The sequence below is a fragment of the Manacus vitellinus genome, unplaced genomic scaffold, assembly GCF_001715985.3.
Source record: "Manacus vitellinus isolate BGI_N305 unplaced genomic scaffold, ASM171598v3 scaffold_0_pilon, whole genome shotgun sequence".
Lineage (NCBI taxonomy): Eukaryota > Metazoa > Chordata > Aves > Passeriformes > Pipridae > Manacus > Manacus vitellinus.
In genome coordinates, this window is record NW_021938789.1 from 25,042,716 (window position 1) to 25,186,894 (window position 144,179).

The window sequence follows — 144,179 nt, forward strand, 5'->3', positions numbered from 1 at the left end:
TGCCAAAGGCAGCATTCAATACAGACTAATCTGCATCTCAGAAAGGCATTCAATTTTTTTTTTTTGTCCATAACTGCACATAATTAGTGTGTCTGCAATAAGCATGTAATTTTTATTATCTGTGAAGAGTTTGGCAGGGAGAATGCATCATTACCTGTACATCTAATAATATACAGTGCTACAATTCATTTTCTGAGATGCCAGGCGGACTGAAGAAAAACATTGACTTTAACTCTCTTTTTGTTTTTTATAAACATAGCAGAAGCTGAGCAGTCTGAAGCAGACAAAAAATAAGGATGGAAAATATGTTGGAAAGACATTTACATAAACAGCAAATAGTAGTGAACAGCAAAATCCTGTCCCAAAATCCAGTGAATAACAACATATTTCAAAGACTCTGGGAATGTCAAGCAACAAAAAAAAGTACATTCTAGTCACTATCCAGTCATCTTGAATATGGATCTGCAAGTGTTTTTTATGTAAATGCTTTAAAATAGCATAAAAAGTGGCAGGAGACTTGGACATGAATAAATATACCATTGCTTTTTTACTGTTGGCTTTTGGGCCAGTAATGCCAACTCTCTTAAACATACAACTTTAATATGAAATGGGGTTAATTATCTTACTAAATTATGGACATAACTGTGAACAGAATCATTCAGAAGCAGCAAGCTACAGACATAAACCAGCGCTGAGTACTGTTCGGATTTGTGTATTTGTTTGGAAAAAAGAGCTTTGGATAAGGAGGAATAGTATGCTGGAAAAGGGTGTGTGAAGAGGATAAGGATGAAAAGGACAAAAACTCCTTGAGGAGATGTTTTCTGAGAGTAACTGTGAGGAGTACTAGCCTTGTAATTAGAGAGTCCCTTTCTGTGTGGGCATGATTCTTCAAAACACTTTGAGTGAACAGCAAGCAAGACCTACCTGGCCTTTCAGAGGCAATTCTTGGGACCAGACTCGTTTTTCTTGCAGTGAAGCCTCAGGTCTGATTCTTAAAGCCCATCTAGACCATGAGGAGCCCCCACAAAAACAGACTGCTTGTCAGCTGTGAGAAAGCATCTGGAAGAGCTAAAAGGTAGATGTGCTGGGAAGCATGCTGTGAATATGGCTATTCTTGCATTACCTTCAATATAACATAGATCCACATTGATTTTGAGCTATAGATGGAATTTAAGGAGAAAAATGTAATTTAAATTGTTACATTATTTCCATCTGAAAGGACAGCAGGCATTTCTGGTACTGTTCTTAGTTGATTTTGAAAATTTCTTTCTAACATTTGCCCTGAATATGAAAAAGAGGAAAGAAAATGCTCTGAAAATAAAACATACCAACAGGACACTTCCACAAAAAGGAACCTCTGTAATTAAATATTTGAGATTAAAACCTAAAAACTCTTCAGCTTTTAAATATCCTGTATTAAACTTCGGAGCTCTAAGTCCCATCCGCAAGTGAGGAAGTTCTGTGGGTCCAACTCGAGCTTTGTGAGACCAGTGGTGGAAGCTGATCTTCCTTGCTAAGGGAAATATGGATTTCTCCCATACAGCATGACTGTTCTGCAGAATCTAAGGTAATTTTTTTTTTTTTTGAGAAATGTATGTTTTATTCATTTGGGTCACTAAGACTCTTTTTAGACTATAAATCAAATTCTGCAGTTATTTTACTATGAATGAAAACAAAAAGTGGGATTTTCCCTTTTCTGTCTTAATGGATGCTGAAATAATATTTCAGACCCTATTGGTGTACCAGAAGAAAAATCCACTAAGTTCATGTAGTCTAGTTACATGAATTGGCCATTTTCTTCCATTTTCTCCCTACAGTGGGAATAGCTTGTGAGTTTTCAGATGTGTAAATGGTCTGATCTTCTCTCAGCGCTTCAGACAGAGAATACAGCTATTCCTCTGTATGTGATACATGTGATAATGACTATTAATATATGTTGAATGTGTATAGTGAAACTTTTGTTTTGGATTGTTTTTGTAAAATCTGGTCACATATCAAAAAAAGAGCATATACAATAATATAGCAAGATAAATATCCTCTTTAGCAGTTTATGCCGCAAGCTTTAAAATAAAAGCATGATGAAAAATTTGAGATAGAAGAACCATTTTTCAGGGAAATATTTTTTGTGTTCAGAAGAAAATATTACCTGTCAAAAATCCTCCGTTTATTTCTGCTGCATGTGTACATTTCTCTTTCTCTTTTAGAGCATTCATTCTCTGCTTATATTCAATTTTATTTTGGCAATTATTTGAGACTAATAATACAAAGTAACTTTTTTCCTTCAGGTTTTGGTAATATCACTTATGATACCTGAGCCACCTGATTTTTACAGACTTAACGTTTTGCACTGGGAGTTAAAAAACTTGCAGTACTCATTATGAATTGCTATGTAAAATCATTGCCTTAATTCCAATTTCTCTTTTCTCTTTCACATATTGCTTTTCCTTTTCATTGACTACAAATGTTTCTCAAGTTTTGTCAGGAAATGAAATTGTGCTTAGGAAGTAAAGATATAAAGAACATTAGAGCTATATTTATTAAAACAAACAAACAAAAATCCCAGAGAGCTCTGCCATTTCACTCTCTTTTTTTTTTTTTAACTTGCTCAGATAATGAAGTAACACAGAGGACTAGAAAATTAAACATTTTTAACTAAAGAAAACCACTACATATTGTAGTTTTACTAAGGGAAGTTCCATAACATTACAATGTTAAAAGCTTATTTAGAACTGTTCCCCCCCAAATTAATGGTTATTAATGGCTAATTATATATCATTAGACACTAGATACATTTCAAGGACCCTGGAAGACACATTTTAAACTGAGCTCTTGGTTTTATTACTTGAAAGAGGAGCTGCTACTTTGAGGGTTTAGACCAAACACAATGCTTGAAATGAATTGTCTTTTTGCAGAAACAGTAACTACTGATAAAAACTCCCAATCAAAACTGAAATTCATGGAAGTATTTAGTGGCATAAATACCAATAAATTACAAAATTACAGCCCATTCCTCTGAGACTCTATGCACCAACAGCTAGTCTTAAGTGATTCAATCATGAATAATTACATATTACCAGTCCTGATCTTTAACACTTCAATCAAACTTTAATTTTGCTGTTTATACATAATTTGTCTCTGTTTACGGTTTGATGTGATAACTGTGCCAATCTGCATTTCATTGAAATTGACATGGAGATGGTGGAGGCTTTCCCACATAATTATTTTTTAAAATACATTGATATAGAAATTAACTGTAGACTTGAATGTGGAGAAGTGTTTAGAGCTTGACTTCAGGGCCGTCCAGGTAGTCTGTTTGAAGGACTTCTGTAGCCAGTGCAAAGGCCTCCAGTGCTCTCATGCTGATGCTAAAACCCCTATTTTCTTTAATGACAAAGCCTGTTTAAGATAATCCTCTCTCTTTTTTTACTCCACCTCCTTGTTTTTGCTTTGCAGCTTCTTCGGCTGACTGCCTTTTAGTTCACTGGATTTTTTTGAGTTGCTGTAAAGAAGAAAGGGGAAACCAAACATCTCTGCATTTCAAATATGGCCAGTTGTGTTGGGGGCAACTTGAAGTAGTGTGAAGTGCTGGTCTACACGACATAGATGTCCCCAACAGTAGGGCAACTGGGCACTATACAGCTATGTCAGCCTTATGCTGCATATGAGCTTGTCATATACACTGAAAGGCAGGGTTTGTTAGCTTGGATGATATTCACTCAGTGTTATTGCGACTGCCCTTTCCAGGAAAAGATTCCAGTGTGCTTCCCTGCCCTCTGAGGCGTGCCAGGCTCTTTGGAGGTCACTCTGGTATTAGTGGATCATCTTTACTGTGTGGAACAGGTACGCCCTTTGGCCACCAAATCCATAACTGTGAATTAAACACATGGAGTCCTCACAGGAAGAGCTGGATACCACACAGTGATGCCAACAGAAGGGAGGATTTGCAAAAACCAGTAACCCAAACTGTGTCATTCAGCTGATCCTCTGACTAATTAAGCAAAGTTGGGCATCTTCTTGCAGGTGGAAACCCTGAGACAGAGCTGCCCTCTTGGAGTTTACCTTCTAAAACGTCTGCTTTTTTCAGTAGTCCATGGCCTAGAGACCAAAAATTTCTGTTTTTTCCTTGTGGGCAGTATCCCTATGAGTTCACCATTCATTTCTCTAGCTTCTGGCTGTGGTTTGTGCAGGTGATTATTTTGCTTCCTTAACAGTATCAAAACTTCACACTTCTTTTGGGGGGGCTGATAGATACCATGTCCTAAATGTGTTTGGAGCGTACTGACAAGTTCAGAATTTTTTTTTTATGAGGTAGCTCTTTCTAATCCAATTAAACTTTGTAAAGGGGCCTCTGGTCTGTTTGTTTCACACAATCACATACACAAAATATTCTGAGTTGGAAGGGACCCACAAGGATCATCAAATCCAGCTCTTAAGTGAATGGGTTTGTTCTCCATTTCGTGATGTAGATGTGCTGTCGGGATTGTCTGTTTGTGTAAATCCAGTCCAAGATGTCTCTTTAAAATATCGAGTCCATATGAAGAGCCAAACCTTTTGTTTTAGACCCCTTTTAGCATCAGTAGCATCAGCTGTGAATGTATCAACTGCAAGGTGAATCCTGAAGTAATGTGTTGCAAGTTTCAGGCAGAATTCATGTTTAATTGCGGGAAAAAACCCCCAAGAATTGTTTTCAGTTTTCTGACTGAAAAGGTAGCCTCCCATTAGGGGTCAAAGCCAAGCTCCTTTATTACGTACTTGACTCATTGGTCTTGATTTTCAAGTATCTTCTAAACATCGGCTCTAATGGAAGTGTTTGGGTAGTGAGAATTTCCAGATACACTCTGCAATATGGATTTCTGATGATAGGTCAGATATCCATGAAGAAAAAAATAGCCTATTTTTTGCCTTTTTTGACTGTGAAATTACAAATTTGTATTTGAACAGCATAAGTGCAGGCATAAAATATGATTATTGATTTAAACATTTCTGTTAATATTTGAGGCAGGATCACAAAATGCCTTCTACTTGGGAGTAACTCATAGTTTCCGAGGTTGTTCTAAAACCAGTTTGTTTTGACCTCATGGGCTGATTAAGCCCAGTGACTCTCATTTTTGAGTTAGCAATAGATAGGAAATTATTTCCTTGTATAAAAAAAAGATACTGGATCCGGCAAGGGATGCATTTTAAGCTGTTAAAATAACTTCAGAAAAGCAGTATTTTGTGCTTGTGCAGGTCTCTATCTCTCAACTACTACTTTTGTGTGAAGACAGCTTTGTTAGTTTGCTTTTCTTTCAGTATGCTTGGCCAAAGCTCTGTGCTGCAGAAATGCAGAAGCATATTGTGGTGCTCAATTTCCCAAGAAACTTCTGGAGCTTTCTACTGACCTTTCAAATCATAGAACTGCAGCAGGGATGCCATAATCCATCATTTTATGTTTGTTAATACTAGATTATACATACATAGTTTTAGAAATAGTATGCACTTGGCTGCTGAAGTAGCTTGTTATTTTTAGAAATACCAGAGATGAGCACTAAATGCCACATTATACCAGCTCTTAATTTTTTTTATGGTGCATAACTTATTGGGGAAAGAAATAGTTCATAATCTTTGGACCTTAAATTACATTTTTTCCTTTAAGAAAGAGATATTGATGCATTTTGCGCGTATGTGAAAAGGGATAGAACACATTGTAAACAGGCTACATTAAACTTCATCACAGTTATTCTGTATCAGTTGTCTTGGGTGTAAAGTGATAGAAAAATGAACTTTGAACAGATTTTAGTTCACTTAAGAAATTCCTCCTGGGGCAAGCAAGTGCCTCGAAACTTATGTTTGCAGAGCAAGTGGGAATCTGTTAGAAATTACCTCTAGATAAGGTGTATGAGCTGTGTAATGAAATGCTTTCGATACCAGAGAACATTTGTTTTTAATAGAAAAGTAGTTGGACATGAGGATTGTCTCCCTAAAGTAGTTCTTGGACAGGTGATTTTCTGCCAGCAAAAATGTTTTCTAAATTTTTATTGAATTAGTTTCCAATTCCTGCAAAGTAGTTATTTCAAAGTATGAAAATCAATTCTGACATTTCCATTTTTAACACTTACCTTAGCATCTATCTTGTAAAAAGAAAAGTAGCAACTTGTGCATGCACATCTCTAAAAACTCTAAAAGCCTCCAATCTTGTCCCTGCATGTGGTGAGTAGTGGACGCTTCGGGAAAAATATGAGGAGCAAGACAAATGTGGATTTGCTTTTCCTCTGGCCTAGAAACTTTTGGCAAGCAAGGAGAGATGGCAGCCACACTGTTTTTTTGAATAATTGCCCACAGACACACTATTTATGAAATTGTCCTGCCTTTTTTTATAACATATGTCAATATTCATTTTCCACAAAGTTCTATGGCAATGAGTTTCACTATGAAGTGTGGGTGCTGCATGATAAAAACACATTTCCATTTATTTGCTTGTCCTTAAGTGCTCTGTATCTTGTCTTCTGCTGGTGAAAGGTTGTTTTCTGTTCACTTTCTCTGCACTATTCATGGACTTATAGTCTTCCTTCATATTCACTCTTCATTCATTTTCTGTCTAATAAATATAGGAACACTAATTCAAATGGGAAAATAAAATGGGAGGACTCGGAGCATGCACTCGGGTGTTGTGTATTTGGAAAAAAAAATCGAGTTTTGTGGAGAGCAGTATAACAAAAAAAACCCACAACTGATCGTAAAATCTGTTTACTGAAGTACAAGTCTCTTCTAACATGAAATTTAGCTGCAATTAGTCAGCTCCTCAGATCATCACTTCAGTCCAGGTTTTCCAGATTATGGACAAGCAAGGGGAAATGGAGAGGTGAAAAGACTTGTGAAAACTGAAGAGACACAGAACTGAATTCACCTGTTTTTTGAATTATTTAGGAATTCTCTTTTTTTTAAATAGATATTTAATGGGCATTTATAGAGCTATTGTTGTGTTCTTACAGAGTAGAGTCCATTCAAATAGAAATCTTCATATATTTTGTTCATCAAGGTTATAAGTCAGTTTGTTTTTCTCTTCTATACTTTGGTTTTAAGACATACCTGCCCAAGTAGCTGTGAAGCGTGCCAGTCCTGAAGGCCTTAAAGATGTAGGACACTTCCTCACTAACCTTTCAACATGAATGGCATTCCTTAGTTTTGGCCTTTCCTTTTCCATCTGGCCTACTTTTGACTTCTGCACCATTATTAGCCTCACATAAAATAATTGGTTTCAGCTGTACTGATCCCTCCTCATATATTAAAAAGCTTCCTGGCTATTTTAAATCTTCATCACCAAGGCTAATTCCCATACAAATATGGAGCTTCTGTTTGGATTAAAGCACTGTGCAATAATTAAACCCACTTACATTTATTTGTTCTTTTGACTTCTATGTTCCAATCTAGGAGATAGCTTTGGGAGGCTGTGACTATTCTGATAGCCTGTCATTATGTTATTTTGATCCCACATGTACTTCAATCTGATTATTATTTATAGCCAAACCAGTAAATGAACAGCTTTGTATTCATGCTTTTAGCCTTTACAGTCTGATAGCTCACTCAGTATTCATGATTTCATTCTCCAGAACATTTATTCAGGTGTTTATTGAAGGGAAATTCATGGTGACTTAGTCAGGAAAATAAATGTAATGATAATGGTATAATTTCTACTGAGATAAGAATTCTGAATATGTAGGTTTAATACATTAAGGTCCTGGATCCCAAGACTCTATAACTAAGGAGGTTTAAGACTAAGCTCTCCAGAGTCCAACACCTTGCAGAAGTGAGCGTTTTTTGGCTGTGTTAGGCAATTTATTCTCTAATTTTTCATGTGCTTCACAGTCTTCTTGTAGGGATTACCCTACATTGCACTTTCATTTATCTTTTTTTTTTTCTAGATAAGAGTCTGTGCATCATGCAGAATATGCCTCCAGTGAATACATCTACTGATATAACCATGTCAGCTAAGACTCTGAAATTATGTATTCTCTGAGGCACTCTGGAACTGTTAGTATAAATGTTGTTACCAGAATAAAAAGGAGTTAGTTTCACAGGTATTTGGGACTTGAGTTGTGATACAAAGCAGAGCTTTCATGGCAAAGTTACAGTCTTGCTGGATGTGTATTGTTATAATTCCTCGTCTATAAAATGAAGTGCAGTCATCGCTCTGATGGTTCTGCCCAAATCAAATAGACTGTCTGCATAGTCTCTCAGTAATTACTCTTTCAGTCAAAACAAAAGGTCCAGAGAATCACACAGGCCTGACCCTATGAAATACACCATTCTTTTGAAGTGTGAAGGCTTAGCAAAAAGTTTACTCCATTCCCTAGGAGGAATGCTAAGTAGAACACATAAAGCTGTTGATCCCGGAGTAAGAGACTACAGTGACTTCCAGCATAGGCTATGTCCAGCACATTTTTAGTACTATGAGATATGGGCACATATTATCTGAGCTTCACTTGCCCTTCTTCATTGCTGAATCCCTGAAGTCTATGTGGATAAAAATGTGAATGATGCTATTGGAGACATCTGATGAATGAATAGAATGGGGCCATGGCACCATCTTAAGTACTGATCTAAGACCCTGCTTAGCTGTTAACACAATTCCTGGCATGTGTTTTGGCCATGCCATTTAGCATTCTCCTAGATAATGTGTGAATAGAGTATAGGACAGTTCAGATTTTTGAGTAGAACATTTGGATACAGCTACTCTGTCTTGTAAGAGAAGCATGTGTGTGTGAGTCAGACCACAATGCTTAGTCTCAGAGACAGTGTTCTTAGCTGATTTTAGTTATTTGTAAAGATGTAGCCCCTACTTCCAAATCAAAGTCAGACAGAGATCTGTTTATTTTGCAGTGACTCTTTCTTTTATTCTTTATTGCTCTAATCTGTAGATGAAGGTCTTGTATTTTAACATTAGTGATAGGAGAAGACAGAGGAAACAAGGTTTACAAAAAAGAGGCAAGTGTCATACACTTTTCCTCTCTCCTGTCTTTGTGAAAAGTTCCAGGAAGAAGACATGAAATAGCATAAGGTTCATAAAGAATTATAGGGTCATAGAACACTCCAGATTGGAAGAAACTTCAGGTTTCATCTGAACAGGACCACATGTGAGATCAGACCAGGTTGCTTAGCGCTTTATACATTCAGGTGTTGAAAATCTCCAAGGATCTGTTGGAGTGAGTCCAAAGGAGGGCCACCAAATTGATTAGGGAGATGAAGAGCCTCTCCTGTGAGGAAAGGCTAAGAGAACTGGGTTTGTTCAGCCTGGAAAAGTTTAGGAGTGACCTAATTGTGGCCTTGCCCTGTTGGGAACCTACAAGAAAGATGGAGAGGGACTTTTTAAAAGAGTGTGTAGTGACAGGACAAGGAGGAATGGCTGAGAGTAGGTTTAGATTAGATATTAGGAAGAAATTCTTTACTGTGAGAGTTGTGAGGCACTGGAACAGGTTGCCCAGATAAATTGTGGATGCCCCATCCCCGGAGGTGTTCAAGGCCAGGTTGGATGGAGCTCTGAGCAACCTGGTCTAGTGGGGGGTGTTCCTGCTCATGGCAGAGGGGTGGAACTAGATGACCCTTAAGGTTCCTTCCAACCCAAACCACTCTATGATTCTATGTAGACTGCATAGCCTGTCTGGGCAACCTGTTCCACTGCTTGACTGTCCTCGTGGTGAAAATTATTCTTCTTACATTCAGTTTAAACTTCTATTGTTTCATTCTGTAATCACTGTCTCTCATCTTCCACCATGCACGACTGTGAGCAACCTGGTTCCATCTTCTTGACAACCTCCTTTAACAACCAGATAATATAGAAGTGCCAAAAATAATGTTTTGCCACTGTTTCTGCCTGTCAAAACTTCCTACCAAAAATTCTCTGTCACCTTTCTGCCAGAAGCTCTCACCAGAGCTTTCTGTTGGAGTTTTCCTGCCAAAATACCCGTTTATGGTAATCATATCTCTTCGAACATCTGCATAGGGCTACGTGCCAAGAAACTGCGCACAACTTCCTTTGAACACTGTAAAAGTTGAGGAAAAATTTTGGAAAATCAGGGAGAGGAAAGGGAGAGACAACTGGTTACAGTGGCTGAACATCTCTACCCTTCTTCCCCTCACCTTTTCTCTGCTATCACATGCTGCCTGCCACCAGAGACTGAAACTCTGCAGACCTGGAGAGAACTGAGATCCACCATGCCACATGCATGAGTTATATCTTATCCTTCTACCCTTACCATAACTCTGAGGGCCGAAAGGTGCTGCTGAATCTGGACCCTGCACGGCCTGGGACATGGCTCAATGTGAGTGGCAAGGCACATATCCTGACTGCATTACAGAGAACTAAACTGCTAAGACCCCCTAGAGCTAAAGAAGATATCATTGAAAAGTGGCAGAGACAGAGAAAAAATAAAAGGCAGAAACTGCTTCTCCCCACCCCCCACCCCCCACCAGTTCAGTGGAAAGGTAGTTTTGGTCATATCTTTCCTATGCTTCATGAAGTAATCTTAGCTTTTTCCAACCTTTTCTTATTTTTTTCCTCTTTCTCTTTGTCTCTCTTATCAATTAATAAAATAAAAATAATGGTTTTTGGTGTCAACAGATAACTTGTGTGAGTTTTAATTTTGCTCAGGGGAATATTCGAATCTGAAGTTCTTTCTGCAACATTTAAGCAGACTGTAACACCTCCCTGTGAGTAGTGGTGTGCTTCAAGTAGATGTCCACAAAAGCCATCTCTTCTTCAAGGCTGGAAAAGATCCAGTTTTGCATGTCCTTCTCCCAGGGTGAGCGCTCCAGCCCCTGACTAGCTGAGTGGCCCTGTGCTAAACCTCCCCTGGTTTATCAATGTCTTTCTTGCACAGGAGAATCCAAGACAAGACAGAGTACATAATGCTATCTAATGAGTGCCAAGTAGACTGAAATAAATATTACCCTTGATTACTGACTGTGTTCTGCTAATACAGCCCAGGATGCTGTTGCCCTATTTGGCTGCTAGGGAACACCACGGACTCATGTTAAACTCATTGTGGGCCAGAACCCCGAGGGCCATTTCTGAAGCACTGCTCTCCATTCAGGACCCTTGAAGAGAACTGTTTCTTCCTTGGTGGAGGTTTTTGCATCTGTCCTTGTGGAAGAGACCTTGAAGCTCATTCTTCCAGTCTGTGTGTGTCTCACTGAATGGCAGCCCTGATTTTCACAGAATCACAGAATGGGTAAGGTTGGAAGGGACCACAGTGGGTCATCTGGGCCAACCTCCCTGCTCAAGGATCATCCTAGAGCTCATTGCACAGAGTTGCGCCCAAGTGCATTAGCTGTCCCTCAATTCAGTGTCATCTGTAAACTTGATGTCATTATACTCCATCATCTCCTTCAGCTCATTGATAAAGCCACTAAACATGACACATCCCAGAACAGATCCCTGTGGTCCTCTACTTGTCACTGTCCTACAGTTAGAGTATGACCCATTAGTCACTGCCCTATGAGTCCCATCATTCCAAATGTACTCCAAAATCCATGTGCAGAAAGAACTAACTTTTTGTGTTATTGCAGGGTTTCTGGGTGACCTTTTCTGGTTCAGTTCCAAAAGTTTAGGTGAATAGGTAAACGTTAATCCATCCTGTGTTCCCCAAGGCAGACAGGAAATGACCAGAATCACACAATTACATAGACCTATCATGAAGCTGTTCCGCTGAAATGAGACTTGATTCTGAGTAGTTACTGGTCGTCTTGAGTAGTCTGTAGTAAAAGTCATCTCTTCATAGTGTCTTTAATTTGTGCTACTTATCTTAAGGTGGAATGTAGAAAACTACATTACACTCTGCTTTGAAAATAGTGTATGTTTGTAGGTGAACGATGTTTCAGATAAATGGTTCCACTCTGTAGTCACTGGCATACATTATGCTGTTCTCTTCAACTTTTGTTTGCCTTTAGGACTTCTGCTTGAGAATTCATATACTTCATAAGTCTTTATTCCAATCTTTATTCCAATACATTTTGTGAAGAAAACAAGAACACTTTCAATTTCAGCAAGTATGTTTTTAATTTATTGCAGTAATGGATCCATTCTCCGTTCTAATGATTATTGAAGAGTCTACTAACAAACATCCATCTGTTCTTTCTTGAGATGACTGAGTTCATAACAGCAATTCTATTTGAAATCAAGGCTTGTGTACCATATTTACCATTTTAATATTTAGTTCCACTTGTTGATGTAAGTTATGTAACTGAGGCAGGCAATCTATATATTCTTTGCATAATTATTTATGAACCCACTATGATGATCACATATTGCATGAACAAAGCCTGAATTTTGATTAAACTGTAGCAATTTGAGACATGATGCTCAACTGACTCCCATTTTTCAGCTATCCATAATACCAAAACCATAAAAGTCTTTTTGAAAATACATACATTGACTACTAATTTTCTACTTTCCAAATATTGTCAAGAGTTTTTAATTTTGATCTATGATTGATAATCCATTCAGTTTCTTGTTGGGAGTTGAAGGAAGCTCATTAGCTGTTCCGAAAGCAGTGCTCAGTATTATAGGGGATGACAACGTAGTGTTGGTGTAACTTTCTAATCCTTTAGCTATCTCTTGACTATCTTTATGTATGTACATAAATGCTACTTTCAGGAAGGAGAACAGAAGGGACTTATCTGTGTTCAAGTAAGATGGATTAATTCTGGGACATTAACATTGAGTAAGGAACACCTACATTAAGCATGATGAGAAAAAGACTACTAGGACAAAATGGAGAGCACACCTTAAGTAAGGAGACATCAGCCTAAAATGAAGGGAGATTAGAAATTATTTGTCTATCCATATGCACGCATAGAATATATAGGCTTTCAACAGTAGAAAACTTGAAGAAAAATTTAAGATAAATGACAGTGTTGACACTTGAACAACTACATTATTCCTGGGTAGTAATGCACATTATTTCTGGAAGTTTCAGGTGTTCCAATCAGAGTGGTAGATCAAACTCACGTTCAATAAGACAGAACTTCAAAACACAGCTTCCCATATTCATATGACATGGTTGTGTGTAAAGTTATAGCGTTGGACTGTTTGCTCTTTTGCATCCTTATGCTTGAAAGTTATAAAGTCAGGAATGTGAAAGGTAGAAAAGGAACGTTTATGATACCACTGAAAACATAATTCAGCTCCCTGAAGAGGGGAAAAGGAAGAAGGTTCTTTTACTTTCAAAAATAGTGTAATTGTGTATACAGATGAGATGTCCAAGTTAGGTTTTCTCAGGCAATAGTAAATCATCTGGCAGATAAGTTTTAAATTGCTATTAAAAAGGAAATACCTTTCTTTAAAGAACAATAGCTACTTGTTCCATGTTCTTGAACTTCTTCTCCAACCATGAGATAATGAAAGAAGAAAACCAATCAGCATATAAGAGGGGAGATGGGGACCAGCCTCTAAGTCTGAGAGTAGTTTGGGGAGGTTGGCATAGCTCAAATTTCTCTACTTCCACTTGCATCTTGCCTTCAGATGAAGTGGTTCTTGGAGGCAAAACTGGGCAAGTAATGAGGGCACCAAGCACCTTGTTAAAACAGTCGTGTTGTAGACTGTCAAGATTTTTTTCTGGTTTTGCATGTGAGGGAAAGGAAAATGATCACAGATATAGGTATCAGGAATATAATTGGAGAAAAGCATAGGCATTTTCTAAAACCTAGGAAGTTTCTTTCTCTCAGACAGTGAATGCAAATGGACTTTGAAAAAGTGTGCAAGTAGAAGGATAGCAGGCAACATATGTTTTGGAAAGTACTAACAGTTCCATTTCTAGAAAAAAATAATTAAAAGCTATTAATTGTATGCCACTGAATAACAAATTTTAGATAACTTTGCATTTGAGAATGATAATGGAATATGTCTTATATTTGATGGCAAAGATTTTCAAAGCTTCAAAAGGAACCTACATAATTTTCACTTCCTGGCAAGAAAGTTTGCTACTCAAATCCCCTGAAGGGAGTTCATTTTGATCTGACCTAAACTGGTTCATTTTGGACACTTTGTTAGTACATCTCCTTTTGCAAACTGCTTAATTTTATGCTTTAATGTTGTCAATGTATTGTTGTCCTATTTACTTCCTCCTTTTCTGGCTCTTTCTCTCCTTTTGATTTTATACCCCATACTACTCAGGGTAAGCTAGTTTTCTGGGCTGCGTTTACTCGGGGAGACTATCCACTGTGGGCCTTTTTTAAAATATGCATTACATTCTTGTTGACATGTGAGCTGATAAGTGTTGCTTAAGATCAAAGGTGTTTAATTTAGAAAAAAGTCTTGTAAGAGACACAATGCCCTTGGCTGTAGGTTAATGGTACTATCTAATCCTTGTCAGTGAAGGCAGTCCTAAGGGTTTGTAAGAGATGCAGCTGGCCAAGAATGAAGGCCACAACAAAAACGTGTGTGGAAATGCTTGAATGAGAAATAGTGATTTTGTCATGGGAAAAGAAACAAGATGTTTCGGATCAAATTGAATAAGTCTTCCTTAGCATCCTGAGAGAGCTTCTAAGATGTTTTATTTAGAAAAATACAACAGGTCTGTTTTTTGGTTTTCAAGTGTAGAGAAAATTAATAACAGGAAATGCACTTCATTATTTAAGAATCTGGGTATAGGGTACATACGGTATATGAACTAAAATAATGGAGATGTATTTAGCTGTTTTATTGCCTTAATTGTTTAGATTATCTAGGGTTCAGAGTGGGTACTATGAATCCTGCGGCCTAACATTTCTCATTGTTCCCCATGCAGAGTAATTGGACACGTAGTCCATTGCTGCAAACTATGGCTGTGGGTCACCTAAAAACGTGGGCCAACTCTGTCCCTGGAGTAATTCTGCTGAAACTAATACAATTAGCTGTCTGGTGAGCTTTTTCATTGTGTGTAGTCCATACAATTACTTCACTGGGTGATAAGGACTTAATTAACTGTCTTTGACTTTTCAGCTCAGTTTCTCTTTCACTTCCAATAGCTTTTCTGCTGATTGGTAGCATGTAAACATTGACCATGTATTGTTAAACTCTTTCTTGCATGGCATTCCTTTAAATAGCTAAAGCAGAAAAACATATATCATTGCAACTAACACGACCTCTTTGTCCTTTTGTTCCCTTTCTCACACAACCATTTTGGTACATTCTGTTCTCCAACAGAAAAGCGTGAGGCATGGGCATCTTCTTTAGCCTCGAGAGGAGAACAAGTAATACCCATTAACATTGAAGGGATTTCAACATATGGCTTGAGGTTTCCCCAGAGATACTATATGAATTTAATTGAGGTCATCATTAATTATGATCCTTTCCTTCACCTGAAACCTTGAGTTAAAACAACAGGGCCTTTGAATGTCTGGTTTCTGCAAATGTGTATATTTCAATTGTCTTTGAATTAATTAATTTTCATTTTCTCCCTGATGAAAAAGGTATGCTTTTGAGGGAATGGGACCTTTTAATCAGTAAAAATAAATACATATCATACTTCTGAGCTTGTATGAGGCCTGTGTGGCACCCTGGGTGGTTAGCAGTTAGACCGGTAACTGCAGTGATTTGAAACTTTATTGTTCCCAGTTGTCTGCTCTGGCCTTCTGCCAGATACCACTATCCTGGCAGAAGAGGGAGAATGGGAGAATTACCTGTATTTCAACCATTCCAGGCTAAAGTTCAGCACTCCACGTTGCTCACGGGCACTGTTGGGCTGGGATGTGTCCTGGCGATGCTAAGGTGCAGTCACATCTTCTTTTGCCTCTGTCAGAGAGAGTTCAGAGTAGTGCAGCTGGGAAAAAGAACAGTAAAGAGCTCTGACAGAGTCCTTTGATGTACCTTTCTGATAGTAAAGAAAAAGGAGTGTTCTTGATTTGAGTCAGCCAATCTGAGCTAGCTAACTTGAGCGAGAACAGCAGAATAGATAAGAAAGATAAAAGTAGAAATGTTAATGGGAAAAAAAAAGTAGGTTGCCAGCTGAAATTAAAGACAAGCTGACCTTGTTTTCATTGCTCTTTTAGCAATTGCTAGTTTACTTGGGTTAATCAGAGATTGAGAACTACTTGGATTAAGACTGAGAAAGTTTTGTTTTAGTGTACACAATAATTTGAAGAATTGAATTTGCTTAGGTAATGGTGCTAAATATTTTTTGTCTTTTGTATAAGAAAATCTGACTAAATTATGTAAGTGTCTCTTCAGGTAGAAAATGTATAATAGGAAAAAGGTCTTTAAAACAGTAGATAACGAAAAGATTATAGTAGAAAGTTGAAGCAAAACAATTCAAATTAAAGGAATAATCTTAAAGGAAGGGTATAACTAACTACTGGAACAAAGTGATGCAAGAGCTGGTAGATTTTCAGTTCTCATGTCTTCAGTCAAAGTTGGATGTTATACTTGGGGTTTACCTCAACAGAAGCTACATGTTTTATTCAAATGAGAGTTAAAGACAAGATTTTTCATTAAAATAAGTTAATTGGGTAAAATTTAAAAGCCTAATACATAGAGAAATTCACAGTAGATCATCTAATGGGTTATTCTGACATCAGCATCTATATGTGTATGAAACTACTCAGAAAATGGAGGAAAGCAATGATATAGAATTTACATATATAGTACTTACACTTTTATGAATAAACACCTCTGTTTGTGTTATGATAAGCCTCTCTGACATATGCAGCTGGTCTCCCTCTAATCTCATTTACACCCACTAAATGAACCTGATTTACCCTCTAGTGAAACCAGCGGAAAACCTGTTATTCCCTGCTGATTTTAACAAGCATCTCCCACGCTATTGATGTTGTTGATATAATATTGCACATCAGATAGGCAGGGGGCATTTGGTATTAGGAGTTTTCAAGTAACACTTCCAGGAAGGTAATTTCAGTAAAAAGTTGAGAGTTTGTATGCCATGAAGAGAGACCAATCAATACTTACACTTGATGGCTGGTACTTTCCTCTCACTGTTCAATATTTCTGAATTTTCAAAAGTCTCTGGCTTGTCTGGGATTACACTTATCAGTAATGCCACCACCCCAGACAGTGTTTCATTTTCAGCTTTCCGGGTTGTTGGAGTGGAGGTTTTCTATTTCATTTTTACAAAAGGCATATTTCATCTGATTTCATCCACTGTACTGTATAGAGTGCTGTTACTGAACAGCAAGGCAAACAGTTGGCTCCTAGATGTGCTCTCTCATCTCCTACAGTGACATTCTTGCCATGAAGAAAACATCCCTCACTTCCCAGATTCTTCTAGTTTCAGTTCCAGAGTGTCACTGGTCGATACATCTCAGCTCTGCCTTGGATCCCAGCTGGTGAAAAGGCCGGATACTGAAGCCCTCACTTGACAGTAATCCTTGATGTACACTGTACGGCTGTAGGTACTGTACAGAACAGGCTCAAACATGTAGTATGCTATTTTTTATTTACAAATAATAACAAGGCTTGGACATTGATTATTTCTAATGGAATATTTTGCTTCTTTCTCCTTGCTTCATTTTTAATTGGGTTAAGTGTGGCAATAAATCTGACACTTGTAATGACTTCTAACTGGTTTGTATCATGTTTTCTGGGCTAAAGTTCATGTAAACTTTAAGAAAGTTTGAGGAAAAATCTATTCTGACTCTACAAAAATTTCTCAAAATGCATGTCCTATTTTCTGAGATTCTCTTTTGAAAATCTGGTGTTCTAGTTTTTATAGTATGTTGCTTTGTCAACTTATTCTAAAGTTTATGAATTAGGGAATGAAAGACCACAATTATATCCAATTTCTCAGACAGCTATCAAGAGAAGCAGAAGTAAAATACCTATAAGCTAAAAAAAGCATGAGCCATGCATCCGGCCAAGATAGGACAGCAGTACAGATAAACCTTGCTGTGATCACAGACGTTGGGTTCCCTGGCAGGTGAACTCTGGTCAATGAATCTGTGGAATAAAGCATGCCGTGGGGTTTGTACCTGTTTCTGTTTCTGTTCAAGCTACAAATAAAATCTTGTCTGACTGGAGTCTACCTTTCTAACTTGGTCCAAAACTTTTTTCCTTCACTTAGCTTTGTGTTTGAAAGAAAAAAGGAGAAGGGTATTCCTAATGGCACATTTTTAAAAGAAGTTAATTAAATTAGGAAGGAATTGTACTCTCATTGAACAAAGACATTCTATTTCTGAATCAACAACTAAGTGGAGAGACATCAGGTAAATATTTCAACCTTCTTTTCTTCAATATACCTGTAATGTAAAGCATGATAATTCTTTAGAACGACAGTTATTTTTAAGGACCTTTTTCGAAAGCACTTTTATATGATTATGTTTTCTTGTCCTTAGTGGGCATATTGCAGATAAAAATAGTTGAGCGTGAGTTACCTAATCTAAAAGAGATGGATCTAAATGGGGCCAGTGGATGATGGTAGCTTTCGGTTTTTGTCATTAGTGAATATTCAGAAAGCTCGTACAGCAAATGAAAACTGTAGTTTTGCTACTAGTTGCCCAATAGGAAGTGTATGAAAATACTGCGTCCTTTTGTATGGCCACAGCACAGGTTTCAAGAGCAAATCCTTTTTTTCCTCCTTGGATAGAGTCAAGCAGGAACTGACTTGTGTATTCACATGTTCATATTACCATATATCACGGTACACATCACCATGTAATTTAGTAATTAACACCTTTTTTTTAGACAAAAATAGCGATGTTTCCTGACCAAAGCTGTTTCTTTTGAGCAACTTCAAGGACAGTCTTGTACTGGTTTAGCAGGATTTCCCTATGTCTATTTTGTAAAACTAATAAAGCCTTTTCACAAATGATAGTAGTCTGCAACTCTGATAAGTGAACCCTCCAAAAGAATAAATTGCATCTTTTTAAAGAAGTAAATGCAGGGATGTTATGTCATTTGAGTGCCTGCTTTCCAATATTTTGCTGTTTCTGCACTCAGTTTTAAAACTAAGGATTATTTTTTTCTCAAAGAAACAACAGCCTTTGAAGTGACTGGTTTTGTAACAGAACAACACAAAGTGTCTTTTAGATAGTGCTAATTTTTCTGATTTACTGGTGTTGTTGAGATCTGCTGCTAATAATTAGTTACTGACTTAACTGATTTGTAGCTGATGTGCTCAGTCTTCACGAATTTCACTCAAAATGAGAACTATAATACCGGAAAAAATAAGTTTCAGGTTATTTTAACAATTGGTTATGGTGAGCAAAATGGTTTAAACTGTCTGTTCTTGGTTCCTCATGCACTGCAGTCTCAGAGTAGTACCTAATGAATAGACGTGAAAACACACTGTACTTGTTATATGAGTGAGTCTGGACAGGCTGCCAAAAAATTTTGGCAGAAAAAGCTCTTAGTCTTTCATATAGGTCAAAAGTCAATTCTATTGAACAGTGTAACACATTGCAAAAAGCTGCTGTCCTTTAAAATTTCTCTTGAATGGTCTTGTTGCCTTAGACATTTTAATGGTCTGAATAAGTGAGTAATGGCATAATAATTAATTACCTCTTATGTAAGGTATTTCAGCCAGAGATTTCAAAGTCATGGTTATGTCAGAACCCAAGTACATTAAACCCCAGTGTGGATTCTTTCTTTGAAACATAAAGTAACCTGAAATTACCAAGGCTTAAACTAAGAAGGATTGAACTGTAGAGAATCAAGGCCACTTTATTTCTCTATGAGAGCTCTGGGAGAAGGATGTAATGCATTTTAGCTTGTGCTCTTTTACTGCATACCTGCAGTGAACATATTTTAGCACTTCTGAATGCCTTGTGGGACAAAGAAGCAGAATAGTATCTCAAAGTAGGGAGCTTCTTTTTTATCTGCAGATAATTCTGTTACAAATTGTTGAACATAAGGAGTTCACATTCACTTTTAGTAGATTTTCTTTTTTACACTCTGATAAAGAGGTTCTATGATTTAAAAGCCACCAATTTCAATTTTCTAACAGCAGTAGGCTCACATGGCTTGATCATGACAGATTAATTTAAACAGTTATTAATATTTTTGTAGAATCATTAGCAATGTAATATTAATAAGCAAATATCAAAATATCATATTAGTGAGGGAGTGAAACAGAGTGGGATACACAGTATATGAAATCAGAAGTTTCTGGTAAAGTCAAAAAGGTGGGGGTTTTTGTCACTTCAGTAGTGTTTCATTTTGTTCAGATTAATAAACTAAAAGGAGCTAAGATTCCTAATTAAAATAAATAAATAAAGTACTGGAGAAAGACCATCTAACCACTAATGGTAAGTGTAAACATCAAAACAACGCTTTAAGCACCGTAATTAGAGGATGCATAAATCCATCAAAACTAGGCAAAAATTCATATATCATCTGCATATCTTATTTCTACTTCCATTTTTCCTCCTGAGAGAAAAAATTAGTCAAGATGAGTCAAGAAACTGAACAGTGGCACATTCTTCAGTCTTCTCAGAAGACTGAGTTTACCATCAAGAAATTGCTATAACAGACTAAAAGGTTTATCATCTCCAGAACAGAAGAATCTCTGAATGCTTGTGGTGGGTTGACCCTGGCTTGATGTGAGGTGTCCACCAAAGCTGCTCTGTCATTTCCCTCCTCAGCACGACAGAGGAAAGAAAATACAGTAAAAGGCATGTGGGTTGGACAAGGAGAGATCACTCACCAATTACTGTCACAGGCAAAACATATCTGACTCAAGGAAATTAGTTTAATTTATTACCAATTAAATCAGAGTAGGATAATGAGAAATAATCCCAAATCTTGAAAATGTCTTCCTCCCACCCCTCTCTTCTTCCTGGGCTTATTTTTTCTCATGAGTTCTCTGCCTGTTCACCCATCCAGCAGCGCAGGGGGTCAGGGAATTGGGATGCTGGTCAGTTCATCACACATTGTCTTTGCTGCTCCTTCCTCCTCAGCAGGAAGATTCTTCACGTTCTTACCCTGCTCAAGTATGGAGTCCCTCCCATGGGAAACAGTCCGCCACGAATTTCTCCCATAGGCTGCAGTTCTTAATTAATTGCTCCAGTGTGGATTCCTTCCATGGGTTCACAAATCCTGTCACTAAACCTGTTCCAGAATGGGCTCTTCTTTCCACGAGTCCACAAGTCCTGCTGGGAGCCTGCTTTCCATGGGGTCATAGCCTCCTTTGGGCATCTACCTGTTCTGGCACTGGGTTCCTCCATGGATGGCAGGTGGATCTCTGCTCCACCATGGACCTTCATGGGCTGCTGGGGCACAGCCTGCCACACCATAGGCTGCAGGGGAATCTCTGCTCCAGTGCCTGGAACAACTCTTTTTCCTCTGTGAGGCAGTGGATTATTATGTTAGTTATTGGCTTGGGCCAACTCAAGTGTGTGTGTGAGGGGGGAAGGGACAGGTTGAATCTCACAAAGGTGGATTGGTGCTCTGCTCCATACCCCAGCCCATTGGACCCTACTTGGGTAGCCCCAGAGCAGCTGTCAGTCACTAGACACTGGGAGCACTGTCCCCCACCACACCCCCTGGAGCCCTAACCCAGCCTCAGAATGGCCGGCTGGGAGCCAGCCTGCCTCAGAACCCCAACCTACCCCCAGAGTGGCCAGTGGGCCAGAAGTCCTGCTGGGGGGGAGGGAGGAGGGAGGCCACAGGGGGCCAGAGTAGATAAAACCAAAGGCATGGTCTCCACCTTGTTGCAGCCCTGCCATTTCCTGGAATCCCTGTGCTTGATCTATGCTGGATCTGGGGTGGAAGCTGTAATTCTCTCTATTTCTCCCTCTTTCTTTACTTCCTCTCCTAATCTCCTTTCTTGCTATTTGAGTAACTTAAAGCCAGATGGATTGGATTTTGCTAAGTTGAATGGGTTAGCAGGTGCTAAGTCAATGCTTTGTGAAGTGTTTTATTTTGGTTGAAAGTTTTGCCAAGTTCCCTTATTTTCTAAAGTTTGCTGGTAAAAGTGTGTTGTTTGACCTCCTGAGAAATGTGTGTACAGTCTTCTCTCATGCTCTCTTTCAAGGTATATAAAGAACTGAAGGCCCTTTTGATAAATTTGGTGGGTGAATATTTGGAGCTTCGTATACTTTTAATGTAAAACCCCTTCAACGAGCTTGTAGGGTGATCTTGGGGTCTCACATCTTCCTTCTGCATTGACCTTCGTATCTGCAGAGTTTCGCTCACATATTTTAACTCCTCTCTCTGGCCTCTGTTGTGCAAGTTTTTTTCCTACCCCCTTGTCAACTATGTTATCCCAGAGGTGCTACCTTTGTTGCTGATGGGCTTGGCCTTGGCCAGCAGTGGGTCTTGGAGACATCTGGCAGTGACTCCATCAGACATAGGGGAAGCTTCTGACGGCTTCTCTCAGAAATCAGCCCTGTAGCATCCTCTCTACCAAAACCTTACCATGCAAATCCAACAGAATGCCAAACATGCCTTCTCTAAGGGAAGAATATTTTTGAAGAAAAGACATGTTGTTTATGTGAATATGTGGTTATCCAAGCTTTCCCACCTACTGCTGAAAGACACAGCTTATTTCAGCTTTCTCTGTGACAATTGTCCCCAGTTACTGCCAGTTTTCTTGTCAGCATTTATGATACTGTGATGATTTTAAAAGACTCACACTATATGTAGTATTATGTTTCTCTCTGTTTTACTTAGAGAGACACAATTGTTATATTTGCAGGGAGGCTTTTAAACTTACATGTGAAATGTCTGGCTTCCTAAAGCAGATTATTTATCTTTCTTTCTTGCTAAACCAGCAGAATAACATTAAATCTTGAAGTTTTCATGAAAGCAAAGCCTAGACATAACTTAAGCATTTCCAAGTACGCAGATGACTAAAACATGATAGTCCCATTTAAGGTTGCTGGGCTATATCTTATTTTAAAGAATAAGAAGTCTATCTCTTCTGATTTTTTTTCCACACTAAAATGACTTAATTTCACATGCTAAATATCTAGAGATCCCATTAACCTTAACTATAGATATTGTTTGGAACACCATTTTTGCCAAAGTCTCCTCAAGAAATGGAAATCCTGCATTTGAAGACAGTTAAGCATGCTTTTTCCTAGCTTCCAATGTGCACAGAGTGCAGAGCTATGAGAATTTGTGGCAAGTGAATTTGGAAGTGCTTCTAAAAGAATTACCAAAAAAGGTTTCAGATAGGATAGCCTTTCACTGCCCTATGTGAAGTCTGCAGTACTGAAAAGATGCTGAAAGGATGGGAAAGAAAATCGTATTAATTTGTGTAGTCCCAAATGAAAACCTTTCACCTGAAGACTTTATAGACAACAGTATGAACAATTTAAAACTACTTATTTTTCCAGTGTTTGCATGACTGAATATTTGCTGTTTAAGAGCAAAAATCAGTATTATTTGTGAGATGTGTTCACATTCGCTTTAATTTCCTAGTTAAGAAAACGCCAGCAGCCTCCTGTGAATACTGTATGTGTATGAATACTTGACTTCATCTCTCTCTTTCCTCTTTCTAAGTGCTAGTAAGGTCATGGTTGTTCCAGGACTCATCTTTCCTGACTTATACACCAAGAGATAGGAGTGGACAGAGGAGATAGGGAGGCAGTTGTGGTAACATCCTTTTTTACTCTAATTATATTCAGAATTATGCTATAAAACTTATTGCAAGAACAAAATTCATACTCAAAATAGCCTTTCTTCTGTAGCTACTGCTAAATTATATTTGTGTGAAGTAGAGCACAAAGACAATGCTTTATCAAAAGGACATATAATTAAACATCAGTGTTATTTTGTCTCTGTCAATCTGTGAGTCATGAACAAAACTTTTCCACCACGCAGTACAAAGCTGTTTTCAGCCTTTTTGAGAAACCCAAGATTGATGGTTTTGTTCCTGTCTTAGAACATGAAAACACCAGGATAGATTATTGTTTAGGTTACAAAGAAGAAAAAAAACACAAGCTACTCTTAGATTTAGACTTGTTTTTTCTTTAATTCTTCCTTTTACAAATGTGATGCAGCAATTAAATAATAAGTATCTGCTTCGGGAAGTTCTGCTTAATTACTGAAGAAGCACAACAGGATCATCATCAGCCATTTTCCCACAATATTCTGATAATCTCAGAAGGCTTTGGCAAATAATCTTTGATATATTATATTGAGTAAAAATTTTGGTGTTTACAAAACAATTAGGTATCTAAAATCTTTTCTATGGTTGATATTGACTGCTAGTACCATGTTTTATTACTCTTGTGGAAGAACATCAAGTTCCTTTTGATCCTTATGTTCAAAGCTCTCTAAGCTTTACCTTTATGCTCCAAGATCTTCAGGCTTGAAGACCACATATAACAGGTAAGATTATCAATAAAATAAAGCCTAAAATAATTTTGACAAATTCAGGATAGAGGGCCTTCTTACAAGTTGTTTCTTGTTCAGTCTACTTCCAGTGGATCAACAAGTACACTCCTCATTGCCTTTACAGTGAAAAAGAATACTTTTTTTCTCACCTTGGCTTTCCAAAAGCAGCATTGTCAAAGCACAGTAACGAAGAGTAAATAAAAAGCTGTTTAGAGAATGACATGAGAAATGCGCAGGCTTCTTTTTGCGTTCACTTTAATTGAAGTGTTGCAACCTTGAATACTGCAATGGTGAACATGCTATGAAACACAGATATTAGGTTTCCAGCAAATCGGGCATCATTCTAAGCACTGAATTTTTAGCCTTCCTTCTGGACTGAGCAACAAAAGCATCTGTTAGTGTGAACAATAATAATTTTTGTTTTACCAAGACTAAAGATAGGGGCCTGCTTAGGCTAAATCAGTACCCGAACCAAGTTGTCATGTGCTTGCAACACATCAGTCAAAAGCTTTTTGTGGTTTGTGAAAGAAGTGTTTTTTGTTATTCTTATGAACCAAGTCATTGTTATTCCTCTTCTGTAATTCTTCATTTGTATGGATTTCAGAAATCCCAAAATGATATATGTAAGGCTGGTCTTGCGATTTTGGTTAGCTCTGGTAGGAAGCAGTAAAAAACTGATGTAGAGAAAGGATTCCATTACTTTGAGTCCAAATTAAAGAACTCTGGTGAAATATTAACACATCTACTCATGCAGGGTACTTACTAGACACTTCAGTCCGTCCTGGTCATTGCAGGCTATCACCTTTAAAAGGACATAGACATGTGTCTGATCATGAAATTATTTGACTAAGAATAAAATAGGAAAATAAAAACGGAAGAGCTATTGATTAAGTGAGCAGGGTTTGAGAAAAGTTTTACACTACTTAGACACCTCTTCACAGAGGAATTTGAAGGAAAATTAGTCACTGGGTCTTCTCTGGAGGAGGAAAAATAAAAATCCATGAAGGAGATCATCTGAGTGGAGGCATGTGAGGAGTTCTGCAGGCAAGGACAACAAAGAAATTTTTAAAACTCTCAGACACAGGGCAGTATAGTTTACCCAGTAAAACCTTTTGAAAACTTGAGGAGAAAATATTAAGTGAAGTTATTAAGTTTGTAGACTTGTAGGAGAGGAGTACTAATTTGAGAGTTGAAAGAGATGATTTCTAATTCCCATCAACCTGTGATCAAAATAGGAACAGTTCTCTTGTAAGATGTGTTTGTGGCTGTCAAACAAACCCAACTGGAGGTGATGATAACGTGTAGTAACATCTATTTGGAGTATTGTTGTCCTCTTACACTGTTTATTCAGACCAAACTGTTTCTGCAGCTGTTTGTACTTAATAGTTAACCTTAGTTGCTGTCCTTTTGTGTAGAATGGATCTAAGGTAGCTGGCATACTAAATTCATCAAAGAATGGCACAATGCTTTATTTTCTTGAATTCCTCTGAAACGTCTTTATTTTCTTGAAAAACTTTCTTGAAAAAACTTTCTTGAACAATAAAACAATAAGTAGTATCTTGCTTAATCAGAAAAAACTCACATAAAAACCAGTAGAGTGTAGGGGAGCTATTGCTATCTGGTACTCAAAGAAGTAATAGGTAAGTTTAGAAATGGTCACACCCAAAATGAGCAAATTCTGATTGCTGTAAAACAATTTTTGTTGGAAAGGTAGTGTTTGAAGTTGAAAATTATGAACAGCTCAAACTAGACTACTGTACCAGCTGAAATGAAGGCTAAGATACTTCAAAGGTGTCTTGCATTTAAACTTCACCAAAAATAAAAATACCCAGAAGAAAGCAGTTAGGCTGTATGACCTGTACATCAGGCATACCTTGTGAACTTAAGGGTTTTTTCTACAAGACCTGCACATAATTTTCTTTTCCTTTGACTTAACTTGTCCATCTCTGTCAAAGATGTCTACCCATTTGACATAACCTTGCCTCTGATGTATCGGAGGAGCCAACAATGCAACAGATGATGAGAGTTTCAGCACATTCCATTACTGCATATCACATTAAAACTCAAGAAGCTCTTGAGAAACTGCTGAAACACATTCTTGTCCATGCTGGATTAGAGAGCATATGCAGTTTCCTGGCATTGCTCACTCATTCAAAAGAGCAACATCATTTTCCACTGGCAACAGACTAGGTACCTTTTGCTAATATATTATTATTAGTTTGTTCATGCAAATCAAATGCTTCAAAATAACTGTTATTTTTAGAAAAACTCCTGAGCATTTTATGAAATAGAACCAAATAGACAAATAAAAAAATGATAGTGATTTATGTGAATTTATTTGGACAAAAGAAGTAGTAACATGAATTAATATCTTTTTTTTTAAAAGTATTTGAAAAAAATTCAACTAGTCTCCCATTTATCATATCCCATTATTTCTCAGTTTTGTGAAGTTTGTACTCTATGTCTTTAGTAAAGAGAATTGATGTTACAAATTTTGATGTTACATTGATGTTACAAAATTTCTAGAGCACTTCTATGTCAGATCAAAAAGGGGAAGAATAAGAAATAATTCTTGTGAAATTTCCAGCTCAATTTTCAAGCCTCACTGTTTTCATATATTTAGATGAACACTTGGAATTTCAAGTGCCTAGATGGACTATAGTTCTGAACCTTTCCGCATCTCATTTTCACCAGTATTTGCCCCATAAACCATGTTTAAAACATGTTTCAATCTTGTAAAAAATATGGAAAACTATTAATTTTTTTCTAGCCTTAAAAAGATAGCTTCAACCCCAATAAATAGGTATGAGATTGAAAAGATCTAATATTTCAGGTGGGAGTTATATAAGGAAGAAGAAATATCTTGCAGAGGTGCATTGCATAAAGAATAAATACATGCTTAAGCAAACAAATAAAGCTAACTTTAATGTTTATGAAGAGCATCCAAATAATAATGGAAAAAATGATATTTTTATAGATGCAAGTTTGCCATTTTATTCACACAACATAACAATTCCATGTCATCAGCTCTTCATATCTATGAATACCACATTTACACTTTATAGATAAAACACTTATGCACCATTCACTAGGGAATTAGTCCTTATTTACAGAAAAGCTCTTTATAAAACAACAAGAATTATGCATAGAATTTCTTTACTACCCAGTCTAATTTTAGCAAGGCCTATTGCTAGTTCCTGGCATTCCTGCACATTCTGGCAGGGTCTATTATAGTATCCTAAGTTTTGAAATTTTCTACCAGACACATATTTCCCATTTAAGTAGAGATGGTGCAAAAATCATATTCTGTCATTCTTTGCTTCATGACCTTATGCATCTTTCTTACCTTCTGGTTTTTTTTGGCTTAACCCAGGCAGGATTTATTTGCTTACTTCTTATTACCACCAGGGTGCCCTAAATGTCTCAAAATATTTTGGAGATCAGGTCCTCATTGCCTTCACACTAGCACTATGGATTTTGATGAAGGAGCTCTGGAGTCTCAGAGAAGATGACTTCAGTGAATGGAAGGAGGTCCTTACATCACTGCAGTACAAATAATAATCGTAGCTCAAAAAATGAAATGGAAGTTGTCTGCAGCTGAAATAGCAGTTGTGCCTCTCTCTTATTTACAAGGAATACTTTCATCCCGTGTACTTCACGAAATAAGATTTTAGTAATCCACATGTTCTATATGGAACATTACCATGTAATCCACATTTGTGATCTGCTCTATATTTCATATGTCATAGATAGCTTTACCGTTCCCTATAAATCAGTGAAACTGCAAATAGGGTGGAAGAAAAATGGCTAGCTTGTCTAATTACAGAACACTAGGAAGATCAGAATAGAGTAACTCTTTAAATGAAAGGACATAATGTTTAAACCCTGATTGTAACAAGGTAGCATTTGCCCTTTCCTCATGGCAATCATTGTAAGAGGGATGAGAAATTGCAAAAGCATTATCCATCATCATTAAAATGTGCAAATTTCTATATACTTCCTGTGAGTGCAGTATTCATGTATACTTACAATTCATTACAACAGCCATTTTCCAACGTTTGAATACCAAGTCGAGTAAAGATGTAACATTTTAATATGCCAAGAAGATGAACATTAAAGAACAACTTTAAGGACATACATTTTCTTATTTTCCTATTTAAAATCTGATTTTCCCAAGAACTATATGAGAATGCTCTGTTGTTTTGTAGAAGATTTGCTGTTACAGAACTGTATGTGAAACTATAATACTGTAATATATAATGCTTAGATTGTGATAAAACAAAGAGAAGCAGTTTGAAATAGGCTATTGTAACGTGGCGATCTTTATATGATAAAGAATCACGTACACTCTTCTGAGGTGGTAATCAAAGAGGCTTTATTTGAATTCTGTGCTTCCTTATATACCCGGATACCGTGTGACCTTCTTAACCAATGGGGCTGCCTGTCCCTGCGCATGTCCCCTGATTTCTCTGCCCCTGGGACACACCTCCTACAGACTATTAACCATGCTTAGGAATTGCTTGTAGATAGAAGTGGCGACTTGAAAAATGGGAGACTGTTCCTGGCAAAACCTCCAGGGTAACCCCCAGGTTAGAGCTTCTGACGCTACCTTCCCTCTGGTGCAGGAGAGTTTGTTTTTTCATTGCAGAAAATCAAATGATCACTTGAATTCCATGGGAAGTCTCAACAAAGATTCCACTTTTTTGTAGTCTCAGGATAGCACTTCCTCAGAATGCTTTTTGGTCTATTCACAAACCTCTGCTCTGTATTTATGAAAAGAAAAAAAAAAAGTCAGGTGTGGCTGCTCTGGCTGGCTTCTTCTGTGTATGCAACTGTCTAAGAGCAAGGGTTCAGGTGGAAATGGTACTGTTTAAGTGGGAGGGTGCTTAAGAAATCCTACAATGTGCATGTTAAAAAATATTTCTGGAGGCCTATGGTCTAAGCACATGACAAATATTAATAAAGATGGGAGAAATAAAGAGTGGCAGAGGGAACATATAAGATGAATCTGTAGTGTCATTTTCCTATCTTACAGGTTAATGGCAATCTTAGCTTCTTATTTCTGGTAAAGGTCTAGTTTATTAGCTCATAACTGCAACAGAACAAACAGCTTAAACTCTCCCTCTGTGGTTCCAGTTTGTCCCATCTGTTCAATTGGCTATTGCTTTTTCTAAATGGATTCTCTGCAGTATTATAGTTCATAGTTATTTGAAGCAAATGAAAGACATTATGAAAATGGCAAAACAATGAACATCTCTCTTGGCTAAAACAGAGTTTTAGTCTTTCCTACATGATATGAAGAAAACTTGCTTTACTTTATTCTTCTTTGATGCATTAAGCTTTGGTGTGGTAGTAGGAATTAAAATTTGAAAATAAAGAATAGAAAAAAAAGGATCTGTTCTGCAGTCTGAGTTACGGATGATTTGGTGAAAAATTTAAAATTTATAAAGTGTTCTTATGACATTGTTTGGATATTTATTTCTGAAAATGCCTCCCTCAGAGTACTCTTTCTTCATGTTGTCAGATGATGTTAAAATATTGGGGGCTTATAAGTAGTTCCACAGAAATAGTGGGTTTTTTTCTGTGTGAAATAAAATTTCATCGTGATAATTCTATAATTTTGTAATTGTGTAAAACGTATCTCATTAAGATACATTTTATTGAAGAGTGAAGTGTAGAGAGTCGTGTTTCTATGTGATTTTTTCATTGTAGTACAATTTAGCTTATGGTTGTGACACTGTGTGTGGGATTGTCAACAGGAAGTACCTAGTATTTGATCTGTGCTACATGTCCAGAGTTAATCCATTGGTCAGACACTTCCTTTCATATAGGCTAAACAAAGTTGAATTATTTCATATTTGCCATAAGCTAGAATAAGGCAGCTGAGTTGTGACGGTTCCTTAAGTTTGTTTGGTCCTGTGAGACTTCAGGACATGCTAACGTGATCACTAAGATGTATGGTAGTGATTTGTTATGTCAATGATGTCAGACCCTGTGTGAGTTCCCAGGTCTCCAAGACAAAATGATGTGGAAGAAAGAGCAGAAAACAGTGCAAAGAAAACTTCTGTGAGATAAGAAGGCAGAACAATAAATCTTGAGATTTATAGTTGGGATAATGTCACCTGCACAGTCTACAAAGTCTACCTGTTTGCATTTAATGCCTTGCAAGTACTGAGCAATTGTGATGATTATAACTACTTAGCAGTTTTTCACCACAAGCTATAACTAGCTGTCCAGACAAAGGTGAAAAAAAGTTCATACAAATATATTTTGATATGATATGATGACATATAATTTCATTAAAAACCTCTTTTTTTTTTTTTTTTGTTAGGAATCTTTTATGGAAAAAAAAACAACAGTGCAAAAAACCACGTACCTACCATGGTACTCAGCGAAGTGAAGTAGAATAAGTATCGAGTTGTAATTGACTGGTAGGTGAAAATATTAACTGAAATGGCAGAAAATCAGCAGTCTGCCATAGCAGTATACTCTAGCAAATGAGTTACACACTTTAATTTGCTCTATGGCAATGTATTATTAATTGGTAATTTATAATAAATGCATGCTATCAAATTTATATCAGCTATATAAATGTAATTATGTTTTCATAGTATGCACTGTTATGAGTTTAAGTTTTGTGGTTTTCTCTCTGTACTTGTCTCTATCGGATAAGCTCTTTGATGTACAGTACCTGGTTTGATATGTACTCCTCTGATAATAAATTAGTGATTACTTATTTATGGTTTGATCACTAAGCATAGAGAATGTCTAAGCTAAAAGTCTTCATGCAGATTCAAATAAGAATCTATACAGAGAATTCCAGGAAATAAATTAACTGAGTTCAGGTTCTCTCTTGCTTTCACTCCTGTTGTAATGATCAAGGGTTTTCTTGAGAGCGTTGAAGAAATATGTCTTAAGAAAAAAAATGAATGGGAAAGGGGTTGACCCTACTGTTGTCTTCCTCTTTTTTTTTTTTTAAGATTTGGACAGATGAAAGCTTGGTAGAATTTCTTGGGCTTGATAGAACAGCTAAGAAATTTAAATTTAGAAGTTTAAATTTCACATGGTAGAAGACATCTTCAGTGTTTGCGTTTGTGGTGGTTTAACACCAACTGGAAATTAAACTCCAAATAAATCACTCTCCTTCCTCCAACCCTTCCAGTAAGAGAGGAACAAAAGCAGAAACTATAGGCTGAGATCACAATTTACTGAAAGCAAAAAGCAATGGAATAAGAAACGCACAGTAATAACAGCAATATTAATAACAAAAGTGTACAAAAAGAGAAGGTGTTTTATCCACCTCAACTTAGTTCCATGTGGCTGCTGGGACAAAGACCAAATGGCAGCTGTTGCTGCAGGCTGCATCACATGGCTGCCAAGACTTTAAAGACAAGATTGTGGGGGGCTCCCACAGACTAGTGTTTTCCACCGTCTCAAGCCTTGGACAACGAAAACCAATGACAGACAAGCCCCCTGAAAGCTAGGTTGTCTGAGTTGCACCATGCTGATGCTCTGCTCTGCTCCGCTGGGCTCAGTTCTGCACAGGTGCCTCTGTTGCTGCTTCTACCCCTCCACTGCAGGTTGATCCCATGCGGTGCTGCTGCTTTTCTCTCTCTGCTGTGCTCTGCTTGATGGGCGCAGCTGGGCTTGGCTGGACTCCCTTCATCTTGGCTGGACTGGGAGTTGCCCCTGCTGCTCCATCCCCGTGGCACCCTCCCTGTCAGTGCTGTCATTCAGCACTATGTCGATTCCACATTTCAACGCTTTTCTTTCAGCCCTGTGTCCTGTAGCCATGTCTCAGAGAAACGAGAGGGGACGGATGGCAGCAGCAAAGGAGGGAGTCCACAGGGCTGATGCTGACAGCTTTCCCACTGGAGAGAGCGAGGCAAAAAAGGGTGCACTTCTGTGGTGTGCTTACCTTTTCTTCCTGAATCCATGTCCCCACTGATGACGTGGGTGTTATAGAATAACAAACTGGCTTGGCTCATGTGGAGCTAAGCTCTGCCCCTTCAGAGTAAACAGGACATTATCCACCCCTTATTCTATACCATCTACATCATGCCTCGATCTTTCACCTTACAAATACATACGTATACTTATTTATATAAATATAACTATACACAAGCATAGATGTTATTTCGGTAGTCAATGGTTTTTCCCCCCCAAGATGTCTGTTGAGTTCATTTAGTCCATGTGATTTTCTTATGAAAAAAAGTAAGTTCTGTCTGTGCAGTTTGGGCACCACAATATAGGAAGGGTATAAAGCTATTAGAGACCATCCAAAGGAGCACAATGGAGATGGTGAAGGTTCTAGAGGGGAGGTCGTATGAGGAGTGGCTGAGGTCACTTGTTCTGTTCAGCCTGGAGAAGAGGAGACTGAGGGGAGACCTCATCACAGTCTACAGCTTCCTCATGAGGGCAAGTGGAGAGGCAGGCACCAGTTTTTACTCTCTGGTGATCAGTGATAGGACCGAAGGCCTGAAGCTGTGTCAGGGGACATTTAGGTTGGATATTAGGAAAAGCTTCTTAACCCAAAGGGTGGATGGGCACAGGAACAGGCTCCCTAGGGAAATGGTCACAGCACCAATCCTGACAGAGTACAAGAATACAATTCAAGAATTGGCTGGACAATACTCTCAGGCACATGATGGGATTCTTGGGGGTGTTCTGTGCAGGGCCAGGAGGTGGACTCGATGATCCTGTAGGTCCCTTCCAACTCAGTATATGATACTAAAACATTCATTTATGTCTTTGTGTGTACACATGCATGCATTTGTACAGACACTATTAATCACCATTCTGTACCTACTCTTACTGCAGATTATGCTTTAATCTGGCCTACAATCATCTGTTTGAAATAGGTGTATCACATCTTTAAATGAAATTCATTTTGCCTATATTCTTTTTATGTAAAGAAATTGTATAGAATTGTTAATTCTCTTGCCCTTCGTTTCTTCAAACCTGAAAATGAAATGAGAATGGCAAACCATTCCTATGAATTACAGATCTAGTGCATGTAACATAGGAGTGTCCCAGATATTAATTATTTCTTAACTTCTAAAATTATGTATTGCAAGCATTGCTGCTTCTATTTAGATTTACAGTTTTCAATACACTGATATACCCATGACAGCTCTGAGATCTATATGACCTTTAAATTTTCAGTAGAGATATTAAATCAGATTTTCAAAAATGATGCCAAACAATGTTCTCCTTCCCTTTCCTTGCCCATTTTCTTGAACTTATCAGCTGTGCTTTGTATCTTTAAGGAGTCATGGAAACCAAGACCAGAGGAAAAAGAGTGGTCTTTAAGAAGCTGTAGACAACAAAAAGATAGAATATGAGGACCTTGGGAATATTAGAGAGATTTTGCCAGTCAAGAAGTTCGACGGAGATGCTTATAGCCCTATCCCAAGCTAAGATGTTCAGTTCTGATGCACTTAGCAATTTTTTTCCACTGCTGCCATTTTTGTATCCTTGCATACTCAGACTGTGGTACTGTGGGAGCTTGGGATGCCTTTGGAGTAGAAATATCTGATATTTCCAACCAAATCCCTGATATGCAGGGAACTAACTTTCTGCTGGTCTTCTGTCAAACAAACTGAAGACATCAAGATAATTGAGTGCAAGGAAACATTAAAAAAAAAAAAAAAGAAAAAAAAAGGGAAGGAAAGGTAAGAGCATGGGAGAACCCCATGCCTATCACCCAAACAAGGGAACCAAGAACATTGAAAGGGGAATAAAGTTAAGAAAATATTGTCTAAGAACTACAAACCATGTTTGTGCAGTTCTTAGATGTCTAATATAATGAATTTCTTTTTTTGGTTTTTTTTTTTTGTTGTTCTGTTTGTTTTATGTGTGTGGTATTTCCCATTTTTATGGAAACTATATCATAAATCCACAAAGAAGGTTAGGGAAGTTGCTCATTCCCTTGTACACAGACACAGAATTTATAAGGAAGCACACAGGACCAGATTTTTTGCTAAGGAGCTGATTGCTGACTGACAGGAGCATGTAAGAGAAGTAGGATTGTGCTGCGTTTACTTCATGCTCCTCGCCTGCATGTGTGCTGTTGGCCGTTGATAAGCAGAAGACTGGGTTAGTTGGGTCCTTCATGTGAGACAGTGTGGCTCTTCCTATGTTATTGAGCAATATATTCCCTGTGCTTTCACAAAAACTGGCATTTTTTCCCAGAATAATAAAATGTGATTTTTAAAGATTGTGAAGAGTAATCTGTAAAAGAAAGTATTATAAAAATGCAAAAATATAATCTGAATTTATATGATCCTTATTCTAGTTCAAAATGTACCATTTTGGTCTGTGTGGAGAAGGATTAAGCAACTGTGATGTACCTATTGATGATACAAAAAAGAAAAATTATTGAGAGAGATTTCACATGGCATAGCAGCAGTGTCTGTTTTCATTGGGCTCAGTGAAGGTTTTGCTGGGATCCACTGATGTGCTGAAGTGGAAAACAAAAGGACACGGCTCTGTCTGCAAACCATGGAAGACACTTCATGAGCTACGGCAAAAAGCTGCATGGATTGATGAGGTTCTGGTTTGATGAGCATTTCTTTAAATTATAATTTTAAAACTTAATGATCAGGACTTCATTGGGCCTGGTATACAAAGTGCAAGGCCAAAATACTGCAAACCTACACATCTGCTGTACAGGCTTAAGTCTCTAAAAATATCAAGGTGTATTTTTTGTAGTCCTTTCTCTGTTGCAGAAGTGGAAGGACAATCATTGATATGAGGAGAAAACTTCTTCCTGCTTTCTCTGTGGCACAGGCAAGATAAAATACTGTGACTCTGAGCTTCTAACCTGCCTTTGGTCAAGGAAAGTCCTGCTGACTTAATTTTGCCTGAATAAAGGCTAGAGCATTATCTTTGGTTATTATACAACCTCATTCTCTCATTTAAAAACATTTGAGCCTGAAATGGGCATTCAAAATAAAGGACTCAGAAGAACAGAATAAATTACAGGAGAAAAAGAGTTTGGCTGAAAAGAAGCCTATGCCTTTCCCACTAAAAGGGAAGGCAGCTATCAGCATGTTCTTTATTAAGACTTGAGCATTTTCTGCTGAGGGAAGATAAGATATGGGGGAAGAAGGAGTAGAAGTTTAAATTAGAATTGATATCAGATGCAACAATTAAGTATTGACAATTTTTCAGACTTTGGAATGGTTCCCATTTGCAGCTGCAAGGCACTGCAGCAGATTTCATATTTACAAGCACTTGGTGAGTACTCTGACAGGTTTATTATTTGTTGGCTTTCTCCAGCGTTGCACAGTAAAAATTGTTTTCAAGGACTGTTCAAAAGTGTAGCTGGCTGCCACTGTATCAAACCCAATCAATCCACCAATGTATTTCACATTCTTGATTGATAACTGGCTCAGCAGTTTGGCATTTCAGGGAAGAAGCCGAAGGAAAGCAGGTCTCGACAGTCATTAATCCTTTTTCCCTGAGCCTCCCTTGGGCAAATGCTTGTGCCATTATCCACATTTCTTACTGCTGATTTCCACAATTCCATGGCTGCTTGAACCACCACAAATTCACTGCTGTCCCTTTCACTTACTGTAGACCTTTCATCACACTGGACTCAGCAGCCCTCCTGGGCTGATAGTGATCAGGGGAACATCTCTCTCTTTTCTTTTTTAAACCTGGACCATTAATTTGGTTTCTTACCTCAGTGTCCTTTCCTCCCTCTAAATTTATGTTGTTCCTTATTGAACAAGAACATGAGGGTATGAATGTACTTCCTTTAAAATACATTTGTGTGGGTTGGGATGAGAGATATCTTACGGTAAATAGAGATTCTGCTCTTCCACTGCTGATTGAACTGGTTATTCATGATGTTTTGCCCATTATGGTCTGTGTTACTATGAAGCTGAATAAACTTATGTTAGCTACTGGGGAGATAGGCTATTTATTTATTTATTTGTTTGTTCATTTATTTATTTAAATGCTGCAAAATTGTGTGCAAGCCCACAGTGTGCTGACTGAAATGTCAGAAGTAATTAAGCCAAACTGTTTCCAACGGGGAGAAAAAAAAAAGTCGTCTGTCATTATGAGGAGTAGATATCTATAATTAATTAGGAGCAAGAACTTTTAGAGAGAAAGGAAAGAGAGACAAAGATGAAAAAACCCCCACATTCCCACATTTTTCACATTTTTCCTGTGTTGACTTCGCTGCACCAAGGGTACTCAATACTCCAGATGGGTTTAAAAAATACAGATTTGAGTTCCCCACTGAGGATTCAGGATAAAGTCTATCTGTCATTTGCCAGCAATCTGGTGTAATGTGTCGCTGTGCTGCTGGGAGAACTATCTTGTGTATATTTACTATTATATTAAAGCACAAACGTCTCCTCCACCTGTCCTCTAAAGAGTAATTTGTCCTAGACAAATCTGTTCCATATAATATATGTTTAACTACTCTTATCTTTGAAGGCAGAATCCATATTAGGAAAGAGTGAAATATCCAAATGAAGGGAATTAATTGTGCAAGGAAAGGGAATTCACATGATGAAGGTAGTGTAAAGAATTTAAAGGAGAGGAAACAGAGACAAGGAGACAAAGAACCTCACTGGGAAATTTTGTAATACAATCAAATATTATGAAAGAATTGAGCATGCATAGGAATTCTCCAGTGTCTCTATAAATTGCAAATAAAAACCTGCCCCTGAAAATCTGTCCCCTGAAACCTTTTACCCATGTCAAAAGCTCCACTGAGCCCACTACAATGACCATTCCTTAGTCAAATTTGTGTTAACAGTTTACAGGAGCCAGCTACCTCAGGAGATTTTTGTCTGACAAAAATACTGTGTTTTATGAGGGGAAATTAATAAAGTGCAAATAGATGAACTGTTAATGCATATGGACAAGAAAAGTTTTCAGGTGGATTCTGGGCACTGCATCAGCTTGGGCAAAAAATTAAAAAAAGATTATCAGTATTATAGGGGAGTATTGTTTCTAGTGAATAACCTTGATTCTTTGGTAAGATAGAGCTTGATTGCCTGTGTTAGCAAAACACCAGACTACCTGGGGAAGTGGGCAGGATGTGAACTTACTCTGGAACTGGAATGCCACCCCAAAAATAGGTTTGTGTTGAGGCAGTGCTTGTGTGAGAAGGGTCTGTGCTTTCTTGAGCAGCCTCTGTAGGCAGTATTGCTGCAGAGATTCGGGGCAGCTTCAAAGAAGCACAGTAAGCTTAGCAATTTGCAAACCCTCCTCTCCATTTCTTTGTAAGTAATGGCAAGTTTGAAGCTTGACTTCCTATGGGTTTATATCCCAAGATGAACTGTTGTGTGTATCCTTTTTTATCCAAAAGGGATGAACTAGTTTTGTAGCCTGTCTCCAGTAGAGACACATCAGAGTTCCCATTTCTCTAATATGCTATTGCATTTTACCAAATTTACAGGGATTTAAATACATTTGAGATCCTCATGTCAACTTAATTTGAATTGGTGAAAGGGCACAGAAACTGTTGGGGAACAAAGGGTGAGTAAGCTTACAAAACTGGAATAAATTAATGTTTTCATAACAATATGCAAAAGGATCTTCTAGGGAAGTTTTCTGTCCTATTGACTGATTTCCCTCTGGTCTTTATCTGGTGTGAGCCAGTATTGCAGAATGTGACCTTATTTCCTTTTCCCCTTAGGAAGAAATAACACAAAAAAGGAACTTGATTTTTCGTATCATCCTGCCAAAAAACCTTTCAGAATTCTGGCCAAGCTACTCTAATACTCAGATTCCCTTGTTAAGAGATTCCTTATCCTCCAGAATAACCCTTCTATATGAATTCTGCCTTTCTATTAAATAGGCTGTGGAGGGGGATGATACTGAAGATCTTGACTGTTGCTTGGACTGCTTTGGAAAAAAAAGGAAAGCACCATAGCCGTTTGAATACATTGCAAGATTCTAAAAATGCTGTTTTTAAATTAATCTATGTCCTTCAATAATGAGTTATATGAAAATACAGGCTTCTACATAAACATTATTTCCCAACTATCATTGTTTCAGAATTGGGCTATTTTTTGGGGCTGCACACTAGCAAAGATAATGAGGAAATTAAACATTTAACTTGGTTGCAAGTACCCAATGGAAGATCCCATAGCTACTGTACATTTATTGCTAAAGCTTGAGCCTTTAGTGAAATGTTCTATCTGGTTGTGTCAGAATATTCACAGTTTATAAGTGCTAATAATACTGACAGGTTCATCAAACTCATCTTCTTAGAGCTAGGACAATTTATTACAACTTTTTAACTCAAAGGAGTTTGTATAATTGATGGATTTGGATTATATTACAGATAGAAAATAACCTTGAGAGAACTGGTGCTCACTGCTGGAGCTGAATTTGATAGAGCTGAAGTGCCATTCACCCGGGGCTTCAACAAAACTGATAGCTCCAAGCTCTATGTGACCAATTTAAATTGTTTGACTAAAATTACATTTTCTGTCTTAAATATAGGACATGCTGATTAGGTCTGAGGGAGAGGGAGTAGAGAATATGTAACTTAAATAAAACCTCCTAAACCACTAGAGATTCTTCCCTGAGGAATTTTTTCTTTTTTACTTTTATTTTGAATATTAAGTGATAATGTTTCTAACATTCAAGTAGGATCATCAGAAACCAAACTCAACATTTCCACAGTAGAGAGCTCTTTATTCTCCATGATGACTGGAGTCTATGCTGTCATCCATTTACATAAGCCTTTAAGAGACGTTTGTGTTAAAATAAAGACTGAAAACTATCTTGCATGTGAAACAGTTTTTGTTTTAGGGTAAAATAATGCTTTCCAAAGGACAGCTAAGGAACTGAGAGATTGAGTGACTTGACTGAGGTCATGCAGTCAGTCAGTGGCAAGGCTGTGCCTAGGCCGTAGACGGCTGGGAATCTGGCATATGGAGTTGGTGCTGTTTACAAAACCCATTTCCTTCTTTGCAGCTCTGATTGGTTCTTCAGTGCTGACTATGCCTTATTATACTGCAGTATGTGGTAGAAACTAAATCCAGGAAGAAAATAAAAAAGAAAAAAGGAAATTTGAAAGCAAAGTGTAAAAGCATGGAAAGATAAAGTTGTATTTTTTGATTTACTATTTCAGTGGAGTAAAGTAATTATGGTGATGCTCCTGGCATAAAAGTAGGTTTCAAAACAATCTATTTTTTTTATTTTTATTTTAAATTAATGTGTAATTAAAGTTCAGTAAGGGACTGGAGGTGAAGAGTGGGACAAGAGTTAGACTGAGGAGGTGGGAAGGTGATTTTGAATGTCCTCTGGTTCTGAGGGAAGTTTAAGCAGACAAATGATTCCAGCAGAATAGAGATTGCAAAGTAAATGAAAATTGAGGCAGATACAATCTTGTATGGAAGGGAGTTCTCTGCTCAACAATGTTAAAGATTGGTGGGAGAGAGATGCTATTGAATGACTCTTTGTTTCACTAAATTATCCTCAAGCAAATATTTTCACATCTACTTGTTACTCTCCATTTAGAAAAAACACCCCCACTAATGAGACTGCTAGACCATGGTACAGAAGCTATTCACAATGAGTAGCCTTTTCCTTAGTTGTGAACTCAGGTTCTAGGTTTCATGAAATCTTTTATTGAAATGTTTTTTCCTTTTCCCCAAACTTATAATCTAAGACATATTGAACACATTTTATAAATGGCTTGAAAAATGAAAAATGAACTGAATGTTCCAAGTTCCTCTAGTCATTCCATAAAATATAGATAAAAGTTTGAGAAGTGGAGCTCTTCGCAACACTGTAAAAGGGATCCAGATGGCCAATAACAACACTCTGAAAAAAGTGCATCTTGCTCCATTGCAGGGAATGACTGAAGAATTCTTGGCTATTCTTTTTTTTTTTTTTTTGATATTATTTCCCAGTCAGTTTTTTAGGAGACTTCGTTACGTATAAAATTTAAAAATAGTACTAATAATATTAATAATAATACTATTTTCACTATGGCATTAACTCAGACTTATATACACAAACATGGGCAGATGTTATGGAAAAAATCTCAGCATTACCTTTGAAATGGTCTTGAGTGTGGTTATTTGGAGATAGCATTAGATAACTCTCATCCAGTTGGTTGGAAGAATGGGCTCCTCCTCTGAAACATCCTCTCTGTGGAGCCAGTGTGAATATGAACCTGAAGGTATGAAAGGTTATAAGTTCTGTTGAGTGATGTTATCTATTGGGATTTACTCTCTACATGTTGGAAATGGAGAGGTAACAAGTATAATATATCAACTTTTTATTTTATGAATTGCATATTCGTGTCACCCAGCTGGTATATACATATGAAAACTTTTTATTTTGGAATATATACAGTTTGGTGTTCTGTTCTATAAAATTTTGCCTAGAATAATTGCTAGATGAGAGACTTGTATTCAAATAAGTCATCAGTCTTGCTCTGATATTTGTTAATGTTACTTTAGCTTTATTGCAAGACTGCAACACTTATTTGTCTATCTGAATATTCTAAGTACAGGTCTATTTAGCATAAGACATGTTATCATAAAGCTGTATTTTCTGGTGGAGTATAGCACTCATCTACATGAACATAGCTGTAAATACATGTATATTTATATATAGAGATATGTTAATATTCAATGTGAATGATCATTTGTTTTCAAAACTCCCTGATTGTCTATAATTGTTATATTATTATACCTTTGTGGCTATGCCTCTAGTATCTGGTGATCTTCGTCACATATGTCATATTTTTTGCTCTGCTACCTCTTCTCTATGTTATGCATAAGTAAATATTTCATACCACATCTTTCACATCTATTATAGGGAGTCTGCTACATTAGCGGCAAGAAACCGCAGATGAGGATGCTTTTCTTGCATTTTCTCTTTGAGATAGAAGCAGTCCATAAGGGTGCTTTGCATCCTGTGTTACTACCTTAGAACAGTCACCTGTACTGCTGCTCCTGCCACTGCTTGCTGCTCTCACTTTGATAGAATTAAAAAGCACTTTCCTTCTTCTATGTTCATTACTCCCCTGGACGCAATCTGGTCTATTGTGTGGCTTTTCTTCCAAAGTCACAGAATCACAGAATATGCTGAGTTGGAAGGGACCCACAAGGATCATCGAGTCCAACTCTCAGCCCTGCACAGGACCATCCCAAGAATCACACTATGTGCCTGAGAGTATCATCCGAATACTTCTTGAACTCTTTGTCAGGATTGGTGCTGTCAGGATTGGATCTTGTCAGGATTGGTACTGTGACCTCTTCCCTGTTGGGAGCCTGTTCCAGTGCCCAACTATGCTCTGGGTGAAGAACCTTTTTCTAATATCCAACCTAAGCTGCCCCTGACACAACTGCAGACCATTCCCTTGGGTCCTGTCACCACAGAGAAGAGATCAGTGCCTGACCCTCTTCTTCCCCTCTTGAGGAAGTTGTAGACTTGTAGACAGGTCTCCCCTCAGTCTCCTCCAGACTCAACAGACCAAGCGACCTCAGCTGCTTCTCATATGGCTTCCCCTCAAGGCCCTTCACCATCTTCACTGATGTGCTTTGGACACTCTTTAACAGCTTAATATCTTTCTTATATTGCGGTGCCCAAAACTGCACACAATATTCAGGGTAAGGTCACACCAGTGCAGAGCAGAGCATAAAAATCACTTCCCTCAACCATCTTGTGACAGTTTTCCTGATGCTTCCCAGGACACGGTTGGCCCTCCTGGCTGCCAAGACACTGTTGACTCATATTCAACTTGGTGTTGAACAGGATCCCCCATCTCCCTTTCCGTGGCACTGCTTTCCAGCATCTCATTCCCCTATCTGTATGTACATGCAGGGTCACCCATCCCAGGTGCAGAATCTGGCATTTCCCTTGTTGCAATTCACATGGTTGGTAATTGCCCAGTCCTGTAATTTGTCGAGGTCTCCCTGCACGGTCTCCCTGCCTTCCAAGGAGTCAACAGCTCCTCCCAGTTTTGTGCCATCTGCAAACCTGCTTAATATCCCTTCCAGTCTTGTGTTCAAGTCCTTTATGAAGATGTTGAAGAGCACAGAGCCAGCCTAAAATGGAGCCCTGTGAAACCCCACTAGGGACAGGTCACCAGTTTGATGTTACCCCATTCACTGTTACCCTCTGTGCTCCACCCATGAGCCAATTGCTCACTCGCTACATGACGTGTTTATCCAGCTGTGTGCTGGACATTTTGTCCAGAAAGATACTGTAAGAGGTAGTATTGAAAGATTTACTGAAATCCCAAAAGATTATATCAACCGTCTTTCCTCGATCAACTGGGTGGTTACTCTGTCATAAAAGGCAATCAGATTTGACAAGCAGGACTTTCCTTTCATGAAGCTGTACTGGCTGTGACCAATGACTGCTTTGCCTTTGACATGTTTTTCAACACCTCCCAGAATAATCTTCTCTGTAACTTTACCAGGCACTGAAATGAGACTGAGAGGCCTGTAGTTCCCAGGTCCTTATTTCTACAAATCGAGACAACGTTCACCATCTTCCAGACAGCTGGAACCTCTCCGGATTCCCAAGACCACTCAAAAATTATCAAGAGAGTTTTTGTGATGACATCAGCCAGCTCTTTGAGGATTCTTGGATGAATCCCATCAGGCCCTATAGATTTGTGGGGATCCAACTGTAACAGCAGATCCTGCACAGTTTCAAGGTCGACTGGGAGTTGATCATTCTCACAGTCATGGTCCTCCAGCTCAGGCCGTTAAGACCCTGTCCTAGTTAGGACAACTGAGATCAGTTCATCATGGTGGGTGTAACCCAAAACTGTATTCTATAGCCTTCCATGTCATTTCCCAGAAACTAGACTATTGTTGTCAATAGATTATTCGCACCCTCTGCCCATAGAGCCTGACTCCTCAGGCTATAAACTAGGTGTTAAGAGGCCTGTGAGATAGGAGGATGTTTCTGTCCTCACACCCTTTGTGGAACTCCCCGCCCTGAGGGGAGCACTGAACATTCCTGCCTGAACTGGAGGATATATAATCTTGGAGTTTTGGAACATTTTTCAACCCACTCGTGGGATCCAGAGGACGGCTGCATCTCATCGCTCTCAACCAGACTTAGACCATCACTGGACTGTGATCACCACTTTGGCCAGACTGCAGCAGCTCTCCCACCAGCAGGTTCTTCCCCTCTCCCTTTACTTTGGACTCAAACAGGGCCCAAGGAACACCACTTTGTTCAGGCCCCAGGGCACTGGGTTATACATTTGGGTTTTTGTGGGTTGAGACCAATTGTTTGTTTGTATTATTGTACTTACTGTATTATTTTAATAAATTGTTATTCTGACTTATAATCTCTCCTTTGAGTTGAGTTCATTCCCCCTGCTGGTTAACTTTTAAACCAGCACAGACCCCCTTGGTCCATCATCCATGTTGAAGACAGAGGCAAAGAAAGTGTTAAACACCTCTGCCTTGTCTCTGTCCCTGTTTGTGAGGTGACCATCCTCATCCTGATATTATTTATAAGGCCTATATATTTCTATACTCCCTATTGCCATTAATGTACTTGAAAAAACTCTTTTTATAGTCCTCCACGTTTCTGGACACAGGTAATGTAAAGAGAACCATTTTTCATTCAAAAGAGAATTTTGTGAATCTGTAATTCAGTACAGATTCTGTGAGATGGAGGCTATCTGACTGATATACATATTCCAAAAGTTGGAGATTTTGTTTCTGTTTTCACCACCCTTTTTTTTTCACTATTACCTTTCACAGCTATGTTAGGCTTGTTTACGGATTTTTTTAATCTGCACTAATTATGTAATGGGAAATAGCCTTCAGATTTTTGTGACAAAACCTGTAATTGAACTTAAGGTTATGGAAATTGCTATGGTTTATAGTGTTAAATTTTGTTACCATTATCTTTATTTAGAAAAAAATCTAGGAATCTTCCAAAGTCAAAAGACATAGATACTACGTATTGTAAAATTCTGGTAAGGCTGTAATTGCCATACAAATAAACAACGGACTGCAGCATACTTTTAGCTTTTAACTGCACCAAACAAGTTTCTCAAGTGATGGAATGATGCCTGTCAGTGCTCTCCTGTGGCTTCAATTCAATATGCTATTTTCTAACAGTTCTGAGCTAGTTCAATGGCTTTTGACCTTTTCATGCCAATTGGGTTTTTTTTTATTGAATTAACTGTTCCTGAATCATGCTGCTTTTAATGGTATTGTTGCCCAATATTCTCGAGTGATGCAGCTGTGAAGTAAGAATTATTTCTTTCTTAGCTCCCTCTTATTTCTGTATGTAGATGTACAAATACAAAGAGATGGATAGTATGATTTCAGTCTACTTTATGACAAGGTAATATGTTTATTAAAGATAAGGTGTTCCATACAGATTAGATGAACCAGATGAACTAGATTGGCAGATTTTTTTTTTACATTTTTTGACAGTACATAATATATAAAGATCCTGTGCTGCTTCATGGCTCACAGGGCAGGGTAAATAGCACTTCTTGTATAACACACAAATACACACCCTTTCATACACTCTGCACTGTCTCTATCATGCCTTGCTGTTGTGGAAGGCATTTAGATATCCAGAAAATATCTTCCTTAACCTAGGACAAAAGTCATAAAGCACTATAACTGAAGAAAAAATTCTTACTGACTTAAGTGAGCCTTGGACTGAGCCTGTAAATGCAAACCTTAATCATATCTCTATACACTTGGAAAATACTACAAATGGATGCTGTATCCAGAGCTACAAAAAATAACATAGCTATTCTTTTATACATTTTTATGGTTGGTTTTGTTGATATTTCTTTGTCCTCTGTTATTTCCATTTGTAGATGAACTTTGAGAACAATGTAAATTATTTGATTAGCATCTTGTGACTTACCATCCATTTTGTGGGTAGCATTTTTATTTCCTGGCCTCAAAATGCTATTATTTCTGGTTCCATCTATTGCAACCATAGCCATGTGATCCTAGGAGAGGTCAAACCCACATTTCAGCATTTTTCCTCCTTCAGCTCTTTTATTCAAGTTTATGGTACTGATATGTTCATTGTCTTCAGATAATGTACAGTCCTGTTGACAGAACAATGCACAGTGAATATGTTGTTTAATGTATCATTGAGCTTTTTAGTTCTCTGGCTACAGAATTAAATGCCAGGCTTTTAAAAAGTAACTTTTATTCCAAAATCAGTAATTTAGGTAGTTACTAGTGCTCTGAAATATTGAGTGCTATAATGTGGAGGAATTTTGTTTAGCTATTAGAAAGATAACAATACAACCCTAATTATTACAGTATAATTCTGTCCGTTGCCAAGCCCATATACCTGAGTTTCTGATACAGTATGTTGATTTTTCTATCTGGATACTTCTGTGACTTTAGTAATAGTTTTGGTAGTAAAAGACAAAAAACCCACTTGAATGACTTATGTATATAAGGTTAAAATTGCTGTTGTGACACAATGTAGATGATGTTGCAGGTATTATAACAGTTTTATTGTACCTATGGAAGCAAAGACAGTGAACTTTCTAAGTTGTTGAATGTTTACATTGATGTTTACATGTATGTAGTATAGTTGATGCTGTACCCTCATCTGATTAGTGAAAAAAAAAGTGGGCGCAAGTTGCCATTGCAGCTAGAATTGTTGCAGACCAATGAGTTGGAACCAAACTATCAATTTCTCCCTGTCTTTTCTGAATTATTCACCGTTTTCTAATAAATGGAGTATAATGAGGGAATTTCAGTTCATTATGAAAATTTTAAATGTCAAATTATTCTTAAGTATGGTAAAACAAAGAAACGATGTTTGTCAGTGTTAAACAGTTATTTTTACTCTCTTTTGAGATACCATATAATTTATTTGTAAATCACCAGTATGTATCTATAGTGAAGATCTGTGCTCTGATCTATGATATAACTTTAATTTTTACACGCACACCATGTTTTTATTCTAGTTGTGCATTTGTCTCTCAGTTCCCTCTCCTTCATGAACAATGTAAGACATTTGTATCAGAAGATACCAGGATATGGCAAAATGGAGAACACAGGAAAGGTGTTGATCATCTTAGACTCAAAGGGGTATGTTTCCTCTATGTTCTGCAATTGGCCCAGTTCATCCATAGTGTACATTGTGAAAAACAAATGTTTGTGCTGGTTTCTAGTTTGAGAAAGCCATTGACTGAATGGACTTGAAAAGGGACAAGGAATGCTCAAGTAACAATATGAAAAACATTTTTGCTTGTTTTAAGCACTGAAGAAGCAGCAGTCTAAATAATAGTGCTACATCTCAAAACGTCTGCTAAAATGTCAGAAGAAAAAAACGGGCTGAATGACGAATATGATGTTGAGCATTAGATAGAGATGTGCAGAAGAGACAAAGCAAGTATGACAATGATCTCTCTAAAAAACTGATTTACAGTAGGACTCCTCTATTCCTGAATTACAGGAAGACACCATTGTTGAGCAGTGTGCATCATCTCCTGTACTTTAAATCCAATAAATTCTCCCCACTACAACCTTTTGAGAGAGAGTTTGAGTAATGAGCATTAAATGAGAGTTGACCTCTGGTTACTTAATGCAGAGAGAGACGAAAAAGATAATTTATAACAACTTTGGAGAATGAAGAGGAATATTCAGCAGCTTTCAAGAGAAACATCCATGGAAGCAGCTTCAAATTTGGGAGTGCAGGCAGCCTTGGTGTTCTTACAGAACACTGTAGCTCCTGCTAATGAACTTGGCAGTCTGTCTCCAGGGTAATATTGGACAGTTCAGCCTGACAGCTAGAGTAGTGCAGTAGAAAATAATACAGGAGCCTGAGTCATATGTAAAAAAAAAAGTAAGACATTCAAGGCATTGATGTCTAGTTATTGCAGTCCATAAACAATGACTCTCTGCAACTAACATATTTCAGATAGCTTCTTACTTTGGTCTTCCTGACAGTCTGATTTTTAACATCTGAATTCATGTTACAATTTATATCTGGCAGACCACGTGTTATTGGTGAGCTATGAAATGGGGATCACTGGGTTAGGACAGTTTAAAGAGAAGACATCAGGGGTTTCAGGTCGACATCAGGTAGTAGTTCTAGCACAGCAGTAGTAGGGCAGTCAAGAAATCTGGGATAGAGCTTGATCAATCCTTGAAAATGGTTATGGTCAGAATGTTAATGTGTAAAGCTTGGTGTTGATATGTAAAGAATATTTTGCATATTGTTTTCTAGTCTTATTAACTGACTTAGAGGGTCTTGTTTGACAATGAAGGTGACTGACATGAATATTAGTATGGCCTCATCTGAGGACATGAATGCATTCTCACGTGATGTGATTTAAAGTGGTCATGCTGCTGAACAAAAGGAAATATAATGACTAAGAGCTTTAAGCTATTCCACATTTGTTTCCAGTGCAGTAACAGGTATACGAACTACTGCTATTGGAGACCCAGTAAAAAGTTCAAAGAAAGGAAATTCTGAGGATATATGTCCAAGGGGTCAGTTTTCTGGTTTCTTAAAAGGGAAGAAAGAACTGATCATTTGCAGTATGCGGATTCTAATGGTTTTCTTAGGATTATACTCCTAAAATAATACTGTAATAGACTAAAGAGAGGCAATTATATGCTTTTGGATTCATTTCAGGTTCCTGACAAATGTTGACCCAAAGGCAAAACTATCACTTGCATAATCTTTTGTAAATACTTATAAAACCTTGGTCTTGCTAGCACTACTTCCAACTATGGGTTAACACAAGCCAGCCATTCAAAAGAGTTGCTTGATGGGATTGAACATAATCTGGCATGGCTCCCATATTTTGACTTTCAGAAAGCATTTTTAGTGAATTCTCTGGTGGATTCGTTGGTAATGTCCTATTTGTAGAAAAGAAAGTAGGAAAAAAGTCATGCATTAAGATCCATTTATATTCATACTGTAAGCACATGCACAAACTTTGAATAGTACAATGTGCTTTATGAGTGGTGTCTAAGTGTCTGAAGGAGTAATGAAATGATCTGTTATTCTAGTTTTAAAAAAGAATAATATTCTGTTCATGCGCCTGACACAGTGTAGGCGTAAATAAAGTAGGTTTTCAACATTGTTCTCTCAAATTAAGGAGGTGGCAGAGATAAATTAATCTCTGTGTTCTGTCAGGAAGCTCATGCTTACTCTTTTCATGCCTGCTGAGTGTGAGGACTATGACACAGGCTGACAAGGGTACACATCTTTGCAGCTATAAAAATGGTATCATTCGACTATATTCTATGAGAAAGTAGAGAAAATATCTTCCAGAGTTAAGCAGTCAGACCAACCATTTTAAAACTGAACAAAGTTCAAGTTTTGGGTTTCACATATGACAGTCATTCTACTAATAGCCTGGTGGGACTTTCACAGGCTGGCTCCAGTTCTACACCAATATTAATCTGATGGGAAGCCAAGCCATGATATCAAAACATACAACAAAGGACAAATAATACCAGTTTCAGGCCAGCATTGTAACTGTAGCTATTCTGGCTCATGTACATGTGCTCCCCTGAGCATCCACTGCTCATTTGTCTGGACTGAGACATTTCCAGTCAAGAACAGGACCTCTTTCACTTTTGTGCATGGGGACTGGGAATGAGAGCAGTCGCTCTCTCAGGGAGCAATTACAGATGCCAGATTATTGTACTAGGTGGATTGCAACCCACTGAAGTAAAAAAGTCTATTTTGTAAGGGGGACCAATGCAGTCTTTTGAATGAGCTGCCCCAAAAGACACCTTTCAGAGTTGTGGCAAAAGTAAACCTTTATAACTTTGACATCTCTATGTAAACTGTAAGAACACTAAACAGAATATTACAAATGCAGGATGCTGTAGGTCACTTTATAAAGCCAAGACTGACAGGCCTTAGCAGAATGGAGAATAAGAAAGAAAATTAGTACAGCAAAACAGTATTTGTGCATTATCTTTTATTTGGAAGGGTAGGACTCCAGGGCTGGATTGAATATGTGTCAATAGTTTAGAAAGTCCTGTTAGAGAATTGGAAACACAAGATATGAAAAAGCCTCTGGGTGCTGACAAGGCCAATAACAACCTCATCAACAAATGGTAAATTATTTGGGTTATTGAGATGAACTGATGCAAATGTTTGGCTCATGAAATGATGGATGAATCATCATCAGTAGGGAAAACATTAGAGGGAAATTCACAGCATTCACTGTATCTTCTTAAATTTTCTTTCACTGCACACTACAATGATGCCTAAATCTTGCCAGATGATGTCTAACAAAATAAAAGTCTGACTGATAAATAAGGTTTCAAAGCTACTAAAGAGATATACTTAGCCTCTGCATGGAGGTAATCTGTAGCAACTAAAGTGTAAGAAATATTTTGTCCTGGTAACAACGACCGAATTTTAAATACTTTATCAAAGATGTGTGGGGAGAGCTTAGCTACCCTTTTCATTTTCAGAGAAAGTGAAATATAGATGAAATAATTATATCCTATGTCCTCTTAGGCAAATGTTTTTTGTTAACTGTCCCAGAATGCTAGTTGATAACAATATTTGTATTAGCTCTCTATTGTCTCTAAATTTAGCGTTAACTATTCCAATTATACTTCTGTCTAAAAAAGTAATTCAGAAGTATTTTTCAGCAACTGATGAATCAGAATGTAGTTTAGGATGCTTTGGGATTTTTCTAGTGAAATTAAGTATGCACATTAAATAGATACTAATAAAAATTATCAAGAAGTTTCTACTTAAAATAAACCTGCTCATACTACTGGTATACATCTCTGTAGGCATGATCTATCAGCAACTTTGAATCCTTACAAGTTATCTTCGGTTGATCTAGTGGAGAATGGAAATTTGAGGTATCTAGACTACAGCTTCTGTAAGGTAATGAGTCAATCCAGGTAAAGAAAGTGCCAGTTAATTTTTAATAAATTTTTAATTAATTTCTCTTAAGAGGAAAAAACAAATATTTGGTTTGTATTTGCTTAATAATTCATGTGAAAGATAAAACATATGAACTTGAATATCTCTTTTACAAGGGAAACCTTCAAGGAGCTCTAGCTGTATGTTATTAAAAATGAGCTTCTCTGTGGAGCTGCAGAGATTTTTAATGACATTCAGTTAAAAAGCATCAAGATAAGGATCTTTTCTGATTCTTGCATAACTGAAGTCAGCAGCATGAAAAAAGAAAGTTAATTACAACACTGTTATTTTTACTTTGTGAAAACAACAGGTCCACTTAATTAAAATACAGTTTTTAATGACAAATATTATGAGGATACCATATACAAATCAACTTGTTTTCTCTGCGATATTGTTAGACTACTTGTCAAATATGCTGCATATTATTAATAATTACATTACTAAAACAATACAGTACAAACCAGTCAATAATAAAGTACTAACAGAATTGTCATGTCAGACACCTCTTTGTGGTCAAGATTCTGAAGGGAGATTGTCACAGGTGTTACACAAATAGTAGATAACTGGAAATCTTTAGTGACACTTGCATTTAGTGTTTTAAAGGTTGTCAGATTTACCAGTACAATGGCTACCAATTTCACAGCAAATCAATCTTTTTCAATGCAATGAATTAGTGCCTGTCAGCAGCTGAATTCCTGTTTTGCATCCTCTAACTTTTCCTATCTCTGTTTTTCAGCTCATCTTCATTTCTGCCTTTATGTTATCACTTGTCCTTGAAGGAATTTCTCATTTACCTTTTTTCCTTTTTCTTTGTTTTTTCAGTTCTTTTATTCTTGTCTTTAAAAGCCTGCTTGTCTGTATCCTGTCATTTATAGCAGATCAGTCACAACAAATGATTGGCACCAGAGCTCAGTTTGGCACAGACAGAGATTTTTAAGCTAGCGTCATGACTCTCAGCTGTAATGCTGTTTAAAATAAATTTGGTAACAGACAGCAGATGGGTTTGTTGTCAGGGAGCTAGATCTAGCTGATAGGTTTTTTGAGTTTTTTGGTACAACGAGCTCATTGGAGGACATGACAGTTTTCTAAGGCATGCTTGTAACTTGTACTCCTGTGGGGCTGTGGGGTAATTGCACCTTAGGCTTGATGAATTACTAAGTAAGGGTAAAAGAAAGGGAGACTATCTGAACATCAGAGGAAGTTGCAGTTGATGCAGGTCAGGGTTAGTTAATTATTTCCAGGATGTGTAACAGACTTCAGCATTAGAGGCACAGGAAAACCAGTGTCATAAATATCTTGCTGCTGTGCTGAATAGAAAATTTTTAAGCATTTTTAATCTCTTGTGGGATGTTTTTTCCCCACAATGGCCAATATTCTTCATAGCTTAAAGTCTCAGGGCTAACAACACTCCACAAGCAATGAATAGTAGATGTCATCGTACTCTGTGCTCGAACAACGTGATATTGTTATCAGTCTTACCAACTTCTAATAGAAGGGAATACTATCACAGAGTTGTGTACATGACTGAATCCAGGCCAAACATGGCTTCCAACAAAGAAGTTGTCCAGATCAAATTTGAATATTTCGACATATTTAGATGCTATCATTTGTTTTAAGCAAACTACCTAGGGAATTTGGCTCCAAACTGGTCTGACATTTCTTTGGTCAGAGGATACTTCCTAGGAGCAATGCCAAGGCTCTGCTGGCTGTTTCACATTTGATCTTTTTCTCTTAATTCGTTGAGCAAAGATGCTCAACTGTATCATTGCTGTAAGTCAGCCTTAATATTAAATTAAATAAAAAGCCTCTGGTAGTGTTCCCTGCCTTCTAATTTCCACTATTAACAAGTTTCCACTTTTTTGTGTTATGGGACAGATCCCATTCTCGTCACAAGGCTTTACAGTGGGTATCACCAGGATGCTGTGAGTGCTGCTAGCTCTGTGGGAGCTGGTGCCCTTCCTGCTGTCCTCAGTGCAAGAGCAGGGCATCTGGGGAGTAGAGGGGGATATGCATGGCAGCCTCAGCCACTGTGGCAAGACAAGGCCATGGTGAAGAGGCCAGACACAGGCCAGGCCACACCTTCCACTGACACAGTGGGGAGTTTAGGTGCTTAAAGTGGAAAAAAAATCCATCCCCTGATTTATATATACATGTTCAGAAATATATTTTGCATTTGCTGGTTTGCATATAGCATGACCTCAAGTTTGCAGTCGTATAATACAGATTTTTTTATAAGTGATTATTTCTACATGTTGTATAAATATTACTTAATTGTATTTTCATGTTGGTAGTCACATGGATTATAAAGTGCTGCCAATAGAAGAAATTTTGTTATTCCTCTATGTATTTCCATTTTCTTTTAAAAGAAGGGAGTGAATATTTTCACAAGTCTTTAGTAAGAAAATAGTATTTCTTACACTAATAAAAGAGAAGTTAGTGCTTGGGGATCTTTATCTGGCATAATGCATAGCCATGGTGCATATGTACTGTACCTCTTATGGGGTACTCAGTTCACTCCCTGAAGCAGATCCATTGCAGCACCTCTCAGGAATTGTAGCTGTCAGGCCTGGTTTCATTTTTTTCATCACTCAGAGATACCAGCAGGTTGCTCAGCCCCAGGAAAATCTGTGCATCATGGGAAAGTGAACTAAAGTGAGTCGAGAAAGAATCATAGGGAGAATCACTGTTTCCTTAGGAGAACACTGGGTATATTCCAAAGTGAAATATTTAGATTTAAGATCGATTGATATATGTGGCTGATATGACAGATTTTGTTTCAATTTTTCATAATTTTCTTTACTTCATTTAAAATATAAATGTCACCTTAGTTTTAATTGAAAAATATTTGCTTTTATGTTTTTTATTCCTAACAAAATTATTACTTTTAAACAACTAAATTTCCCATATGCTAATATGATTATAAAAAAATAATAATTTTCAAAAAACCTACTAAATAGTTTTAATAAAATATTGTGAAAAAGCAGAAATACTGCAAAAAACAAACCTGACATAAAGGCTATTCTTTGGTGCTGTTTTAACAAAAACCCTAAGTGTGGAAACCTCTGCATTTATTTTGAAAAGAACAATGCTTATCAATTTTTCACAGCCACAGTCACAGACATTTTTGAAGAAAGAGAGCCAGTGTAGGTGAAAGCAAACAAACTTACCCCTCTAGAAGTATGATGTGGTGGCCTGTAGGAGTTCTTAGTTTAACATTTAACTGAGGTACTACTGCAGCGGATTAGACACCATGTATACAGAGATCAAAACTATTTGTGGTGGCTATATGTAGACATAGGTTAGATGGAGTTCTTCACCTCAGCATTTTGTGGAAAATATTATGTACTGGAAAAATTCTGTAAACCAGTATTAATCCTGTTCTTTAATACGGGCAAGACTTGAGCTTTTTAGGTTCTGATTTGTTTTCTTGGAGTTTCCCTTTAAGAACAATATCACCTTTTGAAGTGGGCTGACATCCATCACAACAACAACTGTTGTCAATGTCATACCAATTTTTATTTCAGATGGCTGAAATCCTGGTCCCCTAATAAAATAGTTATCACATAAATGAGCAGATGCTGACACGGGGAGCATCTGACACTTTATAAATGAATGCCATCCAAGCAAAACATCAGCAGGATTGGATATGTTTAGGTAGTTAAACATCTGCAGAGGTGACTTGTTTGCAAATCATTAAGAATAAAAGCTTAATAGTTGTCAGAGAACCTTGGCATACACATGACAGCTCTGGGTCTAGACCTCCTTTGGATTGTGTGTTAGCATCAGAGATGTATTCCTGAACACTTTTGGCAAGATGAACTTCCTGAAGTTTAGGCTAACACAGTGGATCTAGGCAGAACTCCAGTATCAAAACACATGTGGAAATCTCAGCCTAAACACCTCTAATTGCCTGGAGGTAGTTTGAATAGGTTCAGGTCTCCATGATTATACCACCTTGTTCTTGTTAAAATGAAGGGAAACTGGAAGTACCCACTGCAATAAGCCTTCCTGACAAATAGGAAATATTTGTTATAAAACAAATTTTATGTTATAGAAGTAAACATTTGGAATGTTTGTATGTAGGTTATGCTTCCTAATTACATTATTCTGTCTCTCCCCAGCCCAACACAATTATTTCTAAGCTGTTATAGACATCTGGAGACCCCTCACACCTCTTCCTGAGTGAGCTGTGACAGACCTCACATAATATATTCTTGTCCAGGGTAGGGAAAATAATTGTTATGGGCAGAAACCAGATCTGAGGTTTTCAGAATAGGACCGTGGCACCGAGGTTAACCAGAAGGCACTTCAGATTTCTGTTTCTAATAACTACTGAGTAAAAGTTGAAAGTTGAAGACAAACCAAACTTGAACTGGAATAATTTACCCGGGAAATTCTCAGTGGGAAGATGGTACACTGACTAACGTGTGAGCAAATCTTATATGAAAGTTTTAAAACTGCCTGAGGTTGACTATAAAGAGTGAGGCATTGCTTTTTTCCAAAGGCTTCCAATTTGCTGAGGGTTGCTTCATGGGGTTGAAGAGGTGCTTCTTTTAGTTTACACATCACAAATTAGAGTTGCCGTTTGAGAAATAGAAGGTGTATTGATAGTAAACAGGTGGCTTCTGTTCCAAGGAGATTTGTTTAGTACCATTTTATGATTGAGCTGATGCTGTGACACGTTAAGTGGAGCTTGTCACTCTCCCATCTGGTCCACACAACTGCTGGAGGCGGAACCCGTTTAGGAAGTTGTACATTTCTTGCAGCTGTTCCTCGATGTTTCATAAATAACTAACAGAAAGCACTGATTCATTTGGCTTTATTAAACCTATCTTAGGGGAATCATGTCATTGTTCATGGAGAAAACTGTACACATTGCATGGCATTTAAGGGACTTGTTATCGAATTACAGTGCTTTACAGCCTTACTTAGTGCTAATGGGAAAATAGCGAAGTACAGATCAGGACTTCTTTTGGCCTGATTATAATTTACATGACTTATATATGACTGCATTTGATAAAGAGTCCTTCATGCTAAGTAAAATGCTTTTTTCCTGTGGAACCCAATGGTGTCTTGTTTTCATCCCTCTGTGGATGCAGTTTATCCTTGGGTCTTATCTGGAAGAAGCAGTTGTTCCAGAATGCTGTGTTCATACATCATTTAAACTGGTTTTGTTATTGATGAATTGCTTTTTTAATTCAGAGATGAAAGTGAACATTATAAACAAGGCATTCCCGTATTAGCTTTTCAGTGCTTTGCCCAATGGGCAATTTAATGCGACATCAAACGTGATAATAGCTGAATGACAAAAAGAACCTTTCCCATGCTTGTTGGCTTCTAATAGCTTGATTTCATTTTTAATAGGCTGTTAATCTTCAGCTAGTGTTTTGCTCTGTATCAAGCATTTCACTGCAGTAAGCTTGGTTGTTTGTCTACTCTAGGTTTGTGTTGTGCTCTGTTAACACTCCCTTTGGAAGGCATTTGCTGCACATAAGATTCCTGAGATTGACTTTGTGGTAAGAAATTTTGACTCCCCTTGACAAAACTTTCCTATCTGTCATGAGATGGCAGGCTAATAAAACTATTCATGTGCTAAGCTATAATGATATCTAATATGTTGATAATAAAAGACTACCACATACTGAATTCAAAGTAAGCAGTGCACTGCATAGAAAAAGAAAGACACTGTTAGGTATAAAGGAGGTCTTAAAATGTGTTGCTTTCTAGAATGGAGAAAAAATTAAATACACTGAGCTGTCTGACCTGAAGGAGACAGACTTATTTCAGGTACTGTTACTGTCCAAGTACCCTGTTACATCCACAGTGAATAAAGAAAGGCTGTAAAAACTGCTGAGAGCTTTGTGAAGTTTATGCAGATTTTTTTTTTCTTTGCAGATGAAGGAGCATTGTCACTGACAGGTTTGTGTTATGTTCAAAGATTTTATTTTTTACTGATCTGGAGTCTGATTTATTTTGGATACTCACTTGATATCTTTAGGGAGTAAAATCAGTGTCCTCTCAGAACTAGCCAGAGATATCTACGAGTTTGAATAAGCTTACATTCTGTGATGTTAGTACTTTCTTGACCGACAAATGACTGACAAAGAGATAGGGAAAGTTCTCCAGTGTCTACCATGCTGCTCAGTGAGACACATCCAAGTGTCTGGAAATCTTGTCTGGTGGAAATTGGCTGAGTGCCAGTAGGTAATGTTCTGTTACTTCTTCATCATCAGGTGCTGCTCTTAATACTTCCAAGGATTATGTCAAAGTTTTGAAATGTTCCTACATACTACAGAGAGAGACTTTCTGACTTACTGGATCTAGTCCCACTCAACTGCATAACTGACAATCATAAACTGATGAATTCCCTTATGAAAAGTACATAGTTGGGCAAAAGAAAATCAGCTACTGTCAGAAAACTGCTCAAGAGCATATCCTGACCCCACCTTCCCTGATGGTTGATTTTAAGTCCACAGTTAATAACTTACACCTGTTTGTGTCCTTGGATGAAATAGTTCTTCCTCCTGCCTGGTGCTTATCTAGTTGAAGTTAAGGAGATAATTCATTTGCCTCCTCTCAGGCTTTCATTGTGAAATGTGTGAAGTGGTCCTCAGCCTGGTGGTCAGCTGAAATGGGAAGGTTAGATTTGTTTTACAGTTCAGATTTATGATCAGTGTCATATGAATTCATTATATTGCTTTGGACCCAAGCTGAAAGCATGAACTAAATGTATAGGTGTTTCTCCAGTATATATCAGTATGGCTGATGTCTTCCATACCCATACAGTTCCTAGCAGTATATCTTTAATATTGTTGCAACGATATCTGCTGCTGGATGACTGTAGGATTCCTTTAGCTCTGCTGTGATGGACTGTATCTCATTATTCCTCTTAAAGTTATTTTAAAACAAATCAATTCAACTTGATGCATGCTAGCTCTATTTCTTTCCAATTGAAACACTCCATTCAGTGTTTTCTGTACCTGTACTTCCTAAATAATATACTTCCATTCCAGTCCTCTTGTGTTTTCGCTCTCTTCATAGTTAGCTTTCTGTTGGTCATCAGTAACATTTCCATTTTGTTATTATCCTTGCGTTATATAGAAAGACTTTTGAAAACCATGACATATTCATGAACCAGATTAGTTACAATACTTGTTTCAGCTCACTTGCCTAATATTAATGTATTTTTTATCCCCCATTTTTTACCTCTAACATTTCTTTATTCAGCGTTGAACATCTGTTTACCCTGGGTTCTTCTTCTACTATATTTAAAACAGGATTTAAGATTATCTGAGTTATTTCCACCTTTTCTCTTATTTTCTTAACATAAGAAACTCTTATTATATTCCTATCTTTCAGCATGTCTTAACTTGGAAGAAAATTTTCAATATCTTCCTCAGGGTCTCATTAATTAGTGTTCTCTCTAAAAATATTTATACAGATGAGATTTCCTTGTCTTTCTGTTGTCTGGTGGGAGTATTGATAAGAGAAACCTACTTTTCTGGATATGAAGATCATTTTTACACTTCCATTTTGCAAAAAGGCTACATAAAAGAAGCTACTAATTTTCCTGATGAAGTCTTAAGGGACCTTCAACCTTGTCTTCTTACACAGTTAATCTAATGAAAATAATAAATCTTACATAAAAAATGGAGCACATCCAACACCTCAATTTCTGTACAAGCAATCAGTTTGAATAGGTTATCATCAGTGTCAGAAATAGCATGTTTTTTCCTACTTCTTAGTTCAAAAACTGGTATAATTTGATAGCTCTCAAAGTTTTGTGATGAATGAACTAAGTGAAATGATGAAAATGTAGGTATTTATTCTTCCTTTGGCACTGTATTAATTCCAGAATCCACATGTCAAACTGCAAGATTTTATTTTACTTGAGGCCATTTTAGACTTCACTTTAAATCATGTATGGCATTTCAATGGGTCATAAAGAGTAATAGTTTTCCTTGTCAAAGCATCTTTCAAACAAATCTGGAAAAGATAGGAGGCTTTGAAATGGAAAAATGCAGAGCTGATTTATAGATGCTTGAAAAAACACTTATCATAGGCCAAACGAAATCTGCAGTGCAGAGAATTATATGTTCTCCAGAATATACTAATCACTGATAATTTCTGCTTTATCATTTCAGGATATTTTATTGCAAAAGTGCAACTCAATCAATTTCTGTTTCTGTTTCAGGCCTTGGCTAAGTATGGTTTTTACATGTGCCCTGCCCAAACGTGTCAAGAATGACTATGATTAGTTTTGCCTATAGTTCCCAAAATGTTGCCTGTGCAAGGTACCAGAGCTTAACAAACAGCTTTCCATAACATCTTCTAAAAAGAAATTGAACTTGAGCATGTTTCCTTACAATTCTTCTTTCGTTAGATAGTCTGTGGATAATTTACAAAATTATTGTGTTATTTATTTGCACTTCACATGGGGTTGTCTGTTTTGATTTCATTGATTTCTGCTAGAATTTGTCTTCATCCTGTTGTTTAACTGTTGTCCTAGTGAATGTTCTCCTTCTCCTTTCTCACTCATTTTCTGGTTCTGTTTCTGATTATTTTGATGGGCAATAAATGAAAAGTCAGATTTTAATTCAATTACTGAGTTTGTATACAAAAGAGATAGATAATCACATTACATCTGTAAATACAGATTTATTCTAATTCCCATTTGATTGATTGGTAATTTTATGTCACTTATGGTTTGCTTAAGCAATTTTAGGTTTGTCCTCAGTTTCAGTATTTTACAATATGCCAGAATACACAATATGATGAAAAATTTACTATGTGCAAACAAAAATGGAAAAAAGAAACATGTTCTTTCATGTGCTCTCCAATAAAACGCATCCTACTTAAATATTATCTAAAATGCTACGTAAAAAGCTCTTTTTTTCTGGTTGAAAACAATGCCATTATGTATGATTTCACTTCCTTCAAAACATTATATACAAAAGCATTCATTTCTTTGAGGTAAGCAATTTCTTTTTGCAGTGCAAGCCTTACAGCAGATTTCAAGAACTATGATTCTTTCAATTAAAAGACTTTTTCTTTGCATTGGTTACTTGAAAAAAATTTGGATTCACTAGTAGAAGAGTGGCATCCCAAGTAATACTTGGCTCAAAATCGTTCAATACTGTCAAAAAGGTTAAAACTTCTATGGCTTGCTTCTCAGAGTAGAAGACTCTCAAAGAGATGTTTTAAAATATTTTTCTGCAAACATAACAAGCTGAAACTTTTAATTAATAAGACAATTACTACATTATCGCTTTATCCCCATGCCAAGATTCCAGAAATGATTGCACAAGACTTTTCAAGAAAATTGCTAAAATTTGTTATATGTTCAACAAACCTTGGCTGTGCAAATTTTATTTAATTTTGGTATGGAAAAAAATCATAACTAATAGTTTTTTCAAAAAAGCAAGCTAATTATCTATGAAATCACAGAGAATTATTGCAGCCAAATTTTCATTTGGACACACATTATTCCTGATTATTCATTTTCATTCTTTGTTACCTCTCTGATGGATGAAAATATTGCTAAAAAGAAGTCCAGGTGTCCAAAATAAATATAACTCAGATGAGGAAGTGATGTTGGTTTGTTGTTCCATTTACTCCCATATTTTGATTGCTGCCTTGGACTATTCCTGTCTTTGTCAATAACTCTCTGGGGCTGTTTGTACGTCTACTTTTACAGGACCACTTGCTAGGTAAATATAACTGACAATAAAAATATAATTGAGTAACATTTGATCCCAGCTATATAAATGGCCTAAAGTTGTAAAAGTATAATTTTAGCACAGTTGTCACATTTCTTACTGCTGAGGCTCATGTGTAAGTTGTAAATACCATTGTGTCGAAATGGATGGGATCACCTGAGCTTTCAGGTACTGTGCAGAAAAAGACACCCGGGATTCCAGGGTGTGTCCATGCTCTTACAGACTTGTCTAACATTTCACCAAGATCCGTACATCCAAAACCTTTTGAACTGCTGTAAATTTGTCACAAAAACTGACATACTGACATACAAGAAGGAAATATTTTGTACTCAAGAGTTCAGAAAAGAAATATAGATAGTAGTTGCACACTAGCTTTCTCTTAGACTTGGTGCCTAGCTGTCACTGCTGGCTTAAGTGTCAAGGTAGAAAGCACAATTTCATTTTTGTGATGAAGCCTGTAATATCAGGGAAAAATATCAAATCAGGTTACTTGCTGTGTAATTCTAAAGGGAAAGCTTTCTTAGGTTGTAACACAGCTTCAGTTAAAGCAGTATTTCTTATCAGTGGCTCAGCTATTGGCAAAATGCTCAATCTTGCATTAAAGACATTTCAGAAACAGAATAAAGTTAGTTCAGCTGTTTTCCCTCAAGCTATGTGGATGAATACTGTGAGCTAGACTCTGATCTTTCTTGTACTGATGTAGCTCTGTGTAACCTGTCAGTTTTTCAAGAGAGCTATCTTGACTTGACTGCAATCTCATGCTGATGCCCTGAGATAAATCCTTGGCTGCTCAATTTTGGGAGATCCCTTCTTCAAGTGTATTGCACAAGTATATGCTGATGATTTTCTCTTGGTCCTAATTTAGTTCCTTGATATCTTTCTAAAAATCTTATATCCTTTCTGATTACACTTCTTTGCAGACAACACAAACTGAGTGGGAGTGTTGATCTGCTGGAGGGTAGGAAGGCTCTGCAGAGGGATCTGGACAGGCTGGATTCATGGACTGAGATCAATGGTGTGAGGTTCAATAAGGTGAAGTGTCAAGTCCTGCACTTGGTTCACAACAACCCCAGGCAGTGCTACAGGCTTGGGGAACAGTGGTTGGAAAGCTGGCCAGTGGAAAAGGACTTGGGGGTGCTGGTCAACAGCCAGCTGAACATGAGCCAGCAGTGCACACAGGTGGCCAAGAAGACCAATGGCATCCTGGCTTGTATCAAAAGTAGTGTGGCCATTAGGACCAATGTTGCCCTGTACTTGGCCCTGGTGAGGCTGTGCCTCACGTACTGTGTCCAGTTCTGGGCCCCTCACTTCAAGAAAGACATTGAGGTGCTCTAGTGTGTCTAGAGAAGGGCAATAGAACTGGTGAAGGGTCTAGAGAGTAAGTCATATGAGGAGCAGCTGAGGGATCTAGAGCTGTTTAGTCTGGGGAAAAGGAGGCTCAGGGGAGATGTCATTGCTCTCTACAACTGCCTGAAAGGAGGTTGTAGCAAGGTGGGGGTCAGTCCATCTTGCTACAACCTTCCCAGGCAACCACCAAAGGGACAAGAGGAAATAGCCTAAAGTTGTGCCAGAGGAGGTTCAGGTTGGACACCAAGAATTTCCTCACTGAAAGGTCGATTCCACAAGCGTTGGAATGGTCTGCCCAGGGAAGTGGTGCAGTCACCATCCCTGGAATTGTTCAAGAAAAAACTGTGGGTGGCATTTAGTGCTATGGATTACTTGACAAGGTGGTGTTTGGTCAAAGGTTGAACTTTATATCTTGGAGGTCTTTTCCAACCTAAATGATTCTATGATACTTTCTGTATGAAACTACCTGTTTGTTTAACATGTTTCAGGCTAACAGTGCTGGATTTTGGTTATTAATCAATATGGTCTACATCTCAGAAAAGCCTTGCATGTGCCCAAGGGTTGAGTAGTTGTGCTGTGATGCTTTTAGAAGAGAAAGAAATGTTTTTTATTCTTCTACTGTTTACCATTCCTTTTTTTTAAGATGAAGTTGATTCTGGAACTTACACAGCCTTTTTGGCTCTTGAATCCAAGAAATATGAACGTTAATCTGTCTGCATAGTATCTTCTTGTGGTGGGTTGACTCTTCCTGGCTGCCAGGTAGCCACCAAAGCTGCTCTATCACTCCTACCCTCAACTGGACAGAGGACAGAAAATATAACAAAAGGCTTATAAGGGTGGGGAAAGATCACCTAGGGATTACTGTCATGGGTTAAACAGACTCGACATGGGAAAATTAACTGAATTTATTACCAATCAAAATCAGAGCAGGACAATGAGAAGTAAAAAAAATCTTAAAAACACCTTCCCCTCACTCCTCCCTCCTTCCTGGGCTCTACCTCCTCCCCTTCAGTGGTGCAGGGAGATAGGGAATGAGGGTTATGGTCAGTTCATCACAGGGTGTTTCTGCCACTGCTTCCTTCTCAGCGAGCAGAGTCTTTCCCCTGCTCCAGCATAGGGTCCCTCCCATGGGAGACAGTCCTCCATGAACTTCTCCAATATGAGTCCTTCCCATGGGCTGCAGTTCTTCATGAACTTCTCCAGTGTGGGGCCTTTTCCACAGGGTGCAGTCCTTTGAGAACAGACTGCTCCAACGTGTGTCTTCCATGATGTCACAAGTCCTACCAGGAGTCTTCTCCAGCATGGTCTTCCCCTGAAATTACTACTATCTCTGATTGACTTGGACTTGGCCAGTGTCCCGTCCGTTTTGCAACCAGCTGGCATTGGCTTGGTCAGACATGAGGGAGCTTCTGGCATCTTCTTGAAGAAGCCACCCCTGTAGCTCCCCCTCTCCTACCAAAACCTGGCCATGCAAGCCCAATACACTTGTCTTTTCATGTGAGGAGTTGTTTTGGAGGTGTGATCTTTGGTACCTAAATCCTGGCATTTTTAATTTTCACAATAGATTTATAGTTGTAGAAGTGGTGATATTGTGATCTGCAAGTAGATGTTGATATGAAATCTTGTCTTTTTGCCACTGTCCATCAGTTTAGATCATTAAACCCTGGAGTTTTCAATTTGTAATTTAAAAATTTTCAATTTTTAAAGGCTCCTAGATTACAGAGTCAGAAACAAACTGTTGTCATTGTACTTGAATATATCATTAGACTACTAATGGTTATTGAAATCATTTGAACAATTAAAGTCCACAGACAGTGTTGTCAGTCATTATGGATTACTGGAGGAATAATAGGGTACATCAATCTTTGGCCTACAGTGTCTGCTAATGTCTCTTTTCGGGACCTTTATAGCTGTCATATTTCCAAGGAATGTTTTATGACACTTTTTTAAGATCTCATATATATGATTTAAGCAGTGCTAATTGTGGTGTTCTTGGTTTCCTTACAGTCACAACCAATACTGTTTCTTCCCAGGTACTATATCCCATATGGCTTCTATCTTCTCGATTATGCACCTTAATGTCTTCTGCCATGTTCTTCAAATGTCATTAATCACATCAAGCAGTCAGATTACCTTCATGCAAATGAATTAATTTCTAATAACCTGCAGTCTGGCCACAGATGATTCAAACCATGAAGTGAAGTTTTTACAATTCTAACTATTGGCTGTTCCTTCTGGCACCTGTCTCTTGCAAGAGCTACTGTGTAAGCCAGCATCTGGGGAATATTGGCTTTGTTAATACTTTGACCCTTATTTGAGGGTATAACTACTCATTGTTGTATGAGAATATGTTCTTAGTCTCGGCTCTTGAAGGGACAAAACTTGATCAGCCTTTCTGCACAGTTTGACCTGACGCTGTATTTATTGTGCATATTTAAGTACAGAAAGTAGTAAACTTGATGCTTCATATTCATGATCTGACAACATTTGGTGGAGTCCAACTATTCAATAATCAGGGTCCAAAGCTATTAGTCTGCCTTATGCTTTGGATTTCATCTTCATCTTCTAATTGATTATCCTGTGTTTGTAATTCATTTTCACTTAATTACTTTGTCCATAGTTTAAGCATGTTCTCAGATTCTTGTCATTAGCAACACCATATGTTCAGTTCCTGCTATACAACTTTAGGCTGTGTTTGATCATTTTTGGTTTTTCATTGTACAATACCACAGCTGTAATCTGTAGGCATTTTTTAGTCTTTCAATGGATTACAGACACCTCATTAACCTTGTACCTACCTGCTGACCGGTCATGCTACTGAGTCAGTTCAGCTGGACAGCTGCAGCATTTAATTTAATCCTGTGAGCTTCTTATGCCCTAAGGAGTGTAATATTGTAAAAAAGAGGACTAGGTTTTACAGAGCAAGGTCCACTTTATAAGTACCAAAAAAAAAAAAAAAAGCTTGTATATGACAAAAGAATGTTATAAGACAGAAAGAAACAGTGCTTATAAAATCAAACAGAAATTCTGAAGAGGGAAAGAGATTCTCCAGATCTTCCCAGAAGTGCTTTGGGAATACATTTGTCAGTGATTAAAGACTTCGGATTAATAACAGAATGCAATTCATGTGTCACTTCATGAATGCAAACAGCTTTACATTCTACGATGTCTCAAACTTCACTTCTCCTTCATGCATCTGTCTCAGCTTTGTGATTTTCTGTTTATTCTACAGCGCTTGATGAGCTGTCCCTCAGACCAGCAGCAGGTGAGTATTTGCTTGAACAAGGTTTAAGACCATTAATGACCATGCAGCAGATGGAGAAAGCACTAAACCTTTCCACCCATCTTTGGTTACATTAGTTAGATACTTTATGCACTTTAGAGGTTGCTAGAATGTGTGCAGTGGACTGCAGTGCAGTGTGGAGAGAAATGCAAGAGCAACTGTGTATGAGGGTATTCCAATGTGCTGAAGGAGTATGTTCAGTGTTTTCTGACAGAGAGCTGTCCTGGTTTAAACTGGGATAGAATTAGTTTTCTTCTTAGTAGCTGGTGCAGTACTGTGTTTTGAATTTAGAATGAGAATAATGTTGATAAGCACTGATATTTTAGATGTTGCTAAGTAGTGCTTGCCCTCAGTCAAGGACTTTTCAGTGTCCTATGCTCTGCCAGTAAGGAAGTGCACAAGAAGACAGGAGAGAGAATAACTGGAACAGCTGATCCAAACTGGCTGAAGGGATGTTCCATGCCTCTATGTCATGCTCAGTCAGCATGAGGGGGATTGACGGGGAACCAGTAATCGTTGCCTGGGGACAGGCTGGTCAGTGGTCAGCAGGTGGTGATCAATTGTGTTTTGTGTCCCTTGTTCCTCTCAGGTTATACTCCAATCCCAGTCTCTCTCTCTCTCCCCCTCCCCTCATAGTTTAACCCCAGTCAGCAACCAAGCTCCATGCAGCCGCTCACTCAATCCCCCATCTGCAGGATAGGGGAGAGAACTGAAAGCTTTAAAGTGAGAAAACTTGTTGATTGAGAGACAGTCAGTTTCATAGGACAAACAAAAGTCACACAAGCAAGCAAAGCAAAACAAGGAATGAATTCACCACTTCCCATGGGCAGGCAGGTATTCAGCCATCTCCAGGAAAGCAGAGCTCTGTCATGTGTAATGGTGACTTGGAAAGACTAACCCCATCATTCCAAATGTCCCCCCATTCCTCTTATTTTCCCTTGCTTTATATGCTGAGCGCGATGCCCTGATGTATGGAATATACCTTCGGTGAGTTGAGGTCAGCTCTCCCAGCTGTGTCCCTTCCCAGCTTCTTATGCATCCCCAGCCTCCTTGATGGTGGGGCAGGGTGAGGAGCTGAATAGTCCTTGACACTCCGTAAGCACTGCTCAGTAATAACAAAAAACATCTCTATATTATCAATTCTGTTTTCCGTACAAATCCAAAATATAGCCCCACAACAGCTACTGTGAAGAAAATTAACTCTACCCCAGCCCAAATCAGCACGGTCCTTCCCATTGCAATTTTTTTTTAATTATCATCATTAGTATTATTAGTACGTGAATTTGTTTCAATTGTTCAAGTGTTGTTAACTCAACTCATGAGTTTTACTTTTTTTCTGATTCTCCTCCCCATCCCACCAACAGGGGTGGGTGAGACAGCAAGCAGCTGTGCGGTACCTAGGTGCTGGCTGGAGTGAACCATGACAAGTCCTTAATTAAGAACCTTAACTCAGAGTGAGAAGGGTCACCAGGTCCCATTTTGTCGTAAATGTGTTACAGTTATACTGCACCTTTGAGCTGCCCGTAAGTTGTAAGAGTGAATTCTTACCTAAATATCTCATTTATTTCTCCTATAAACTCTCGTTAGATCCTTGAAGAATAAAGTTTGTCCTTAGGAATTTGCTGTTGAAAAATGTTTTTCTTAGAAGATCCTATGCAATAATGAGACAATAGTTGTACCTCTTCATCAGCTTTAACTATACTGCATTTCATGCTCTGAATTCCTACAACAACAGGAACAACACTGGAGTTTTGGGACTCTTTTGCATGCTTTTGTGATATGTAGGGAGCCATGACACATTTTCAGGTTATTTTCATGGGACTTGAGACTGGCTGGTATGAATTGGACACAAAACAAATATCTGTATCAAGGTTTCATGACCACTGAGTGAAAACTTGCTGTTATGGGCCAGCTTATTTACTGAGTAAGAGGTTCTGATGTACAAACACTAAAATATTCATCTGAAAGTTTTTCTTGATCTGCTCCCAAGGAGTATTAAAAAGAAAATAGATCCATGCAACAGAGCAATCTGCTTTGTTCTTTTCTAATTATGGAACCTAATCAGTCAAAGCAGTGATTGTCTCAACCTAAACAAAGTTATTTTATCCCCATGTACAGTTTATGCAAATATGGTGTTTCTTAAATTTGCTAGCAGCATATTCATTTGGAGAACATCAGTTTTATGCCAGGAACTAAACTGAAGGGAATTACATGATAAAATATGTGACAGAAGGCTTCTCACAGCTGAATTTCATACGATTATGTGGTTCTGTGGTTGCATAATCATGTTTCTAGTGTATGAGAAACATATATATTTCCCATACACATAAAAGTCTTAGCTGGGGAATTGATTGCAATTTAAATTACATTTCCTACTGTGCTTCAGAAGGCCACAGGTTTAAGTACATTATTCTGCCATGGGCTTTATTTAAGCTAGTGCAATACCTTTTTCAATTTTCATTATGCTCTTTGCCATAAAAAAAAGATTTGTCAAGAGAACAGGTTCATGCCATGTCAGTTTGTGTCCCTACTACAAACTGTCATAGGAACAAATAACCAGATTTTAACTACCCAATATGTTATGTGTTATGTATTGTGTGCCAAATTGGTATGCTATTTTAGCTTCTATCACGGCTTTTCATTGGATAGACATTTTACTGTCACATACCTATCAATTATAGCTTGAATGAGGATCAATGGAGCAGTTATCAAATCAGAAGGAAGCACACTGGAAAGGTTGTGCCATAGAACACAAAATTTTAATTTGGAGAATAGGACTATTATCTTTTAACAGAGAAGAGATGACGTGATCAAACCATTTCTCAAAATTAAGCATTTGAAAATGGTACTGAATGACAATTCATAAAAGGGATGACTAGGTGATAGCAGACTCCCTCCAAAACTCTTAGCTACTCCTATCTAAATACCTGTGAATGACTGGGATATGCAAATTGCTATGCCATTAATATTCAGCATTAATATGGTATAATCAAGAAGGTAGTCAGAGGGAGAGTGGCTAAGTAGTATTCGGAGGTAACAAGTAAGATGAGACAAATCAGATACCTGAATAACCAAATGTATAGGCAAAGGTGGACATTGGACACTGTATTTGAGATCTGGAGCAGAAGAAGGAGGGCAACTGGAGGCCATTTGCTGGCTGGGGACAAAAATGGGATTTCAAATCTGTTTTTCTGGACTATGTGTACATGTTATGTTAGTATTTAATATCTGTCCAGATAAGTATTTAACCTTAGACTGGAGTCTTCTGTTCACTTAACAAATGCCTGAAGTGTTGGTGGTTGCAAAATGGTTCAGCTTTAACTGAAATTATGAAACATATTTTCCTTCAGGCTATGTCATGACATAGATATGATACTCTGGATTATGTATTATGTAGCTTCATGGGTCTAGGTATGAAGAGACCCTTCAGTAGAAGAGTCCTGTGATGTTGTATGGCAGATTTAGACTGAAACTCTCGTGAACTGATTGCTCCAACTTTCACTAAACTGCTTAAGGGACTTTAAACTCTGAAAAGGAAATTCGTTTCCAGGGCAGTGGTCTAATAGCTTGAGCAATCAGAGAAGGTCATATTTAAGGAGTCTGCATTGGCTTTAAAGTTTTAAATTTAAATAAAGTTTTAAATAAAAAAATGAAAAAAAAGGGAAATAACACCTTTGCTAGGCCAGGTGCTGGTGAGGAGGTGAATGAGGTGTCCTCCATCTTACTGACTCATGTCAGTCACTTGTCTTCATCTTAAGCATTTTTTTCTCTGTTACTATGCCATTGAGCTAAATACCTTTAGGGAAGATTGAAATAGCAAGTTGTTCTGACAAATAATTCTTATCCTTATATAGCATAAATGAAATGAATTACTAGTATGCGTGTAATTTAAGATCTTCACTGACATGAATACACTGGTAAAGGTAGTTTGGCTTTGTTTTTCCACATTTCTAGTAGTTATGGTGACAAAACTTTTAGGTATAGAGCCAGTGTAAATCAGCAAAGAGCTAATCCTCAAATAATTTATTTGCTGAAGTGGTAGTTTAACCTGCTTTTTAGCTGCATGGTATGTAAGTGTAGGAAAAAGTGAATGAATATAGGGTATAATAAATATATATATATATATATATATAAAAATAGATGTATACATACCCCCTTAACTTCTTCCTGTCTATGGGATTATTATATGGAATTTTTCAGGAACCTGCCTACAGAATTGAAGTAGGAATGAACAGCTATGCTGGAGTTTCAATAGCCTAGTTTTTAAAAGATATATGTAAACATTTGTCTGACTTCTTCGTGTACCTACTTACTTTTCCCCAAAGGATTAAACTCCTGCAAAGTTTTTTTTCTACCTATTTCCCAGTTGAAACTGGGAAGATGTACTACCAGTCTCCATGATTCTGTATTACCTGAGATCTGTAGACCGGATTTGACAACTGAGATTTGACAGATGAGCTCTTTAGACTCGTATAGATTAATGATGTATAGTATAGGTTATAATTACTGCCACCTTACACATTTCTTCTGAAATTGATCCTTCCTGTCTAGCACAGTTCTTACTCCAAAAGCTTCACCCAAAAAAACCATCTGTGATAAGGTACCACTAAATGGATAACTAGGAGCTCACTTGCAGCCCTAGCCACAAAACCATCTGCTTCTCGGGAAGCAGGCAACATCCTTTAGGATTTTTTAGGTGTATATGTTCAACTATTGCCAAGTCAGATAGAGAAAAAATCATGAAGCAGAGTTATGGCAGTTTTTTGGTTTTAGACTTAGTATGAAAGCCTGATGTTTGAGTTCAAATGAAAGGATATGGCCACATTAATACCTAATGAGTAGTAATTGCAGGAGAGTAGTTATTATAATCCAAATGGAAATATTTCACACAGACATTAGTAATTAACACATTTGAAACAAAATAGAAGATGTGCAACTATTTGACCTGCAAATGTATTTTTGGATTATCTTTGTTATCCAATGTCATTAAGAGATTATGAAAATGTGTAAGTAAGCCAGAGAATCTTGATATAGTAAGCATAGGCAGACATGTAATGGAAAATTGAACTGTTACATAATTCTCTGAAAAATGTAAATGTATGTAGTTAAAAAATTGTATTAATTTCACAATTTTTAAGCTGTACTGTAGAAGTCATGCAAAATATTGCTGAAAAATTCACAGGGAAGATTTGATAATTAGGTAAAATATGAAATATATATTCCTAACTGAATCGGTGTATATCTTGTAAAGTCAGAAGGCCCTACCAGAAGTAACACGATATAGATATTAATTGCATTTAAAATTTTTAGATATTTCCTTTTAATGAAAGGTTTGTTAGAGTTGCTAATATCTACGTCCGCATGAGGCAAGCCTTTATATTACCTGAAAGTGGAACAGTCTGAAATGCAGTCAAAAATATTACCAGGGATGTGGAACCAGTAACAGCAGCATATCCTGGAAAGGAAGCAGTGGGAATTTTAAACCCAAGTTCGATGTTTGTCTTGTAATTTACATCTGCAAGATGTATGTGAAACATTCCTTTCAATTTCTACCTATCACCCTTCAATTTATACATAATGGAGGAGAAAAACACCTACTTTAACTGCTTTTATACGTGCATAGAATCTTTTAAACCTGATCATCAAAACAAAGTATACCCAGATAATCTTCCTGTTGATGGTTGAATGTATGTCTTAGGTCAGAACCTTACCCTCTGAGCTAATTAAATCCCTTCATTAAAGACATAGAATTCCATAGGGGTGAATTTTGTTCTGTGCTTTTTGCTCTGTGCACACTGTTCAGGTCTATTTTAGAGGAAGTGTGAATTCTGTGATCTAACGTGAATATGAATACAATCTTAAAACTTCTCATAAGATGACATATGAGACAAAAAGCAGATGCAGATGGTTAGATAATGTTCAAAAGTAATTCAGCTGGCAGCGCCTTCACTGCACCTGGACTGGACTGAAGTCACCCATGGTCTTGTCAGCTGGCCTCATGCTGGACTCAGATACTGTGCCTTCTCCTCCACTCCTTCAAACTTCAGACTTCTAATGAACATGATGTAGACCTTTAATGACTTCTCTCACATGTCCTAATGAATCATTTAAGCTGAATGTATAAACATTCCTGCAGTTGCAGGATTTACCCTCTTTCCACCCAGTTAATATGCAGTTCATCATAATAACTGCTTGTTAATATCCCTGATATTAAAAAAAAACAAAACACATATTGATCTAAACACAGTTATAGATCCAGATCTGCTCACTATATAAGAATATTTATCATGGGAAACTGGCATTCTTTTTGATTTTTGAATAGTAGATCAAGGTCAACTTTTTAAGATAATCTCATAGGAGGCTACCTTCTGTCTCCTTTGATAACAATCTACTTTCAGATCCTGGGAGAGAACCACTGTGAACTGAAGTCTTCAGTGTGTCAAAGCTGAGGATGACATAACTCAACATACTGTAGACCTTACCCACTAGTTTCGTACCTGAGGAAGGAAGAGGAGAGAAATACCTCAGAATTTTTAAGGAAGTTGCTTGCCAATTCTTGGGCTATTTTGATTTATTCCTTAGTATTCTCATTTAATTGGCTTAATCTTGTTTTGAATATGTGCTTTTATGTTTATTTTTTTACTCACTGTGTAGCCTTTCAATTAATTTTAATAGAAGTCAAGTATGCAGTCAAGAGAAAATTGTAATACCAATCTGGAAGCACCTAAAGACAAGAAAGCTGTTAGCAGCATTTTCAGCACCAAATACATCACATTGATAAATTGGCTATAAGATGAGATCCCATTTCAAGTGAGTTACACTGTCAAACAATTAAATCACCACACAGCATATTAAAGCTGATTCACAATATGGTAAAATTGCTATCAGTTCGCCTAGCAGCTTTAGTAGTACAAAAGGAGCAAGTAAAGGAATATGTCAATCTGTCTCATTTCCTGTTGATGATCAAGTCCAGAGTGTTCAAACAGAAGACCTGATATACCTTTGCAGTAGTAAAGTTGAATGATGGGAGGTTTTTTACTTTTAAAAAAAGAGCAAATATGACTATTTCAAGATTAAAGAGAAAAATCTCTCAAGATGTACTCAATCCAAAGGAAATGACACTGACTTACAGTGACACTTATACTTTGAAAGAATAATGGCCATGTAATGTGATTTTCAGTGTGCAAAGTTCAAAGAAAGATGAAGGTGAAACATCCAAGAAAACTTGGAAATGAAAATGAAATAATTTTTGCTTTTGAAGCAATTCTTGCTGGTAGAAATTTTTTATTAGTCATAATGAGTTTCAATTAAGTACTTGTACTCTGGAATGTCTACAAAATTTACACATATTTTGTACAGATTTTGTAGAAAGATTTTGAAAATCATATTGCACACAGCATGTGCAGAGATTTATCTGTATCTTATCCCTTCTGTATCTACTTGAGGAAGGACAAATATGTCTGGATCCATCAGGAAGGGCGATGGAGATTATGGCTTTCTGATTTTGTTTCTTGATCCCTAAAACCCTGTTGCAATTTAGAGTACCTAGAAATACCAGGCAGTATGGAACCTAAGAAACTGATGCTGCAACATATCACACCTTTTCCCCTCCTCTTGGTGCGCTTTTAATTCCAGCAACTCATTCTTCTGTGGAGAGAGAATGATTTTCGAAATAGAAGCTGGGCAAAATATTTTGCTGAGAGCTCTGTTCTGCTGCACGTGGAGAGAGAAGGGATTGGCTAATTTAAAGAAAGTAACATTGTCTCATGCATCATATTTATATAGTATGACTTTTTAATGGTAAAAAAATCATAAGATAGTACAGCTATACTAAAAACCTCTTCGCTTCCAAAATTAGGGTATTCTTCATCATTTGCTAACTGTGATGATCTTAAAACATTGATATATAATTATATCCATGTTTGAGTGCTGAAAATGTAGACCCTAATGGTACATTGTCCCAGTAAATTCTCAGGAGATGCCAATTCTCTGTGCTAACACAGGGGAGTATACCCTTTTCAAAAAGGGTTACATATATTGCATTATGCATGAAATGCTTTGTGAAACACAACTAAACCTGGGTTAAGCTGTTGGCTCAAGATATAGCAAAAAATACATAAAAATGTCAAAGTCCTGGGAAATTTGATTTATGTTTTGCACCTCAGGCAAATAAATACCAACTAGACATATAGTTTTCGAATTTCTGTCTTTTTCTGCAGGGAATATTATTTTAGTTTCCAAGGAACTACTAGCTGAGAATATATGGCACCAATAAAGACTTAGCTATTTCTTATTAGCTCATAAAAGCAATCATGCTATTTTGATCATTGTCCTGCAGTGGGAATCTTGAAAACTAGTTAATTTTATTTAAGCAATTACACTGACATTTCTATGAAATCTACACGTATTTTTGCAAGCAGAAGGTAGAAATCAGAAATAGTGATCACAACTTCTTATGTTTACAGAAGCCTTGAAATGGGTGAAAGTTTACATTTACAGAAAAGTGTTATAAAAAAGGAGGTTGATTTTTAATGCTCTACTCAGTAAAATTCTTGCTCCAATAAATAGATTAAGTGTATTTGCTGCATTTTCTCTGTCTGAAAACCTCTGCACCTTGAGACAGGGCTATGAGAGACTCCCCCGGGGCTTCCCTGTGCCCCAGGGACTCCATGCTGAGGGGCCATGGCCAGTGGCCTTCCTCTGCTCACCCCTGCTGGTGTGTACAGCCCTGCACCCAGGCTCACCTGTCACCTCTTTTCTGGGGAGAGAAACTGGGAGATGAATGTGAGGCGGGTAGTAGAAATGTATGAACCCGTGAATGCTCTAGGCAGGTCAATTTAAAATTACTTTTTCTATAATACATCAACTGGGGCACAAATATGGTTAGATGGAAAAAAAATGTTTTACTTACACTATGTATATAAATCCTGAGACTCACTGTCCTAGCACAATGGCTTCAAATATAATCCAGAAAACGTCATTAAACAAAAAGGCAGATATATAGTTCTTGACACTGCACGTTTCTGAGTAGTTTTCTGGAGGCTGACGGAATGATATTAACAGAAATATGATTTCTACTTGCTTTATCATTTTCCTAAGCAGCTGCAGTTGGCCACTTGTCACACAAATGCTATGGTCTGGCCAGTATGTTACTCTTTATGTTCCTCCTGTGAGATGATGCTGAAAAACTAAATATTTAAATGTTTTCCCATAATTTTCTACCAAAAAAATCAACTATAGTCAAATGGCTTGTGACATTAGTAAAAAGTGAGGACAGGGAAAATGTCATTCCCTTGAATGGAGAAGGGAAAAAGTACTTAGATAATTTGCATAATAGCTCTATTAGGACAGACCCCAAATGACAAATAAATAAACTGACACATAAATAGAAGATAACTGGATTTCAGAGAACAGGATTCAGGTTAGATATTGGAACAGAGCTCTCAACATTTAGAAGAATAAACCAATGGATTAGAATCCTTGGTGACAATAAGAGCATTGTGCCTGGAGGACTTTGGGAAAAGCTTAGATAAACATGACCCTGAGATAGCTCAGTTGGTCAGAGCTTGGTGCTGATAACACCAAGGTCATGGGTTTGATCTCCATATGGGTCATTCATTTAAGAGTTGGACTTGAGGATCCTTGTGGGTCCCTTCCAGCTCAGAATATTCTGTGATTCTGTGCTCTACCTGTGCTGACACTGGTACAGTTGTTTGTACCTTAGGGAAAGAAGCTCTGTTGATCAATATCCTGTAGTCTTCAAAATATGAGAAACTGGTAGGTGAAATGCTTGTAATAAAACAGCAAAACCCATACAAATCCATCCAATTGAACATGAGTAAATTTTGAAAAAAATCACAATACCTATAGCAGGTAAAATTTTACTAACTTTCCCCCCTGTAAATGAAAAAATACAAGATGTTCCATAGATTTATTTTCTTCTCCAAAATTTTTTAACTAAAAGTGTAATTAGGTAAGCTGAATAATCTCTGAAGTCCTTTACCAGTATGTGGTTGTGTAACCTATGCCTCCAGTGTCTGTATAGTTAGTGGAGACATATGGTCAAAGCCAGCAGGGGATACAGCCTATCCCTAACCCTTCTGTACGTGGCTGTCATTCTACTTTAACTATAAAATGAGAGAGAAGTAATGATATTCTGAACTTTGGCATGCAGGTACATCTAAGGTTTGCACACAGAAGACCTGTGAGGAATGCTATGAGTTGATCTACAGTTTTTTGATGGATAGTCAGAGAGGGGATCTGTGATTTGAGTACATTAGATAGCTTGAGCAGAATAATTATTTTCCAAAGGGAAGAAAATCTATGGGCATACTATTTATGTTGTATTATGAACATTTTATTATTATTTTAAAGTACACATATGTTGTGTGAACATCTGATGAAATGGAAGGAAAAACTCGGTCAAGGCAGTGAAGTAAGTGCACCCACTGAAAAGCTATATTCTCAGTAGAACAGCAATTGCAGAGAGTTTGCCTGCCAAGCAAAAGGAAAAACTTAACTGGCAGAATTGAGAGTAGGTAGATTTTGCTGCAAAATAAAAATTAAAAATGTGAATTCTCAGTTGAGTTAAAATTATTTAATTAATTCCCATTTTAATGCTAAGAAAAACAAATAAGCATGATGCATGGCTAAGGTAAATATTGCCTGGAAGATGACATATAAAAGCGTAATACTCTATTATAATAACAAAACAAGCTCTAAAATAACAGACTACTGTTCACCAGTGCTTATAGCAGTGTCTATACAGTCTGCATGGGAGAAAACTGCAGATCTTGTAAATAAGGTCTTATTAATTGGGGAAAAAAAAAATTTTCTATTTCACAATTCTAAAACGTATTACAGAACCGAAAATGCCTTTGTAATCTACTCTGTGTGTGTGTGTGTCTGTGCATGTGTGTAGTGAAAGAAAACAGTTTCTTAGCATCTGTATCAAACCACAAACTTATGGTCAGTTTTTCTGATAAAGAGATAAAATGACCCTCAAAAAAAAAGATATGTTTCTAGAGAAAATAATAAGTATTAAACAATTTCTTGTTCCTTTCTATAAGACGAATCTTTCTGTGACATAATCTTGTGAGGACACATCTGTGCATTTGTCCTCTTCTTGCAGTGTCATTAATCTTTCTTTTTATTCCAAGGGCAAAAATCAATACTTTTGGGATGTTACTGGAAGACAAAAACATTAGAAAGTTATCTTCGAAGTTTCACTGTTTATCTTCATTTAACACAAGTTGATATTAACTATTGGAAAATCACAGCATTTCTTTGGACTTGGACTGGTGCAGTGGCCCGCTTGAATGCCTAATGGAACAGGACACTGGGCTAAATGCAAACCACATGCTCTTTCTGTAAGAGATAGGGAAAGGTTTTTTCTTCTATTGTTCTATACACTTATTTAAATATTCCTACTCTGCTTCTCAACTGATGTAAGTCGAAGTTCTGTTGAAATCTACTGAATTAGTGAAGCTCTGCCAACTCATGCCCATGATTACATTCCTAAAATATTTACCAGTGTGCTAGGAAAGCCATACATCAAATGTAATATAGATACTTACTTTCAGAGCAGTTGTACTGATTTCTGAGGGTCTACTTGACAAGTGAGATATTAGTCCAATGAATAAGTCCTAATTCAACTCTTAAACCACTAAGAAAAACAAAAGTGCATGTCTACTACAAAAAAGCGTATAAATTCTTGGCAAGTGGGAATCCTTTACTGGTTGATTGCTGCATACTTCTAGTGGATTTGCATGTACAAATGAAAATATCAGGTTGGTGATTAAACAGACTTTGTTATGGTGGAACTAAATAAAACAAACCATACTTCTGCAATGGCATTCCTCAGAGGGTGATTCTGATCCTATTGCAAGTATTAGCTGTTCCTTTGATATACCAATTTCTTCTGCAAACATGCCCAAGTTGTTGCATGATGAATACTCTGCATAGTATAGTTTTAATCACTTGCCTGCCCACTGAATATGAACTATAAAATTGATATATATATATCAATATATAAAATGATCATAAAAACACTTATTGATGACATTTATTTCTCTATTTATAGTTAAAATATATTTCTATTTATTAATCAACCTTACAAAAAATCCACACTATTTATAAAATGTGATAAAAAGGAAAAAATCCACTTGAGTGTTTTAGAATAGAAAGTAGATTCTAGCAATCAACCAGTTTCAGATAGGTCTTTCCTAACAATCCAATCTAATATATACACATTATCAGCCTCATTTTTTTTAGATATTCTCCGTTTCCTTGCTTTTACGACCATTCTATCGCTGAGGTTTTTTTTGGGATCCAGGTAGAAGTTGCTTAGGCTTTTTGATGATCTAGGGATGAGTGCAGTACAGCTTTGCTGCTTTTGAGTTCTCTGCCAGAAAACACTCTTTTTTTTTTTTCCTGGATGCTTCATTAGACTGTGACTTTTGCAGATTTACAGTGGTGTATCTGTGACTTTCATCAGCAGAGCACACACACACAAAGTCTGTAACATTTATGAGACTGCAGTGATAAGTAAGTAGAGGGAGGAGAAGTACAGCTGGATGGCTCCCACATTAGATATCTGAATGACAACAAATACATGGTGACAGCAGTAGGAATAGACAGTGGAGTGTGGGTGAAAAAAGTCTGGAGGTAAAGAATTAAGTTTAAATGCACCAGTCTGTCAGATCATGTGTATTCTGCAATATTTTTTTCTCTTCTTTTGTTAACCATGTGACATAGATATAGAAACAGAAAGTTACATTCATCTAATATTGAAATTTATTAAGATAAAGGTATAAGTACTATCTCTACATGCCCCTCCATTTACCCCCCCTTCCCTTTATTTTAAAGCTTGATTCATTGTATAACTGTTACTTGGCACCTTTTCCAACTAAACCTGGCTTCTGAAGGCAGATGAAAACCAGCAACACACACATGCTGGCAAGTTTAGAGGGTTTGCCAAAAAGTTTGTTGAAAATAACTAAACTTTGAAGTCAAAGGCACTAGCACTGGTGGGATTTTGCAGCTCAGGCTCATAGCTAGCCTTCGCTCTTCGTACCTTTGAAAGCTGCTAATGAGACAGAAAAGGTTTCTGTGAAAAGTAAACAGTGCAAATATACTGTCTAGTTGACCTATGGTCAAAGACTGTTTTGAAAATCAATGTGTGGTTTTCTTTCTTCCTTTCAATTTCTTACTTTTCTAATACCAGCAAAAGAAAGGTTTACAAATGTGTAAATGTTTTAGTGTGGTATATTCTTGAATTGATCAAAAAACCCTGTTCTGATACACACGAAAGATACTTAATAATGAAATAATAATAATAAAAACATTTACCCTGTGGTCTGTTTCAAATCTTAAATGAGAACATACTGCTCTGAATAAATAAGAAGCAAGGGATTAAGTTGGAGTTCTTGGGACTAAGGGATCCTGGAAAATGATAACCTTGATTACTTCGGTTTTCACATTGATTAGAAAGTGTAACTTTGCTTGCTTGAAGCATTTTTAATCTCCAGAATTTGTGAGAGAGCCAAATGGTTAGAGCCTCTTTTGAGCATCACCCTCACTCCCAAGGAGACCCTGGGAATGTGTGTTGTGTACCCCGGCACAGTGCCCCTCTCCTGCAGCTGGGGTGACAGCAGTATCCTGCCTCTCTTCACTAGTTTGGGAATCTGACCATGGAGAAAAAAATCTGAGCCAAGACTGACAATGCATTTAACATAAAATCATTATTTTTATTATTTAAGTCAGCTGAAGTCACATTTTTGGGTACCATGGCATTCACCAAAAATGCTGTATCTGGCTGTATCGTGCAGCTGTCACAACTATCGGTAACATTTCCCTGTAGAGGGAAAGGATCGTTCACGTGCTTGTTGCTGTGATGCCCACTTATAATGACCACAGAAACCAGCCAAGGACAAACCAAGTGTTTAGGTACCACCAGCATGTTCCTCTGGAGGCTTCAGTGGGACAGAGAAAGACAACAATATTCCACAATATCGTGGACAAAGATTTGTCTCCACTGACTTGTGTTGGGTTTATTCCAGCCCCTGCACTGGTGACCAGCATATGGAAAGAGGGGAAACAAACTCAATGGCAGCCACATCTGCTATCCAGGCTGGTCAAATAGGGGTGGAGTAATTTTCATTCTCTCCTTCCCCCCAGTGTTGCACCTGCAAAAGAGCTAATCATAATCTTAAGGCATGTTATTGAGCCAGGAGGGGAACAAATTAGAATGTTGACTTTAGGATCCTAAATAACGCAGCTCTAATCGGGTGTGAATGTCCTAACTGGCATGTGAGATGCAGAATACTGCCAATTTTTAATTTCCAGTAGAATCAGCTACAGCTATGATTCCTACAGTTAAAATTTGTGTGTTACTCAATATGTGTTTTTAATAAACCCAGTAGTCATCCAATCAACAAAAATTCATAAGCTTAATTCTGTTGTTTGAGGTCTGTGAAGAACTGAATTTGGCATTCTACTTGCTGTAATAAAGGGAACAATGGAGAATTTGGAAACATTTGTCTGTTTGCCATATCACAGTTTGGTGGCTTCTGCCTTTGTAGACAGATGATGTGGCAAAAGCCCAAATTCTGGTATACCAATGTTGCCAAAAATCAAAGAAAAATTCTCTGGACAATTTTAGTATAGTAAGATAGAGAACAGGTCTTTAACTATAGCACTTTAAGGTGCATTAAATACATTTAGCACACACATACAGGATAGCGTTTACAATTTTATAATACTAGCTAATTATCATATCTAGTGGGATACACCCATCCTCAAAATTGTCTGTACCCAGGACCTCCCTCAGGCATGCCCTTAGGCCCAACTCCCCGAATTGGGTGGGTATTCTCCCACAACCACTCTTTCCTCCCATTCTTTGTCTTCCTCAGGTCTTCTGTCCTGCTTCAAACAAATTCAAGGATTCTGTGCCTTCTGAATAGCTTTGACTAAAACTATATATCTTGGATATATCTTGTGGTACACTCTCTACAGACTAGATGTCTTTTAGCTTGCTAAAAAATCTGTCCATTGAAATCCTTGACAAGAAACATAAAACAATCTTTTGGAATTTGGTACAAAATTATTTAGTTAAAAGCTCTATCCTAAAATAACTGAAGTGCTAAAAGCTGTATTAAAATCTATACACTTATGAACCTTAAGGCATCACCAGACTAATCTGCCTGATTGTGCTTTGTCAGGCAGACCTAGAAGTGCTCAGTGTACCTCTGACTAATGTGCTCAGCACAGCACAAAGTTACTGACAAATATCTCTTTGACTTGTTTTCAGACTTCTAGTAGTATATTTTGATATGAAGCAGTTCTTAAAAGGTCTTTAAACAAAATTGTGGGTAAACATAGTGCCACATACAAATTAGTTTTGGAAATCCCAATAACTGTCTGTATCCTTATTTGTGTATCTGATTCTGCATATATCACCCAAAATTAAGGAAGAACAATCATACATAAATACTGGGAAATAAATTTTTCTTAGCAGAAGTCCCTTGAAATAAGTCCTGTTCTTAGTAGACTGCACGGATTTGCATCCCTCTTAGGAAAGTCTACCATGTATGGTTGTTGTCAACTAACTCAAAAGTGGTCATTCATCCTGTTTCTCTGAGGCACACACACCAGTACTGTTGAGGCTGGAATGCCCAAGGCATGTATAATATCTTTTGATTAGCTGAGGAGAAATGAGTTCTGGGACTGGTGCACAGGCAGGGAAGGACAATGTCACTTCAGAGTGACATTTTGATACGTTGGTGTATGTGAACTCAGCCTCTGTGCAGAACTGTCTTGCTTCTTGCCATGTGTAACAGCCTTGGACTGCTTACCCATGGACCATTACATCTCCTTTGCTGCTTGCTTGATGTAGTTTTTTCACAGGGAATGCACCTGAACTGCCTTGCTGTGGCTCCATTACTTTGAGGTTCAATTTGCTATCAAGACTATATGCTCCAGGAACCCAAAGAATGTGTTGAAATTTCCATTCATCTTTCTGCTTCTGTTTTTCCTGCCCTTTTCACTTGTATTAGTATAATTTTTCCTTCTAACTGAAAAGGGAATTTTTAGATTGTTTTTTCCTCTTTGGAGGTTAATTAGATTTAGAGAGAGAAATGTTACAATGAGAACATGAGCTATCTAGTAATGTGTTTTCTTTGCTGAGTTAGTTACAGAATTTTTTATGAACTGTATAAACTGATTTGTCACAATGGAACAAAGTAGGATGATTAATGAGTGACATTCTTCCTGACTGAAGATAAGGATCCAAAGAAGACCAAAGAATCTGCAGCTGTGTCAGGTGTTGGAAGACTATTCCCTAAAATACCACTTAGGTAGCACTTAAAGCCAGAATGAAGTCACGAATTTTTTAACTCTCAGCTTGCTCTGAAACTTGGAATTTTCCATCTTATTCCTAAACTTTCTTCAGTAGATCTTCAAATTAGTGAAGAACTTGCCTGTGTCATAGGATATTATGCTGTTTTCCAGGCCCATTCAGTGCTTCTTGTAGCACAAATCATTACCGTTGAGATAAACATTGATCCTCTCTCATTCTTTGCATCCTTTATGGATTTTCATACTTCATAACTGTATTTAAATTCCTGAGTTTTAAAGACACTGCACATTGTAAACTTAGCTACAATCAGGCAGGAGAGGAAGTACAAATGTAAAGTAAGAAGACAGTGAAGAAAATGAGATTGAAAAAAAATTAAGTAATATAAACTGCATATATATACATATATATATATTCACGCATATTATGTATAGATATGTATTAGAAGGCAAAAGCCCAGACTACAGCAGGAGAATGGAACAGCAGCACAAGTGATGTAGACATAGGAATAAAATGTCAGTGCCCCATAAAAAAGAAATATCTCCTGGAAACTAGAAAGGAAATCATGAAGCTTCAGAGTAAAGGAAATTGTACCAGATTTCCTGAAACATGGTATTTTGTCTCTACTGCAGGAAGACGTGAAGTACTTTTTGACCTTAAAGTCTGCTTCTGAAGCGGCTATAAAACAATGTCATTGTAAAGGGCCCTCTTCATTCACTGCTAATGACTTTCTTATCAAAACTGGGCAGTTTACAAGCCAGAGTATGATTTTTTTTTGGTTGTTTGCACTCTAATAGCTCTTGGGATCTAGGAATTGAGCTGCTTTTTGTGCCTTTTACATTACCACTGGTAATAAAAAACCTGCAATTCAACACAGCAGAATTCATTCTACTCTGGGAGCTCTTTGCAGTGCTAACTGAGGCAAAAATCTTGGTTTTATCAGCAAGTTGATAGGACTCTAAGGCTTAGAGGGTACTGGTGTGCAAGAATGTGGTACTTAAGAACTTGCTTGTTTTAAAATATTTACATTACCTTTATTTTCTTTCTGTTTATCATTTCTCAATGGCTTATTTAAGATAACTGCCTTCCTTGGAAAGGAAAATCTTGATATCATCCTAACCAATAATCCTGCAGCCTCTGGATGCAGGAGGCTTTATAGTAGAAGACTTCACTGTGTGTTGTCTATTTTGTACCAGCTGTTTCCTTACACTTAACCACTGTTAACCACTGTAACCACTTCCTCGATTCAGAGTACGTACTTGTGTTTCAGTTTCTGCAAAAGAACTTGGGAGGCAGTTGTCATTTAAAAGAAAGATTAGACATCAAATGGATTTATTCAAATATACATGTAGGGACTGCCTTTGGTAGTAAAATCACTTAGCTTCATACGGAATCTACTTTCAACATAAGACTTCTGATGTTCCCTTGTTTGAGTACATATTCTAAGGACTTTAAAATTATGTAGGAGAATTTATGGTTGGCAATACACATCACAGCTTGGCTCCAGGGAGTAAGGAGACACCTAGCCTGGCCTATATATTTCAGTATCCACCTATATCTTGGGAGCATTTGTTCTGACAGAATGGAAGGACAAACAATTCCCACTGCAAGAGTGTAGCAGAGTTACCACATGAAATATTGACTGCAGCGTTGTTGGGCAGTAAGATATTTTTTTGTTTTGTTTAGTGATCTTCACAGGCTTTAGATGAGATCCCCCATCAGCCCATAATTCCATGCATCATCTTTATGGTTCACATGCTCTGTCAATGTGACCACCTCCTGGAGACACTGTAGTCTTTCAGCAACGGTAAGCTTTGCTCTCTCCTTGCATTCCCACTATGTGATACCTGTAATAAAATGCCATCAGGATGTCTGCAGAGAGACCTGCCTTAAAAAATGGATAAAACATATTTTGCAAACAAGGCTAATGATTTCAACAGTTGAGGACTAAATCCTCCTAGCTTTCATGTATCCAGTTATCTGATAAACAAAAGTAGACAAAATGCTTTTTAAATTACCCAAGGTATCCAAAGGAATACATTATCTAATAACATCCTCATATGCCACATGCTTATATTGGAAGAGTTTTCTCTGATTGCTTCGATAATCTTTTCATTTGCTGATATAGAAATTGATATTAAGACATAAATGTTTGTGTTGTTTGTATAGTTATTTCCTTCCCTATAAATTTCAGCTAGATAAAAATTCTTATATGTTATAATTGAAATTTAATTCTCTTTTGCATATCATGAACTTTCTGTGAAGCCTGAATGTAATGGAAGACAATTATTGTTGTTGTTCACTGACTTTGCTTACAACACAAAATGTTTTTTGCTTTACAATACATCAGGAAGATACAGGCTATATAGTTTTCATTAAATGTTTTATATATAGTCATTGTAAAGTGTGTCCAGTAGTAGCTCGTAAAATTTGTTGTCTACTGCTCAGTACCTATTTTGAATGTCAAAATAACCAGTAAATACTTCATTTTCTTACCTGAGGGAAGCTAATATTTGGCATGTGTATGATGAAAAATAATCTGAACTTCAGATAAAATTTCTATTCCGTCTTCCAGTATTAATGTTTTTCTCTGTCACTGAAAGAAAATTCACTCCTTTTTTTTCTTTAAAAAGGATTTAAGTGTGAGATAGACCATTATTTCTAGTTAAACTGAGTACCTCAGAAATATAATTCAGTTTTGAAAGATAGTAAGAATTTTTTCTAAAGTGGCAGGATTTCTCCTATCATAGGTTTATATTATCTATATAAAGTTTGTAAGCTGGTAAAGTTTGTGTTTACTTTTACATATTGGGAGGTGATAGCCTGAAATGATGTCTTGGTGTGATGGGTTCCCTGCATTAGGGTCAAACATCAGAGGCAGTTTTAAGTGTCTGAATCATGAATACCTTATTCCTCTGAATACTTGAGTTGGAAAACATAATGTGATGCATATAAATAATGCCTGTCACTTTGAGGAATGTGAAAGTGTTTTATAAACTGTAGTACAGGTTTGGAGTTTTCTTTACTCACTATTAAATGCAGTTTTCTCAGGGTAAGGATGTGGAGGGAAAAAAAATTGTTTAACAATGCACAGCATTGGTACACAGTATTTTAGGAAATAATTAAGGTGCACACAATTATACATGAGTGCTGTGATATCTCAAATTAATATGAACAAGACCATTTTTCAACCAACGTTTTTGGTTGAAAAAAAAAGCTGGTTGTGCTTTTTATTGCTTGATTTTTTTTTTGCAAACGCTGCAAATGAAGGGAGGATTAACCAAACAGCTAATTTCTGAAATGAGATATAAGGGACCTACTCAATATTTTGAGCCTATTCGAACACTATAACTCTTTGAAATACCCTGAGACTTATTGCCACAGTTTCAAATCTCAGTAAGGTTCAAGGAAGGTGGCTGCATCCCCTGTGCCATACACATATGCGTTTTGATGATGCTGCAGAGGCTTCAGTCTCCTCATCTGTGCTGCTCATCTTCCTGCCATCAGTGCACAAAAACTTACGTGCTTTTGTGCCACTGGTTGTTATGATTTGTTGGAGCTGAGTTAAGCTAAGCCATTCACCCAGACTGTGACCTTGAGTATATAAGGCTTTCTAACCCCTCTTAGACACTGCTGTTTACTTGTCCTGTTTATGATAACCAGGTAGAAAATTGCTCCATTGTACTGCTGAAGAGTGGATTGGTTTCAAATTACTCTGAAAGGCAGCCAACAGAACAGCTAACACCATGGGACCAAATTTTCAGCTGGCCTTCAGTCTGGTTTTCAAGTCTGTGTTCCCAGGTTTGCACTCTCAATCAATTGTAGAAAAAAGTAATTTCAGGCCCAATTAGCTGTGAACTTCCATCTACCAGGTTTAGAGAAAACCGAATAAATTTATGACTGAAAGGACAGTGGAAAAATGAGACAGCACTTGAACTTCCTCTAGTGCAAACGGTTTTACTGTTCTTTCCTTTTACTCAGATCATGTGGTCTTCTTTCTAAGTTACAATAGCATTACATAATGCCAGTCGTAGCACTCATTACTGCCTCTTTAAGGATGGGAAACATCAATATAGTATGTAGTAATAAAGCAAACTCTGTCAGAGATTGAGTGTCAAGGAAACTTCCCTGTCTGACCTTGCAAGAACCACTCTGGAAGTCACTCACACCATCTGAGCTGGGACCAGAGCTCCTTCGCAGCTACACACCCCCAACACACAGTCAGACCAGGTTTCCTCACCAGCTCGACCCCAGCTTTTCCATAGTAGTCTCAGTCGTCTCGATCCTTGAAATAATTTAATCATGGTCCAACAAGAAGATAGGCCCTTGAGCTGGGTGCCTCCAAGGAGGGACTCCGAACAAAGGAATCCCTGGGCTTTTATGCCTGCATAGCTTAAGCATGGGAAAGTATTGGGGTCCTTGGCTCCTACTCCGTCTCTGAGTGTCCGGTCTCCTGGCTGGGCTACAGGTCCCTGTGCCCTTTCTTATTCAAAAGGTCAATTCCAACACACAGCCTCTTGCCTGGGATTCCCCCCACCCAGAGCTCAATCTGCAGCTTGCACTGCAGCTGCACACTGAGCTGCTTGCACCGAATGTATTCCTCATGAGCATGTTTCTCCTGTTATCTGAGTCTGTGGTAATATCCTGGATTGAAAACTAGGTGTCAATGTCTTCAGGTAGTCTGCCATTTACTTGAGCCAAGATTTCAACTCCATACAGTGTAGGTGGGGGAAAATGTTGGGTGTGTCACAAAAAATTCAATATCAATTGTCATGACAACTGTTAGAATCCTGTTTTGTTCTGCAAGATGCTTCAGGAGTAGGACCAGAGAACAACGACATGCCAGCGAGATAGACAATTCGGTCCAGAGTGTGAAAAGTTTAGTTTCCAGGATTTTGTGATGTTCTGAGAAAAGCAAAATTAATTTTCTTGCCCTTTTCTGTGCATTTCAGGATCTTGTAGCCTCTTCCACTAGAAGAAGAGGAAAAGACTGAGCACAGAAGGAATTGAGAACAGCATGATTTTCAATACAGTCTGTGACCTAAAATAATTTTCCTCCTGGGGATCAATACAGTCCTAATTAAGGTCATTGTAAGGACTGATATTTTTCACAAATTTCCTTTTACAAGACAAATTTCTTAAATGAACTTTTTCATGGGTCTGTTTTGTCATGATTACCAGAACTGAATTTCTCACTTTTAACTACGGAAGCTCATAATTTCTGATGGACTAAGTTTACCGATAAAACTAGCATACTATACAAGTCATCAAGCTGAACCTCTCGTACGGCAAAAAGTTGGTGGGAAGTGCTGTTTGTATCTTTGTTCTTTTCTTACCTTGACAGACTATTGCTTATAGTGAATAAATACCTTGTGTGAGGAAACAGTATTTGCTCAACATCAGGAAAAGGAAGTTGCAGTCTGATATTTTGCTGCTCCCCAGAAAATCATGTGAAAGTCATCCAGAAAACCTTTCACTGCATTGCACCAGAGCTAAATTCTCTTTGGAACAGGTTGGCTTCAAGACTGTGTAGTCTTGGTATTTACTGTGAAAAGGACATGTCTGACATCTTGAAAGTAGTAATCACGTGCTTGGCATTGTATTTCTGCCCCTCATCTGTGGAAAGGCATGAATATACTTTCCATAAAGTAGATATTTGACCTCAGTACTGTTGGCTGCCTTGTTAAACTGCAACATTTCAAAATGAGTTGACCCTAGTGGAGGATGCTGCTGTACCCTGTCTTTCTCACAAAACTGAAGACAGAGGCTGCCCTCAGGGAAGCTGTCTGCTATTTCCTTAAAATGTACCTGAATCTGTAATTATACATAAGACATTTTAATTCATGAGAAATGTTCTTTGATTTGTGGTGTTTTTTTTTTCCTTAACTGTCAGTTTCTTAGATTTTATAACAAATCAACAAGCAAGCAACAGCATCCCCTTTGTCAGAGAAACTTTTTTTCCATTGCAGGAAATATATCACCAACATACTGTGGAACAGGAAAAAAGGATATAGAGAGCAAAGTTTACCACTGACACCTGAGTCTTTATGCTGGTCATTCATAAGGGTGTGATCTACACTTAATGCATCCTTAAAATATATAATGAGAGGTGTTTCTGTCTCCTAATGTTCTACAAGGAAGGTCTTTCAGTCTCTCACAGTCGTGATCCCAAAACATACCAATCAAATGATCTTCTGTGATGGAGGTGTAAGGCTTTTGCACAAGACAATGATTGCCCTCACATTCCCAGAGCAAAGTCTTAATTACAGCATCAGGGAACACTAGCAAGTAGCTATAAACATTTCTGTATCCTGAGTTTGGCAGGAACTTCTTTGTGAGAGGCTGCCAGTGGCCTTACATTGGTCACTTCAGTCCTGAACTGCTATCTGACAGATGTGCTGGAAAGAACAGCATTAGGCTGTTAGTGCTCCTGGTCTCTGTGGTAGGCTTTCAGCCACCAGATGTCTGATGGAACTCACAATCTCTTTAAATCAGAAGAGCCTAATAAATAAAGATGAAGTTCTGATTAGTTTACTGTATAGGGGGAAGAAGAAAGCAAGCATTTTTGTAGTGGTATTTAAGGTATGAAAGAGCAGTTCAAAGCAGGCTAACATAAACATTAAGTAGATAAAAAGTTTAAGCTCCTTGGAATTCTCAAGAAAAGGCAAAGAAATGCCCTTCCTTTTGAATACAGCAATTTTAGGTTGCTTTTGGATAGTCCTGCACTGCAGCTGTAATGGATTCCAGATTCCCAGTTCCAAGATGCAATTACAGCACAGCGTAAGAGCCACAGAGCACGCAGGACTGATCCATGTCCCCATATCTGGGACACATTACGGGAATACGGTTAACTTTTGTTCCCTAGACAAGTTAGAAACAATTCTGTAACTGCATCTGGGGACAGGCAGGTTGGACTGGAGTCCCCTGACCCAATTATAGTTGTAACTCTGACAAAGCTGAGCTCTCAAAGCGGGTCAAAAAGCTAAAGGGACAGACTCATGTTACATGCTGAGCATGAAAGTCTCTTTGAAGCAGATCCACAGTGCTCTAACCTAAAGTTCAATAGGCACTGTGCCAGTCCCTCTGCTATATCCCACGTGAACTTTACATTGCTTTGCCTATTATTGGCATTCAGAATGCCTGATGATTTTTCATCATTCTGACAGTCTTGTGGTAGAATGTAAGTCACATAATCCCTTTCTTTAGTGGAGGGGCTGCTTTTTCCATCTTTAAAAAACTGTCTGAAAAATACTTTACCAGTGGAGACTAAAGTTTCTTTTGTAACAATTAAGTTCTGTTTTTCCTGTTTACTTATATGTCTATTGCTCATTGCATTAAAATGAGGAATTAACTTGCTTGACTCAAAGCCAAATCTTTTTAAGCTATGCCTTGTTGAATGAGAGTATCTAAGACTAAAATGTGGAATAGATCTGCAAGTAAAAGACAGTTACCACTATCATAAGAAAACAGTTGGCATATGCTTCAGGGACATTTCTCTAAGTAGGTACCTGTGCACTTAATATTTTTCAGTTGTAGGGAGCAGGTGTTGCATTTTCAACTTACTGGGCTCCAATGATTCCTTAAAAGCCTTATATTTCCTTTTTCTTCATCATGTTAAAAGTCTAACTAGCCCTAGAATGATATCCAAAGATATCCTAAGAAAATGCTTAATTCCAGATACTTTCTTTGATCCCACACATTGCTAGTGTAACATGAGGCTAAAAGGGCCAAAACAAAGAGACCAGCATGGTAAGAGCACCTTAAGACATGTTTGGAATGGAAACTTGTGACATATGCTTATAGCTGATCTAACTTATGGACTGTAATCAAACCAATATAGGTAGCTCATGTATCAATTACAATGAAAATATGGGCTTTACAGGCCTGCTAAAACTTCTTTATAGATGGCCACTCATTTGGGGTTTGGGCTAAAGCCCTGTAATTGATACCTGAGCTAAGCAGGTTAAAGACAGATAGTATCTACATAATAGATTGCATTGTTGTGTATAGATAACTAAACCATCATAAAATAAGTTAACATGAGTACTGAAAATAGCCCTGATTATGTAGAGCACAGAGTGGCCTAATTTAAAGGACTAGGGAAAAGAATACATGTCATTTGAGAAAAAAAAAAAAGGGCTAAAATCCCAAAAACTTAGCACATGGCTTAACTCTTGCAGAAATCAGGGTGTGCTAATGTAAAGGACTAGGAAAAAATACATGTTGGTTGAGAAAGTAGAAAACAGTGGGGAAACAAAGGGTTTAAGCAGCACATGACTGAAATATTAGAAAAAGGAATGAGGAAAAAGGAAAAAAAGAGCAAAAGAAGAAAACATTGAAAAGAAGAATTGTATCTATGAGAAACAAAAATTGGAAACTAAAAAACTCTGAAGTTGTCAGAAAGGTGCTATAGGACTACCATTAAAATGAAGGAAAGGGAATAGATAGCAGAAAGTGAGAAATATGGAAAGTCCACACAGAAAAAAGAAAGTAAACAAGGAGAATTCCAGAACTTTGTGAGTAGCATTTTCTTGTGAATGTACTTTTCTGCAGGACCTCAATTTTGTAATGTATTTTCTGATTCTGTTGCTGGAGGAGCCAAAACTTAAGGGCAGGAAAACAGAAAAGCATTCCATTGAAATCAAATCTAAATCCAGAAATGAGCCTGGTTTTACAGCCCAAATCTAAATCCCTTTAAAGTTTTCTTGTCACTTAATTGCACTACAAAACCTTGGCAACTTCCTCACATCACAATTCTAAGCTGTCAAAGTAACTAAAAGTAGATGTAAAACCCCTCTAAAGTCTGTCAACTTTCAGAAATCGTTTTCTTGCTGCAATTATGTACCAAGCAGTAAGTTCATTGTGTCAGGTTATGAGGCCCAACCTACACATTAAGGCACATCAAAATTATTCGGGTCTTGCTTTATTAGGTGGCCTTTCTGGGATAATAAAATCCACTTCTATCATATTCAGAACTAGAGTCTTTGATCTCAAGTTTCACATAATGCATGTTTGTTTGAACTGACATACAAAGAAAAAGATAATTAAAACGACTAAAAATGCTCCAGTTCACTCTTAAGTGGTAGAAATGCTCCTAATTACATGCATATGCAGCAGAAAATGTTTCAGCTGGGGTATTTCCTAGGGATGTCAGGTGCGTATAGCAACATGTAGTACTATGGTAGTCTCACATCATCTTCCTGACAAGCTACTGTAACCAATGAGTTTCATGAAGAAATAATAAGGTCTCAGATATCTCCTATGACAGTTCATGGAATATTGTGGCCTATGCTATCTTGTGGATGTTGTGCATCAGTCTGTAACAATTACACAATAGCTCAAAGCTATTTTACCATCGCATTGAAATTCTGTAGCTTAGATGCAATGCTTAGATACTTTACTGTTGACTAAATGAGGGAGGAAGTACGAGAACAGGGGATTAAATCAAGTAAAGTTTTCTGTAGTCTTGTTAAAAGTGGAATTGAGATTCAGGTTGGTAATTGCCACATATCAAAATATTTCAAATCAAAGTATTTCATCTGCCATCACTGTAATTAGGGAACAACAGAGTGGACTGATTCAGCTTTCACATACTGGCATTGTACCAATAGAAGTCAACTGATTTTATTGACATTATCTGTGCTTTGGAGTGCTGCTTATGGGACTCTCACTATTTACTACTGTTAGGTATGTACAGGCATATTTACAAATGTTAGGTATTTTTACAAACACCTAACATTTAGTACACTTGCACCACAAAACATTCTGCAGTCTTAAAATCAGTTTGCTAAGAAGGGACATGCTGAGCATGTCTGCTCAAAAAGAGCACAGGCCTGATCTTTATAGTAAGAGGAGAGCATGGTTCAGCTGGATTTTGTTTTTCAAGCTGAGTTATTTTTAAAGGGTAGTTGGTTTAACCTGGAGAAATGCAGTGCTGAAAATAAGAATATATATATACATATATATACATATATATATATATTATAAATCTTACTGTTTTCATAGAAATAGTGGTTTTCTTCCCTATGTGCTTTTTGAAAGAAATATTTACAGGTACTTATATGGGTTATGTGTTGCTATGGAAATGTCAGGGAGGGATAGGCAAAGAAGAAGGACAATTCTGTTTATAAAGAAAACAAAAAACAGGTGAAAGGAAGAAAATATTATTCTCCCCATTTTACAGCTGAGAAATTCAACACAACTCTTTTGGAAATATATCAATTCTTTTAGGTTTACCTGTCATTTAGGCATCCTTCTGCCTGCAGGGTATTCACAAAACACCTACAAATCACTACCCTTCCCTCACCCTCCACCTTTCACCTGCTTCTGCATTCAGATCCACCCTTCATCATAGCTGTCAAAACTGTCTTTTGTAAAGGTCAACCCACCACTGTCACTTCTAAAGAAATATTGCAAGGCCCAGGGATCAACAGGACTGCTCAGAACAGAAATAAAAAAACTGGCATTACCAGCAATGAGATGTTGCTTTCTGTCCCACTGCATGTCACAGTGTGGGTGTGAGTCACACTAACTATGCAGTCTGATCTTTTTTGTTGTTTCAGAACTGACATTAGAGGAAATGGGTAGGTCATCCCCTACTGTGTTCATAAGTTCTGCGCTCTCTGACTGTGAATGGTGAGGGTCAGAAATATGTCCAAGCCACGAAGAGGTTAGAACTGAAAATGAGTTCAAATTTAAATACAAAAACAATCTTAGTGAGTGACTACAGCTTTCCCATTCCTGACTTCTGTCAGGCATTCCTGATCCTTGCATTCTGCAACTGATCAGTGCCTGAGCCTGGATTCAAGCTGATGTTCATGGTCAGCAGAAGCTGGTTCAGAGACATCAATTAAGAAATGCACTAGGGGAGGAGAGTGGAGGAAATAAAGCAGAAGGTGACCAGTCCCATTAAATGTGCAAGAAATCAAGTACTCAGATGGTTTGGTACTGCAGTTCTTTGGTAGAACCAGGAGCCTGAAAAATAAAATCTCACAAAAAGCCGTCTCTGTGTTAGAATCCAGTCCCAGTAGGTAAATAAGCAAATTTTTCCTCAAGAACAGAGTAGAAGGAACAGAAACTGTTCCTCAAGAACAGAGTAGAAGATCACCTTCTGCACCTGCTTTTTGTAGTTGCTTTGCCAGACAGCCTGTATTGAGCCATAGACAGAGAACATGCCAGAGAACTCATACTCTGATTCAGGACTTCGTGACTATAAGTGTGGTCACAAAAGCTGGAATCAAGCCGTACCATAACTGTGCCTGTACATCCTCTGAGTTTTTAGTGTATTGGTGTGAAAAAGTTGCTAGAAAAAACCCACCAACTTCCACCACACTGCCACACCGCGACAAGATAGTCAATCAGCATACCTATATTCTTGGATCTCAACCATGCACTCCATCATGCTCTACGTGTTGTATATTTCTTTTGTAATAAATCCTTTTTTTTCTAGAACTTCATTCTGTCTTCATATATTTTTCTGACTAGGGTTGTGTTCATCTTTTCTCTTAGGTGAAAAAGAGTGGAATAGCCATCTAGCCAGAGTGATTGGGCAGGAGATGAAGCCATATATCATCTAAATAACCCAGACCAAGTCACAGACTCATCCTGGACTGAGACCAAAAAAATACTTTGAGCCTTTTTCACCTAAAACTTGAAGCATATGAGGCTCTTTACATATCCAGCAAGGAGTGTATCACAGAAAAAGTGTCAGAGTGTTCATAGGTGAAGTCTAGGACGCTGGAGCTGGTAGAAGGTTTTTGTATTTTGCCCAGAACTTGTAAGGGGACATATTTCAGTAGTGTATTGGCTTGCTTCATAGGCATCTGTCTCATCTTTTATTACACTTGTGGATAGAAATCCATAGTGCTGTCATATTCCATATTCCAGACCTACCCCACCGAAATCTGAAATCACTATTGCTTCTTTTCCAAGCCCCAAAACTATCTATAACCTTGTTGTCAGTCATAATCACTTACATCTTTTGCCAGCCATCCTTATCCATAAAGCCACTCCATGCTAATCTTGTCTGGAAAAATCCTGCACTTGTTAAATCATGTCTCTTACTCTTTACCAATCTATCAACCGAGACCTGAAGGAAACAGTGGTTTCATCTGGTGTTCAAGACTCCTCTCTGCTTCAGGAATGGCAGCTCTAATATGGTAGGCTACCTTAATTATAATTTGCTTATAACAAAAAATGAGGACTTTAAGGATAGCAGTGGAGGAATGTAAATATCCTGAAAGTAGGATAATGACCACAGTAAGGTTTAAATACAAATCTGAGTTGTGAAGGTTGTCAGAGTTTTGTGAGCTGAACACGTATGCAGGGTCACCTAAGAGGTGTAAGGAATTTTAGACTTCTAAATGTAGATGTCAACACAAAATAAATGCCAAATGACTGACAGGAGTAGACTGACATGCTGGGAAGGAGGAAAGAAGAGGAAAACAAAGCTTAGATGCCAGCACAACCTGAGATGTGTAACAGAGCTGAATCTCGCTTGACTTGAAAAACCTCTAATTTGAGGGCTGAATCTTGATTGACTTGAAAAACCTGTAATGCAGCCAAGAATTGAATCTATCACCTTCATTCCAATTCTTCATCTACTACAGCTGCAGCCCAAGCCTACTTCAAAGTCATCGTTAGACTACAAGGCCTCTTAAACAAGCTGATAACTTCTAACAAAAGTTAGTCCAAAGCTATTTACTTGAAGAGCTGCTTATGTGATATATTTTTCTAGTGTCGTCCTTGAAAAAAATAAAATTACTTCAACAATGAACATGTCTATACAACAAGGTGTGGCCTGTTTAATTCTCTGATTCAAATAAGAAAAACTTCTTCGAAATAGTGTAGCCTTGTTGTCTTGGCTCTCATTGAACCTGTCTGTGCTGCAGTAGGGAGGCAAGAGGAAGCAGCTCAGGCTTGCAGCAGTGCGGTTTCTGAGCTCATTTGGATGATGTGCAGGCAGCAGGTGTGCATGTCTGCCTACACCTGAATAAATACTCTAGCATCACTGAAAGAAAGACAGTAAGACTTAAAAGAATAAATCCTGAAGGTGAGTTTGGCTCCTAATTTGAATCCTAATCTAATTTTCTCAGTGTGCAAAATTCAGATTCTTAGCCTCAAATACCCCATAATACCAAAGTTGATTGTGTGGGGGGGTGCAGTTTACAACACTTACTCTAAGAATACAGTGATTTAAAATCCAATAGGAAAATTTCAGGATGTTTATAGTCTTTTTCAAAACTCCTGTGTGTATTATGCCTTCTGGTTATTACAAGATAGAGAAGAAAATAATGAAAAAATAAAAAGCATGTATAATACCTTGAAAATAACAGTATTCTAGAATGTAAAAAACCCCAAACCAAACCCAAACAATATTTTATTATATTTTAGGGGCAATACATACAGTTCAGTATTTCAGCTGCATACTGATTTTTCTAGGTTCTGGCAATCACAGAATTTAAGAAGAAATACTGTCTTGTGATACCTTTTCCTTTTGAGATTGACGATAATATATACGGACTGGTCCAACGTCACCAGTTTAGTAACATCACTGGAAACTGTAATATGGATCAACTGCTTGAACAACTAATGCTGCAATCATTGGAGCAGGTGACAGAAAATGGACTAATCTTGGAAGTGTATCTATGTGCATGCATGTGCGTGCACACCTAGACAGGGCAGTCAGAACACAACTCAATTGGCCAGAGAACGGGAAATGGTTCATCTCAGAGAAGTGTAATTTGTCGCAGGAAGAAGCTGTTCTGACTATGATGTTTACTTCACTTTTAAGCAAAACAAAGGGGATGTTGATAGTCAAGAATCTTTGATGTGGAGTTGGAGCATGTGTAAAATCTCAGTAAATCTCTAAGAGCCATAAGAATTATAGCAGTTTGGAAACTGCTGCATGAATTTAAATGCCTTGTTTGTAGAAATAGTATACATCGGTTTGCACTATGACTAAAAAAACCCATGATTTCTTTGGAAAAGCTTACCCAGGCTTAGTTCTGCTCTTGGTGTGGTTGAGTTGATTCATACTTTGTGAGACAACAGAAAGACTAAACCTATGGCTCCACATTAAATCTTTCCAGTATACAAAGCCATAAGTGTTTAGTTTATTCTTTGATGTAAAATGGTTAACTTCTATATAAGATGATTAAAATAGTCCTGTTTTTACCTTTGTTTGTTACGTAATATATTCTAAGAGAGAGATGAGGGGGAACCTAGATAGAGAGGAATCTTTCTGCTAACTCTTGCTACCAAGGTCTGCTAAGGAAGATCCAGGTATGTCAGGAGGAATTTTGGGGTTCTTAGCATAAGAAAACATGAGGATCAGATCTGCTGTGCTCATAGTCAAAGGAAAAGAAGTCAGGGATAGGAGTGTACCTCGACTTTAGAACTGAGGATAGAGGATCAAAGACAGAAACTGTAGTAAAATAAAAAAATTATATAGTTGTGGTTGCTTAAAGGTAAAAAGATCTTCATCTGCTCACCTCTCTTTCTCATCATTCATCTGCAAAGACTACCAGTTAAAGGAAGCATCTCTGTAAAAACAGGGGAAGTAGAAATATGAGTATTTTCTTTTCTACAGGAAAGGAGAATTGAACCCCTTTCTAGTGTTAAAATAGATTTCTAGGAAATAAATATTTTACTTAGCTATTTACTGAGAGGAGAGAAAAGACTCCATTTTGGCATTAGCCCAGTTAAGAGAACTTGAAAGGTTAAATAAACATAAATTCCTGAGAGGTAACAGTGTGATACAGGTCTAGAGAGAGGATAGCAATATGAAGTCAGAATATTTTTAGCAGTGCTGCTATAGAGCATTTGCTGTGCTAACATTACCTTACACTATAAATTGATGTATCTTTTCCTGTATTTTGCTAAGCATTATAATTTATATTTGGGTTGCATACTTCCATTCCCCTGTTTTCCTATTGTATACTATATTAAGTGTATTATTATATTATTAATGTATATTATAAAACAAGATGTAATAAAGCTCGACTGATTGGTGCTGCCTGTATCTTTTAGGCTGTCATTTGAAATCAGCTTGAATTTTCAAGTTGACAGTAGATGAATATTGATTTAAAAACTATTCGTTGTAACACAAAGCTTTTTACTGTATGTTCTAGTAGTGTTTTCTTTACCTGTTTGGCTGGGTTTGAGAGGTCTCTTAGCCCAACAAACTGGGAGAATAGAGTAACCATTTTTACTTCTGAAAGTTTCAGGAATGCAATCTGATTGATTAAAAATAGAAAAAAACACATGAAAAAGTATTCTTTGGAAGTTAGATTGTTCGCTGTTTCTTCTTTATGTTATTTTAGCATGATATCTAATGTTACATGCAGATTCTACCCGACTAGAGAAAGTAGAAAGTTTCTTGAAAATAAATGCTTCATTCTCTTTTGCCATCTCTGAGAGAGAGGAGTGGATTCTACTTCCACTCATTGTATATAGTTGTATTATAACAAAACAAGGATACCCTAAGGTAGGGAAAGATAAGAATTTTGTCTTTCCTTGAAAAGAGGTGCGGTTTTCCACTTTCAACCTCCTCTTTCTCAGAGAATCTAGACAATGCCAACTTCCCTAAACCTATATAGGCAGCATAGTTCTTTATGAGGAGATGGTAAGATGCCTAAGAAGGTTTACTCCTAAGGACAGGTGAAAGGAAAACCCTACTGAAACATCTTACCATTAGGAAAGGTAGTAGCATTTTCTGGGTGCATTAAGAATATTATGAAAAAATAAACAATATTGATAAGAACAGTAATCTTAGAAAAAGATGTTACAAGTTCCCATCTTGAGTTACAGAACATTGTGTCTGTGGTGCTTGTCTTACATGATAAATAGCTCCCTGACACCCCCACAGGCTTTCTCAATTCTCCTTAAAAAACCCCACTGATATTTACCCATAAATTTCTTTGTTGGGAATGATGTGTATCAAGAGTGTGTATCAAGAGTACCATATTTACATTTTAAATAAATCTCTGGAGCCCTTGATTATTTAAAAAGGCATTCAGAGCTTTTTCCTTCCTGAAAGACTGAGTTTTGAAATGTATCTGCGTTGGGAGGGGCATAGGTCTTTTCCTGTTATTAGCAGCTGCCTCCCTCAGAAACTCCTCTGTTTCCCTTCCTTTCTTGACCATCAGTTGAGTGCTGAATGAGTAAAATGACTGAATTAAATAATACTCCACAATGTACCAGATTTCAAATAGTAAGGAAAAAGTAGACCTACGATTCAGATAGCACAGTAATACTCTTTAAAATCATACTGGTTAAAAATCATTGCTAGCATGGTTGTGCCCTCAGAGTGAGCAGTAACGGACCTATGAATAAAAAGATTAGCTGTTCCAGAAGAGCATTCACTTACTGGTTCAGCTGATATAGATAGAGCTAGCAAAGTTGTAACAATTCTTCTTCATCAGAATCATGGTACTGAGCAATATCTATGAATTTTATTCAATACATTTCTTCCTCCTAAATTAGAAACTAAATAAGAAGTTTCGGGAAAATATTGCAATATTTGGAAACAAAAAAAGGTAGCATAAGATGCTTTCAAGAAGAATGAGGATCCACAGAGCACTACATCCACTTTTGGAGATCTTTTGAGTGCTTCTATGTTGCATATCTTGCCCATGTCTCAATTTCTTATCAGGGAGAGCCCCACCTAGGCTCCAGTCTCACAGCTTTTTCATGGACATCAGACTTTGATGGGACACATGCCTTTGATGCCTTTACAGACTGTACTTTCCCATCGGATCCTCAATCTATATTACTGGACCAACAAAACATGATATGTTCTCCAGCTGCATATTTAAACCGTTAAAAAGATAAAGAAAATTTTATCATGTTTTACCTTTCTGAACAGTTAAGATTTTGTTCAAGGACCAAGAATAGCAAGAAAGGCTCAATAACTTTACTCAGATGTTTGCTTAGAAATGAGAGAAAGAAGACAGAGCTTATATTTGATGAAATCATAGTCCAGGGGTCTGATAACTGAAGAAAACATAGTTTGTTTCTGGCACCTGAAATGGAAGGACAAGGAGGTTGAATGCTGATGATGGTGGCCTTAATATGTCAGAAGGTGACAGATCTTGCTTTTCTTGGTTAGCCTCTTTCGTGGCTGATAGCAAGAAGAGACTCCTAAAGTAAGTATTAAAATGAATACTCATACTTTGATTCTTATAAACTAATTGCAAGTGATGTTAAAAGATGGCAATACTGGATAATCTGAAGTATCGTGCTTGTATGATTAAAAAAACCCCAAAACAGAACAAGAAGGTTGTAAATTTCTCTTAAGCATGATATATGATATCAAATGCACACTCACCTAATAAAATATTTTTATTAGAGGAAAAACAATCATTGGTAACTTCATAAATTTTAATGAGACAATTACACATTGATCAGTAATGCTGCATGTAATGATTTCTCTTTCACCAACACTTTAGTGTTGTCAGTTTACCTTTAATGGAGATTCAGTGATACAAAACAAATCTTCCATAGAGTCCAAAATAATGAGACTGGGCCTTCTAAAAACTCAAATGATATCTTGAAGTTCAGCTAATGAGAAATGATCCTGAATTATCTAACATCATGAAAATATCAGAAGAAATTTTTTTTTGCCTACAAAACCCTAAATAATGTCTCTGATTGGCAGTTTCCAATCAGTACTGTCCTTATTAATTATCCTCAAGTTTTCTTGCTCCAAAATGGAGCCAAGAAAGCATTTGAAGTTTCAGCAGTGCCCCATTGTGATGGAAGGAATAATAGACCTGAAAATTAGATGCTATGAAGATAGAGATTTCATTTTTCACAATGAAGGGAATAAGCTAAAGTGAAGGTTGATAAATGTAGGGGTGAGGATTTGGACTGCATTTTAATGTTGCTTATCTCATCTTCCTGTTGACTTAATATTGCCAAGCTAAGTTCTTGATCAAATGATATGTGGTTTATGTCATATTATAGGGAACATTAAGCTGCAAAATTAATTACTTCAGTACAGGATATCCCCTTCATGCAAGGTGGGCCCTATATGCCTATACAGTGGAGTGGCCTACAGGTCGCTCCCCAGTTCATGTTAACAGAGTGAAACTGCATTTCTGCAACTCATTTTCTGCAACTGATCTCAAACATAGCTTGCTTTGCATATAATGATACACTACAGAGTGGTCTGGAACTGGCTGAATGCTAGGGTTGTTCGGTACCATGTTGTCTCCTTCCTCTTGACTTTATGATTTGCTTTATAAGGTACAAAGGAGGTTAGAAATGCACAACACTGTCTCCCATTGGCAGGCAGCAGGTCCTGCTATGAAAACTCGAGATGTCTGCGAAAATTGTTAGCAGATTCGTAGAGATCTTTAGAAACCATCTCCAGAATATATGACAGTTTTCCAATATTCCAACTGAGTGAATGACAGATACATGTCAGACTGCAGTGTTCTAATCAGACTCTGGGCCACGGATCACAACCCTCTGAGTCTCGTCATTCAGACAGTTCTCAATCCACCTTCTCCAGCCCGCACTTTTTGAGCTTGTCTGTGAAGATATGAGAAACAGTTTCAAAAACTGTACTGAAGTCCATGTAGACAATATGCACTGCTCTCCCCTCATCTATCTATCCAGTTGACCCATCAGTGAAGGCAATCAGGTTGGTCAAGCATAATTTACTTTTGGTGAATCTATGTTGACTACTCTCGTTCCTTATAAACAGGCATTCATGAATTAGCAAAGAGCTTAATGAGATTTGAAAGACTTTTTTAAAAAACACATGAAATAGCAAAAATTGTTTAACATTTTGTTAACGTTTGGTTAACACTTTCTATACTACATACCTGAAAGCACTTCAGCAAAGTACCTTTCAAAGTTGAAGCAGATATACCTAAGAATTTGTTTGACTGTGAATGAAATATTCATATGTTTTATCATTTTTTTAATGTGAATAACACATCTCTCTGCATAGGTACCTTCCTTGGTCAACTCGAGAGTTAGGACATGGATTTCATGCAACCAAAGAGATAAAATACAGAGTACTTCTGCTTCATTCTCTCTTGTGTTTCCATGCAAGAGACAGATGCAATCTCTGCAGTCATTCCCTTTTCAGATCATGTCTCATCATACATGAGGAAATTTCTGGAAATGTTGTTGAGGACTATCAATTCAAATGTACATAAAGATATGCATGAACCGATGTTACAAAACAAGTGGTGTCCAAGAACATACAGATAGGTCTACGAAAGCAGTGTGCAAGACAGAATATAAATGAAGCTAAAATACCATAGTGAGTCTACAGGAAAGGTAATCCCATCAGCTGCAGGCATTTTTTATTTCTGGAAAATACAGAGGGCTTTTACAGCATTCCAAGAATGCAGCAGATCTACAGTGCATCTTAATAGTAATAATAACAATTTAGGTCTTACAATCAGGCTTTCATAATGCCCTGCCTATTTCAGAGCAAGATTAACACGCATCATAAGAAAAGTAGATATGATCCCATTAACTTAAATAAGTACAGGACAGTTGAATTCAGATCTAAGTCAAAACATCTGTGGACATTGTTAGTATTAAATATTGTTCCTTTTGACAGAATAAAAAAGATAAAATTATTTCTTTTTAAAATGTGCAAGGAGTTAGACATTCGAACCAAGTGTTTTTACAATAAAATGGTTACTAGCTATGTTTCTGCATATATTTTACTTAGCAACCAAATGTGAGGGTGCTACATGAGTTGTTGAATGAATTCATACACTATATAATGAGAAAAATTTATGCAAATTAACTTTCAGTTTTCTTCCTTAAAGGAAAAAAATAAAAGAAACATATTTTCTTAACTTTGGGATAAATGATACTCCACAACTTGATATCCCATTATTGTAATCCTTATTATGCATAATGTTTTGTTAACACTGCTTTTGGTACAGCACACACATCAAAAGAAAATACTTATGCTCAGTATTGTTGAGAGAGTACCAATATTACTCATCAGTTTTTTTAATGCATGGTGAGTAAATTATGTCCTCTTCTAACGCTACTCAGGTCCCTAATCAGAACTCTCAGTTTCTCTCCACTTCAGGAGTATTTAATTTCATATTGAAAAAAAGGAACAAAACTCCTCTAATTGCATCCTGGCTGATAACAGATGGAATACTGGTGATTTCCCTTATTTTAAAAAATGTCTTCATCCAGATGCTAGGCATGGGGAAGTTCAGTGTCAAAAGAACCAGGAATATCCCTATGAGTTTCTAAGCAGCAGTCGATAGAGCCTGAATTGGTATATAAATTAGCAAATTTCAATGACATCAGTCAAGTTAGGCCAATGTGCATCAACTGAGCATCCAGAATGGACAAAACGTTTTGTGCTTTGTATTGTGGTTGTCTGATGTGAATTCTTTGTTACACTCTGACTTTTGTGTCAAGATGCCTGTTGATATCTTTTGCAACAATGAGGTTTTCGAAGGTTTGTAGGTGGACTCTATTAAATCATGCAGGCTGGTTTCCCCCCATAGTGAATTTGCATATGGTGAAAGGACATTGAAAGCTCAGAATATTCTGGAGTCTGAAAGAGTGGAATAAAGAGAAAGAATGTATAGAACTGAAGTTTTTTGTACAAGCGGGTGTTATTACATCAGCTGACAGCTGTAAACAAATATTAGGCACTTTTTTTCTAGAAATATTTTAACATTTCCAGTCACAGGACCATGGTATTACACAGCATAGCACAACTGTGAATTTACATTGACTTTTGCTACATTTAAAGAATCACTTGACTTGGGGGGAAGCCATATGAGGAGCAGCTGAGATTGCTTGGTCTGTTCAGCCTGGAGAAGAGGAGACTGAGGGGAGACTCATTACACTCTACAACTTCCTCATGATGGGATGAGGAGAGGCAAGCACTGATCTCTTCTCTGTGGTGACCAGTGAGAGGACCTGAGGGAATGGCCTGAAGTTGTGTCAGAGGAGGTTTAGATTGGATATTAGAAAGAGGTTCTTCATCCAGAGGGTGGTTGGGCACTGGAACAAGCTCCTCAGGGAAGTGGCTACAGCACCAAGTCTGACAGAGTTCAAGAAATCCCTCTCAGGTACGTGGTGTGACTCTTGGGGATGGTCCTGTGCAGGGTAAGGAGTTGAACTCGATGATCCTTGTGGGTTCCTTCCAACTCAGCATATTCTGTGTTTCCGTGATTCTGTGAGCTGGGATAGAGAGCTAGCAGCATTTGTATTTTTGTATACTTATTACACTTTTGACTTAACAAAGAGACATTGATATCATACACCCTAGTATTCTGTAGAGAGTTAAAGTGGTTTTGCTCAGAAACCACAGGATTTTATAATAGTAAGTCTCTACTTGGTTCTGAAGGAAGAATTTTCTTTTTACTGGGTCACGTTTAATGACTCAGACCGTGTTAGAGTTGTGCTGCAAGAAAGAGATCAAATTGCTCAACGTAATTTCTTTCAAGATCCTACTTTGAAGTCACATGTCCTTACTTTCCTGTTGACTTAGGAAAGAAACTGATACTGTGCAAACCTTTACTCGATCTGTCTCTGTGTGCCAAAAAATTGACTTACTTGAATTTATTCCTTCCTGGGGTTTCTAATGCTAACTTCCATCCTGCTATCATAGACAGCTTTGCTCTTTGGAGACATATTACTCAATTATATGAGAAATTCCTCAAAGCTGTGAAACTAATCCCTGCCAGAGGACAGTAAGCTGTAATTGTCATTGTCCTTCAGGAAGTATTACTGCCAGTATTTCAGTTTGCTTATTGTTTATTATTAAAATAATACTCATCCATTTAGACAGACTGGCTACAAATTCTGTGGTCTGGCCTGCCTTCCAAAGTGATTTCTGACTTTGACATGTCACTGAATACCCGGGGCAAAGGATTATGTCTCTAAAATGTTATCCTATTGTATTTTGACTGTACTGAAGTAAAGGATTTGTAAAGTATATGAATGTTGCTGATGGAAACGGCCTCTTTCTAGTTTGTTATTTATTTAGCCACAGTTTAAGTAATTTCACTTTGGGCCTTTGGTTATGTGTTTCCTGGGTGTTTTGGTTAACAAAGCTACAATTTATTCTTTTTAAGTATAATTGAACTCCTTCAGAATTAATGTTATTTCCATTTAATATGATGGAAAAGAAAACCAAATCAATTCTCTGAGATCAAACTACTTGCCTACCCCCACCCCACTGCACCTTGCAAACCCCATAGAGAAAGTAATTCTGCTGTTTCGGGAGTCCCACTATGGAGCATCCTACACAGCCCTGGAACAAATGTGCTAAGTAGAAGAATCAACCTTATTGATTCTCAGTCTTTCCAACTTCTTCCACCCCTACTCTGCAGGATAGAGAGGCTTGTTTGATTACAATGGCTATAGCAAGGTTAGTTAAGAGATCAGCTGATCTTTCTCACTGAAAAACCTGTCTTGGATTGGCTCTGAAAAGCTGTCACGGCACTTAGAAAGGTATACTGGGAAGCTACGAAGGCAAGTTATAATTTGGATGTATGTCAGAGTCTGCTGAGGTCTAAATTTTGAAATGCAGGTGTCATAGGGGAAAGGAGACATCTGCAGCTTTTGCATCTGACTGTTAATTTTTTGGTGGTTGTTTGGTTTTTTTGTTGTTTTTTTTTTTTTTTTCCCCTTGCTGGTGGTGATGTGTTAGGGTTTCTTTGTGTGTTTTGGGTTTTTTGGGGGTGGTGATGTTGAAGCAGAACAGGAGGTTGGTATGCTGTTGTTTGACATTCTCTCCGATAGCCTGAAAAGCTCCTGAATTCACTATACCCAAATTTGAAGCTTAGTCAGCTCCTCAAATCTGGATGTTGAAGATTTCTGTCTATCAGATAGGCAGCTCCTGCCAGATACCCCTCAGTAAATTACTTCATTCCTCTTGTCAAGTTATTTCCTTTCTGTGTAATCCACAAGAGTAATTAAGCAGTTAAAAATGAATAATAAAAAGTACTGCTACCACGTAGAAGGTGTGTGCCTAGCTTTTAGATACTGAGTTATTTACAGTAGAAGAAAGAACCTGCAGTTCCCTGACCATGCTAGCAATAATTTTCTTACTCTGATGGATTTGCTATTCTTTTACAGAAGGTAGAAAAGCCTCAGGGAGAACAATCATCAGGAAACCATTTGCTTGTTAGATGACAATGCTGAATGACTGGTACAAGGCATCTTCTTTTTTTAATAAGGTAAATAGTTAATGCAGGGTGAAGACTCATAGCTGTATGAAGGATTTTGAGTTTTTTTCCCCTTCTAGGTCAATGTCAAATATGCAACTATCTCTGCAGACCTACAACATCTAGTTTTCTGAGGGATTACAGGGAAAGTGAGTATACTTAAAACATGTCTGGAAACCACAGGATTTCTCTGAAATTATCTTCAAGTCATGTTTCTCTGAAAATAGTGCAGGAGTTAGTCTTTTTATGTAAGTGACAGCAGACTCCTACTAGCTACAGCACTCAGCTGCAAGTATTTGCCTCAAGGTCCCAAAGGAAGGTCCAATCAACTGCCTGGTGTCAGCTTTTAGCTTCTTTGATGATGTGCTAGGTTTCAATATTTACTAGGAGTGAGACAGAGAAGACACTTTACTATATCCCAGTCAATGCAATCCATCATGTGGAATCCAAAACTTTACTCTTCAATTCCTGTTCCAGGGGCTGTTTATACATTTTATATTCTATAGTTACTAGATAAACATCCAGCACATAACTAGTCCTTGACATAGGACCAGAACTCAGGTATTTGTCCAGATTTCTAAAGTATTGGACTAAATGTATGTTTCTGGCCTACCTTAATGAAATTTTGAGTCTCTTATGTAAAAAAGCCCTACTCTAACAGGAAGAAAAAGTTGTTCCCTATGTCTCTCTTGGTTCCCAAATGTCTACAGCTCACAGTGGCTAGACAACAGATATCTTGGTTAAAGAGAGATGGGATTAAATCTCACTAGAGGTCTCACTAGAGATTCAATTCAAGAGAACAGCATATGTGGAGGTTTTTAAATTTTGGATGAGTGCTATAAACAGCACTTCCCCTCTCTACCATAAGTTTTGGATGACTATTCTATTTGTCATATACTCCTATCGTATACTGCTCCTTAATTTGAGGACTGTGATTCATTCTAACTTTAAATTTATTCAATATTTCACATATTTCAATGTTGGATTTTCGTTACGTATGTCAGAACTTAAGAAACACTTAAGGAATTAAAGAAGGTCATAGATTGTAATAAGATCAGTTTACAAGGAAGGAACATGAAGTGTTTTTTTGAGAATTAGTTTATTTTGTGAGTTATTTGTACATCCTTGATTTTGATTTGCCTCAAGTAATACATTATGCATTTTATGCCTTTGAGTGTGGGGTGCTGGGAACAGCTGTGTGTATGTGTATGAACACATCTTCAAATGAGAATCACACTCTATAGTAACCAAGGTGGCAAAAGTTTATAAAACGTCCTATCTAATTCAGAGTGGATGATAACAGCTCTTTGACAGTGCGCAGCAGAAGTTCACAAGTATTAAAGGCAGAAAGATACTTGTATTTCATAGAATACATTTTGGTTTGTTATATGTAATTTACATTGCCTCATTCAGTTTTAGATCTCAAAATATATATTTAAGTTTTCAGGCTACAAAGTAGCAAAAAACATTTGTTACACTTCTCTAAAAGAAATTGTTTGGAAATAACCAGTAACAAAAATAAGGTCCAAGTGTTTCTTATTGTAAAAGGTAGGGTTAAAATATTATTCTTTACTTTGGGGATGCTTTGGTCTCATGGTAATTTCACTGGTCAGACAATGTCTCCCACTGATATTAACAATTGTTATGGTAATAATACTTATCAGTGTTGCCAAAGCTCTGGCTGTGTAAGCATTTCCTAGGATATGACACAGCTCTGGCTGTGTAAGCATTTCCTAGGATATGATAGGAGGCTTTTGTTCCGGCTTTGGTCTGTAGAACTCATAAAACTCATAAATCCGAAGCACAGTGTTCTTTCATACTATTGTTGAAGCAACAGTGACCCAGTGATATTCAAGAACTGCTCCAAGGGGAACAGTTTCCCTTTTAATCTCCTATACTCATTAGTTCATGGTTGGAAAAAAGCTCACAGTAATAATTTTAGACTGAAAGACAGCAAGAAAACTATTTATTGTCAGTTAGTGAGTGCAAAATCCAAACACAATTCATTTTTGGGGTAAGTACCAGCTTGTGCAAAATTACAAAGGGTATGGACAGCCCTTGGGCTGTCATTAAGCTGCTTCCTTGGTCACACTAACGAACTACAGTGATACATCATTCAATAGTACATATTTTAAAACAAGCCAGGATTGAATTCCCTGGTATCCTCCTGATATATTTTTATCCATTCCTGCATGAATATTTTTTTCAGAATTAGATTATTATGCATAATCAAAATGAAATCTAAATGCAACTTTTCCACGCAATTTCCAATACCCCCCCCCCCCCCAGTACTGAATGTACTTCTCTCCGGATTTGGAAAATAAACAACCATGTTTCATATTAATTACTTGTTAGTTATCAAAATAGGATCATCATGCTATTTATTTCAGATGTAGTATGGCCATGTAATATAAGCAGTTAACGTTAGTCCCACTAGAAAAAATACAATACCTATACAGGTTTTCACCCTGAAAGTTGTGCTACTGGCTTGCAGTTTTTATTCTACAAAGCTGCCCAATTCTAAAAGTTGGTTTTGAGCCATTTTATCACTTTTCAGAAGCTATGAATCATAAAATCATAGAGTGTTTTGGCTTGGAAGGGACCTTAAAGATCATCTAGTCATAGGCCTTAAAGATCATCACCTGCTGTCATAGGCAGGGACACCTTCCACTAGATCAGGTTGCTTCAAGACCCATCCAACCTGGCCTTCAAAACTTCCAGGGATAGGACATCTAGGCAACTTGTTTTGTCTGACCACTCTCACAGTAAAGAGTTTCTTCCTAACACCTAATCTAATCTGACCTTTGTGCCAAGGAGAGTGACAAAACATTGTGCAGTTGCTCACCACAATGTAGAGAAGTACAGGCAGAATACAGCAGCCTGAGTATTTTGTCTGTAGTGCTACTGATAGACAAAACATAGTCATTATTTATAAATACTGTGTCTCTCCATGTCTCCTGTTTTATTTTGGATTAGCAGTAAACTTCTAAGTGGATAAAGAGAGAAAGACAAAGGAAGGATTAAGGAAGAGGAGTAAAAGGCAAAGACTATTTGTGCACTTTAATTGTCATAACATCTAAATTATATGTTTAGGTCTAATTACAAATCAAGTGGAATAGGTTATATGATTTATTACCTACAAATGCATGCTGTTGTAGTGGCATCTTATTTAGATATTAAAAACATGTTTCTAGAAATAATTTTTTTCCTGAAAAAAAGTTGTTCTGGTTTAGGAAAATAACCCAAGGATAGAGTTCACGCTTGAAAAGCATGAATGGATTTAATATCTTTATTACATCTGGGTGATGAAATAATTTTTTTTTGAATCTTCACTTCCCAGTGGTGGTTTAAAATTCAACTTGCTGAATACTTCAAATATTACTGCTGGGTGCCTAATTTTCTAGGTGTTTAAAAATTAAACATGGCAGAACTAGTGTCTCTGTAACAGATACATCCTTACATGTTGCTAAGAAGTGGTGCTGCTTCACATTAACTAAAATCCAGTTATAAATATTTTTGAAAGAAATGTTTGACTTCTACCTGTACTTCTATTTTTTCCCTTGACAGCACATAAGTTTAAGAATGCTGGTTAGAATTTGTCTCTCCATGTATTTTTAATATCAACTTCAAATTTTTCACTGAAACCACAGTTTAAGTGCATATTTCAAGATTATACATTAGGCAAGCAATCTACATATATAAATGACTCGCTTTGCAATTTGAATGACTTCTCAGTTTCTGAACAATTCCTGTCTCTAGCCCATATCTATGAATGTTTTTAACTGATCTGGCTTAGGACTTTTTGTTTATGCTTTTACATTTTTGTTGTGGGTATGCGGAACAAATTACATTGGTGCTTTTTCCTGGAAATGTGCTATCTCCAGAGATTAAGGAACTGTAATTTATTTGCACTTTCAACCATTTCTTTTCTTGTCTGCTAGACATTTTCATAACTGATAAAAAGACTTGCTGACTAATCTAATGCAATATAAACACATAGAGAAATCCAAGGATTTCTAAGACTTTCTCTGCCCAACTAGGAGACTGGGAGTGGGAGGACTGACTGAAAAAAAGAAAAAACACTAAATCCATAAATACAAAAAACCCCACAGAACATACTTTTGAATTGCTTGCAATGAGAAAAGAATCTGGGCCATGAAATTACAAATGTTCAGACTTTTCTATTTATTTGATTATGCTCACCTCTGAGCATAATCAAACCTCTGTTTTCTGGGTAGTGCCCCCTTCCTACAGCTGAGAGACTGGCTTTCTGTGTCTGAAGTCACATGCCATCATAAGGTTTCCTTGTGTAGAGATGTCTTGGTTTATTTCTTTTTATTAATTTACTGCATGGACTTTGCTTATAGGTTGTCTTCAAACAAAGGTTTCTTCAGCAACAGCATATTTTGTTTGGCACAGCTAGACTGTATCGCAGCATTATCGTGGGATCTCACAATTACATTGTTATTTTACTCTGAACAGAGCTCAGTTTGGAAAAGTTACAAATGCATTTCATTACTAATACTCCTTTAAGTTTTTGGAATTCAGAAGACTTTTGGGGCAAAGAGTATTAGGCTCTTTGTGCAATAGCAAGCAATTATCAGGAAATCTTAAACAGTGTAGTTCTTGTGGTGGTCTTAAATAAAGGATAAAACACACATATAACAGTGGTGGTCAATTTCTTGATTTGAATTATGTCCCATAAAAAGAACTCAGGAAAAAAGTGAATAGCTATCTTACTTTGGCTTTTATTTTCTTTAATAAAGATAAAATTCTGCAAACAGTCTTCTGAAGGATTGTTCACACTATTGTAAGTTGGTTTTAGTGAAAGAAAGTCAGTGGAAGAATGCATTTCTGCACACAACATGTTTGATTCTGCTAAGGCCTGGCCAAAAAAAAGGACTACTGTTCTTTATGATAATATGTACAAAATTTTGAATAAGACTGCTTGAACTGATATATCTGCATGGCTACTCATGATCTTTTGTCTAATTAATCAGACAATTAGTGATTCACAGTCCTCTAAAAGTAAACTTTAATGGATTTTTTTATGATACTGTTAATTTTTTTCTTTCTAATTCATGGTGTAGTGTCTATATTTTTGTATGACCTCCCAATGTATTTCTTTCTTCACCTACTCTAAAACCCATACCATTTCTATAACATGATAAGAAACTGGGCTTATTGTTGTCTTGCTATTACTCTTCACTGTAAAGATTGTAGCACAGCAGGAAAAAAAGCAACAGTATAGATAGATACCCTAAAATCTATACTATGAGCATTCACTTTCTTGGAGGGAGGCACAGAACCTATTAGTCCATATTACTAAACTGATGAGAAAACCAAGACGAAAGAAAAGTTTTACAATGCATTAAAAATACACAGTCTCCTGAATCAGAAAGAAACAGGAAGTCACTGAAGTAGAAAATAGAACTTCTAAAAATGATAGGAAAAAACGTATTGATGCCACAGGGAGATGTAACTAAAAGTGAAATTAATTTTAGGAAAGATGCAGTATAACACACAACTTCATGAGAAGAGTAAGTAGTCCTGTAGAACATAATGATTCCCAGGAACAAGTGACCAGTAAATTAAGAAAAACCATAAGGCTGTTAAGTCTAGGAATGCATGGGAGATAGCCAGGAAACCTAAATAAAATGTATCTCCGGCCTAATCATTCATATCTAAATTGCACAGAATCTAGGGGTGGAGGAAACAAACAGTGGACAAACTGCTTTAGTACTGTAAGGATTCCTGAGCACTTAGGGAAGATTCAAAGTGCTGGAATGAATTGTGTTTTGCCAGGAAAATGCTAATTAAATGAGAAACTATTTTTGTTATAACTCTCTTTCTATGAACATATCTTCTAGATTTTTAACAATGATCTCTGGATATTGCATCAATATGGTTACTAATTCTGGGAAACAGAAGATTTGAGTTAATTCAGTGGTTGTGCTGTTGTCTAGCCTAGCACCACAAACATTTTTTGATGTATAAGGCTTTCTATTTTGGGGTAATGACAAAGCTTCAACTACTAAGCTCTCAGTGCAATGGTAAAAACAGACCAACTTGTAAAACCTGTAATTTATTTTGTGTAATCTCAATTATTTTAATAACATACACAGCTTTGAATCCTCTCTGCCTTCCTTCGGTTTAGTCCACTGCAATTAAAATGAACCTACTCTAAAAGAATAGATTGAAGATACCAGAAGCTTCAGAGTGTATGACTTGGGTATTTGTTCATGAGCTTCTCCCCATTATGCTAATTATAAGACATTTTCTACTGATAGAAAGGTGGAACTCTGTTTAAAAAATACTCCTTGCTGAAGCCCTGCTCCCTCATACTATAACAGAAGGGAAGAAAGTAGAAACTTTCTAGCATTTTACAAAGTAGGGTATTACTGTCCAATAACTTTTCAGTGTCTATTTGCTTTTCTATATCAGATTTGATTGGATCTGGCATTTAGCTCTTCATATAGTGACTTAATGTTTGGTCCTGTGGATTGAAATAAATGGTGTAGGAATTCCTTGGACCAACATAACATTTAGCAATTTATGTTTAATTAAGCAGGTATAGATCAATAAAACAAAGAATCACAGATATAAATAGAATAGAAAAGTATCATTTAGGCTGGAAAAGATCGTTGAGCTGAATCATTAACCTACTGCCAAGTCCACCACTGAACCATGTCCTTAAGTGCCCCATTTACACATCTTTTATGTACCTCCAGGGATGGTGACTCAGCCACTTCCCTGGACAGCCTGTTCCTGTGCTTGACCACCCTTTCCGTGAAGAAATTTTTCCTAATATCCAATCTAAAGCTCCCCTGGAAAAACTTGAGGCCATTTCCTCTTGTGCTGTTGCTTGTTACCTGGAAGAAGAGACCAGCACACACATCACTACAACCTTCTTTCAGGCAGATGCAGAGTGATAAAGTCCACCATGAGCCTTCTTTTCTTCTGGCTAAACAACTCCAGCTTCCTCAGCAGACTTGTGCTCCAGCCCTCTCTCTACCCTTCATAACCTTTGTTCCCTTTCTTTGGACACACTCCAGTGTCTCAATGTTTTTCTTGGAGTGAGGGGCCCAATGCCTTTAATTTTTCTTAATATGGGCCTTAAAAATAAAATCCTTGTCTCTTACATTAGTGATATAACCTGCCAGCACTTTTAGGTCAGAAATTTTCACATCTCGATCTGATGTGACTTAATAATAGTATTTCTGCTGATTATAAGCCATATCAATGTGATGAACAGATTTTTAGTTATCTGAAATTAGTCTGAATTAAACATATTCTAAAATTTGCATCACAGTGGCAGAGAGAGAATTTTAGAGATGAAATAAAAAATTAATAAAGGCAGAACTACTTAAGGCAATTAAAAGTCCATTTCATATGAGTAATGAGCCAACAGTCTTCAGTGTTTTTGCTGTAGTTCTGTACCATCCTACAGTAAAGCGGATTCTACAGCAAACCAAATAATTTTAGGATTTATTAAAAGTATTTGAGAATATTATGATGTTTAGAGGAGAGTAGGGCATTTCAACTATATTGATTTGTGGTCAAATTATTGTCACGATGTCACAACTGATTTATGTGTAATGATATTTTCATTTCAAAATCTTCATTTTTTTAAAAAGTGTCTAGACCTTTCTGTCTGCAAATAATTCATAATTACTTCCACACATGTCCTGCATATAAAAGAACAATGAGTAGATATTCCTCTGGATGCCATTACTTAATTTGACTTATGTCACCGCAGCACTCTGTTCATAGTCTCTAAAAATTGTTCGCAAAAATTCTGGAATGTTTTAGCTAATGTCATGATTTATATAATTGTATTTTAAAGAAAATGAGAGTTTAAAAGTTCAAGTAATCTGTTTTTTGAGTCTTGAAAAACAAACACTTTAGTATGTATGTATGTATATTCTAAGAAGTCCTCTGAAAACAGGCTAGTCATCAGTTAGGAGCAATAGATCTTCCTTATGACTTTTGTGCTGTAATAATCACTTAAAATTCTACTACACCTTTCTCTTGCTTTCTCACTAACTTTTAAGGAGTGCAAATAAAGTTACTACTAGGTTCCTGGCAGATTTACCAGGCTACTATTGTCTGATTTTGAATAAAATCTGTTCATGGAAGAATGCATAAAAAAAATAATAAAGTGTTTCTTTGTGGCAACAGTTAAATCCCAAAACTTACAGAATAGTGAAATATCAATAAAAGAATGTATGAAAAGAGAAGGACCCAGACAAACACTTACCAAAAAATAGTATGTTACAGGTACAAACAGAGCTCTTGGGGATGATCCTCTGGCCCAAGAATTGGACTCGATGATCCTTGTGGGTCCCTTCCAACTCAGCATTTTCTGTGATTCTGTGAAAATTCCATGTGTAAATATTTGATACCTTCACATATTTTAACTTTTATAATTTCATAGCTTTTCCATTCAGACAGAGATTGTGTGAAACATTAGTTGTCTTCAGTGGAAACTGTAAGCATGAGTGTTAGAGCAAACATTTTCCTTTGTCATAGCGAGAACTGAGTGTATATTATATACTGTGTATATACTATAAATATAATGTTTTTACTGAGATAAAGAATATAAATCTATTAAGTTCCACATAATTTATTATCTGCAAATATATTTTAAAGATTCCTTTTTGAATATTCATTCTAATTCACATTCTGTTTTCATAGTTTATCCGTAAAGCAAATGGCATTAGGTCCACTGCTGTGACCCAACTTTTAAAACTTATCAAGCAAAATAAATCTTCCTTAATTATTGCCAAAATAGCTAAAAAGTCTCTTTGAAAAAAATGATAGAAATATCTTTTTCTTTCCATGCTCTCAGTTTTAATAGAAGTTTCCCAAAATGAGGGCTCTTAATTGTAATTGGTTGATTAGTAGTTAGACTAAGATTTCTGTCTCTTTCATTATATTAAAAAATAAAAATGTTATTCTATTCACTTGAAGGATTTTTTCTAGCATAACCTTCCGCATTCAGTGGTGGCCACGAAAGAAAGAGTAAGAAAAGTATTTGTGTCTTCCACTATCTGCCTCTCTCCTCTTCCCACATGGTCTGTGCTTCCAAAAGTTTTCATCCTGCACTTCTTGAAAACATTAAAGCTTGCCTACTGCTTCACATTGTTTGCCTGGTTTTCCATAGAATCCATGCAATCTGTTTTCTTCTCTCTAATATGTTACAAGATCATCTACAACAATGTAAATTCCATTGTAGGAATGTGTTATGTGAACACAAACTGTAGAGACAGATAAGGGTGTCCTTTTAATATTTGCTATAATGAGATGTTCTGTGACCCCAGGGTTAAAATTTCATCAGTTTTATTCTGCACTTTAAAAGTAAAATAAATCTGTCTATTAATACTCTCATGAATTGATGGAAGTTTGTATGCAAAGTGAGCTCCATTGAGATGCTCTTTCCTTCTCTGTGGTTGGTTGCAAAGTCTTATTTCTGCAAATATCTTAATGATTTTTGAAAAAAAGTGAAGAATATTTGGCATTTGTACTAATTTTCAACTACACTTCAGAGCACAGTATTAAACTGATTTGTTTCCAAATTCTCTTCAATATGGGTTTTAGAATGACTGGATACCCACTGTTTTCTGAGGGTGGAAATCTCTTAGGAGTCCTGATGTCTTAGAGCCATTTAAAAAATGCAGATGGAGGCAAAGTACGGGTGCTTTTTGTTTTTATTTAAGGTAACTCATATGACATGTAGTTCAGATAAGACAATTTTGCAATTACAACTGGCTCATATTTGTACAATGCTTGTTCAAGACATAATAATAGGAAACTATATTTCTGGTAGAATTATTTCACTGATTAAAGGAAATATACTGGCATTAAGAATAGTCTGATATTTGTAACAGAAAAACAAATAGAAGGTCATTTACTCTTTCTCTGAATTATTGTATAGGAATTTTCATTATATTTCTCGATCGAAGATAAAATGGTTATGTCTATGCTATATTAAAAAAAAGGACAAACTTCTTTCCTATTTATTCTGCTGTCCTACAGAGTACTCATTGTCTGCTTTGTGAGGAATCAACATCTATTATGTATCAGTCCAGGGATACAAGCCATTTTCTAGGCTTGTACTATTCAATTCTGAAAGCAGTTTTGAGGAATTCAGCAAAAAAAATATTTTGTAATCAAATAATTGAATTTTCAAACAACTTTTCAATGCCCTAAACACAGATGGTACACCTCTAGGAGATTGTTGATCACATTACCCAACAGATATACAGCATGTTATGCTCTTATGATCTGTTGTAATTTTGCTTGGCATTGCAAGTTCTTCAGAAAAATGTTTGCCAAAGGGAAAGGACTCTTTATTTCATAAAAAATTCAGAACCTACCTGTCATATTTTCAAAATGCTTTTGCATTAACTTTTTTTGAATAAAGTTTTCTGCCTACATTTACATGTGGATGCAGATAATATCAAGTGATTAGTCCAATACATGCCCTCATCTGCATAGAGAACTAAAATGTTGCAGAGAGACAGGGCAGCCTAACATACTGTCAAAGAATCAGAAGTCACCTCAATTGTTATTTAATCCACCTTCTTGTCCTAGGTCAAGATCTACCGTGCCTACATCCTTCCTGTCAAATGCATGTGAAGATTAAACTTAACTTCTACTTGCTACTCCATTTTCTGATTCCTCAGTTGTGAAGATGATTGTTTTTGAAGAATTTTAGGGATATATTACTTTTTTAAGAGTTTGTGTGTCTTTTTAATTAGAGAATATCACTAACATCTTATTTTACAGATGAAGACATTTATGCATTGAACAGTCTGACCCATTATGCATTGAAATGGTCTGTCTTGAAATAAATTTTTGCCTAATATTGACATGATAAAACATCTTGGCAAGCTGGATTTCAATCTGCATGGCTAAACTTATTCACACTGGGAAACAGTGCAGGGAACCAGTGGTAAGCTCCTGCTCCCTGAAAATGGTCTGTGGGTCTTGGGGCTACTGCTGGCCATGGCGAGATGCTCCTGAGCACCCCGTGCCATGGCCCATTCTGGCCCTCAAGAGTCTTTTTTCAGATAAGAATCTTGCCCAGCTCCTGCTGGCACTGCACTCTCTGCCAAGTCACAGCTGGTCTGGGGTCCCCACAATGCCTGTGGCTCCCACCAACAAGCACCCAGTGATACCTGGTCTGATGTAACCCTGACCAGGTAGCCTTCCCAGTCAGCAGTTTGTAGGCAGTCATTTTGTTTTGGAGAGTTAGAGCATTCAGTTGCATGTGCCAGGCAGTTTCCTGCCTGCTGGTGTCATTGAAGAATGGCCTCAGGCACATCTTGCTTCTAAACCTAGATGTAACCTGAGGCATCTTGTCCTAACAGGCACCTGCCAGGGTGTGACTCCAGCCATGGCAGTGATTCTTACCAACCTTGCCATGTCCAGTCAACATCCCTGCAGAAATTGTTGCACTTGAAAAAGAGGAAATTTGTTTCAGGACTGAGTTTCTATGTTGCCTTCCTCTTTTTGTTTTAATGGTAATTGTTTTAGTTAAACTTTTGTAACAAAATGTACAAAACTTCATGAGAGAGTAAAACTCAAAAGGAATTTATTTGCAGAATCTGGGAGGGAATGCAGGAGTGGATTACAGTGCAGACTGAATTTCTGGCATACAGAATCTACTGTGACAAGAGGTATAGAAATATCTATAAATAATGAACATATCGATTAAAAAAAATTGAAAATTTGACTTAAACTCCTGCTTCTAAACCTTGACATAATTAAAACTTGCATAAAAAGAGTTTCTAACTGCAGATGGAATTATAAATGAGGGTATCAGATTGAAAGTAAATGTGATGCAGAAGATGAAAAAAGAGATGGCTAACAAACTTTGTAATGGGTAAAATAAGCAGTCATGTCTTCATGTAACACTAACTGCTGAATAAAGTTCTGGTATTAGCAACGTTTCTGACCTATAACATTTGAACAAAGCTTATTATTTAATTTAGATTTAGTTCAATTCTGAAGCATGCCATTTCCCCCCTCACCCCCCTCATTCCCATGACAAATGTTGTTCAAAAAATGCAAAAGTACTCAGGATTACTAAATATTATATGCACAATTCTGTGGTGACACTTGGCCTGAATAACAATCCTTACAATTTCTAATGTTTTTAGTCAATATACCTAAATAATGACTTCTCTTTAAATACTATCATGTCTCTTTGATCTAAACAATACTTTTTCTACTATACAGAGGAAAAAATGAGACAGTGAGATAATTGTTTGATACAAACCTTGTAATGTGTTGGCAGGGAAAGTTAGAATGTAGAACTTTGCTGTAGCTGGAACCCATTCCTCCCTGCTGAGGAACAGTTAGTTATAATATGACTGCTTACATAATTAAAGTATTGTTTAAGAACCTGGGATTTGTTTTGGAATTCTTTCCTAATACTGTATCATTCAAATGCAGAAAAATTAGAGTGCATATTTCAAAAGCAGACACTTGATAATAAATGAGGAACTTTCCAATACTGTAAGATAGATGAACAGGTTGTGAGTTTCATTCATCTGGAATGATTGATTTACATCAGTTCTGCAGAGCTTCAGGAAATTGCTATTTCAAATCAATTTGATCCAGTTATAAAGTACAAGACAGTTTAGCTTATTTAACTGTGCTATGTGAGATGGATATGACGATATTTAATAATCTTTGGATTTTAAATTCACTAAATTGTGAAAGTATACAACATCTATCTTAATTATAAAATGCAACCTACTGATATGCTCATTGAATTTAAGGCAGCCGAACTATATTTTACGTATTTTGCAACTGCAACTTATGTGAATCAACAGAATGCCAAAAGTCACTTAAGGAATTAAAAAAATTCTCTAAGATTATGGGAGCTATTATCAGTTAAGTACCTCTCTAAAAAATTAGCAGATTTGCAAAATAAAATTACTAGAAATTTTAGCTTTTATTATACAAAAAATATAATGCAATTTTTAAGAAATTTTGTTCTGTCAATTATTTATTTTTTTATTCGAAGAGAAGATTAAAAATAAAAGGGAAGTGCATAAAACATGGTTTCTGCAGCAGAATCTCATCACTTTTTCAACAGTCTGCTGTGCTACACTGCAGATGTTTGAGCCTGTTTTTCTTCATTCTTTTTGTGTTCAGACTGTTTCTGGGTATAATGAATGATGGCAATAAATAATTTGGGAGAAATTCTTGGCAACTCATAAAACAACATTTGTCCTATTATATGAAACTGAAGGTCAAAGTTTGAAGTAAGATTTAAAAGGAGAGGTCAGTAATGACTTCCTACTCTCCTCGTTTAAAATCCCCAAAGCTGCTGAGTTTGCCTGCAATATGCCAATACAGAACTAATAGTTAATAACTACTTCTCCAAATGAATTCTCCCTATGAGAGTCTTGGGGCTTTAGCTAGTTTAACCTAATCTCCTATCTGTCAGGTAAGTAAGTACTACTAACCCTCTTTAACATATAGCAAAACTTAGTCTCTAAGAGACTAGCAACAAGGTTATGCAGGAAATGTACAGAAGAAGAAGAAACAAAAGGCTTGATTTCTTTATTCTCATGAGTTTAGTTACTAGATGTTTCTTCTATCCAACACCAGCAATTAGTCCCATGCTGGCTTTCAAAGGCTGCAGTCATCGTTTGTTTCTCCACACATATGGCAGCGTCTCCTCTCCGAACCGAGGCCTTCGCGCTACAATAACCACGGGTCTCTTGGTGAGACGGATGAATTCCGTGCTGTACCAGTGGTGCTAGATTAGCCTCTATTACACACACACATACACAAAATTGTTTATATGTAACTGTTTAATGCCTTTCCACCACAGTAACTCTAGTTTGCACATGTATGTGTTCATGTGTTTATATGCTTAGGGGGCAGGAAGGGTAGGCAAACTGGTTTGGGTTTCAAGAGAATTAGACTAGAACAAGACTGAGTTGTCTCTGCTCCTCCCTTTCTTTCTCCAGAGAGAAGAGAAACCATGCCACTGACAATACTTAACTAACTTGATTAATGAGCTCTGCTCTGCCAGACTTCCTCTTATCTCTTCTGAAGTTTTAGGTTTAGTTTAATGTAGTTTAGTCTGGGGTGAGAAGTTGGGCTGGTTTTAATTTTATCTGGATCATTAAACCAGAATCTAATTGGCAGTCATATTTGAGGGGGAAGACTTCTTCCCCTTTGAACTGACTGAGATAGCAACGAACCAAAATTAACTAGATGCACAGAAAAGAAGCTGACAGCAGTGTATTCTGCTTTATTCAGATGTGCATTTGGAAGTGTGATACAGTCAAATGCAACATCCAGAATTCATCTTTTGTAGTGACTTGTTGAGGAAATGCCTGTGATCAGTAAGTGTAAGCAGATAGAGAGATCTGAATATTTCTGTGAATCTTGATGCCAGCTCTTTCTCTTTACTGAGGGATTGTTTTAAACAGAAAGTCCAGGATTTAACATTTTAGATGTTTACTTATTTTCCTTCGTTTTGAGTTGGGCTCCACTCTAATCCCTGTCTGTAGGTGGCACTGATCCTTCACTGTAACAGTGGCAGGGAAATAATGAATGCGGTGAATTGCAAAAAGAAATCTGATTTTTTTAAAAACAAAACTAAGATATGTCTGTGTGGTTGTGAATCTAGTAGTTACATGAAGCATGTATGAGCCTACAGAGTAAGAGTGAAGGAGACATGTTCCTGTCTTTAACCTATAGACAGTATCATTATGTAATGTTATTCTGTATGTTTTGGCATGTTTTCCTTTCAATTTTCTTTTCTCAAGAGCATTAGAACTTGAAGCAGATAAGAACTGAAAAACCTGACCAGAACCTCATGCATGCTCGATTTACTTGGAATCAAAAACTGATTTTATTTTTTTTTCTGGTTGAATAATTCCTAGAGTGATGTAATTCTGCTAGGATTGGTGCAGGATTCCAATAGCATAAAACAAGCTGTCTGAATATCTGGTATAAACCTATTTTTGCCTTTTTTTTTTGATTAATTTGACAAATCTCTGATTACTAATACCCATTCTAACCAAAACAGGTAGGGTCAGATTTAGAAAATAATTTAGATACTTTAACACTGAAAATACTACAGCCCTGGAGTGGTCATCCTTATGTGCAATAAGATGATCTTGTCTGGAGACAGTTAGTTGCCCAAGAGAAAATCAACAGAAATTTGAAAGCTGAATAACATAAACGAAACAGGAAGAAATACTGAAAAGAATAATAGGACCTATGGTCATTTACTCAAAGACAGATAAGAACTTAGTTCCGTCAGAGAAACTGAGCTGAGAAATCTACTCTCATGTAGTATTGTCTTTACATCACATCTTCATGCCATGGCACCCTAAGGCAGCAAGAAATAGTTTATTCTGGTTCCTTGACACAGTAAGCCTGGAGGAATGTCCTAACTAATAGGCAAGGTATTCTGCAGCAAACACCCATTGTTTTCCAAGTTGTTCCAATTGTACAGATTAATAAATATTTATTGAAGCAGGTATTTGAACTGAACACTCTCACAGGAGTATCCTAACAAATTCCGTAAGCCTGTGTGTCAGTATGTCACTTTTCCCTTCTCCCTCTAGCCCATAAATATTTATTTATTCGAACACTACAGGACATTATTCTTTGTTAGAAATGTTCTTTCTAAAAGAATCATTAAGATTCTGGTTGTTAGGTTCTTCAGCTTAACATGGAGGTGTGCTGGATTGAAGTTCAACATGCAGAGTTTTCTAGGGAAGAAATTCAAAACTAATCACTGGGCTGTTGAATGTATTTGGAAATATCTAACTCATCAATAGCCTATCAAAAAGGGATATTTATAAGTTATCTGTGAGAGTGCAACTGGCAAATGAGATGTAAAGGGGACCACCTAGCCTAGAATGAATTTTTCCTCATTGGCAATACTAGCTTTTAGGTGATAATACTAAATATTCTCAGTTGAAAAATCAGTCTTCTAGATTTTGCTGCTAGAAACTTTAGGATTTTATATGTGCATTGCTTAAATCTAGAGATCTACTCTGAAGAGTTCCTGAAGATTTTGGGTGCCTCAGTTCTAGTTCTGAGGCATGATGAAATGTATTGGTCTGATATAATTTCCAAGCTATCTGTTTCCAATCAGGAGGTAAACTTTGCTTCCAAGGCAGAGCAGCAAGGTTCATCACAGTGAATCAAAAGATTACTTGAAGTCTGAGCGGTGTGCCTTAAGAAGAAGATTTCCCCCGATTTAACTATAGTAAAATTTAGTCCAGCATGCACACGTTTCCTTAAATGAGGATTTGGCACTGAGGAAGCTAACATTTGGGTTGAATACATTTTTTATTGTCCGTTTCTTATGCCAAGACTATTACCTTTCTTTGGAAAGGAAAGCAACAGCAAACTGTAACAAAGTGGGAATGGAAAACTGGGACTTGAATTGGGTTATTTCTTTCCCCAGTTTCTTGATCCAGAAATGTTTGAGGGAGTTTTTCATCCTTTATGTTGCATTCAGATCAACTTTCCAGAAGAAAAAAAAATCTATTTCTGCTCAGGTGAAAGTGAATTAGTAGATGCTGTGCTCAGAAATGTTGTCTTTGGGAGCAGAGACAAAGGGTTCCAGCATGTAATAGCTCTGTTACAAGTAGTAAAGGGAGAATCTGAAGCCCACAGGGCATTCTTACAGTTCTCCTTATATGGTCTTTACAACTTAAATGGAGGAGAATGTTTCCTCATACTGATCAGATATTTACTCCAATTCCTACCCTTAACTGGTCTCATATTTTGTTTGCTTCAGGTGTACTGCTTCTTTCCTTTTTTTTAAGTCCTTTCCCAACTCTAACTTCTCTCATTAACTTGTTTAGTTTTTTGCCAGAATCTGCCAATGACATTTCACATCTTGTGCATAAGGTGGTTTTCAAGTATGGATGAGATGATGATTGCTATGTAAGATTTACTAGGGAGAAGAGACAGGTTGATGCAGTGAGATGGACTCCGAGGTGCCAATACCAATTAGTGCGATAATGATAATCTCATTTTCAGAGCTGCATAGGTCCCACAGACAAAATAGACTTCAAATGAGAATTTTAAGGACAATGAAAAAGGTTTTATTCTATCTTGCTTAGACAGTTTTCTAAGTGGAAAAGGCTGTAATGAATGTTTGAGATACCCCTAAGCAGGTAAGAGAACCTGACAGGGAGGAGGCAGGAATTGACAGCTTGCTAAGACATAAGAGATGTAGCATACAGTATGTCTTAGCAAATGAGAAAGGGAATAATAATATATAATAATAATTTGTATATTTCACATATATAATTGAAGGGCAATGTGAATTTTAGTAATGCTGTGCCACATTGCTGAGATTTTCAGAGTGTGCATGAGGCCAGGAAGTAATTAGAACACATCTGGATTTTTCCTCAATACAGTCATGAAGATATTTATTTATTTAATTTTTATTTGCACAGTTTGCATGTCTTACACTGTGTGACTGACAGCAGGATTAAGGGACACAGTCAGTGGAATAAGGATAAAGAACTAGAAAGGGTGGTCTCACCTCATGTTTTAGTATAAACACATATGCAATGAGAATATGGCAGGATTAATAAGGGAGGCTTTTAAAAAAAACATTCTGATGAAGGAATCTGACCTACCATTTTGGAACAGCAAATGTGGAGTCTTACAGAAGAGAAGATATTCTCTCTGCAAGAGCCAGATATGGAGAAGTTTTAAAGAGCAGATCAAGAATAACAAACTTTTAATTAGCCTAAACATCCTCTCATTGCTCCAGTTCTCTGTCTTCAGAAGCCAATGATGCTACAGAGGTCATTCTCACACCCACTGCTGTGGTCACTTGCTGAAAGGTAGTCTGTAGCCCTGTATAGTCTGTATCCAACATGAAAAACACTCTCAAAGGACTTTTTTTTCCCCAAAAAAAGATTGCCTTTTACCAGTTGGTTATAGCTGTTTATTAACAGCTATATAATTTGCAACTAATTTATTTTTCCCTGCAGCAATGGTAGCAAAGTCCCTTCACAGCTGAGGAGTGTGCAGCTGAATTGCGCCTTATGTTTGAACATCAGGCAAAGTCATATGGAGAAAAACTGAAGCATATTTTTATTCACAGTCAAGAATGACTGTGGCAGCATAGCCTTTCGGAGACAGCCATTTTAGACACAAATATATAATGATAGAAGACTGTTTATCAACATAAAATGCATATTTGTCTGGATAAACCCTGAATGCAAATGGACTTGTCTTGTTCCTGCCTTATTTTTATTTTATTCTGAACACATTATTGTTTTATATCACTATTAGGCTTAGTAAGTGTTTGAAATATTAAATTTAAGTGAAATAATAAAACCCTGTTGTTATTTTTCAAATCAGCATTAATTTCTTCTAGTGTAAATGTTTTTGCAATCTGTTACTATCCTACCAAGCTAAACATCAAATTAAGTATTTGAAAGTTTCAGTAATTTTAACAGATAGCTATATGCATTCTGTATTTTGTGAATTAGATTCCTGAAAATATTCCCACAATGCACTGGCTTGCAGAACAAAGCATTAGTAAATTGTATCTATAACCTAGGCCTTAACTTTCAGTTATGCCTCAAGTCTACACATGGCATAGTTAGTAGCATGGCACCTAACTTCTGTTTAGCTAGCTAACTGTTCCTGATTTTGTCATACTCTTGCTCTTTTTCTGATGTCAGTGAATTGAATTTAGTAATTTATTTGACTGTGACCTTCTCAGACAGAGATTTTATTGAAAAGAGCTGATCTACGTTTGTGGTGACATGATCTAAAAGCCTGCATTTCATTCGTTGTAGATCGCAAGAATCTAATAGTGAACAATCTGTATTTCTAAACTACTAATTCTGCTAAATGTACCATGGAGAATCACCTTATTATTAACTTGATATGTAATAAATATCTGGTAAAGCTCAGTAGCATACCATATGTGTGATAGTACAGTGTCTAAGAGAAAGCAAAACACTAAATACACAGCTTGTTGAACCCTTGCTCTCCCATTCATTTTAAAAGTATTCTGTTAGCTGATGGAGAACAGTCAGAAAATACAACTGAACTAGTTAGCTCCCATCTGGAACTATTTTGAGTAAATTGATTGAATAATTATCCCCAAGTACATCTATCATCTGGCACCTTCCTCGCTTCAAGTTGGAAGATGAAAGGGAAGAAGAACCTGGTGAGGTGATACTTGACTTCCCATTACAGGTATACAGAAAATGAAGATTTGTACTTGCTTTTATCTCTCTGAATCACTGGATACAACATGTTTGATGTGAGCAAATATGATGAGATAAAGTTTTGTCTTCAGAACTGCTAAGGTTTTAAGACGTATCAATAAAATAGTGGTGGTGCCAACCATTATGTCAGCTGCTATCAGAACCATAGATGGAAACATGTAAAATACTAGCCCACAGGGTTATATTTGATTTTCTTATTTTTAAGGTTAATAGTGGTATTAGTTAGAGCTGTCTCTGAATGCTTTATCCCCAGAAAAAGAAGTTCTATTCTTCACCACTTAAATAAGACTCAGAGAAGAACAGAAGCAGAAGAGAGGAGAAACTCCAGAACTTTTCCTGGAACATAGGAAAGGTATGGATTATGCTTTGATTTATACTGGAGTTATTAATGGTGCAAAATCAGGAGGTATCTAACATCAGGGAATTCTATGACCAGAATGTGAACCAGCACCATGTGAAGACCATATACCACATTACGCAGAAGGAATGACAAATGCATCAGAAACCTGTGTGTGCATATCTGTGTTTTCCCTCAGTGATTCCTTCCATCTAGAGGTTAGACTACGAAGGCACAATTAGAACTCTAGAAAACTTGGCTTAAAAATTCCTGGAGTGCTAAACAAAGAAAAGAGATCTCATAGCAATAGGAGAGATTTCTCTAAGAGAAATGATATTTATCCTTATGCAAGAGTCCAGTGTCAGATTTAAGCAAGACTTAAATGATACTTGTCAGGCAGTGATTAAATACCTAAAGTTCTGTTGAGGAAACTATGCTGAAAGCAGCAAAGTATTATTTTGAAAGATAAGTGAATTCTTCTATAGTATGTTATAAATTTTCTTTAATAAAAAAGTTGCTGTCATTGATTGCAAGTCTTTGCCCAGAAGGTGCTAATTTATTCTGGAATAAACTATCGAAAAAGTTCTGACATGGTGGTAAGTGATCAGGCTGTGTTACCTGGACACGTGTTCCTTCCTAATGTCTTTTTACCTCCTCCATAAACTCATAAATTTATTCTTTAGTACAAGTATGATTATGTCGGCAAAGACTGATTTGAAGGAATGAATGGATTTTGGAATATATTTGTGATAATTTGGAGCCATATTATCTCTTTGAAAGTGTTGCTCCCTCCTCAGGCCACATTATGAGATAAAACCACATTGTGGCTTGAGTACCTCTGCAGGTGTCCTCTTTGCTAATCAATGATGCTTAGAATTTGGCTTTTTTATTTTGCTTTTGTCCTTTTGTTTCACCATGGTAATGGACTAAATCTTGACTCTCCATTATTTGATGATGAAAACAATTTCTAGGAAAATTCTGTGTTTCTGCCTGAATGTTTTGCTTCATTTTTGATCAAGACAAATAAGTCATGGCTGTGGTATCATATATAATGCATAGATATATCAGTTGACAGAGTGGTCTTGTTTTTAATGTAATAAAAATAATGAATCCTTAATTTTCATTAAAAAAATTCATATGCCTGTATGAGCAAATAGATACTTGTCTGTTCAAAATATAAGTAGCAGTCTCTTATTGCAAAAATAACTATATATTTTTTATTTTAATATATGTTAACTACTTACATTGTGAACACCTATTTTTCAAAAACTTGGTTCCCATGTGGTTTTTTCTCTGATTATGCTGAATTTTAAAGCTTAATTAGAAGAATTTCTTTAGAGATCAATGAAAATGTGTCATTAACTGTTTTCTCTAATGGTGGACTCTCTCATCTGGAGCATAAAACTTGAAATTCATTAATAGTTTTGTATTTAATTGCATGATGACTAGGCAGTTTTTACCAGTTTGCTTTACTACGTTTGTTAGAACTGGTTGACTTATTCATCATTAATATCGTTAACAATTTTTAATGGCATTTCTCACTTAGAAATAATTCCTGATTTAATCCTCATTTCTATCTTTGAGTTAACAGGCTGGATGCAGTCTCAGGAAAGTGGAATATGATGGCTATTTCTAACAGTACTTCTGTTTAAAAGATTGGCTGAAGTAACCTAGAGCTCAGGCATGAATGACTTGACTGATTTTTGTGGAAGTTAGGTACTGAAAAGAGATAAACATAAATCTTGCAAAACAAAATCCATATGCGTTGTATTTTAGAAGCTTAAATTAGGCATATGAAGTAGGAATCTCTTAGTTTGGTAGGCTTCCTCTGCAGATAGGGAAGAAATACATGTTCTGTGGAGAGTATATCAGATCACTCAAAAATTAATCTACTTGTACAGTGTAGCCTCTCTCTCTGCACTTACTATAAGTGGAATACTGAGTCACTTCATTGGACATTTATACGTACCATAAAGTTTTGAAGATGAACCTGTATCTAAGTATAAAATACTGTAAGTGATCAGTAGGAAATTTTGAAGGATGTGTTTCAGTCTTGTCTCCTCTGAGGCACGGTTTATAATTCACAGAAATACCCCTGCCCATTTCTGGCTCACAGCTGTAAAATTGTCTTGGAGTTAGTTATCAGTCATCCTTTTCTCACAAAATGCTATTGAACTTGGAAGATTGCCTTTTCTCAGGAAGATTACCACTAAAGATATTTTCTGAGGTGAAAGAAAGAGATTGTTCTCTGTGTGAGGAGATTTGAACCTATTTTTAATACCAAGATGGATGGTGTGGGCAGAAAGAACAGAAATTTGCTATATCCTCATGAAGCAGATGCTTTGTTAAGAAAGTAGTTGGAGCCCACTTCTTCAGCCCTGGGTAAAGTTCGTAGCTACCAGCTGATTGAAATGGCAACACCACATTTTCTTCTTGCCCTTTCTGTTCTCTTTTTGGAATTCTTTTTCAAGACATCTGATTTGGTAGGTATGGTTTTAGAAAATATGGCAAACAGAATTCAACAGTTGAATGAAGTCAGAATGAACTGTGTTTTTAATTCCTTATCTATAAAACAATTTTTAACCGCTTCCCATATTTTATCTTTAGCTGGGGTACACTTTTCTATGTTCTATTTAAAAAATCATCGCTACTACTATATAAGTAGGAAACATATAGTTTGGTAGACCCCAGAGTCACACGATAGAGGTTCTTGTCTCTCATTGCATAATCACTATTATTAATATTAATAATAATTTTCTCACTAGAGAGTGAGAAATAGTAAATAGATAATACATTATTGTGGAATGCATTTCTATCACATGAAAACTTGGATTAAAAGTGATTCTTTTGAAAATTATCTCCTCTTCAATTAAAAAAAAAAAGGTGAAAGTTGTTTTTTGGGGTTTTGGTGCCTGAAAAACATCTACGTGTATTTTAGCTGGTAAGAACATGTGCATGTCCCTACTTCCTGTGAGACATAAGGAACAAAGTGTATCTGAAATATAGGGGTCCCTGAATTCCTTGTAGCCTGGAGGCTCTGAAGTGCATAGGGAAGACTGTGTGGTTGGCATCCCTTGTTCTCTGTCATCCTGGTCCAGAGGACTTCTTGTGAGCTTTGATGGCCCTTGGAGAGTCATATGTGACAGGCGCAGGGATCTTGAATCTGGTTTTTTCAGATGCAGTTGCAACTCAGGATGAGAATAGGTATCCCTGCTTTTCAGCTTCATTTATTTCCATAATATCCTGAGTATTTTACACTTACAAATAATATAATGCTGATTAGATCCAAAGTAGTCTTATACTATGTTTAAGAACCAAGAAAAGATACATAAAGATATGAAGGTTTAGGGAGGTGTTCCTGACCATATTACAGGTTTGCTTGTTGGCTATATAGCTCTAATCAGTGCTATGTGGTTCCTATCTCCTAGCATTTTATCCTTCTGAAAGAAAATGTCTATTGTAGAAAAGAAATTTAGGATTACTCTTTAGAGGAAGAGGAAAGTTAAACACTGTTTCCATGTGTTCAGTCTTATGCTAAATTAGGATTTCAAGTCCTGTGACACGTCCTTTGCAGGTGACAGTTTCTTTCAGGGTACCAGGAGGGGGTTTAGGTGACAACCTTAGTTTAGATGCACTCCTCTTATATGATGATGCATAGCTGAAAAAAAGGGCTGAACATAAAATAATTGGTCAACCATTCCACTGTGAATTATACTTCTGTGTATATGTATATACATACCTGCACACACACATGCCTATATTTGTGTGATATCTTTACCATTCAGGAACATTCACATACTACTCAAAACCAGCAAGTTATTAAAAATGGAAAGATTCAGTCATTTACCTTTTAATTCAGCTTGCGTGTACAAAACTATTATCTCAGCATTTGAGTGAGCCCTGCTTGACAGTAGAGTAAGTAATTAAAGGGTTCAGTGGTTAAATATAGCTACAAGTAGTTAGAAAATAGTTATTTTTAAAGAAAGATTGGGAGACAAGCACAGATGAATAATAAATATGTGGTTACATGCATAGATTTGTAGCTGGAAAAATAGCTGCTGACAGCTTGCTACTTTTCATCACTTTTCTTCATTAAAAAAGGCAAATGGTGAAATTATGGTTGAGGGTGGGAAATACAAAGGAATGAAGCATTAAAAATAGTTTCCATTTTGAAATTCAGCAATGATCCTCATAGCAAAAGAAAATCGATGCAAACATTACACTTGCAGACCCAAACTAATCATGTCTGTTCCATTTGTCAAGTGTTAAATCACAAAGCTGAAATATTTCAATGAGCTATTTTAGTCAAGCTGGTCTTTCTGAGATTGTCCACCTATACAAAATATTAGACTTAAAACCATGTACCTTGAGATAGCAAATGATTTTGTTTGCAACTATGCTAACCTTACCTCTCCTTGTTCCTCACTTTTTTAACTTTTAAATTTTTTTTATAATTAGTCTTGTTAGTGAACTATGATTGAAACTAATGGACACCTGCTTACTGAGGGATTAGTCACAGCCCCAGTCTGTAGCTAACATGCTAACACAATGAACAATAATACACATCACGATATTAAAATATTCCTCACTCTACATATTTACATTATCAAATGTCAGCAGCTGTCCTTGCTGTGGATGATTTTGAAGTCTTTCAGGGAAATTACTATCACACATTGCAGTCGACAGTGGCATACATGGAAAAATGACAATTTAATGACCAAAGCATTCGTTCTGCATCTCGCTTTTCTTGTCTTCTCTTCTGATGAATTCCCAACTTGAAATACGAAGATTAATGGGAACTGAGCGACCTTTAAAAAGTTATTTAAAAGGTCACAGACCCTAATAATAGTTAAAGACCCTTATAATTCTCTGCAACATAATCTAAAAGTACATATGTGTATCTGTAGTGACCCCTCCTTCCAATGTCATTTGGAAAAGTATCCAAACCATCTAAGAATGTGTTTTCTATGATAAGTGTTCAGCATTAGTATGTAAGACATGTAATAAGCAATTTCTGTAGTTACTGTATGGAACACAACATATTTAATTATCTTTACTAAAGAAAAAATAATGTGGCTGTTATGGCATCTAGAAGAACATCACAGGCTCAGGCCAGTTCATATGAAGCCTACTATTTTATCAATTCTTATATATGTAGGTATTTTCAATAACTTTCTCTATCTCATAAATACTAAGACTCAACAACTATACTTTAGAATATTTTACATATCATTGTCTTATAGTATAGTTATTTGTCTTTGAAAGATATATTACTATTCCACTACTGTCTATAATGGCTGCATGTAATGTTTAGTAAAGAATGAATGGATATTAAGTCTTGCTAAAATATGATTCTTTTCTCCTACTGTTGACCTTGAAATATATTTGTAATTCTGTAGCCATTGCTACATCTCAAGGTTTCAAATAAATATTGTCTAAGGGGCACTACCAAGTTCAAATGCAGATTTTCTAATTCAAAATGTAGATCTCTATATTGTGATAATTTCAAATGTTAGACATGCTAGCTTTCAATACTGCTTGTCACCCCCATTTTTTTTTCATGGAAACAAGTTCCACTGCCACGCAGAGGGGAAAAAGTGACAGTGCAGGAAAAATGGAAATTCTGGAAATTTGATTTCTGATGTGGCCAACCATTTTTAAAGAAATCAGAAAATACACTTAAAAAACAAACAAACAAAAATCCACTTTGTATTTTAAATATTATCTCCCTCAATTAACTTCTTAAAACACTTGACTTCCACTTAAAACAAAGCTGATGATGTTCAGAGGAGTATAATACTTTTATGTCACTGAAACCTGCTTATACTAGAGTGGCTTCTGGACACAGAAAAGCAAAGAAAACATGTGAGTATGTATTGGGTCTTGCTAAGATGGACTTAATTTTCCCTATAGCAGCCCTCATGCTGCCGTGCTTTGTCTTGATAGCTAGAAAGGTGCTGATAAAACACCTGGCTACTGCTGGACAGAGCTCACACATCATCTGAGCTGTTTCTCCAACATCCTCACCCTCATCATTAGCTTGGGTGTGGACAAGATCTTGGGAGTGGACACAGCCAGGACAGCTGACCCAAACTGACCAAATGGATATTCCATACCATATGGTGTCTGCTCAGCAATAAAAGCTAAGAGAAAGTAGGAGGAAGTGTGTGTGTGGGAATTTGTTACTTATCACTTTTGTCTTCTGGAGCAACTACTACCTGCACTGAAGCTCTCTTTCTGGAGAAGCAGTTGGGCATTGCCTGCTGATGGGAAGTGAAGAGTAAATCTTTTGTTTTACTTTGCTTTCAAACATGACCTTCACTTTTGCTGTATTAAACTGCCTCTATCTTGACCTATCTTTTTTCTGTCCTCTTCCCAGCTTTTTTTTACCATTTCTCCAAAGGGTAAATTATCACATTCACTTTGTTTTTTGCATTTGACCGGGATCTGAGTAAATGTACCAAAGCAGTTGGAGTTGTTAGAGCACAATGAGTGGAAAAGGAAAATTTATAGTGTTTTCATATTTAAAACCTTTCTATTCTAGATCTGTCTAGCTTTTACACCTCTTTACAAGAAATTCAGTTTCTTTTTTTTCCTCAGCAGAGGAAAGTAGAAGTGTTGGTAGTAATTTTTTTGCAATACTATTTCTCTTGCTCAAAACAATGGCTGGGAATTTGACCCTGCTTGAGCAGAGGGCTTGTACAAGATGACCTCCAGAGCTTCCATCTAACCCAAACCATTCTGTGGTTCTGTGAATTGATTTTGTTGCATCTCAAAGGAGTGCTTTTTCTAAGAGAGCTATTAGAAACAAGATGCTAACAGAGGTGCCAATGACCTCTACTCCCTAGGCATTCCCTGGCAGTCAAAGGGAATACAAAAGGGAATATTTCTTCGTTTTGAAACCGTGAAAATATTCCCTTGTGACCATATCCTGCTTGCTGCCTACCTTCTCCCACAAATGGTAGGTTTTCTATACCAATTATTATACCCTTTCTATGTGAGAGGACAACTAAATTATATAATCATGTTCAGCCAAAATCATGCTTTAGTTTTCTTACTAAAGTACACCGTAAATTTTCTTAGGTTTAATCTTGCCTTAGCTACATAAAATGCCATATTGTGTAAATGTAAAAATTTTTCTGTGTCAGATAATACATGTTAAGACCATCTTACTGGGTAAAATAAACCCAAACTTATTTATCTGAAATATTAGTCTTTAGTACTAGTTTCACTATTTTTAAAACTGTGTCCACATTAGAGGAAGACTGAAGGAATTGTTTTTAGCCCTGATGAAACTAAGTGGTAAAAATTAGTCCTGCTTTGGTTTAGTGGAAATCCAATTCATTTTGCTTAATCAAAAAGTCCACAACTTATATTTTCCAGTTTAGCTATTAATCAGAAGACAGGTTGCAGCTTGAATTTGAACTTCGATGCATTCAAGAGGCAGATTTACAATCTTAGGACATATAAGCCCTCAGGGCAATGGAATAACCTGTCCCTATTCCTTATACATTCACCTGAGACTTACAATGTGAGTACCAGTTAATTGCAAGCACAGACACCTGCTAGGAAAAGACCTACTTATTTACAGTTACTGTTCAATAGCTGTCACTATAGCTATGGTTTCTGCATATTATTAATCTAGACTGGATTCAAAAGAAACCTTGAGAGGGCACCATCTTGCTCTCTCCTCCAAGGTTTCATATTGGAGTAAGAATGTAAGTATATAAGCATAAACTTACTGATTCATCCACTTACAGTCACCAGTAGTTAAATTTCAGTGTTATGAGAGAGCAATTGAAACATTTTAATTATTAAATACAAAAAAGTGAAGAGAATTTTTGGAATGTTTAAGTCTAGCAGTAACTCTGCATGTGACTGCTCACTGTAAGTGTAAATCCGTGTAAACTGCTGCTCAAGCTGTGATTGCAGCTGTAGTATGCTGGAATGCTGACTTAATAACCTAGAAAATGTCCCAGATGAACTTTTATTGGTGAGTTCTGAGAGAACGACACTGTGTTTTCATACTGAAGAGACAAAATGTGATCTTAAAACTGTGGTCCAAATCAGATTAGAAAAAAAAATACAAAAATCTCAGTGTACTAAAATAGTTTGATGTTTTCCCCAATTGCAACTTATTTTTTTTAATACTTTCTTTTAAAGGATGTCAATCCAAACAAAAAAATAAGTTCTAGTGTCAACATAAATCATAATTTATAATTTATAATTTATAATGCTGTAGGCTGGGTCCTTGGATAGAAGATCAGTATGTACAGTGCCTGCAATCTTTGTAAGCATTGGTGCTGGGTTAGCAGATTATACTGAGTCTGGCTGGGGTAGAGTTAAATGTCTTTATAGCAGCCAGTGTGCTGCTGTGTTTTGGATTTGTGGCTAAACAAGTGTTGATAACAAACATCTCTGGAATACCACTGAGCAGCAATTTGCACAGTGTTAGGCCACTCTTTTTTACTCTCTCTGCTCTGCCTAATAGAGTACACTGGGAGTGGGCAGAAGATTGGGACGGTACAACTGACCTGACTTGGCCAAAGGGATAATCTGTACCATATAATGTCACTCTTGGCAATAAAAGCTGGGGCTTAGGAAGAAGGGTGGGGATTTGTTTCCTAAGGTGTCTGTTTGTATGGCCACCTGTGGGAGGTGGTGAGTGATTTCCTGTCCATCATTTCTTTTTCTCCCTTTGTTTTTCCTCATTGATTAAACTGTCTTTATTTTGACCCGTGAGTTTTCTTGGTTTTGTTCTTCCTATTCCTTCTCCCAGCCTGCTGGGTAGGATGAGGGAACGAGAGGGCAGCTATGTGGGTCGTTGGCTGCTGGCTGGGGTCACCCGCCACACTGGTAAACTAATTTTAAAATCAATACTACATCATTGATGCAGCCTAAAGTTAGTACAACTCATGTTATATCCAAAATACATCAGTACCCTGGGTATGAGAAATGGTTAGCATTGACAATTAGTGTAGTAAGTAAGTAAGTACCTACTTAAAAGGTGACCAAAATCTTCCTCAAAACCAGCTGTATATACAAAACAACTGAAGGAAATAAATTAAAATAACAAAAAAGCCTAGCAAAGCCATGTGTCTCCACAGGAAGCAACATATTAAAGTAGTCATGTTATTTCTTCCATGAGATAGCACAACTCTAAACCTTAGTAATGGAGTCAGTGGAGTGCCTTTTAGGAGTTCTTATGTTTGAGAATTTCTTGAATTTTCTTTGACTGAAAATCTGATTTTCTATGTTGTATTTGAGTAATATCAAATGTACTGTCACATTCATAAAAACTACAAACCCCAGAGAGACAAATGGTAAAATTGGGATTTTTATTATGACTACATTACTCTTCTAGCCACAAGGATGCTTCAGTATGTTGTGACATGCACCCATATATAATGATTTTGATGTTTCGCCAGTATAATAACCTATTAAAGATACAAATTGGCATTCTGTCTGTGTAACACATCTCTGAGGTCCTTCAGGAATTACTACTGAATTTCATTTTTCATTTAACCACTATGCTGTACATTTATTAACAAAATAAAACCTCGGTAGATCTGCAGTGAACTCTGTTCACCCTTCAGGCAAACAAGCCCCTCAAAGCTCAGGAGTTTTAGCTTACCAGCTGTCTGATTGTCTTGCAAGTTTGCTTCTTTCTGCAAATCTGAAAGCACTCAACAGGCTGACATGGAAGGGATTGCCTAGAGGAAATGTGAATATTTCAACAGTGAACCGCTGGGAAGCTTCCTCAGCTGAAAAGAAAGGCATTGAAAAATCCTTTCACATGTCTTGGAAGGAAATCACTAATCATGATATTTAAACTACTTTTAGAAGAAGAAGTATAAATGCAGATGAGGTACAGATTAGTGGATGGGACAAAAACATTGTTAATGAGAACTGAGAGAAGTGCAGAATACAAAGGGCAGGGACTGAAAACACCGGTCTAATTCTCCAGAGAGACTGAGTTGGAGGAAAAACTGCAATTAAGAAAAAACATCCAAGCTGCCTTAGCCACCAAATTCTTGAGCAGAACTTTGTAAACAATGCTCAGAATCTGTTTTTCATAGGTGCTGGAAGAAAAGAGTAGAGAGTTAGCACTTAGTGACTACAGTGTCAAAACAAGATGGGCTGGAATTTTCAATTACAGAAAGGTTCTCATTCTGGGAGTTGAAAGTTCTGATGCACAGCTCATTTGGACATTAAAATCATACCTTTAAATAATATTAAATAAATGTTATATGGCCTGGTGTCCTAGTTTTGGCCAAGGATGTGAGGGGCAGAGCCTGGAGCCATGTGGGCCTGTCTAGGTTGTGATTTTATACAACCCATGTCATCGCTGGGGGCAAATGTAAGGGATTCTCACTTCCATGAAGAAGGGGACGTGGCACTGTATGGACGAAAAAAGTGACCTGCAGAGCATCCACCAGCATTTTGTCCTTTTCCAGGGGATCAAGTGGTGGAGTAATGCTCGTCCTATTGTTGGCCATTGCTTTTCATTCCTGGGGCAAGGGGGAAGTTACTCTCCCTCTCTCACAGTTCTGAGGAGACAGGTGTCCCTTTCTGCTTGGGAAAAAACATGGTAGAAGGAGTGGTGGGGTGGTGCCATCTGTGGTCACATAGGAGTCGTTGAGCGTTTTGTACGTAATCATCCACTTTTGTACACAATTGTACTGCTGCTGCTACTGTTCATTTACTTATATCATTGCTATTTCCAGTAAATTGTTATCTCAACCCTTTTTGACTTTACCTTTTGTCTCTCTTCACCAGAGGGGCTGGAGGGAGAGGAGCAACTGGGCAGGGCTTAACTTCCAGCTCAGTTTAAACCCCAACACCTGCCCAGGGCTGACTGCATTTAAATGTTAGTCTTTTTATGTATTAGTAAATCCTCATCTGCTGGCTGTGATCATCATAAAATTATTAGGAAGTTATGGAAAGATTTAGGTATTTGATTCCGGGTGGACTAGAACTTTTTTGTCATAAAAACTATTACCTCAGGATTCCCTATTTCTGACTTGAAGAGCTCACAAGTATACTACAAAAGCAGCATCAGCTGATGTCGGAGGACACATAGTATATATTAGTAGGTAGCAGTTTAAGAGGAGGAGAAGACTTCATTGCAACTACAGAAAGAAGACCTAGGGAAGACATAGTGGCTGAAATCAGCAGGAGGGGAAGACTGTGATCAGCTTGAAATACACTTAGGTATTCAGAATGAGATGAAGATGATGGGAAGAGGGGTAGAGGGAGTAAAGTTTTTAATTTATTCACAGAAATGAAGGTGTGAAGATTTCTGGTAAGACTGAAATAGCGATCTTATCTCCCTTTGCCTACTTAGAACTCAATCAGTAAAAATTGTAGGTTAGCAAACCTTTATCTTGTCCAGTTTTGAAGAACCCTCCCAAACAAACAACTCCAAAATTAAACCATCCAATCACAAGTTCTTACAACCTAGAGACACGCTTTGTGATTTTTGCTCATCATGGTGATTTTTTTTTCTGCCTCACTAAGTCTCTCTCCTCAAGTTCCCCCTTGCAAGAGTTGACCTGGCCTCACCAAGCTGCAGATCATTGAGCTGTAGAAGCAATTCAGGACTTCCTTTAAAGCCCTTCTGGCTTGCTCAGGAATGCAGAACAATGAATCTTTAACCTAAAAGTGTTTTCAACTTTAAAAGAAAAGAAAGAAGAGATTCCAGAGCAATATTTTTAAATGCCTCTCCGTGATTTCTTGGGGATCAAAAAGACTTTCTTAAAAAAGACTTTCTTAAAAAGACTTCTCCTCAAAAGCTAAGGAGAGTATGAAAGATTGATTCTTGTTGGAACACACTGAGGAGTATGATTAAGAGATTTTTTTATTGTTTTCTTTGTTCCTCTTTGTTGCTGTTGTTGTGACATCCCATACAAGTCACGGAGAAAAAAATGCACTTAAATCTCCATGAGTACATTAAAATTTAATGTTCACCATAGTGACTTAAAAACCTGTTATTATTGTATTCCCAGGTGAAAATCATGAAAAGATCAGAGGTGCAGGTTTCCTGAAACTGGCAAATTTAGATCAAAGACACTTGAATCTGTGTGTCTCATTGTCTTTTGGTGATTTGATGTTAACATCTCTTGCCAAACTTTCTATTACACAGAAAACAGCAGTATAGACAATGCAGTTGATTTTTCTCCCTCAAATTCTATGCTGACCTGTTATCCATTCTGGAATATAGTAGATGCCATATTATACAGATTTTGCAAGTAAATCGTACCAGTGACAAACTGCAGCAGGTATACCATGCTTTCTCGCAAATCATCAACTTGGCAGAATCACTATGTCAGCCAAAAGCCATTTTTTTTAAACTGATGTGGTTTGTATCCTGCTGTGTAAGCAATCTCCTTCCTTAAAGTTATAATAACTTCCTTCATAAAAGCCATTGTCTTCGAAGTATTTGTTTCATCTAGATGGTAATTTTCTTGATATTTTCTTACAACAATTAGCTATAGTGAAATTTAAGTCATTTAAATGTTCAGCTACAATCAGCTGTCTAGGTCTCTTGTTCAAATCCCAGTGATCGCGTTCCCCAGTTTCTTTTATACATGCAGAGGTAACCTGATCTTCCAATGACTCCATTCAATTTAAGAAGATCTAGATCTACTTTGCAGCATTTGTTTCATGTTTGATCTGACAAATGCTATACTTGTAACATTTCCATGTTTTCTGTGTATTTTGCATTTATGATTACATTTTCAGTAGTCTAACTAAAAAAAACCCTGTTATTTAAATATAGATTTAATCTCAGGAACTACTTAAAAATTAACTGTATCATTATACTTCACATTTAAGTTATTAAGCGGTTAAATCTGGTCAGTGCATTTAAGAACTCAGTTAAATGAGCTGTGCTTTTGGGCAGACTTTAACCTGTGACATTCAGTCATGTAGTATATCTTAGCTGAATGGACAATAATTTACTAAATTGAGCAACCAGATAATATCAGTTTTGTGGAGAACCAGGCACAAGCATGCTTTGTCTCAAACATTCTTGCTCTTCTGAGAGGAAAGTGGTGATTGGAAGAAGGGATCCCATGGAGATGGGACAGCCCTGCTCTGAGCTGACTTTTACACCTTGAGACTCATGCTCAGTGCACCCGTGTCAACTTCCCCACCCCCTGCCAATTACTTTCCAGGGACTCAAAATGGATGGCTGTGTATGTGCTAATAGAATGGCATGACAAATCTATTTTACATAAGAGATGTGCTCCAGGTAATCTATAAAGGAAGTGTATAAATCTCCATTGCTCTCTCTTTTTTTTCCTCACTTTGTCTTGCTGTCTTTGTTGACCCTAGATCCAGACTATCCATGCGGCAGGAGCAACACAGGATCTAAGGTCTGGTGATCTTCATTCTTCTCTTTCTCCCTTTCTGCCTTTATTTCTCTCTGCTCTTGCTTTATCCTGGAAGAATGAGACTATCATAGTATATCCAATACTTCATACTGAAGTTTGTTGAGGGACCTGTGAGCTTGAAAAGTGTGTTGTAAATTTAAGAGCTTGTTAGCCAACACTTTTGAGACTAAGTAGTGGGCTGGTCACAGGAGTTAAGGTGATTATACAATAAAGCATAAGAGCTGCCTGACACATGGACTTCTGTCTTTGTTCAGCCTACGAGAATTTATGATGAACATCACACCTCCCTATGGAGTGTGTCATGACAGGTTTGCCTTATCATATCACTGTTTTCTACTCAGAGATCAAATGCCACCTACCTTCTCAATGCTGCTTTGTTTTTCTGTGGCTTCTACATTACAAACTCAGTTTCTCCAGAAGTATTACAGCATTTTGAAAGTGTCTTTGCAATAATTCTTAGACCTCAAGGGGTAATTGGAAAAAGACATGGAGCAGAAGTATCAGTATATTTCAGACACTTGTTATGGTGGTAATAGGAGAAAGAATTTGAATCACTGCGTTGTATTCTGTAAGAGCTGATTTGTGCTGCCACAAATGTTAACACCCCAGAGAAGGAGCAAGAGCCACTGCTATACAGTACAATACTTAGAGTTCTGACTTGAAGTGTCTAGAGGTATAAATATTATCAGAAAAAACCAGTGAATCCAAATTCTTTATAGCACTGAAATATTTTCTAGTACTTTTTGTGTCAGTCAAATGAATAAGACATGGCTTTCTTATTTTATACATAGCTAAATAAACAGGGGAATTGGCATCTTTTAGTGCAACATCTTCCATCATAGAAGACTACAAGTCTGACAGTAAAGGAAAATAGTGAGTTTTCTGTGTTGGTGATTCATCATATAATTTTAGATCTGCAGCTAGAACATAAACCCTCACATCCTCAAGTGTGACTCTTTCACCCCTACCATCTAATTGAAACCTTCTGCATCTATAAATAAATCATAAAAATCTCCGTTCCATGAGATCCTGAAGGGTTCCAAAACTAATTGGCTTTCTACTGGGAAACATATAAAAATAAGAATGCTAAGTTTTTCCAGCAATGATTTGGTAAGCCTGTAAGTTGGCTTTGAGGGGTGGTGTAATCTCCTATTATGCATTACTCGTGAGATTTGGAAGTGGAAACTGGATGACTTAGAAAGGGATATTATTTGACTGGAGAAAATTATGTGAGAGTATTGTCAAAGTAGAAATTCAATTATAAAAAGAAGGGAGTGAAATAAAAAAAGAGAAAGAAAGATAAAATGCAACTGGAATACAATATTTTACTTGAGAAAAAATAAAAAAAACCCCAAACCGTTAAATTTTAGTTTAAACTTTCTGGGACTACACCCAGATTTATTATTTTTTCCAAGAATAATCTCCAACTTTTCCAAAGTAAAAGTAATTCCAGTCATTAGAAGCAAAGCTGCTAGTCTTACTCCAAATAACAGGAAATTGTAAATGTTACAATTTGTTATGTTGGTAGTATAGATGTTTACAGTGAGTATGTTGCTATTACTTCAATAGAAATTAAAGGAAGGATCATCACTTAAAAATCCAAATATAAGTCTCCCTGGAAACTTGTTCCAAATTTGCTTACCCTTAGGGTCATATAGCGTCAGGTAATACCACAGTATTGCTTAAAGAAGGACAGATTATTCAAATTGTTTGCTTTCACATGTTTCTTTCTGTGTTAAACACAAACTTCAAGATATTTACCAAGTATTAGATTTTGATACTATTGAGAAGAGATTTAAAAAGGTAAGTGCTCAAGGAGGTGCAGTCTTCAAACAGTCTCAATACTTGTACAGTGAAAACATACAAGACGGTGTAGGTAACTCCTCTATCTGTCCTACTTCAGAAGCAGGGAGAAAGGAATAAAGGACGTGCCTTGTTTATCTTTCTACTCTTTTAAGACTGACTTCATATTTTACAGATTTATATTGTGCACAGCACAGAACTAGTAGACATTCACAGGCATTCTTGCTTGATAATTTATTTTAGTCAGAATGAACGATCTAACTAACTCTTCAGAGCTAAATACTGAATAGTAACAATTTGGAAAATCCTCAGCTCTGCAGGTCCTGATTCTCATGGGGGACTTCAGAAAGCACCACAGTGATGCACAAGCAATTTGTGAGATTTTTTTCAGTGTGTTGCGAGTCCAAATGTGACTACTGTGTATGTTGACTAGGAGTAGTGCCTTATTGAACTGATTACTTACAAGTAAGGAAGAAGCTTTGAGCGTTAGGAGATATTCCCATTGTTCAACTCTTGATATACAAAACTGCTACAATCCTCCAAGCAAGAAGAAGAACAGGCATAGCAAGAAACTGCTGCAGAAATGAGGCTGGCAAATTAACAAAAAATGACAGAGAAAAAGACGGACTACTCAGCATCGCCCTTTTAGTAATCTTCATAGGTAAGGTCAGCCTAGATCTATACCAAGAAGAAATTATGAAGCATAGAGTAAACCACTAATAGAAGAGGGCCTGTTAAGGACCATTTGTACCAGTGACAGCAATGTCTATAGACATATGTTGCTGGGAACTTATGGGATGCATTCAAGGCTCCTAATGGGGTTGAATGTTGTCAATGCAAAGACACTCCATCATTTTTTGAAGCTTATGGAGGTCAAAGAAAGTTCCAGATGAGAGGAAGAGTGACTGGAAAGTCACTCTTTTACATAAAAGGCAAAGAGAAAGATTCAAGGAACTACAGACTAGTTGACTAGGTAACCAGTTAATAACCGAGAGTCTGATTTCTTTTAATGTTTCCTTGCTTTCTCTCTGATGAGTGGAAAGAGAAATGACAGTTCTCTTTTATTGGATAGTGTAGGATATTTATGAGCAGCATTTTTGTGCATAAAGAGCTGTGACGTAACCAGACCAAGTCATTGACTCTGTTAGTTGAATACCTAATGGAACTAAAGAAAAGGCTGCAACAAAGTAGAAATTTTCTACGCGAATTCATCTGAGCAATTAGAAACACTTAAGAAACATGAGTGGTTCTTTTCAAATCTATCAACATAGCATCTTTGTAGATAATAAAATCACTTTTTATTTTCAGACTTTACATGTCAGCAGCACTCCGGAAGGGTTAAGCTGATCAGTAATTGGTCAGATACCAAACCAGACTATAATATAGAATATATTCTCCATTTGTGTTTTTCACTGAAGAAGAAGAATTCCCTGTCAGTAAATCACATCATACTGACAAATCAATTTTCCACTTGATTGGTCTTATATTTAATGGATAACCTGTGACAACATATTTATACAGGTACATCAATTGAACAGTTTTATAGTTTTAAGATTTTTAAGATTTTTTTAAGATTTAAAAGGCAGCTCATAAGTTATGGAGTGCTTAAATGCAATCTTTTGTACTGACCATTTTCAGTACTTAAACAGTTTTAAAGGAAGTCTGACTAAGTATGTGAAGGTCTCCAACTCAAACCATTTTACAATTCTGTGACATGGAAGAGTGCAGAAGAATGAAAGATCCCTTGTTAGCAATTCCTACTTGACAAACATCAACCTACTTTAGTCCTGTAGTGGCAATAATGTCATGTTCTTCCTAGTCTGGTCTTTGCTGGTAGGATATCTCACAGCAGTGGAAAAGCATGCACATATTTTCTTCTTTCTCTCTCTCTGTGGGCATTCTCAAATTTAAGCTGACTATTTGTGGTTGATCCTGGATGCAATAATCTAGAAATGGTCTAGTGAGTGCAAAACAGCTGCTGTTTTTGCTCCATTTCTTGCACTTGACTAGTTCAACAGTCCCTCTCATCAGCTTGCTACTTTAAATCATATTCCTGGTACCCTAGCCCTTCCAAGTAAGCTTAGGTATGTGATAAGGAGAACTTAATTTACAATACTTCTAGGACTATGCTACTCTGATGTGGAGAAACTAAGACCGTGATTGAGCAAAACACTTTAGTAAGTGGTTTACTTTTTGCTTTACTGAATAATTTTTAAGATGGTTGGTACTTTGGAGATGTCTCTGACATTATGCTGCCACACAGGCTTACAGGACAGAAAGAAGAGCATAATCCAGATTCTCTGGAGGATGAAGCTGAACGTTAATCACATGACTCTTTATTTTATTTGAACAGGGCTCTCTTTACGGTATGTGTGATTGTTGCTTAAAGGTGACCTATTTATTTCAGCTGATGACTGCATACTGATTTTGCAACTAAACCAGAATTTAGTAATGGGAGTGCCATTACACCTGGTGATTACAACTTAAAAAAAATTGCTACTATTTCATGTTTTGGGTGTTTAAGTGTTTATGCAGTAAGAGAGGGAATATCAGAGCATCCTTTGCATGTTCTTGTGATTCCAAACCACTGAAGTAGTTCCATGATTACAACCAATATTTAATGATACACAGCAGTACAGTACATTAAGGAGCCTTTATTGACTTCAATTATAGATAAACTCATCAGCAGATAATGACAGGAGGGAAAGTGAATGTAGTTAAATACTGAACTTGAAACACACATATTGCAAATCAGTAGTGTTTCAAATTAAACACAGACAGAACATTCAATGATCAATAAAAAGCACACAATGTACAATTAATTCCCTGAAAAATGCACAAAATGTATTAATACCAACAAGTTGTTATGTTCTTTACAGTTCCTCATTGATAACTGTACTGTTGGCATACAAAGATCTTTATAGTGTGTGCAAAATGTAATTTAATTAAAGTACAATTAAAGTACGTAGCACCTCTGCCCTCCTCCTCCAGAGGTTGCCAGGCAAAAAAGGAAATATCATTATTATTTGCCTTTGTTGCAGTTAAAAAATGCACAGTGATACAGTGTTATTTCTAAATTATGAATAGGTAACTCTTTATCAACACATGAATGTTGAGTCTGAAACACCTCAAGAGACTAAATTCTTTTAATTTTTTTTTCTTCCTTGCTGCACTTTAAGATTTCCTTTTCACTTCAGTATCATTATAAATGTTTATATAGCATACAAGTAGCTTCTTTCAAGTCTGGAGCTTAGAGGCACCAGAAAAAGCACCTTAGGTATGTTGTGCTGTTTAGATATATCCAAAAATATCCAGGGCATAGCGACATCTTGGCTGGTCTTCAGGAGCTGCTAAGTGTCTTCATTTTGTGAGCTCCTTTCTGTGATTTGTCTTAAGATCCTCAGAGCCTGCCTCCTTTAAGTGAGCTCAAGTAATTTTTTGAAATTGCAATTTTCTTTCTTTATACTCTCTACCATTAGGATAAAACAGTGGCCCAGAAGAAATCATGTGTTTTCAATACCTTAGATGATACAGGAATTACACAGTTCCTATACGTTCAACCTATCCTTCAGAACTGTTAATCCCAGTCAATCAGTCAATCTCTCAGTTTCAGATTAAAAGATTCTAAATTTCCTTGATTTCATTTGCATTTACTATTATTTCCCGACATTTCCCTTTCCTTGGTCTTTGGCCGCATTTTCAAGTGTATCTCAACAACTCGGAAAGTTGGAAACCTGTGCTGCAAACTGACTGTTAAATAATCCTTTCACTGTACCATTCAGGGTGTCTCCATAATGCATGTATTTTGAAACTCATGATAAAACCACGAAGAGACAGTGACACTTGAACTTGCAACTTCCATTTGTCAGAATGATATGTCTAAACATTTTTTTAGTTGTTTTGCTCTATTTGGTTTACATGAAAAAAAAGGGGAGGCAGGTCAGGTAAAATTATACAGGGAAATACTACTTAATTGTGCCTGATAAAACCTGATTTTAAAGAAAGACCTTACAAATGCAGTAAAAAGAGAAACACAGGGCAGAGGAATACTGGCATTCAGGTCCCTCCCTCCCTCTCTCTCTTTCTTTCTGTCTTCCCCTCTCCCTTTCGCTTTTTACCAGGTCACCATCTTTCAAAATAGCAGAGGATGAAGCAGGTATTTACAAGAATTGTATACTTCAATCTACTTAAATAATTTAATAACAGCAGGAACTCAGAGTGGACAAGAAGAGTAGTAGTTTCTCATAGAATATGCTCTGATAGTCTCGTATAGTTACAGAGAACTGTGGTTATTATTGTGAAACTTCAAGAGAAGATTTGTTTTAAAGGAAAAAGTAACCATCTGTACCTGAGCACACTCCCCACTTCTAAAATGTATCAGCTTATTCTGTTGGATGTTTGAAAATCTGGTATATTGTATACAATTAATTTCTCAGCGTGTTCCTCTCAGTACATTTGGAAAGCAATATAAATTTTTATGGCATTTGATTAATTTCATATTACAAGACATGGGGATCAAAGGCTGATATTTCTTACTATCATGAAAAATCCTACTCATTTAGAGGGTCCTTGAGCAAAAAAATCCTAGCATCACAAAATAGTAGAAAGATTTGAATCTCAGAATGAAATGGGCTTTCAGCTTTGCTGTTAGACTCTAATCTCACAGAGCCAGAATAGTTGCAGTTTTGCCACAAGAGATTTACATTCACAGAGGCTTGTGCTATACTTTATGCAGGCTGTGCCACATGCTGCTGGTGCTCCAAAGGTTTCTTACATCCTGCTTCTGCTTACAAAGCACAGCACAGAGGGACTCAAATGCTGAGGTATTTAATGTAGCTGCACATTGTCACCCACCTGTATTTCCTTTGACAATCCTGTGAGAGTACATACCACATTAACACACAGTTCCTTTCTTTTTCATGCCTGAGTAGGTGCAGTGGCTTGCTCACTGAATAATGTCATCAGATCACATTCTCTCAATTGTCAATGCCTGACTCTGTGCTGTTTCTTTCTGGTGCAGAAAAAAACAACTTTGTGAAAACTCCGGTATTACTTAGTAGAATAATATACGATAAAAAGCACAAAATTCGTGTTTTACCATTGACAGGGCAATTGGAATAAGAAGACATTGATCTCTAAAATTTGAGCTGTATATTTAATTTGACAGAGAAGCATTTTGCTGCTGCAGGACACATTTAATTTCAAGACGCATTTCCATATCACTAGAAAATTGTGACTGCGTTGTTTTGGCAAACTGAACCAATCCAAATTTATATTATATAATTTATATTAAATTATATGGCAAGTGGAAGAAAAGAAAATAATTCCTTTACCAATAGTGAGAGAATAGAGTATAAAACCCACAAAAGAATATGTAG